The 120462-nt window shown below is 46.7% G+C and overlaps 1 pseudogene across 1 annotated transcript; it reads right to left on the bottom strand.

The window, feature by feature from the left end:
* Positions 1-446: 446 nt before the first annotated feature.
* Positions 447-64604, bottom strand: LOC308633488 (extracellular sulfatase Sulf-1-like; annotated as a pseudogene). Its single transcript has 11 exons — positions 64599-64604; positions 32971-33181; positions 24121-24371; positions 22701-22797; positions 20863-20956; positions 20496-20545; positions 19201-19373; positions 13386-13528; positions 13261-13293; positions 8762-8852; positions 447-1273 (listed from the first exon to the last, which is right to left on the bottom strand). The product of its transcript is annotated as an extracellular sulfatase Sulf-1-like (transcript).
* Positions 64605-120462: the final 55858 nt, after the last annotated feature.

The following is a 120462-nucleotide window of genomic DNA, read 5'->3' as shown; positions in this document are numbered from 1 at the left end:
CATGGCATTCCAATCTCAAAGTGCAAGATAATTGAATCCACAATGATGGCACTGAAACATTCCAGTGGCTCAAAATGAATCAAAACTTCCTTATGCTGGCAGCACAATGTCACCAACAGTGTTTTTAGAAGCTTGGAAAGGCACAGTTTTAGCCATTTTGACTGGGTAACATTTACATATGCACGACCCTATAATGCTCAAAAGATAATACTGGCTTAGTACCAAAACGAAAACCAAACAGAAAAAAAAAAAAACCCTCAACCTTTCTTTCTATTCTTGTCAAATAATGAATTCTGATATGTCCCTGTGTGCACAACACTTGCACACTAACTCTTTCTGCACAAAGGTACCCAGGGCTGCTTGGAATGTTGGTAGCTATGATTATGCTTATTAGTTTACTAATAAAAAGTTAAAAAAAATACTGTGTGTAGGATGAGGTAATAGTTTTATCTAACTGGGAGAGTGGAAAGCAGGCACTGCCTTCTAGATTGTAAGCTCTGCTTTGTGTGATTCTTCTCCATCCTCTCTGCTCTGCTGGAACGGATAGACTGGTCCATGATGGACATGTTGAAGGTCTGATGAACAGAGGCTCCCTCAGAATGCACAGGAAGATAAAACTGATCTTCAAAAACTTCTTCTCCTGGACCAGCATCCTGGGGAAGTTCTTTCTGATGCCTGCTGATATGGGCTGCAGCCTGGGGGTAGGGCTGGTGCACCAACTCTGTCACACCATTGCTACTGAAATCACTTTCAGAAAGGAGTGACCTCTTCATTCCCCATCCATTTTTCAGTTTTACCATTTCTCCAATGATCAGAATTCAAACAATTCACTTCTAGAATGTCATTATTCTGTTCAAGTTTACTCTCTAGACTTAATGTTGGTTGGTTCAAATGCAGGGTCTGAAGGTTTGGCTGGCAAGGTCAAACGAGGTTCTTCCTCAACTGTGTGATTTAGGCCTTCATCTGACTCTGAAGAGGCCATATCCACTGGCATAGAGAGCTCAGCAGAGACAATCAGGAACCCATTACCTTGAGCAGTTTTCGTCTGCTCAGAGTGACTGTTCAGTTTTCTGCTCAGAGTGACTGTTCAGCAGTGCAAATACTCCATCTATACCCTTCAAGTCATTAGTCCAGTCAACCAGACAAAGTCTGTAGCTGAGTCTGTACCTATAGATGTTTTCGTTCACACTGTATAATTCCTCCAGGCCTTGCCAGCTCATGGCTGCCATGAGACTGGGCAGATTAACCTTCCCATCTGTCCCATAACTGTTCTCTGTGGAGAGAGAGGTAAAGGTGTCTCATTAGTGCAAAACATGTTTCCTACTTAACTGGACAAGCAACTGACCCTGCAAATCAATTCAAAATAGAACAGTAAAAGGTATTTTTTTCCTAATCAAGGAGTGACCTTAATTACAAAAATAATTGCATGACAACTAAAAATCGAAAAAAAAAAAAAAAGCCAGGTGTGGTGGTGAATGCCTGTAATCCTAGCAACTAAGGAGGCCCAGGTGCGAGGATCATAAGCTTAAGGGTAGCTTGGGCAACTAGCAAGACCCTGTCTCACAGAATAAAAAGGGGCTGCAAGATGTAGTAAAGCATCACTGGGTTCGATTCTCAGTACAGAAAAAGAGAGGAAAAAAGGGAAAGAATAAAAATCAAACAAATAAAAGCTTCTCCATGTTGGCATGCTTGGTGTTAGAATTGGCACCGTCCTACCCATCAGAAGACTTGAGTTTTACTGTCACTCTGTCACCAGGAGAGCATGTGAGACTGTGTGAGTCTTGGTCAAGTGCCACTCCTCTCTAAGAGGAACTGGAGACTTTGGAGACACAACTGATTCCAGATGTTGGAGGGCAAAAACACAAGATGAATCTGGAACACACTGCTGGGCTAGAAAGCAATGCAGTGCTCAAGAATGATGGGGATGACCCAGCAGCACACTGAAGCCAATAGAAGGCACCAGTGGCTGAACTTGGAACACTTGGATCCTTAAAAGACATAATGATAGCAAAAGAATATCCATGGAATAAAAGGAAGGCTTACCATTCCATATGGATACAAATAAAGAAGTAAGAAGGGACATTACTTCTTTACCATGGAACACTACCTAAGAAATGGAAGGGACACCCAGCATCTTGGGAGGCTGAGGCAGGAGGATTGCTAGTTCAGAGCCAGCCTCCATAACCTAGCAAGGACCTGAGCAACTTAGTGAGAGCCTGTCTCAAAATAAAATGCAAAATAAGGCTGGGGATGTGGCTCAGTGGTTAAGTGCCTCTGGGTTCAGTCCTCAGTACCAAAAAAAAAAAAAAAAAAAAAAGGGAGGAACAACTGGGGTGGAAAAATCAACAATTGCAGTCATCATGTTAACATTGAGTGTTTCAGGCAAGAATCAAGACTGTCTGGAAAAGCTAGTCGGTGAATTACTTATTAATTGAAAAGGAAGAATAGCAATTATACCTAGCAACCCACACTTTAGCCAAATTATCAAAGGTTGCACCACCAAACAGATGTCATGCAGCTCCTGATGAGATACCCTGAGGGTATGACATTGTTTTAGGCATATACCTGCCCCAAATGCAAAACTCCAGGCCCATGATGAGGGAACATCAGACAAACCTCAAACTGAAGGACACTCTGCAAAACAACTGGCCTGTACTCTTCAAAATGTGGAGGAACTGTTCTAGAAGAAGTGATACTGAAAAGAGGTGACAATTTACCACAATGTATGGTTATGTATTGGATTCCAGATCAGACAAAGAAAAGCCAAAAAGCTATAATTATGAGATTATTGGGATAATTGGTGACATTTGAATATAGAATGTGGATTAGAGGATACCTATCAACACTGAATTATCTGATTTCCATAAATTTATGGCAGTTATGTAAAAATGCTCTTAGGAAATATATATTAAATCATTTTTATATAAAGAGGTATGATGTCTGCAAATTACTTGAAACTGATTTAGAAAAAGAAAAGTGTGTAATATGGGGGAGGGGCAGAGAGAATAAGGGGAAATGATGAAGCAAGTAGGGTAAAATTTCTTGGAACTATTCTTGCAAGCTTTCTGTAAATGCAAAGTTAAATCAAAATAGAATGTTGAAGAAATATTAGACTTTAAGACCTAAAACCCCCATGTCCTTGTCCTGGGTTTTGTCAGCCTTCAGCTCACAAAAGGAAGTCTTTGTCTTGGGCCATTCTGAGGTTCTTTATTCAGAGAGCAAAGGTCTGAGTAGGGTTGTTCTGGAGAGCATCTCTAGGCTAATTCTAGATGATTTCAAGTTGTGGTAATTGTCCCCCACCCTTGAAACAGTAACGTTGTGAATCCATTAAGAAAGATTCAAGAACACACGTGGTTCTCAAACTGAGTTTTAGTTCTTCCTTAATGACACAAAATATGCTAATATCCTATGAGCTAGTGTCTCTGCCCTCTTCAGCACACTGTTTCTTTTGTGGAAGCTTGCTGTGTGCCGTGCTGTTTTCAGCATGCTCACCAGCAAGGCTGGGACTTGAACCCAAGGCTGACTGTCTCCAGCACCTGTGCTTATAACCACAGTGCAGTATAGCCATGTCACCCACAGCCATCATCAGAACCAACTATTGCTCTATGGAGAGATGAATCAATACAAACCAAAGCAAGGTGGATGGTCTGGTTGTTGAGGGTGGAGATCTATGTGGTCACCTGGCCAGGAGGACCTGGTGCAAAGGTTCTGGAGGCAGTCTTACCAGAGCCAGGCTGCCCAAAACTACTCACCATAGTCCCACACTGACCAGTTCAGGACAAGACAACTGGTCGACCACAGATTTTGGGAAAGGACTTCTGATTGACCACCCAGGGAGAGAGGAAGAGAGGAGAAGAGGCCCTCTAGACCTAATAGTCATACACTGATCAGCTCAGGACAGGACAACTAGTTGACCTCAGCTTTTTGGAAAAGGACAACTGGTAGTTCATCCTGGAGGCAAGGGGAGAGATGGGGATAGAGAGAAAGAGAGAGAGAGAGAGAGAGAGAGAGAGAGAGAGAGAAACTTCCCCTTACAGCAAGTAGGCCCACAGCCATGACTGCCAGGAACTCTTCTAAGACATCGAAGAGCAGAAATGGTGACTTTCAAATGCAAAAAGAAAAATAAATACCCTATCAACCTGTTGATCCTACTCTATTTTGCAAGACAGAAGTTATTGCTTTCAAATCAAACTAAAAATTATTTCCTAAGTTGTGGGTGACTTTTTCTTACTGGAAAAAGACTGCATAAGAAAAGCATTTCGGCTCCCTTTGCCTCTTACACTTTGTAACTATGAACAAGTCAATAAACAAAAACAAAAAGAGGGAGCAGTTTTTTGAAAAACCTCTAAATAAATCAGAAGATTAAATTTTGAAAATCTATAAAAAGAAGATAGTTTTAAAACACTTATAATCCACATTGTACATGATAAATTTTCTACAATGCTCTGTTGAACTTTTCAATTCTAAATCTTTCAGATCTGATAGTTATCATTTTTCTCATTAATTTAAGATTAAGATACATTTTAATTAGTCTTTTTTTAACAAAGTCTTAAGGAACTAAGGCTTTTGAGTGGGCTTAAGTGGTGTGCCATGGATAGAGGACTCTGTTCTGGTAAACGCCACCCAGACATACAGGTTTTCTGCTAGCTCCACATATACAGTGGCTTGTTTTGCATCTGTTCCAACAAGACACAATGAACAGGCAAGGCCACATTCAACATGCATGTAGGGTCCAGTGAGTCCCCAGGTTTGATTGACAAGTCAAATGTCCTCTTAGCAACTCCCCTGTTAAGATGTGTCTGCATTGGTGAACATCTGCTGTAAGATGGTTCACCTTATGGATTATGAAAAGGTAGAGTCTGGGAATTCCAGTTATTTTGAATTGTAGAGTATCCTTAGAGTTGCTCTTTGGTAAGGAGCTTCAAGAGAAAAAGAAAAGTAACAAGTAACATCCTGTCACCCTTGTTCATGTGCTTCCCAAAGCTGAAGTTGCCAAAGCTGTGTCAGAATGACCACAGAAGCAATTGATTATTTAGCTCCTTGGGTGGTGGTGGCAGGGATCAGGAAAGGGTAGCATCCTGTCCCAGATGCCTGTCACTTAACTGCACCCCAAGTACAGTTAAACCTCCTTCATTTCAGTTGTCCAGGAAGGACTTCATGGAGATAACTGACTCAGCTCTGACTAGGTGTGTATCTTAAGTTACCTGCTAATAATACCCTTTCACCTCTTTCATGACAGAAGTGAGAGGATGCTAGACTGAAAATCCCTCAGCTGTAAAACAGAGTGCATTAAAACATAACTGTGAAGTCAATATTTAGTGTTAGGTTCTTTTATAACGTTACACTTCAGAAATGTCTTAATGCGACTGCAGGGTGCAGGGAAAATAGTCCGGGTGTATGAATCTTTTAAATGTACTTGGAGGGGGGAGGTGACTCAGGGTCGATGTGGGGACAGATGGAGTAAAAGAAAGAAGAAAAATGGGAGAGAAAATAGAAGAGATGCATAATGGCTATCAAATATCCTCAAAATAGTTTCTTTGGTTTGTTTCCATCTTCTTCAACACCTTCCTATTGTCATTTAGCTTCTTGTTAGACAAACCAGTTACTTCTAAAAGGAGGAATCTGAGACTCTAGCTCAGAAGGATGGAGGGAGAGGTGGCAGGATGAACAGGGTCCCCTGAAATGGCAATATTATTTAATTTTTCTGAGAAGATATCCATATGCATGGCGCTGATTGGATCCATGTTTCTTTGTCAGAAATTTTTCTCCTAAGAGGATTCATTAATAAAGATTCTGGCATATCCATGCCTCAGTCCTCTCAGAAGAGGTGGCAAGGAAAGTCCCCATCTTCTTCACATGGCATGCCTTTAATAGACCCTCCTGAGGTCTGTGCAATGGCTGATATTCCTGGTGACCAAGGCACACATTCCATATGTGGGTCCCCCCTCCAGAGCACAGTGAGGTAGGAAGGGATAGATGTGGCTGAAGTGGAAGAAGATGTCAAGGCTGGATGCTTATGATGTTCATGTGTCTCAGTGCTACATTGAGACTTGACTGAGTTTTGACTCTAGATATCCTGCCCTTACCTCCGGCACCTTCTCTGAATTCACCACCACCCTGCAGAACCTTCCACATTCTCCTAATTATAGCTGCCTTTGCCACTGAATGACCATTAATGAGGAAATTCCTTTGGTTTACTCCAAGTTCAGCCTTAGAATGTCCTTAAATTTCTCATTAGTCCTTTCGTGTTACCAATGCTATATTAATAAAAATCTTTAATGGTTTCCATGAAACCTCCCACCAAATTAATTGGCACTTCAAAGAGAAGAGATCTCCCATCCTCTCCCAGGGCTCTGAAAGGCCAGTCTGTGTTTCTCCCCTTTCACATCATTCCATGCTCCAAAGCATCACCCAACAAGCACACAAGCATGAGGGTGAGTAAGTGCTTGGAGATGCAGCTTGCTGGGTCAATGAACTGATGTAAAAGCAAAGCTAAAGATCTATAACCAGGGACCAAATGTGATGAAGAACACAGTTAGAAAAAGCATGCACTCCAAGCTATGTTCTGAGACATGGTAAGAAGCAGAAATTAGTTTGAATGGTGAGAACATGCAATTATTGGAAAGAAGTTTCCAAGAATAAAAAAAAATACATGAATACCTATGTGGGTCATAGCTTCCTCCATCTTTAGTTCCTGATATAGGAAAATACAAGAGTGATTTATATTAGCTTGAGAACTCATAAAACCATTCACTATGTAGTTTTTCATGCACAACATCTAAACCCTAGAAAGAAACATATTTGGTTAAATACAGAGTGCTGAAATCCAGAGATTTTCTATTAGAGGGGCTCAAACTGAGGACTGAAAGCTACAAATAAAAAGGCTTAAGGTTAAAAAATTAAAAAGTTGGAGTTCCCATGAAAAAATAAGAGTTGAGTTCATTTAAAAGCAGTGAAATAAGTACTTCCAGAAGTTCACATAATTCTCAGTAGAAGTTAAATTTGGGCTCTTTTTCAGACAAAACACTTGAAAAATGGACCCATAATGATCTCCCTTAGGAATAGTCTAGAAGGTGGATGACTTGAAGTGGAGCAGCAATAACGACTCCACCTGGCATGTCATTCATCATTAAGGACTTTATCAGATGTCACCAAGTAGAGCTGCACTGTCATCACCAGTGAGTTAGAGTGTCATGTTCTTTTGGGGAGAGGTATCTGGGTGTAATATTTCTAGTGCTTCATTAGTTGGCTTAGATTCCAGGCCTTTGTGGGCTGTTTCTTTCTTTCCTTTCTTCTTTTTGTAAGATTTCAGGAAAAGGTCGTGAGATAAGCAGGATATTTGAAAAGATTTGAGCTGAGAGGGGTCAGTGACCAAGGGACCTATTCTGCAAGCCCCGCCCTCTCTTGGCTTAGTGACTAATTTTCACTAAGTGTTAACTGATAAGTGCTGATTGAGAACTGAGACGTGATCTCTCTCACAGGATTTATATTTTCTTATAGGATGCTCACAGCTCAAAAAAATTTAGGATCTCATAGTGGTGGACATTACAGGCAGGAAGGATTGAAGGGGACCCCCTTTCTCCCTTCAAGTCCTACGGCCCAGAGAGCTGCCCACTTTTACTCTGAGGATGCTGGCTCTGTATGGGACCCACAAGACACAGTTTAAAACTCAGCTGCATACAAAGGGCTCCTGCAAACTGCTCCCAAATGCCTGTGAGTCCAGTTCTTTACTCTTTCGGGGTTGTCAGACTCTTCTATACCAATGTCCTTACTAGCTTCAGTTCTTTCTCTCTCCTTCTCTGGATAGCTGATCTTTAAATTTTTACATAAATATTGAGAAGCAGTGTGTATTCTCATTAATTGGTAAAAAGCTGGGGCTGATTTTGAAAGAGAACTGCATCTCTATGAGCCAGAGGAAAAATCAGTTCAACACTGCAGAGCAGGGACGGAACACTTGGCTGATTCCATACAGACCCTCTTATACTTTCAGATCCCAAGGGAATACACTGTTCAGATATCTCTATTTTCAGATGGGAACTATTGGCAAAAAGAAATCTAATTCATTGTATTACAGACAAGGGTTCAACTGGGGGAGGGACCCAAACTGTGACAAACAGAAATAGGGCATTATGTATTTCCATCCAAGTTCCCTTAACAAAAGAGGATCTTCTGATTTTCTTAGAGAGTATTTTATAACTGTTGACAGCAATAGCAAAGAAATACTCAGTTTTGTCTTGTCTTCTAATGGATGCTTTTTCAGGAATTGGAGTTTACTAATCACATAGACTTGAAGGAGAGATTGGAAGAAAACACTCACCAAATCACCCAATCTTTTTTTGTGTGTGTGCGGGGGTGTCCTAGGGATTGAACTCAGGGGCACTCAACCACTGAGCCACATCCCCAGCCCTATTGTATATTTTATTTAGAGACAGGGTTTCACTGAGTTGCTTAGGGCCTCACTGTTGCTGAGGCTGGCTTTGAACTCATGATCCCCCTGCCTCAGTCTCCGGAGTTGCTGGGATTACAGGCGTGTACAACTGTGCCCAGCTTCACCAAATTTTTTTGATGGCTAGTTTTTTGACTGTGCACCCAGAGCTAAACTTAGAGACCAAATTATGTTTGGAATTGCCTGGAAAATTTCCCTATACATATCCAGAGCTATGTAGATATTTCATGCATGTAGATATTTCAAAGACAGAAAACTTGGTAACTCAAAGAGATCTCTAGGCAATACAGAAAAACACATGATTCTTGTCCTTACCAATTTCCAGTCCCTTTGGTCTTGGGTTGCACTGTTTGTACCCTTGACAGCTGCAGAGCTCCATTAGCTGTACATGTAGCTGGTTCAAAAATGCCCCGTTCTATTACAGGAAGAGGAAATGAAAAATAACAATGAAAACCAATAGCGGGAGGTAGTACAGTAAAGGAAAAACTAATCATAGAGGAAAAACAAACCATGTTAAGTAACATACATAATCAAATATGGCTGGAAATACAAACTATATCTCAATAGTAACCCTAAATGTTAATGGCTTAAATGCACCAATCAAAAGACTTAGGCTAGTAGAATGGATTAGAAAAAAGATACAACAATATGCTGCCTACAGGAGACTCATCTGATAGAAAAAGACATATACAGACTGAAGGTGAAAGGTTGGGAAAAATCATATCACTCATACGGACCCCGGAAGCAAGCAGGGGTGTCCATACTTGTATCAAATAAAATAGACTTCAAGCCAAAGTTAATCAAAAGGGATAAACAAGGACACTACATACTGCTCAAGGGAACCATACACCAACAAGACTTGACGATCATTAATATATATGCCCCAAACAATGGTGCAGCTACGTTCATCAAACAAACTCTTCTCAAGTTCAAGAGTCAAATAGACCACAACACAATAATCATGGGAGATTTTAACACACCTCTCTCACCACTGGACAGATCTTCCAAACAAAATTTGAATAAAGAAACCATAGAGCTCAATAATATAATTAATAATTTAGACTTAATTGATATATACAGAATATACCACCCAACATCAAGTGGATACACTTTCCCCTTCTCAGCAACACATGGATCCTTCTCAAAAATAGACCATATATTATGTCACAGGGCAAATCTTAGCAATTACAAAGGAGTAGAGATACTACCATGCATTTTATCTGATCATAATGGAATGAAATTGGAAATCAATAGTAAAATGAGAAAGGAAAAAGCCTACATCACACGGAGATTAAACAATATGCTACTGAATGAACAAAGGGTTACAGAAGACATCAAAGAGGAAATTAAAAAATTCTTAGAGATAAATGAAAACTCAGACACAACATATCGAAATCTCTGGGACACTATGAAAGCAGTACTAAGAGGAAAATTCATTTCATGGAGTTCATTCCTTAAAAGAAGGAAAAACCAACAAATAAATGACCTCACACTACACCTCGAAGCCTTAGAAAAAGAAGAACAAATCAGCAGCAAATACAGTAGAAGGCAAGAAATAATTAAAATTAGAGCTGAAATCAATGAAATCAAAACAAAAGAAACAATCGAAAAAATTGACAAAACTAAAAGTTGATTCTTTGAAAAAATAAATAAGATTGATAGACCACTAGCCACGCTAACAAAGAGAAGAAGAGAGAGAACCCAAATTAATAGCTTATGGGATGAAAAAGGCAACATCACAACAGACAATTCAAAATTACAGAAGATAATTAGAAATTATTTTGAAACCCTATACCCTAATAAAATAGAAGATAGTGAAAGCATCGATAAATTCCTTAAGACATATGAACTACCCAGATTGAGTCAGGATGATATAAACAACCTAAACAGACCAATATCAAGTGAGGAAATAGAAGAAGCCATCAAAAGACTACCAACCAAGAAAAGCCCAGGACCGGATGGATATACAGCAGAGTTTTACAAGAACTTTAAAGAAGAACTAATACCAATACTCCACAATCTATTTCAGGAGATAGAAAAAGAGGGAGAACTTCCAAATTCATTCTATGAGGCCAATATCACTCTGATTCCCAAACCAGATAAAGACACCTCAAAGAAAGAAAACTACAGAACAATATCCCTAATGAATTTAGATGCAAAAATCCTCAATAAAATTCTGGCAAATCAGATACAAAAACATATCAAAAAGATCATGCACCATGATCAAGTAGGATTCATCCCTGGGACGCAAGGCTGGTTCAATATACAGAAATCAATAAACGTTATTCACCACATCAATAGACTTAAAGATAAGAACCATATGATCATCTCGATGGATGCAGAAAAAGCATTCGACAAAGTACAACATCCCTTTATGTTCAAAACACTAGAAAAACTAGGGATAACAGGAACTTACCTCAACATTGTAAAAGCTATCTATGCTAAGCCTCAGGCTAGCATCATTCTAAATGGAGAAAAACTGAAGGCATTCCCTCTAAAATCTGGAACAAGACAGGGATGCCCTCTCTCACCACTTCTGTTCAACATAGTTCTCGAAATACTGGCCAGAGCAATTAGACAGACAAAAGAAATAAAAGGCATTAAGATAGGAAAAGAAGAACTTAAATTATCACTATTTGTGGATGATATGATCCTATACCTAGAAGACACAAAAGGGTCTACAAAGAAACTACTAGAGCTAATAAATGAATTCAGCAAAGTAGCAGGATATAAAATCAACACGCATAAATCAAAGGTATTCCTGTATATCAGCAACAAATCTTCTGAACTAGAAATGAGGAAAACCACCCCATTCACAATATCCTCAAAAAAAATAAAATACTTGGGAATCAACCTAACAAAAGAGGTGAAAGATTTATACAATGAAAACTACAGAACCCTAAAGAGAGAAATAGAAGAAGATCTTAGAAGATGGAAAAATATATTCTGTTCATGGATAGGCAGAACTAACATCATCAAAATGGCTATATTACCAAAAGTTCTCTATAGGTTCAATGCAATGCCAATCAAAATCCCAACGGCATTTCTTGTAGAAATAGATAAAGCAATCATGAAATTCATATGGAAAAATAAAAGACCCAGAATAGCAAAAGAAATTCTAAGCAGGAAGTGTGAATCAGGAGGTATAGCGATACCAGATTTCAAACTATACTACAGAGCAATAGTAACAAAAAGAGCATGGTACTGGTACCAAAACAGGCGGGTGGACCAATGGTATAGAATAAAGGTCACAGAAACCAATCCACAAAACTACAACTATCTTATATTTGATAAAGGGGCTAAAAGCATGCAATGGAGGAAGGATAGCATCTTCAACAAATGGTGCTGGGAAAACTGGAAATCCATATGCATCAAAATGAAACTGAATCCCTTTCTCTTGCCATACACAAAAGTTAACTCAAAATGGATCAAGGAGCTTGTTATCAAATCAGAGACATGGCGTCTGATAGAAGAAAAAGTTGGCTACGATCTACATACTGTGGGGTCGGGCTCCAAATTCCTCAATAGGACACCCATAGCACAAGAGTTAATAACTAGAATCAACAAATGGGACTTTTTCAAACTAAAATTTTTTTTTCTCAGCAAAAGAAACAATAAGAGAGGTAAATAGGGAGCCTAAATCCTGGGAACAAATATTTACTCCTCACACTTCAGATAGAGCCCTAATATCCAGAGTATACAAAGAACTCAAAAAATTAGACAATAAGATAACAAATAACCCAATCAACAAATGGGCCAAGGATCTGAATAGACACTTCTCAGAGGAGGACATACAATCAATCAACAAGTACATGAAAAAATGCTCACCATCGCTAGCAGTCAGAGAAATGCAAATCAAAACCACCCTAAGATACCATCTCACTCCAGTAAGATTGGCAGCCATTATGAAGTCCAACAACAACAAATGCTGGAGAGGATGTGGAGAAAAGGGTACACTTGTACATTGCTGGTGGGACTGCAAATTGGTGCAGCCAATTTGGAAAGCAGTATGGAGATTCCTGGGAAAGCTGGGAATGGAACCACCATTTGACCCAGCTATTGCCCTTCTCCGACTATTCCCTGAAGACCTTAAAAGAGCGTACTATAGGGATACTGCCACATAAATGTTCATAGCAGCACAATTCACAATAGCTAGACTGTGGAACCAACTTAGATGCCCTTCAATAGATGAATGGATTAAAAAATGTGGCATTTATACACAATGGAGTATTACTCAGCACTAAAAATTGACAAAATCATGGAATTTGCAGGGAAATGGATGGCACTAGAGCAGATTATGCTTAGTGAAGCTAGCCAATCCCTAAAAAACAAATGCCAAATGTCTTCTTTGATATAAGGAGAGCAACTAAAAACAGAGCAGGGAGGAAGAGCATGAGAAAAAGATTAACATTAAACAGGGACAAGAGGTGGGAGGGAAAGGGAGAGAGAAGGGAAATTGCATGGAAATGGAAGGAGACCCTCATTGTTATACAAAATTACATATAAGAGGATGTGAGGGGAAAGGGAAAAAATCAAGGGAGAGAAATGAATTACAGTAGATGGGGTAGAGAGAAAAGAGGGGAGGGGAGGGGAGGGGAGGGGGGATAGTAGAGGATAGGAAAGGCAGCAGAATACAACACACACTAGTATGGCAATATGTAAACATGTGGATGTGTAACCGATGTGATTCTGCAATCTGTATAAGGGGTAAAAATGGGAGTTCATAACCCACTTGAATCAAATGGATGAAATATGATATGTCAAGAGCTTTGTAATGTTTTGAACAACCAATAAAAAAAAAAAGAAAAAAGAATGCCCCGTTCTACTGTGTGCACGGTGTTTGTGAGCTGGGGAGGAAGAGGTAGGAGGACAGGTTGAAGTTCATGTCCTGGTTGTTCTCTTTCCAACAATCTTTCTAAACTGAAGACATATATCCTACCTGATAAGGCTCTGTATTCATATCGAAGTACTCCAGAAAGCCAGTGGCAAACTCACAGAAAAGAAAATTATGTGTCTCATTTACTGTCCACAAACACCAGTAGATGTTATTGTTAGAACTGGTGTAAGTGCAGAAAGATCCCACTGTTGGATAGGAAAGGAAAACAAAACAAAAAAATGAAAAACCAGTCACCTCCATTCTCTACACTGGAAGCATCAAGTGTTCTTTCTTAGGAATCCTGTGTTTAATGTTAAGGATGACTATACTTCCTCCCATTCTATGAAAATTTGCTGTGAAACTCTTTGAAAGTGGAAAACAAGATGGTGGTTTGTAGAGGATGAAGGTCAAGTGGAGTTTCAGCCTGATTCTCCCCTTAGTTCAGTTAGAAGTCTCCAAACTGGGGTGAATGGAGATTTGGAAAAAAAAAATCAGAACATCTCCTGGTGGTTGTTTTACCTTTTTTGAAAAAGGAAAGAAATGGAACTGGTGCTATTGCCTGTTCTCTAGGTCACGTGGCCAGTGGGAAAAAAACGGTCAATGGAAAGACAGGGTTCTGCAGTGTGCAAGGTTTTGGAGAAGGCTTGAACCCAGGTTGGTGGATTCTGGGATGATGTCATTTGAAATCATTTTAATATGTGATTGGCTTTGACCCGAACATCTTTTGTACCATGCAGAAATTGCCTGGTACAGAGTATTGAAAAGAGATTATCAAATTTAAAAACAAATCATCCACTCTTTTATTTCCAAAAAGGCAAAGGGTACAACTTTGCTGACCTTCCTGTCAATGGTAATTGAGTTTCAGGAACATAGTGCCTAGCAAATATTTTCAAAATAATTAGGATAGTCATACTTATTAGAATAAGCAAATATTCCTTGTACATTATACATTTTGCATGTATTAGCTCATTGAATTCGCAAATTAGCCTTTAGAGGTAGCTTATTATCATCATCTTCATTTTGCCCATGAGAAAATCAAGGCACAGAGAAGTTAAGTAATTTGTCCTGGTTGAATAGTTGACAATTGGCAGCATGAGGGTCTGAGTACAGGCTTATTCTTAACTGCTAGACTCTATTGTCCTTTGCAGTATAAGATGCACTAAATCTGTCCATTTAAGTGAAAAGGGATATTTTAAACAATGAGTGAAAACTGATTGTTCTAAAAAAAATCAGTAGATTTTATTTTTGGTGTAGCAGGTTCACAGAAAATTTGAGAGGAATGTCAGAGTGTTCCCATATTTCCCCATGGATATACAACCTCCCCCAGTACTGACATCCCACAACAGACTCATTTGTTAGAAATGATGAACCTACTTTGAAACATCAGCACTATTGTGATTGTACGCTCTATGGGTTTGGACCATATATAATGGCAACCATCTGCCATTATATTTTCATACACAATAGTGTCATTGACCTAAAATTCCTGTGTTCTATGCTCTCCTCACTCAATCTTGACATGTTTTTACAGAAGAAAAAAAGACATCTTAGAAATGGATGATTGAGAATTATTTCATTGTTATATGATTTTTTTCATTGAAAGCAAGTGCTATGTTATTCATAATTTATATTATTTTTAGTTAAGCATTTAGCTCACATCTAAATAAATTAAAAACCTGGAACCAGAACTTTCTAATCTGTGCATAAATCATCCAAATCAATATTTTAAATAGGGTTTGAGCTTGATTTTATAAAATATACTAATATAATACCTTCTGATTATTTTGAAAGAATAATTGATGAATCTCAGGAGTGATGAGAATTTATAAGTGAAATTTCAATAAAAATGACTGTATAAGGGTTGGGGATATAGCTCAGAATTAGTAGAATGTTTGCCTCACACACATAAGGCCCTGGGTTCAATCCCCAGCAACACATACACACACTCACAAATAAATAAAATGAAATGAAATGACATAAAAAGACTGTTTAGTTAACAGTAGTACTTTAAAAAACAAATACTCCAATTGACTCAGCATGCTAAGAATGCACATCTATTAAATAAGCACATCTTTCCAAGTTATTTTTCAAATCAAGGCAGTCACTAAGACCACATTTCCAAAATGATCTTTTGGCTCACTGCATTGTAAAGAATGACATTGAGATTGAAAAAAGAACAAAAGCATACTTAATAAGTGTAAGCTACATATTTTGGGACCCCTAAAGGATCAATTGAAAACAATTTTTAAAGATTCTTTACTTTTGTTTCTTTTAAATTTTTAATTTTGTGAATTCTCATAGTGCACAGGACAAGTTAGTATGGTATAATTATAGACTGAGTGTTCATTTTAAAAACTGATAGTGGTGCATAGTCAAAAATGTTTAGAGACCATTGCCACCCAGGCACCTGATCTCCCCCCCACCCTCTCTCTCTCTCTCTCTCTCTCTCTATATATATATATATATATATATATATTTTTTTTTTTTTTGCTGTTACTGTTGAGTACCTACTACAATGCCAAGGATTCAAGTTGGCACTGCTAATAGAAGGAATAGGGGAATAAGAACATTAAAATATGAAATAGGAGATAAAATATATCAAAGCATATCACATATATTACTCTTCAAATTTTAAATTTCAATATTTACATCACATATATACCATTTATATAACACATACACATAGATATACATATGTGTTTACATATGTGTACATAGGATTCTAATATAAAATGTATTTTTTTTAAACTGTGGTTTGCTGCGGGAAAAACAAAATCTAGCTGTTCCAGAAGATCAATACTAAGAATGTTGTCCACTGGAAAAAACACAAGTTTAGTTTAAATGAGACTTATTCTCCACTTTGCTCCTGAAAGCCTTATGTTCCTCACATCACTAGTGGTGACATCCAGTGGCAGGCACTGAAAACTTAGTTAAATTGACATAAACTGAGTTGATCTTGAATGGGGTAGTTTGCTTGTATGCTTATTTATTTACCTAATACTGGTTCTGCATTTCCTTTGTGTCATAGACACGGTATCCTATCTGAGAAACTGGAAGTCCAATGGGAAGACAAATGTTTAAAATCTAAAAACAACAATGTTAATGAATAATTACAAATATGATAAGTCCAATGGAGACACAGTAGAGCTCACTCCAGAGTGTGCAGCTGTTCTTCAGTATCTGTGTGGGATTGATTCCAGAATCCTCCAAGGATACCAAAATCTTCAGATGCTCAAATCCCTTACAGAAAATGTCTGAGTATTTGCATACACACAGTGCACATCCTGGGATATACTTTAAATCACTAGATTACTTGGAATACCTAATACAACTGTGTAAGTAGTTGTCATACTCTATTGTTCAGAAAATAACAACAACCAAAAAAAAAAAAAAAAAAGGTCTGTGCCTGTTCATACAGATAGCATTTTTTAAATATATTCCAAGTGTGGTTAGTTAAATATGTGGGTGCAGAACCCATGGATAAGGGGAGGCTAGATTTGTGATAGGGGATTAACCTGGTCTGAGGCACAGGGACCATGTCTATGAGAAGAGACTTTGTAATTGAGGTCTGAAAGGACGAGTCGAGGTTTGACAGGCGTAGGGAGAGGGCTCCTGATGCCTGAGGAAGAGAGAAGTAGGCCAGGGTGGGAGGGAGAAAATGGTTTCAGAGTAGGACTAAACTGGAGCGTGCAAGGCTTCATGGGATATGTTAAGGATTTTGCATTTTAGTCTAAGAAAAAAAGAGGATGTTATTAGGAGCTCATTCTGACTCTGTGCGGTATGAATTGGTGAGAGCAAGAGGAGTCTGGGAGATCAAATAGGAGGCCTGGCAGGGGTGCAGGTGAGGAAATAGAGGTTTGGGCAGGGTACCTCAGCTCAGGCAAGAAAGCACAGAGAGGTACAAGGACCTGCTTCTGGCGGGAGCCAACTCTAGCTCCCTGTTTTGAATGTCCCCTCTTTTGAGGGGCTTTCCAACCTGGAATGCACCAAGTTGGTCACTTCCTCAGAACCCCTGCTCCTGTGTTCCCTCTGTGGGATGTGGCTCCCTTCCATTGGGGTGACTTTTCTCCACTCTTTAGGTTTCAGCTCCAGTGTCACCCCACTGCTGCAGCTTGGATCTGGGATGTTTCCCAAAGGCTCAAGGATTAAATGCTCCTTCCCCAGATGGGCGTTATTGGGAGGTGATGAAACTTTGAGAGTGGGGGCAGCTGGGAGGTCTTTTGTCATTGGGGACATTGAAACCCTTGAAGGGGACTGGGACCCTGGCCCCTTCCTTTTTCTCTCTTTGCTTCCTGGCTGCAGTAAGGAAAGCAGCTTCTTCCACGATGTGGTCCCACTATGACGACTTGTCTTTCCATAGGCCTCCAATCACAGAGGCCAGCTAAGGACTGAAACCTCCCAAAGTGTGATTCAAAATAAACCTTTCCTTTTAAAAGTTGATTATCTCAGGAATTTTGTCATAGCAATGAAAAGCTGACCAACATACCCATCATCCCCACCCTGAGTCCCCTTAAAGTTTTTGATCAATTCCCCATATCACATGATTACAACTTGTAATTAGTTTATTTATTTCATTTACTTTCTTTGCTCTCCCTCTCCCCCACTGGAATGTGTTAAGAAGGTACAGAACAAGGTGACCTGTTTGTTATTGTATTGTTGATATCTATCTCAGAGCCAGGCAGAGAACAGACCCTCAGCAATATGAATAATCCTCAGAGAGTCTCCAGCTCCATTTTCGTAACTCTATCTAAGATAAATGCAATAACTTTAAGAGTCATCTGGTCTTGATGTGAATGTGAATGTAAATACAAACATGTAAATGCAATTCGAGAAACATCAAAACAAAATGATAAAACAAAAATCCTGCTGCCTAGGACTTCAACCCTCTCAAGGATGGTCTGTGGATTCCTTGGGATTTCCAAATCCCAGTTTGAGAAACAGGCCCCACTGAACTCCAGAGATCATCTCAATCGGAAGATGGGAGCTTTTATCGTCTCCATAGGCTGGCAAGTCTTCAATTGGGAGAACATACCACAAAATTCTAAGGTATTATTTCTACATGTCCTAGGTAAATATTGTACATAGATCATTAAAGAAAATAAAAACGTTAATTTAAAAAGTGCACGATAATTCTGTATCCTAAGGAATCAATGCAAAGCCAAATAATTTTATCAGCAATAGTGAGGGCAGACTCAGAACTTATTAAACCTTAATACCATCAACACCTTTTTTCTTATTTACATGTAAGCATCAAGTTGAGATAAATGTCAAGTTAAATCAATGGATCCTGCTAGCCACACCCTTTACTATATACCTTTACTATTTTACAAGAAGGATGCTGACACTGAAGTAGGATGAGATGAAGTGGGTATTGGCTGAGTTTAAGGCACCCTCACCGCTCTTTTATTTTCCTATATTACACTTGCAGTATGCATGTGAAATAAAGTAGAAACAAAATTTGGGGGGTGAAATTGTCCCTGCATTCATTGTTATTTACTTATAGAGCAGTCTTACAGGGTAGTAACTCTGCCAGGTGCTGGCTACTCTGTGAAACATCATCAGGAGAAGAACCCTGAGAGAAGCTTGATATTAAAAAAAATACCACTGGGGGCGTGTATGAATATGTAAAACAAATCCCACCACTATGTGAAACTACAATGCATCAGGTCAAAAATGCCAAAAATTTTTCTAAAGAAAAACATCTGGGTTTTTTTAAAAAAAATAATTCAAGTATAAAATATAATGTGATGCTTTCCTCTTGAATCTCCCTAGATTCTTGGAACTGTGCTGCTGAATCCCTAGATTAAGTAACTATGGTATGGGCCATACCCTTTCTCTGCAGGGTAGCGGGAAGTGGCATTTAGAAGCAGCAACTTACAGTTCCAGAACGGGGCCGTCTGCCAGTGGTGGTTGTCGTGGGTGAAGCAGGTGAGGCCAGGTATGCTGCACTCCTCCCCCTTCCTCTGGCGTTTCTTCTCCTTCTTCTCCTTCTTCCTACCACAATTCTCCTTGAAAAGTTGCAGTTTGCTGTCAACTTCTTGAATAGCCTCCCTGTTTCAATAGAAGGGATTTTTTTAAATGATGAAAAGGTACTTTCTTGATGAAAAATAGGATTGTTGTTGTGAGTCTTGCACCAACATTTAGATACATACAATAATAGATGACCTTTACTTTTTACAGAGAACTTCAAAATATAATCAGCAATAGTGAGGGCAAACTCAATAAGTGAGAATGGGCTTAGAACTTATTAAACCTTAATAGCATCAACACTTTTTTTCTTATTTACATGTAAGCATCAATTGAGATAAATGTCAAGTTAAATCAATGGATCCTGCTAGCCACACCCTTTGGACAAGGGGCTTAAATTTCTGGTAGCTCAGTACCAATAGAATCAATGGTTAGTTGAACCAGATGGCTTACATTAGACAGTTTTAAAAATAGGTTTGGTAAGCTGATTAAAAAAAAATCTTTATTATTTTGCTTTTTTTTTTTTTTGGTACCAGGATTGAACCCAGGGGTGCTTCACCACTGAATCACATCCTCAGCCTTCTTCTTCTTCTTTTTTTTTTTTCCTAGAGACAGGGTCTCACTGAGTTGCTTAGGGCTTCTGAGGCCTAAGAGTCTGGCTTTAAACTTGAGAATCTCCTGCTCAGTCAGCCTCCTGAGCCACTGGATTACAAGCGTACACCACCATGCCCAGCTATTTATTGCTTTTCCCACACAAGGATTAAACTTCATTGCAGTTCAAATGCTAAATCTCTTTTATGTGTAAATTCTGGATTATTTTAAAATATCCATGTATTTCTTTGCAGTTTCAGAATTCAACGCTATAACAGGCTGCTCTTTAGAACACACTGACCTAATTAAGAGGGTCTGTAACTCTTAACCACTTTCCACAGATGGCAGTGTATGCAGAAAAACCCATTCCTAGTCTCCTAGAGGAGCAGAGTGTGCATGCAGGGTTACAGGGGAAGCTCCGCATGGCTGTCCTTCAAAGGATTACAGAAGCCTTTCATGGTCCCTTGGTGAGGCTTGAACTATGTGTCAGGGATCTACGTGGATCTATCTCTGCCAAAATAGCACCATTTGAAACCTCAGGATCCCTTGCTATTTTTCAAGGGGCCAGCGGATGGTTCTCAACTCCCAGCAAACATGGAAAAAGGAGTCACTTACTTGAAGGAGTGAAGATGGCTCTTTTTATATCTTTTTCTTTATTGTAATAGCTGCAGGCCAGAGGGTTACAAAATGAGTCTTCATAACCTTGCATTTCATCAAAGAGTTCATTTTTTTTAAAAAAAAGAAGCAACATAGTTGGCAGGCAGTTACTCTGTTGTCACTATTGTGGCTTATTAGGACTTTAAAAAAATCTTTTGCTTAAAATTCATGGCATACTTGACTTAAATAGGTGAGGTCATAATACTATGTTAATGCATTCATATGAAGCTTGGTGTTGGGAAAAGAGAAATGAGCCTCGTGCTCACCACTCTAGCTGTGTAAAAATGGGTACAGAAAGCAGACTGAGGGATGGGTACATGCTCACCTCTGCTTACTGCAGCTACATTCCTCAGGCTTTATTCTCTTTAGTGTCCCCTCACTTCTCTCAAATTCTTAATTTTATCTTGCAGAACTTCAATCTGGAAAACATGTATTCAAATCATTACATTTTAACATCAGGATCTTTCTTTCTGCCCCCTCCTCTCTCTTTTGTACCAGGGTTTGAACTCAGGGGTGCTTAACCAATGAGCCATATCCCCTGCCCTTTTTATTTTTTGTTTAGAGACAGGATCTCACTAAGTTGCTGAGGCTGGCTTTGAACTTATTATCTTCCCACCTTAGCCTCTTGGGCTGCTGGGATTGCAGACATGTGCAACCGTGCCTGGCAACCTCAGGATTTTCTTTATAAAATACTTTTTCTTTTCACCCTGTTTACTGTGTTCCTTAATTATAACTATTCAAGATGGCAATTAATTTAAAAACAAACAAGGCATAGAATACATCTATCTCTGTATTCTAGCTGAAGTGTATTGGATAAACATTAACAGGTGCTGCTTTTACAACTGAATCCTTTTGTTGAACAGATGTGTCGGGGTTTTTAGTCCTCGTTTTCTCCTGACCTGCAGGAGAGATAGGGAGAACGCGCCCCGGCCAGGACAAGACAAGAAAGGAGAGGACCCGACTGACCGCCCACACTCAACCCTCCCTCCCTGGAGGACAATCAGACGTGTCAGGGAGACCAGTCAAGGCTGGAGCTCTTTTATTGAGGAAGCACACACAACTAATATAAGGCACAGGAGCCAATTAGGATAATGGTCAGCAGGGTGAGGAGAGTTCATGTGTACACCCATTCTACAGGAAGTAAGGGAAGACACGAGCTGTCCACGAGGGCGGAAGTGTTCTGAGCCTATCCTAGAGGTGGTCCGATTTTTCATCATAACCCATAGTAATGCCTTCTGGCTGATCACCAGGCACCATCTTAGCCATGTGCGGCCCCAAGTCCAGGAAGTGAGCATCAGTCTGCAAGTTAGGTTTCCTTTTCTCCATCATAGGTTTCTATTCCTCTGATGTGACGTGCCCTACACAGATGGTCAAAATATCATTGAGCCAATCACATTCTCTTCTCATACCCTGTTTTGTGTTCAGCAGGACTATCACTAAACCACAGGAGAATGATAAATACTTTGACCAGTTTTCTATTCAATTTTTTAAAAGGTGATGCATACAGTGGTTATGTCCCATGCCGCAGTCTGGCTGGGCACAAAATCACGAGCCACTCAAGCAGGAACAAACTTTATTTCTGAAACTCCTGCCAATGCCACGCACGCTCCCGGGAAATATGCCGAACCACACACGCGGCTTTCTCCCGGGCCACACTACACCAACAGGAAAATCCCTCCTCCAGAAATCCCTCCTACCGCATTTCCCCAAGCAAAGGGAATTCTCCGGGATTCCCTGCTAGAGCTCCAAAGTAGCAGGCCGAGGCGGACAGCAGGGGTCTAATATCCAATTGAATTCAGATCTTAACATAATCATATCATCTCAATGGCTTGCTGGCATCACCTTTCAACCAAAAATGCCATGCGTCCTACTTGGCTATGGCTCTCAGCAGTCCCATCCTGCCAGATTCTGGCAAACTGAATCTGTATATATTTTATTTACTTTTCTGGTAAGGGGATAGAACTCAGGGGTGCTTGACCACTGAGCTATATCTCCAGATCTTCTTTTAAATTTTTACATTTTGAGATAGTCTCTTTATGTTGCCCAGGCTAGTCTTGAACTGGCGATATTCCTGCCTCAGCCTCGAGAGTTGCTGAGATTACAGGTGTGCACCACCATGCATGGTCTGGACTTGGAATAACCTTACAAGGACATCATGCTAACCTCTTTATCAATGTATGCCTTATGATCCTTCCAGGCTTTGGCTGACTGATACAATTCTCTCTCACAATGGATTGTATCATTTGGAAGAATAAAACACCTGCAAAATCCAATAACAACAACAAAAATAAAGACATGAGAAATAAGTTCATATTCCATTATTAAAAAGCACAAGAGATAGATAGCAAAGAGAACTTATTATCCTCAAAACCTTTTACTAGTAGGTAGAAGCAGTGAGATTGGAGCTGATCCCTAGACAAGCTACTGCTCCAGCAAAGGAGAGTGTCTCCTCTCTGTGACTGAGATCATCCTTGAGATCACCTGGGGAGGCAGCTTGCATTATGAACCATGAATTGTTTCCACCCTAAATTCAAGCTTTGAAAACCTGAGCAAATACACGTAGAAAAGTAAAGGAGGTATCCACAACCATAATGCAGATGGCTTATTTGAAGAAATACAGAATTAAAATGGGAATAATCATTCTGTTTCATTCATTTGGCTAAAAAAAGAGCTTGTCTTAAATACTCTGTCAAGTTTTCTTCCCCCTGCCCCCAGTATTGGGGAACCCTTTTTCCTCCATTAACTTTGAAGCAAAGAAAAAGTGTTAGGGAGAGAGAGAAAGTAGGTGGGATATGGGTCAATCTCTGCTGTCAGAGAAACAAACCCTGGCCTAAATCTCTTAGTGTGTAATTCTAACAACTAGGAGTGCCTGGAGACCAGTCCCAGACATAAAAACCGTGGAAGAACTCATAGTACCCCATGTTCCCAAAGTGATGACATTAGGAAAAAAACATATGTCTTGCTAATAATGTCAGAAATAAAACATTTCTTTATCAAGAAAGTAAGTTGATCTGGGGAGGAACCAAAGACCACTTGAGTCCTTGAAAGCCACAGGAGATTCATTTCGCTTGCCTGTCTGCTAGACTTCAAGGATCCCCCTGCTCTCGCGATCTGAGTCAGGTCAGGCGTTTTCTGCAACTTACACCCATCCCCAAAGGACACCAGTTTTCTAGAGCTTCTTTGTGACCCCTGTGTTTTGTTTCTGAGGCCATGACTGTGCAATGCTGTAAGGGACAGTGACCATGCATGTGGAAGAGCCTCTACCAGCTCCTATAACCGTTTCCATCTGCTTCTTGCTGCCTACTAAAGGGTAAGTGCTTAGGGGCAGGAACCCCAGGCCTGCTAAGTCAAGATGTGACAGAATCGCCCTGGCTGGATTCCCAGTTGATTAGTGTTAATGAGAAATTGAACACAAAGCACACCCCTTGTGGCTTCCTTAACCCCCAGGTGTCCTGGAGACCAGGCCTTGGCCCGGCTCTCCAAAGCCAAGTTGATACTACCTTTTACAAAGTGCAAGCGGTAATGATCTGGGGGCAGGGGGCCACTTAGATCTGAAACCTAGAGAACACCTAAACCTTCTTACTTGTGTGTCACGCGGACGGTGGTTGGTAGGCCCACGGCATTGCTGCTGTCTGCCTGCAGCTCATCCCCGTTGCCACCACCGGCAGCCTGGCGACCTCCCAAACCCCTGTGGACTTCGTCGTGATGCTTGGCAATGCTCCTTGGCTGCAACACTTGCAATTCTTCCTCTTACAGATTTATGTCATATTTCTCCTTCAAATGCAGCAGACAAGGAGCGTGTCTGCCGGGTATGGAGAAATTGGGGCTTCTACTCTGCGATTGAGGGAAGTGAGGTTAATATGGATGATCTGATGCAGTTTAGGAAGGAAGAAAATGATCACTGGCACAGTGAGGGCCTTGGAGAGGGAAAAGGAGTACAGGCTGCTCTGCTCTGGGGCATGGCAGGGCTCTGGGATTCATCTCGGAGAGTGGGGCTCTTGTTCTGACAGTGCCACCTCATGGGAATCTCAACTGAGGGGACAAATCTAGGTGATCTCCAAGGTCCTTTCCACTGATGGCAGGTTGTGCACTTTTACACTTAGTTCTCAACATGAACCACAAAGACGTTTGGATAAAACTATATTACCAATTATGGTATTCATAATCCTTAGCTGGGTGTGGTGGCGCACGCCTGTAATCTGAGAGTCAGGAGGCTGAGGCAGAGGATTGGAAGTTCAGGGCTGCCTCAGCAATTTAGAGAGACCTTGACTCAAAATTTAAAAAAAAAAATAAAATTAAAAGGAATAGTGTTGTATCTAGTGGTAAAGTACCTCTGGGTTCAATTCCCAGTTACTCTCATCCCAAATATATACTGAGCTTTTGCTATGTTTTATACACTTTTTATTTATCTTGAATCTATAATCTTTATTAAGATTATCAAAACAAGCTCATGGATTTGGTGTTATCACCCTTATTTTATGAATGAGAGAACTGAAGCTTTGACCATCACATACATTCTGCAAGGCAGTGGGAGTTAGGACTAGAACCTCTCAGGCTACGGTTTTACTATTACTTTGGGCTGCTTTTTTAAAAAGTTGAATGTTCTAGATACCTTGTATTTGCACAAATAGGGAAAGATATGTTTAAGAAATAATTAAATTTTGCTTGTGTCAGCCAAGTGACTTTCCATATCTGGCAAATTGAAGGTAAGTCAAGGCATAGGCCAGCTAAGAACTTTAATGTGCAAACATTGTCCCCTGTTTACCAGATGCACTTAGACTCTGTGGGTACACTCCTCTGGCCTTATCTCTCCAATCTGATGCTAAAATAAAAAGAAGGGGGAAGATTGGATGAGGAATTAGAATCTCTATGCTCTGAGACAGTCTTGTAGGACCTTGCCCTGTTCAGTTGAGTGGTGGACCTCCATGACAGCAGGTGACAGGGCATGCCCACAAGTTGTACTATTGTAGAAAAAATTTAAAAAAAACCTACTTCTGCTCTCAAACACACAATAGTCCATGCAATTGAAACAGCTTGTGCCAAATGTGGAAAAATCTGTGTGATCTCTAACTTTCTAAAGAGAAGGAACGACTCTGCTTCTAAGATAAACTTTTGTTCTTCTAAGATAAACTTTTGTGATTCAATTTTGTTCCCCAAGGAGAGTGTCAGGAGACCTTGTTCCTTGTTGGTTTTTAATTTCTTTTCTTTCTTTTTCTTTTTCTTTCTTTCCTTTCTTTCTCTCTCTCTCTTATTTTTTGGTGCTGGGGATTGGAAGAGGGGCTTTCTATCTATCAAAAAAATGCACTACCACTAAGCTACACCTCCAGTTCTGATTTTGAATTTGATAGCATTATGTGAATAATTTGAGACTGGAATATTCCCTTAGGAAGAAGGAAAGTCTTCTTAGCTTTTTGGGTTGTGTATTCTTTTAAGAATTTGTTGAAAGTTAATCGACTATGAGAAAAATGTGCACATATATAAAGAATATACTCGTGCCCCGGCCCACACGTTGCAGCGAGCTTAGGAGCGGGAGCTGCCTGCCTGGGCCCCCGCAGGCCAGGCTCTGTGAGCGGCAGTCAGCTGGCGCCAAACACCCGCTGCCCACGCGTTGCAGTGAGTGTGGGAGCGGTCGCTGCCTGCCCGGCCCCTGCCGGCGGGCTCTGTGAACCGTCTCTGGCGGTTTGGGGCCCCAGACGACCACCCACCACCTGCCAGCCGGGCGCTGCAAACGACCCCCAACGGGCTCTGCGAAAGGCCCCGCCCACACAGCAAACAGCAGGAGTGGAGACCCGCGAGTCCGGGAGGAAGAACTGCTGCACAGAGATTGACTTCCGCCTACTGAGAGGAGAAACTTGGCCCGGTGGGCATAGCTCCATCTACTGGAAGAACAGTTAATCGAACTCTTGGACTGCATTTATAAATTTTTTTTTGCTGTCTTTTTAAATGTTTTTTTTAATCCATTTTATTTTATTTTATTTTATTCCATTTTTTAATTTCATTTTTCATTTCTATTATTATTATTTTTCTTTAAATTCTTTTTAATTTTCTATTTTTTCTCTTTCCTTCTTTTCTTCTGTCTTTACATTTCTTTTCAATTTTCTTATTCCCCTTTCCTTGAATTCTACCTGCTTACTCTCATTCTCTTTAGTGACTTCCTCCCTTCCCTTCTAATACCTTTCCTCCCAAGCATCAAATAAATTTATAGGAGTAAACAGTAACTCAGCAGTCAAACAGAACAAGAAGCAACATGAGCAGCATGAAAAAGCAAGGAAGAAAAGGAGTGCAAACAATGCAGGGCAGCCTAAATATTCAGGAGGATATAGAGTCATCAGAAAAATGGTCATATAAAGAACTCAAGGAACACCTTAGACAGATGGAACGGAACCTTAAAGAGGATACGAGACAGCAAATTCAAGCAGCGAAAGAACACATTGAGAATGAATTACATAAACAGATAAAACAGGAGATAGAGATTATAAAAAAGAATCAAACAATAATCTTAGAAATGAAGGAAATTATAAACCAAATTAAAAACTCAAATGAGAGTATCACTAATAGAGTGGAGCAAGGAGAAGCCAGAACGTCTGATAATGAAGACAAAATATATCATCTTGAAAAAAGTCTAGCCAACTCAGATAGGCTGGTTAAAAATCACGAGAGAAACATCCAAGAGATATGTGATAACATAAAAAAAACAAATTTAAGAGTCATCGGGATAGAGGAAGGGACAGAGATTCAAACCAAGGGAATAAGTAACCTGCTAAAAGAAATAATTACAGAAAACTTCCCAGAAATAAAAAAGGAAACAGATATACAAATTGTAGATGCATACAGGACACCGAGCATACAAAATCACAGTAGAACAACGCCAAGACACATTGTTATGAAGATATTCAATATACAGAACGAAGAGAAAATATTAAAAGCTACAAGAGAAAAGAGGCAGATTACATTCAAGGGTAAACCAATAAGGTTAACAATGGATTTTTCATCACAGACGCTGAAAGCGAGAAGATCCTGGAACAATGTATTTCAAACACTGAAAGACAATGGATGCCAACCAAGAATTCTGTATCCAGCAAAATTAAGCTTCAGGTACGACAACGAAATAAAAATCTTTCATGATAAACAAAAGCTAAAAGAATTTGCAGCCAGAAAACCAGCATTGCAAAGCATCTTGAACAAAACACTACAAGAGGAAGAAATGAATAACAATAACCAAAGCCAACAGTGGGAAGTACCTCAGTAAGGACAGATGGTGGGGGGAAAGCTAACCATGGAGAAACAAATTAAATTAAAAAAAAAGAGATAAATAATCAAACATGGCTGGAAGTACAAAACATACATCAATAGTAACTCTAAACGTTAATGGTTTAAACTCTCTAATAAAGTGACATAGGCTGGTAACATGGATTAAAAAAACAAATCCAACAATATGCTACCTCCAGGAGACACATCTGACTGGAAAAGACGTACACAGGCTGAAGGTGAAAGGTTGGGAAAAAATATACCATGCACACGGTCCTCGCAAGCAAGAAGGGGTGGCCATCCTCATATCGAATAAAATCGACTTCAAGACTAAATTAATCCAAAGGGATAAGGAAGGACATTATATACTGTTAAAAGAAACCATTCACCAACAAGATATAACAATTATCAATATTTATGCACCAAATAATGGTGCTGCGACATTCATAAAACAAATTCTCCTCAAGTTCAAGAATCAAATAGACCACAACACAATAATTATGGGTGAGTTCAACACACCTCTCTCACCATTGGACAGATCCTCCAAACAAAGTTGAATAAAGAAACTTTAGAACTCAATATCACAATTAATAACCTAGACTTAACTAACATATATAGAATATATCAACCATCTTCAAGTGGATATACATTTTTCTCAGCAGCACATGGATCCTTCTCAAAAATAGACCATATATTATGCCATAGGGCAACCCTTAGTAAATATAAAGGGGTGGAGATAATACCATGCACTTTATCCGATCATAGTGGAATGAAACTGGAAATCAATGATAAAAGAAGGAAGGGAAAATCCTACATCACATGGAAAATGAACAATATGTTACTGAATGATCAAAGGGTTACAGAAGACATAAAGGAGGAAATCAAAAAATTCTTAGAGATAAATGAAAATACAGACACAACATATCGGAATCTATGGGACATAATGAAAGCAATTTTAAGAGGGAAATTCATCGCCTGGAGGTCATTCCTCAAAAAAAGAAAAAAAAAGAAAAACCAACAAATAAATGAGCTCACACTTCATCTCAAAGCCCTAGAAAAGGAAGAACAAAACAACAACAAATGCAGCAGAAGGCAAGCAATAATTAAAATCAGAGCAGAAATCAACGAAATTGAAACAAAAGAAACTATTGAAAAAATTAACAAAACTAAAAGTTGGTTCTTTGAAAAAATAAATAAGATTGACAGACCCTTAGCCATGCTAACGAAGAGAAGAAGAGAGAGAACTCAAATCACTAACATATGGGATGAAAAAGGCAATATCACAACAGATGCTACAGAAATACAGAAGACAATTAGAAATTATTTTGAAAACCTATATTCCTATAAAATAGAGGATAGTGAAGACATCAATAAATTTCTTAAGACATATGATTTGCCCAGACTGAGTCAGGAGGATACACACAATTTGAACAGACCAATATCAATGGATGAAATAGAAGAAGCCATCAAAAGACTACCAACCAAGAAAAGCCCAGGACCAGATGGGATTACAGCGGAGTTTTACAAAACCTTTAAAGAAGAATTAATACCAATACTTTTCAAGTTATTTCAGGAAATAGAAAAAGAGGGAGCTCTTCCAAACTCATTCTATGAGGCCAACATAACCCTGATTCCGAAACCAGACAAAGACACCTCAAAGAAAGAAAACTACAGACCAATATCTCTGATGAACCTAGATGCAAAAATCCTCAATAAAATACTGGCGAAACGGATACAAAGGCACATTAAAAAAATTGTGCACCATGATCAAGTAGGATTCATCCCTGGGATGCAAGGATGGTTCAATATACGGAAATCAATAAATGTTATCCACCACATCAATAGACTTAAAGATAAGAACCATATGATCATCTCAATAGACGCAGAAAAAGCATTTGACAAAGTACAGCATCCCTTTATGTTCAAAACATTAGAAAAGCTAGGGATAACAGGAACTTACCTCAACATTGTAAAAGCTATCTATGCTAAGCCTCAGGCTAGCATCATTCTGAATGGAGAAAAATTGAAGGCATTCCCTCTAAAATCTGGAACAAGACAGGGATGCCCTCTCTCACCACTTCTATTCAATATAGTTCTCGAAACACTGGCCAGAGCAATTAGACAGATGAAAGAAATTAAAGGCATAAAAATTGGAAAAGAAGAACTTAAATTATCACTATTTGCGGATGACATGATTCTATACCTAGAAGACCCAAAAGGGTCTACAAAGAAACTACTAGAACTAATAAATGAATTCAGCAAAGTGGCAGGATATAAAATCAACACACATAAATCAAAGGCATTTCTGTATATCAGCGACAAAACTTCTGAAATGGAAATGAGGAAAAACACTCCATTCACAATATCCTCAAAAAAAATAAAATACTTGGGAATCAACCTAACAAAAGAGGTGAAAGATTTATACAATGAAAACTACAGAACCCTAAAGAGAGAAGTAGAAGAAGATCTTAGAAGATGGAAAAATATACCCTGTTCATGGATAGGCAGAACTAACATCATCAAAATGGCGATATTACCAAAAGTTCTCTATAGGTTTAATGCAATGCCAATCAAAATCCCAATGGCACTTCTTGTAGAAATAGATAAAGCAATCATGAAATTCATATGGAAAAATAAAAGACCCAGAATAGCAAAAGCAATACTAAGCAAGAAGTGTGAATCAGGCGGTATAGCGATACCAGATTTCAAACTATATTACAGAGCAATAGTGACAAAAACAGCATGGTACTGGTACCAAAACCGGCGGGTGGACCAATGGTACAGAATAGAGGACACAGAGACTAATCCACAAAGTTACAACTATCTTATATTTGATAAAGGGGCTAAAAGCATGCAATGGAGGAAGGATAGCATCTTCAACAAATGGTGTTGGGAAAACTGGAAATCCATATGCAACGAAATGAAACTGAATCCCTTTCTCTCACCATGCACAAAAGTTAACTCAAAATGGATCAAGGAGCTGGATATCAAATCAGAGACTCTGTGTCTGATAGAAGAAAAAGTTGGCCCCGATCTACATATTGTAGGGTCGGGCTCCAAATTCCTCAATAGGACACCCATAGCACAAGAGTTAAAAACAAGAATCAACAATTGGGACTTACTTAAACTAAAAAGTTTTTTCTCAGCAAGAGAAACAATAAGAGAGGTAAATAGGGAGCCTACATCATGGGAACAAATTTTTACTCCTCACACTTCAGATAGAGCCCTAATATCCAGAGTATACAAAGAACTCAAAAAATTAGACAACAAGATAACAAATAACCCAATCAACAAATGGGCCAAGGACCTGAACAGACACTTCTCAGAGGAGGACATACAATCAATCAACAAGTACATGAAAAAATGCTCACCATCTCTAGCAGTCAGAGAAATGCAAATCAAAACCACCCTAAGATACCATCTCACTCCAGTAAGATTGGCAGCCATTATGAAGTCAAACAACAACAAATGCTGGAGAGGATGTGGGGAAAAGGGTACTCTTGTACATTGCTGGTGGGACTGCAAATTGGTTCGGCCACTTTGGAAAGCAGTATGGAGATTCCTGGGAAAGCTGGGAATGGAACCACCATTTGACCCAGCTATTGCCCTTCTCCGACTATTCCCTGAAGACCTTAAAAGAGCATACTACAGGGATACTGCCACATCAATGTTCATAGCAGCACAATTCACAATAGCTAGACTGTGGAAACAACCCAGATGCCCTTCAATGGATGAATGGATTAAAAAATGTGGCATCTATATACCATGGAGTATTACGTAGCACTAAAAAATGACAAAATCATGGAATTCACAGGGAAATGGATGGCACTAGAGCAGATTATGCTTAGTGAAGCTAGCCAATCCCTAAAAAACAAATACCAAATGTCTTCTTTGATATAATGAGAGCAACTAAGAATAGAGCAGGGAGGAAGAGCAGGAAGAAAAGATTAACATTAAACAGAGACATGAAGGGGGAGGGAAAGGGAGAGAAAAGGGGAATTGCATGGAAATGGAGGGAGATCCTCTTTGTTATACAAAATTACATATAAGAGGCTGTGAGGGGAATGGGAAAATAAACAAGGAGAGAAATGAATTACAGTAGATGGGGTAGATAGAGAAGATGGGAGGGGAGGGGAGGGGGGATAGTATAGGATAGGAAAGGTAGCAGAATACAACAGTTTCTAGTATGGCATTATGTAAAAATGTAGATGTGTAACTGATATGATTTTGCAATCTGTGTTTGGGGTAAAAATGGGAGTTCATAACTCACTCGAAGCTTATGTATGAAATATGATATGTCAAGAGCTTTGTAATGTTTTGAACAACCAATAAAGAAAAAATAAAAAAAAGAATATACTTGTGATTTTGGATGAATGATCTAGGATTCATAACCCTAAAACCTCTCGTCCAAGTAAAAACACCATTTTAAGGGCATATATTTTTCTCATGAGTGACTGGATTTCCAGATCTTGACCACAGAATTAATGTTTCTTATTTCCAAAGGAGTATAGAAAACACCACAGAAGTGAGCCACTTTTCACATTATTCCACTAGATGGCGCCAGACTCTCATTCTTCTACTGAAAGTGTGGGCCTGCTAGGTTTCATATTTATATAATGATACTTATCTCAAAGTGGCCTGATAATTTTTATAAACAGAATTCCAGGTGGTACATTTCACACTGAATTCAACTAATTTGACCCTGCCAGTTAACAATATCCAATAAGTTCACAAAATATAAAAAATATACATATTGTCCCATAACAGATTAAACTATATGCCCTAAAAAAGGTATTTATGCTTTTCCTCTGAAATGCATATGCATTGATGCCTTGGATTATTGTCTAAAGCAACTTAAGGCAGACAAATAAGGACATTAGCATGAAAGTAAAATAAAATGGATCTAAACCTTATACTTTACCCTTTGGAATAACCATTTTATAGTTTTTATTTGTACATAAGTCTTGCATTTGGTGTTTTTACTAAAACTATTTTCATTCTATGCTTATGTGGGAAAATTTAGAGAGTGAAATTTCAATTTAATATTAGCTTTCTTATTTTAAACAGAACAATGATCTTCTTTTGGTCTGAGAATTGTGCATTGATAATATCTGAAATGTGGAAAGGGGAACTTTTATCTAAGGCCGTGGCCCGCCATTGCGGTGGTCACAAACTTTTGTCTTACTTGGAGTCCCCTGGTTTCTCAGGAACTGCCTCTGACTCTTCCTCTGGCTTCTGCTGGCAAGGTAACCAGATTCCCTGCAACTGCACTCTTTGTCCTTATCATGGAAGCTGCGAGAGGTTCCACATGCTCTGCCAGACGAGGAGCAGGTCACTGGGCCCTTTACACTGTGAATTCGAAGCTTCCCAGATGTGTCCTCAATGCACTGCCATTTCTGCAAAAGCCAACGGGAGAGGAGTTGAGGATTCAGATCCAAGTGTTATTTATTAAGGACTGCAGCCTTAGGAGTGCACCCCGCCCCCTTTTAAAGAATCGCTGTCAACGCTGTGAGAATGAATGAAGAAAGCCAAGTTTTAAGTGACCCTGCAATAACTCCGTTCTCAGCTCTGCTTCTTTCATTGTAGGCAAATACAGAAGACGATGAAATCAATGGAAATCAGAACTACCCCAATGACACGAGAACCAAAAACTGATATATGAATCCTCAGCATGCAGACTAAACAGTCTTGGAAGAAACACGTGAAAGTCCTTCCTTCACCAAGACACAGGCACAGCTGTCAGAGCTGTTTTTCGCCAGACCCTTCTTGCTCTGGAAAAACAAACCTGGCTGCTTTATTCTCTGCCCCTGAATTTCTAACACTAGACAGGGAAGGGTGGCTCATGAGGAAGACAGAAACGAGTTTAATCAGAGTCCATCCCAGGTGCTGGCAAACTGGCCAGGTTTCCTTTCATCTTTTCTTATCTTACTACAAACCCTGCACACCCTGTGGGATGCTGCTAGGAGAAACGGGTACACATGGGAACTTGCCCTGGGTTTCTACTTGGAGCCACTTATCAAGCCTGCTGCAGATGCTATATAGGTTCATTTCTAAATAAGTATGACACTGCTTCAGGGCTCAGTGTCTCCAGAACTTCCTGAAAAATGGTTGAAAAAATAGCCCTTCACCCTCGGGGTGGGGGAGGTCATTTCATGGGATTCTCTCCATTTAAAGACTTAAACTGGGCATGGTGGGTGTTAGGTGCAGGGTAGGCTGAACTAAGTTGTCTGCAGGACAGGCTGAACAAACGTTAGCTGCAGGATAGCCCGGGCACTCAAACCCCCCTCTGTCTGGTCCTTTATCACCTGTTTGTGTCAGTCTGAACACTCAACCCCACTCAAGTCTGAACACTTGACTCCCACCCATCTGGTGCAACCAAAACCCACATCTGACCCCTGCCCCATCTGCCTGAAGGCAGAAGATGACACCCTTAGCAGCTACTGTATGATCCAATCATTGAATGCCAAAAAGGTAGCATGCAGACCCAGAGACCCCATTAGATTTTGGCTATAAAAACTCCCTCCTGCCGGGCCCCTCTCTCTTGCTTTTGCTCTTTCTTGCTCTCTCTCTCTCTTTCTTCTCTCTTTCTTCTCTCTCTCTCTCTCTCTCTCTCTCTCTCTCTCTCTCTTTCCTCTTTTGCACTGCTCCAATAAAGATCTCTTGGTCACTCTGAGTGTTGTGGTCACTTTTCTTTCAGTGGGCATACCTGTAAACCCAGCAGCTTGGGAGGCTGACGCAAGAGGATTGCAAGTTCAAATCCAGCCTCAGCAACTTGGGGAGGCCCTAAACAACTCACCTAGACTGTCTCCAAATAAAATATAAAAAAGAATGTGGCTTAGTGGTTAAGCACCCCTGGGTTCATTTCCCAGTATTGGGTGGTGGTGGTGGGGGAAGGACTTAATAACTACTTTTTACTTGCACCCCCACCCCTTCTCCTCCCTCATGTATTTACTTGGGAGTCAGGAAGAATATAGGCCTTAACTGGAAGTTGACCAAAGTTGTTCAAAGTACTGACAAATGGAGCATTATCAAACTTTTATCTTTTTTTCCCCTTTCTATTTATGAGTATCACCTATGTGCCACTATGTATTGATATTTTAAATGCACACATTTCTAAATTGTAGCCAACACAATGTGATAATAAAAGCAAATGTGACTCCATTTTGTTTTGTGACTCCATTCTGTAAAACAACCATGCCAAGTAGAAGGGTCATGACTGGGGCAAGATGTTCTTTTCCTTTTGCTACAGAAACCTTTAAGAACACAGAACTACCTAATGGGGCATTGTGTCTGTAACTAGGGTAAGAGGGCTCTGTTTCTGTAACTGGGGTGATTGGGCTAACTGTGATTGGTTAGACATCCCACCGCTTGACTGCACTGTCCGGCTTCTGTAACCTGGCTTGCTTGTATCCGCTAGACCCACGAATATCCCTTTTGTGGTTTTCAGGCTTATAAGGATCATAGTTGCAATTGTGTGGGGCTGATCAAGAGAACAGCTTTACGTTCTGGTCAGTCGCCACTAGTGTGCTTCATAAAGGCTTGATTCGAGTATAAGTGAGTGGTCTGGAAGTCAATTTATGAAACCCATACAAAACTCCACCCTGAATGGAGGGGTCCCCACTACCAGGGGTGCGGTGGGAGATTCACATGAAACCCATGTTAGAAGGTTTCCCCTAGAAGAAGGACTCCCCTCTACCCAGTGTGCAGAGGAATATGAGCTCTCCAGGACCCTCAGGTTAGAGTGTCCTGGAAGGGAGAGTCCCCCCTACCCCCGGGTGTGGTGGTATATGAGCTCCTCAGGACACCAGGTTTTGGGGGGAGTCTCCCTTCTTGTGAGGAAAGTCCCCTCTTCCTGGGGCGCAGTGGTATACGAACTCCTCCCAACATTCAGGTTAGAGGGGTCTCCTTCCTGGAGGGAAGACCCAGGATGCGGTGGTATATGAGGCCCAGCCCCGCACCCAGGTTAGAGGGGAATCCCACCTGGAGGGGGAGTCCCCTATACCCTGGTTGCAGTGGTATATAAGCTCCCCCTCTTTCGATCCCCAGGTAAAGGGGTCTCCCACAAGGAGGGGGGAGTCTTCTGTACCATGGATGCAGTGGTATACAAGCTCCGCCCCCACCCCAACACCCAGGTTAAAGGGGTCTCCCACCTGGAGAGGGGAGTCCTCTCTACCCTAGGTGTGGAGGTATATGAGCCCCCCACCCGACACCCAGGATAGAAGGGTCTCCCCCATAAAGAAGGGAGTCCCCTCTACCCTGGGTGTTGTGCTATAGAAGCCCACTCCCGACACCCAGGTTAGAGGGGTCTCCTTTTTGGAGGGGTGGCCCCTCCCGACGCCCAGGTTAGAGGGATTGTTGCCCTGGCGGGAGGAGTACCCACTACCCTGGGCATGGGGGGAGCCCCCCCCCAGATGCCCAGGTTATAGGGGTCTCCATCCTGGAGAAAAGAGTCCCCTCTACCCAGGGTGCAGTGGGAACTCCCCCAACGCCCAGGTTGGAGGGGTCTCCCCCCCTGGAGGGGGGAGTCCCTTCCACCCTGGGTCTGGTGGGAGCTCCCACCAACAACAAGGTTAGAAGGGTCTCCCCGCTGGAGGGGGGAGTTTCCTCTACCCTGGGTGCCATGGTTTACAAAATCCCCAGAATCCCAGGTTACATGGGTCTCCCCTCTGGAGTGGGGAGTCCCCACTACCCTGGATGCAATGGGAGCTGCCCCTAACACCCATGTTAGAGGGGTCTCCTTCCTTGAGGGGGGAGGCCCCCCTACCCTGTGTGGTGGTATATGAGCTCCCCCCGAAGGTTAGGGGGTCTCCCCCTGGAAGGGGGAGTCCCCTCTACTCTGGGTATATGAGCTCCCCACTTCTGACACCCAGGTAAAATGGTCTCCCACCTGGAGCGGGGAGTCTTCTGTGCCATGGATGCGGTGGTATACAAGCCCCTTGCACCCCAACACCCAGGTTAGAGGGGTCTCCCACCTGGATAGGGAGTCCCCTCTACCCTAGGTGTGGAGGTATAGGAGCCCCAAGCTGGACACCCAGAATACAAGGTCTGCCCCCTAAAGAAGGGAGTCCCCTCTACCCTGGGTGTTATGGAATAGAAGCCCACCCTGACACCCAGGTTAGAGGGAGTTCCTTTTGGGAGGGGGGAGTCCACTCTACTCTGGTTTCAGTGGTATACGAGCCCCCCATGACACCCAGGTTAGAGGGGTCTCCCCTCTGGAGGGGGGAGTCCCTTCTAGCCTCAGCGTGGGGGGTAGCCCCTCCCAACACCCAAGTTAGAAGGGTCATTGCCCTTTCGGGGGGAGTACCCACTATCCTGGGCATCCAGGGGAGCCCCCACAGATGCCCAGGTTATAGGGATCTCCGTCCTGGAGAAAAGAGTCTCCTCTACCCTGGGTGTGGTGGGAGCTCCCCCAACACCCAGGTAGAGGGAAGTCACCCCTGGAGGGGGTCCCCTCTACCCTGGTGTGGTATGAGCTAACCCCCAACACACAAGTTAGAGGGGTCTCCCCCCTGAAGGATGGAGTCCTCTCTACCCTGGGTGCAATGGTATAGAGGCTCTCCCTGACACACAGGTTAGAGGGGTCTCCCCCATGTAGGGTGAGTCGTGAGTCCCTGCTACCATGGGTGTGATGGTATACAAGCTCAGCTCAACATCCAGGTTAGAGGGGTCTCCCCCCCCCCGGGAGGGGGAGTTCCCTCTAATCTGGGTGCATTGGGAGCTCCCTCCCAACACCCAGGTTAGAGGTGCCTCCCTCCTGGAGGCCGGGGGGGGGGGAGGGAGTCCCCTCCACCCTGGGTGCGATGGTGTGGGAGCTCTCCTTGACACCCAGGTAGGAGGAGTCTTCCCCTTGGAGGGCAGAGACCAAACCACCTTGGTATTGGTCGGATGGTATTCAAATAGCCCCAAGTTAGAGGGATGTCCCCCCTTGGAGGGTGGAGTCCCCTCTACCATAAGTGCAATGGTTTGGGAGCTCCCTCGGACACCCAGTTTAGAGGGGTCTCCCCACTAAAGGTGGAGTCCCCTCTACCCTGGGTGCAACGGTGTGAAATCTCCCCCAACATCCAGGTTAGAGGGGTCTCCCCCTGGAGGGGCAGTACCCTCTACCCTGGATCGATGGTGTGGAGCTCCCTCCGACACCCAGGTTAGAGGGGTCTCCCTCCTTGAAAAGGGGGTCCCCTCTACCTAGGGAGGGGTGGGAGCTCTAGCCGAAACTCAGGTTAGCGGGATCTCCAGCCTGGAGGGGGGGTCCCCTCTACCCAGGGTGAGTTGGGAGCTCCTGCGACATCCAGGTTAGAGGAGTCTCTCCCTTGGATGGAAGGTCCCCATTACCCGGGGTTCCGTGGGGCTCTGCATGACAACCAGGTTACAGAGGTCTCCTTCTTGGAGGTGGGTTCCCTTCTAACTGGGGTGCCGTGAGAGCGCCCCCAACACCCAGGTTAGAGGGGTATCCCCCCTGAAGGAGGGTCCCCTCTACCTGGGGTGCGGTGGGTGCTCCACACAACACCCAGGTTAGAGGGGTCTCCCTCCTGGAGGGAGAGGTCCTCTCTATATGTGGTGCAGTAGGAGCTCCCCCTGACATCCAGGTTAGAGGGGTCTCTTCCCTGGATGGGAGAGTCCCCTCTACCTGGGGTGAGGCGGGAGCTCCCCTCAACACCCAGGTTAGGAGTGCAGTAATATACAGACTTTCCCCAACTCCCAGGTTAGAGGGTTCCCTCCTGGAACGGGGAGCCCCCTATACCCAGTGTTCGGTGGTATAGGAGCTCGCTGAGACACTCAGGTTAGAGAGGTCTCCCCCCAAAGAGGAAGTGTCCTCTGCCCAGGATGCGGTTGTATAGGAGATCCCCACGATATTCAGGTTAGAGGGGTCTCCCTCCTGGAGGGAAGAGTCCCCTCTTCCCGGGGTGCAGTAGTATACGAGCTCCCCCGTGACACCCAAGTTAGAAGGGTCTTGCCCCTTAGGAGGGAGTCCCCTCCACCCCGGTGCTGTTGTATATGAGCACCCCCCACCCCCCCGACACCCAGGTTCAGGGGTCTCGCCCACTCAGAGTACGGTGGTATATGAGCTACCCCCGCCGCAACTCCCACATTAGGAGTCTCCTCCACCCGGGTGCAAAGTTATCCGAGCTCCTGCCCAACACCCAGGTGAGAGGGGTTTCACCCCTGTAGGGGGGAATCCCTTTCACCCGGGGGAGCTCTTCTCAACTCCCAAGTTAGAGGGGCCTCCCACCTAGAGGGGGGAATGCCCTCTACCCTAGATTCGGTAAGAGCTCCCCCGATGCCCAGGTTAGAGGGGTCTCCCTCCTGGAGGGTTAAGTCCCCTCTACACTGGGTACGATGGTATACGAACTCCCCCTGACACCCAGGTTAGAGGGGTCTCCCGCCTGGAGGGAGGAAACCCCTCTAACTTAGGTGTTGGGAAAAGCTTTCAACACACGCAGGATAGGGGGACTTTCCCCTCCACGGGAGAGGCCCCTCTAACCTGGACTTGGGGGGAGCTTCCTCCGCACCCAGGGTAGATGGGACACCCCCCATCCAGGGAGGAGGCCCTTCTAACCTGGACGTTGGGGGGAGCTCCCACCACACCCAGGGTAGAGGGGACATCCCCCTGGAGGTGGGAGTTCCCCTCTACCCTGGGTGCTGTGGGAGCTCCCCCCAACCCCGACACCCAGGTTTGAGGGTTTTTTCCTAGAGGTGGGAGAACCCTTTACCCTTGATGCGATGGTATATGAGCTCCCCAGACGCCCAGTTTAGAGGGGCCTCCTCCCTGGAGGGAAGGAGTCCCCAATACCGTGGGTGTGGTCGGAGATCTTCTGGATGCCCACGTTAAAGAAGCCTCCTCCCAGGAGAGGGGAGTCCTCTCTACCCTGGGTGTGGTGGGAGCTCCCTCCGATGTCCAGGATCAAGGGGGAGTTCCTCCTGGAGGGGGGAGTCCCTTCTACCCTGGGCGGCAGTGGGAGTTTCCCCGACGCCCAGATTCGAGGGGGGTCTCTCCTCCTCCAGTGGGGAGCACCCCCTCTATTCTTGGTGACGATGGGAGTTTCCCCCCACACCCAGGTTAGAGGGGTCTTTCCCCTGGGGGTCCCCTCTACCCTAGGTGCCATGGTATGGGAGCTTCCCCACACACACCCAGGTTAGAGGGGTCTCTCCCCTGGAGGGGGGGTCACCTCTACCCTGGCTGTGGTGGTATAAGAGCTCCCCCCCCATACTCAGTTGGGAGGGGTTTGTTGCTTGGAGAGGAGAGTCCTTTCTACCCTGGCTGCAGCGGTAAAGGAGCTCCCCCCAACACCCAGGTGGTAGGGATCTCCAGCCTGGTGGGGTGAGTCCCCTCTATCCTAGTTGCTGGGGTATAGGACACCCAGGTTGGAGGGGTCTCCCGCCTGGAGGGGTGATTCCCCTCTACCCTGCTGCGTCAGTAAATGAGCTCCCCCTGACACCCAGGTGGGAGGGGACTCTGGCCTGGAGGGGCAAGTCCCCTCTACCTTACCTGCGGCGGAATATGAGCTTCCCAGACAACCAGGTGTTCAGGGTATCCCGCCTAGTTGGGAGAGTCCCAGCTACCCTGGCTGTGGCGGTATATGAGCCCCCCGCCCCCCCCCCCCCCAGCCAGATGAGAGGGTCTCCACCTGGAGGAGCGAGTCCCCTCCACCCTGGCTAAGGCGGTATACAAGCTCTCCCGGATACCGAGGAGGGAGGGGTCTCCCACGGTGTGGGCAAGACACCTCTACCCTGGCTGCGGAGGTATAGGAGCTCCCCAGGACACCCAGGTGGAAGGGGTCTCCCCCCTGGAGGGGTGAGTCCCCTCTACCCTGGCTGCGGTGGTATAATAGCTCCCCCTGACACCCAGGTGGCATGGGTCTCCAGCCAGAAGGGGAGAGTCCCCTATACCCTGGCTGCAGGGGTATAGGAGCTCCCCACCGACTCCCAGGTAGGAGGGGTCTCCCGCTTGGATGAGCGAGTACCCTCTACCCTGGCTGCAGCGGTATACAAGCTCCCCTGACACCCAGGTGGGAGGAGTCTCCCGCCTGGAGGGTAGAGTCCCCTGGACCCTGCCTGAGGGAGTAAGAGTGCTCCCCGGGACACACAGGTGAAAGGGGTCTCCTGCCTAAAGGGGCAATTTCCCTCTACTCTGGCTAAGGCAGTATACAAGCGCCCCCCAAACACAGGTGGGAGGGGTCTCCCACCTGGAGGGGCGAGTCCTTTCCTCCCTGGGTAAGGCCATACACAAGCTCCCCGGACACCAGTCTCCCGCCTGGAGGAGCGAGTCCTGTCTACACTGGCTGCGGCGGTAAAGGAGCTCCCCCTGACACCCATGTGGAAGAGGTACCCCGCCTGGAGGGGCGAGGCCCCACTAGCATGGCTGCAGTGATATAGGAGCTCCAGAAGACACCCAGGTGGGAGGGGTCCCCCGCCTGGAGAGGCGAGTCGCCTATACCCTTGCTGTGGCTGTCAAAGAGCTATGCACGACACCCAAGTGGGAAGGGTTTCCAGCATGGAGTCCATTCTAGCCTGGCTGTGGAGGTATATGAGTTCCCCCAGACACCCAAGTGGGAGGGTTCTCTCGCCTAGAGGTGCGAGTCACCTCTATTCTGGCTGCAGAGGTATAAGAGCTCCCCTCATACCCAGGTGGGAGGGCCACCCACCTGGAAGTGCGAGTCCCTTCTACCCTGGTTAGGGCAGTATAGGAGCCCCCACCCACCCAACACCCTGTGGGAGGGGTCTCCAGCCTGGAGGGCTGAGTCCTCTCTACCCTGGCTACAGCAGTATAGGATCTCCCCTCGAAACCCAGGTGGGAGGGGTCTCCTTCCTAGAGGGGCGAGTCCCCTCCACCCTGTCTGCTGCAGTATAAGAGCTCCCCCTGACAACCTGGTGGGAGGGGTCTCTGGCCTGGACCGGCAAGTACCCTCTACCCTGGCAGCAGTGGTATATGAACTACCCCCGACACTCAGATAAGAGAGGTCTCCAGCCTGGAGGGGCGAGTCCCCTCTACCCTGAATAAGGTGGTATACAGGCTCCCTGTGACACCAAGGTGGGAGGGGTGCCCTGCCTGGAGGGGTGAGTCCCCAATACCCAGGCTGCAGCGGTATACGAGCTCTTGCCCCCCCATCCAGGTGGGAGGGGTCTCCTTCCTGGAGAGGCGATTCCCCTCTAAGCGGGCTGCAGTGGTATACTACTTTTCCCTGATACCCAGGTGGGAGGGTTCTCCAGCATGGAGGGGTGAGTCCCCTCTATCCTGGCTGCGGCAGCAAAGGAGCTGTCTCCGACACCCATTTGGGAGGGTCTTTCGTCTGGAGGGGCGAGACCACTCTACCCTGGCTGTGGAGGTATATGAGCTCCCCCGTGACACCCAAGTTAGAAGGGTCTTGCCCCTTAGGAGCTCCCCCCAACACCCAGGTGGGAAGGGTCTCCCGCCTGGAGGGGCAAGTCCCCTCTACCCTGACTGCAGTTGTGTACAAGCTCCCACAGACACCCAGGTGGTAGGGGTGTCCCGCATGGAGGAGCTAGTCTTCTCTACCCTGGCTGCTAAGGTATAGGAGCTCCCCCCTCCCCATAACCATATGGGAGGGATCTCCCGCTTGAAGGGGCGAATCCCGTCTACCCTGGCTGTGGTGGTATACTAGCTTTCCTTGATACCCAGGTGGGAGAGGTCTCCTGCCTGGAGGGGAGAGTCCCCTCTAACCTGGCTGTGGCGGTGTACAAGCTCTCAGTACATACAGGTGGGAGGGGTCTCTTGCTTAGAGGGGCAAGTCCCCTCCACCCTGGCTGGGGCGGTATACGAGGCCCCCCCACACACACCAAGGTGGGAGGGGTCTTCCTCCTGGAGGGGCGAGTCCCCTCTACTCTGGCTGCTGCAGTATAGGAGCTCCCCTGACACCCAGGTGGGAGGAGTCTCCCGCGTGGAGGAAAGGGTCCCCTCTACCCTGCCTTTGTTTGTATAGGAGCTCGCCAGGACACCAGGTGGAAGGTATCTCCCGCCTGGCTGCTGCGGTATAAGAGCTCCCCCTGACACTCAGATGGGATGGATCTCTACCCGGAAGGGGCGAGTCCCCTCTCCCCTGGCTGCTGGGGTATACAAGCTCCCCCTGACACCCAGGTGGGAGCGGTCTCCCTCCTGCAGGGGCGAGTCCGCTCTACTTTGGCTGCAGCGGTATATGACCTCTCCCTGACACCCAGGTGAAAGAGGTCTCCTGCATGGAGTGGCGAGTCCCCTCTACCCAGGCTGCAGGCGTACACTAGCTTTCCCTGACATCCAGGTGAGAGGGTTCTCCAGCATGGAGGGGCGAGTCCCCTCTCCCCTGGCTAAGGCAGTATAAGAGCTCCCCTCCCCCCAGACACCCAGGTGGGAGGGTTCTCCCGCCTGGAGGTGTGAGTTCCCTCTACCCTGTGCTGAGGAGGTATAAGAGCGCCCCCCCACACACACCCAGGTGGGAGGGGTCTCCCGCCTGGAGGTGAGTCCCCTCTCTCCTGGCTGCAGCAGCTTATGAGCTCTTCTGACACCCAGGTGGGAGGAGTCTCCCTCTTGGCGGGGCGAGTACCTCTACCTGGTTGGAGCAGTATAGGAGCTCCCCCCTACACCAAGTTGGGGAGGGTCTCTCACCTGGAGTTGGGAGTCCCCTCTACCCTGTGGTGAGGCAGTATATGAGCTCCCCTGACACCCAGGTGGAGGGGTCTCCCGCCTGAAGGGAAGAGTCCCCTCTATTTTGGCTGGTGCCCTATCAAAGCTCCTGGGACACCCAGGTTGGAGGGTTTCCCGCCTGTAGGGGCCAACACTTCTACCCTGGCAGTGGCAGTAAAGGAGCTCCTCCTGATACCCAGGTGGGAGGAGTGACCCGACTAGAGGGGCAAGTCCCCTCTACCCTGACTGCGGAGGTATAGGAGCTCCCCACCCCACACACCCAGGTGGGAGAGGTCTCCCACCTGTAGGGGCGAGTCCCCTCTACCCTAAGCGGGGTAATAGAAGCTCCCTCCGACATCCAGGTTGGAAGGGGTCTCCCGCCTGGAGGGGCGAGTCCCCTCTACCTTGTCTGCAGCAGTGTATGAGCTCCTCCAGACACCCAGGTGGGAGGGGTCTCCCACATGGAAGTGCGAGTCCCCTCTACCCTGGCTGCGGTGGTATACTAGCTTTCCAGGACACCCAGGTGGGAGGGGTCTCCTGCTTGGAGAGGCATGTCCCCACTACCCTGGCTTTAACAGTATACAAACTCCCCCCCCCCACACACACACACATACAGGTGGGCGGGGTCTCCCACATGAAGGGGCGACTCCCCTCTACCCTGGCTGCGGAAGTATAGAAGCTCCCCCCCCCAACACCCAGGTGGGAGGGTTGTCCCGCCTGGAGCAGCGAGTCCCCTCTAACCTGGCTGCTGAGTTGTATGAACTCCCCCTGACATACAAGTGGGAAGAGTCTCCCGCCTGGAGGGGCAAGTCACCTCTACCCTGTCTGCAGCGGTATACAATCTCCTCCAGACACCAAGATGGGAGGGGTCCCCCGCCTAAAGGGGCGAATCCCCTCTACCATGACTGAGGTGGTATAGGAGCTCCCCCTGATATCCAGGTGTAAGGGATCTCCCGTCTAGTGGGGTGAGTCCCCTCTTCCTGACTAAGATGGTATACAAGCTTTCCTGGACACCCAGGTGGGAGGAGTCTCCCGCCTGGAGGGGTGAGTCTCCTCTACCCTGGTTGCGGGGTGGGGGAGTGGGGGGATATAGGAGTCTTGCAGACACCCAGGTGAGAGGGGTCCCCCTCCTGGAGAGGCAAGTCCCCCTCTACCCTGGCTGTGGAGGTATAAGAGCTCCCCCCTACACTCAGGTGGGAGGGGTCTCTTGCCTGGAGGGCTAGTCCCTGCTACCCTGGCTGCAGCTGTATATGAGCTTGCTACCCAAGACACCCAGGTGGGAGGGGGTCTCTCCTTTTATAGAAGGGTCAAGTCTTCTCTCCCTGGCTGCAGCGGTATACGTGCTCCCCGTGCTCTCCCCCCCACACACACACACCCAGGTGTGAGGGATCTCCCACCTCCAGGGGAGAGTTCACTCTACAACAGGCTGTAGCGGCATACAAGCTCCCCCAAACACCTAGTTGAGAGGGGTCTCCCGCCTGGAAGGGCGAGTCCCCTCTAACCTGGCTAAGGCGGTATACAAGATCCCTCCCCATGCCCAGATGGGAGGGGACCCCGCCTGAAGGGACAAGTTCCCTCTATCCTGGCTAAGGGGGTATACAAGCTCCCGCCACACCCAGGTGGGAGCGGTCTCCGTCCTGGAGGGGGGAGTCCCTTCTACCTTGGCTGCAGTGGTGTAGGAGTTCCCAAAGACACCCAGGAGTGAGGGGTCTCCCGCATGGAGGGGTGAGTTCCCTCTACCCTGGCTGCAGCTGTATAGGAGCTCCCCCCCATACCCAGATTGGTGGGGTCTCCCGCCTAAAGGTGCGAGTTTTCTCTACCCTGGATGCAGGCAGGATACCAGCTTTCCCGAAAACCCAGGTGGGAGGGGTCTCCTGCCTGGAGAGGCAAATCCCCTCTACCCTGGCTGTGGTAGTATACAAGCATCCCAGACACCCAGGTGGAAGAGGTCTCCCGCTTGGAGGGGGGAGTCCCCTCTTCCCTGGCTGTGTCAGTATAGGAGCTCCTCTATACCAGCAAGTATGAGGGTGCCTTTTTCCCCACATCCTTGCCAACACTTACTGTTGTTTGTATTCTTAATTACTGCCATTCTGACTGGAGTGAGATGAAATCTTAGAGTAATTTTGATTTGCATTTCTCTGAGAGCTAGAGATGTTGAACATTTTTTCGTATATTTGTTGATTGGTTGCATATCACCTTCTGAGAAGTGTCTGCTCAGTTCCTTGGCCCATTTATGGATTGGGTTATTTGTTATTTTGGTGTTTAGCTTTTTGAGTTCTTTATATACTCTAGAGATTAGTGCTCTATCTGATGTGTGAGGGGTAAAAATTTGCTTCCAAGCTGTAGGCTCTCTATTCACCTCACTGATTGTTTCTTTTGCTGAGAAGAAGCTTTTTAGTTTGAATCCATTATTGAGCAATGACACAAAGAAAAGACCACCAATTCCAATTTTAAATCAAATTAAAGCAAGCTTCCATTGTTTACACAAACAAAGCTGGCCAGGACTGTCTGTCCCTAAGCCAGGCTAGAGATCAGCACCCCAGCTCTCCAGGAAAAAGGTTTTATAGTACAAAAAGTTTCAAAGGGGGTGTCTTAGGAACTTCCAGCTAACAGGATTTAGACAAGCATAATCAAAGGCAGAGAGTAGGTTAATGATCCACATGGCATGATATTTCAAGGTAGGGATAAATTCATATCCCAACATCAGAATTTATGAGGCTCCCCTGAAATTCAGAGATAGTTGTTATATGGTCAGGAAGAGCCAGGCATGGGTGAGTTCAGAGCATGGACAGGAATTCCAAACAAGTTTAGAAATCTCAGGAATTTATAGTAAAATAGAAATTAACTTTTCATGATTTGTGATGAGATGGCTCTCAATCTTAAGGTGGAATTAGGCTGGGTTCATCATCATCCCATTTATTAATTCTTGACTTCAATTCTTGTGCTATAGGAGTCTTTTTAAGGAAGTAGGGGACTAATCTCACATGATGGAGATTAGGGCCTACTTTTTCTTCTATTAGACACAGGGTCTCTGGCTTAATTCCTAGGTCCTTGATCCACTTTGAGATGAGTTTTGTGCATGGTGAGAGACAGGGGTTTAATTTCATTTTGTTGCATATGGATTTCCAGTTTTACCAGCACCATTTGTTGAAGAGGCTATCTTTTATCCAATGTATTGTTGGCACCTTTGTCTAATATAAGGTAACTGTAATAATGTGGGTTAGTCTCTGTGTCCTCTATTCTGTACCATTGATCTACCAGTCTATTTTGGTACCAATACCATGCTGACAGTCGAAAGAAAACGAAGGGATACAGATAAGAAAAGAAGAACTCAAATTAGCACTATTTGCCAATGATGTGATTCTATTCCGAAAAGACCCAAAAAATTCCACCAGAAAACTTGTGAAACTAGTAAAGGAGCTCAGCAAAGTAGCAGGATACAAAATCAACACCCATAAATCAAGGGCATTTCTGTATATCAGTGACAAATCCTCTGAAAGGAAAATGAGTAAAACTACCCCATTTACAATAGCCTAAAAAAAAAAACTCAAATAAAAAACTAAAAAAATACTAAAAAAACCCCTCTACAATGAAAACTATAGAATGCTAATGAAAGAAATTAAAGAAGACCTTACAAGATGGAAAGATCTACCTTGCTCTTGCTCTTATAGGCAGAATTAATGTTATCAAAATGACCATACTACCAAAAGCACTATACAGATTTAATGCAATTCCAATCAAAATCCCAATGACATTCCTCAGAGAAATAGAAAAACCCATCATGAAATTCATCTGGAAAAACAAGAGATCCAGAATAGCTAGAGCAATTCTTAGCAGGAAGAGTGAAGCAGGTGGCATGGCTATACCAGACCTTAAACTATACTACAAGCTGCCTCTTTTTATCCCTGAGGCAGCACTGCCCTGAGCTCTGATAGGAAATGCTGGGGTGGGGGAGAGCCACAGTCTACAGGATTGGTAAATTTGAAATTTGAAATTTCAAAACTGGGGCAGAAAAAGGGAAGGTCTATAGTTTAAAAGGATGCAACTGGCTCTTACATGAGGCTACCTAAATACTATGTTCTAAATAATGGAACCCCGGACTTTTTGATTCTCCCACCTTCACACTCATCCCACCTGCCTATCAACCCTTGCAGAGTCTCACTGTCCCTTCGAGGGTAGTGCAACTTAGCCACCACTGGCCAGGTGGCTGTCCTTGTAGGCACTGCACCCCACTTTTCAAGTTTCTGAACTTTCACGTGGACAAAGATGTGCCACTTTAGGCTGCTTGCTGGGGTGACTGCCAATGGTAGGCTGGAAACCACCAGTGCTTCTTAGTGGGGCAGTCTCTGTTCCCATTCCTCACTTCTGTCTCCAGGCTCTGGGGGCTGGCCAATCTCAAACCCCACGCACCACCCACTGTTGGCCTGGGGGAAGACAGGTTCCATATGGAAATGGGCTTGCCAGGTGTGCCACGAGGCATGGAGAGCATCCCCCTACAGGGGCGCTCAAGCACTGAGCGGCACCCCAGTCTCAATGAATTGCTGGGCCTGGCCTGAACTTGAGATCCTCTTGCCTCAGCCTCCTGCTTGGCTGGAGTCCGAGGAGTGGCCTGAAGGAAGATTCTCAAGAGCAGGTGTTCCCTCAAACTCAGGACCTGCTGGGTGGGGACTCTGGGGGAGGGAGCCTCAAGCTGCCCTGTCTGCATCCCTTGCGGGTGGCACAGGGCCTTTTGCACCCCAGCCTGGTTGCTAAGGCTGCACGTGTGCTCTCACACACCCCTCCAGGGTCTCCTGACTGGAGCCAGGTCACTGCGCGGAGAACCTCATGCGCGTGCCACCAACCGAACAGTTCAGAAAGGAAACCTCACAGGCCAGGGAGGCGTTGCCAAGGCAAGTTCTGGGTTTAAGTTACTGATTTTTTTAGTATAATTTGAAATGGAAAATAAGAGAATTTTAAGAGACCCTGGGTTTGGGGAAACTGTGAGCTGTAATTCAGGTGAGAATTCTTTAAAAAGCCATCAACAGGGCAGCTGGCACAGGCCTGTATTCCCTCCCCCGAAGGCTGAGACGGAAGGATCACAAGTTTGACCCTGTGTCACAATAAAATAAAAGTAGGGTTTAACTCAGCGGTAAATTGCCCCTGGGTTTAATTCTGAGTACTAATAAATTAATGAATGAATTAAATCAAAATACAGGGGGAGATCTTCTGGAGCTTTGTTGGTAGCAGTGCTGCCAAAACAAAGAGGATGTTGAGCCCCACAGGTGGCTGCAGGAGTGGGGCCCAGAAGGTCCTCAGGGGCAAGCTGACACTACAGGAAGGAAGCCCAGGCCTTTGGGCAGGCCTGATGGACACCCACCCTGCTTCAGAACCTCACCAGAGCCTGGCCATGCAAAAGGGCTCCCCAGGATGGAAGCCAGAGGCTGCCTGGGCCCCTGCTACAGGGCGCTGGGCTGAAAGCAGCAGCAAGAAGCAGTCCCTGGGGAGCCAGGTGGACAGGCTCAGGACAGCAGAGCTGGCCCACAGGACTAGAGGTAGAGAGCTGGGGAGGGTTGACCTGGGACAGCCTTAGGAATCTGGAGACTAAAGAGCAGCTGAAAGCAAGCTGCCCTAACAAGGCTCCAGTTTAAGGACTGGGAGGTTTGGGTGAAGTCAACAGAACCTTGGGCAGCAGAGAGCAGGAGGTGGGCCTTCAGACTGACCATTCAGCACTTTCTCTGTCCATCAAAAAGGCAGCCTCCCCCACTCCTCCTGGAGCTAGGCTGGGAAGGGAAGGGAAGGAGGGCATGTGGTTCCTGGGGGTGGCTGGGGGCTCACAGGCAGTGTGCTGTGGTTTGGGTGTGGTTGGGGTGTCCTGCAGGGGTCCACTGTGAGTGAAGGCTTGCTCTGCAGGGTGCCACTGTGTGGAAGAGGGGGAATCTTTGGAGCTTATACTAGTGGGCATTGCCTGGGTCAGTGCAGCAAGCCCCAGGAAGGTGGTTCTCTGGGGATACCTCGGTGGTTCTCAGGGAGGGTTGTTATGGAGGCCAGAGGTCCCTCCCCCCCACACACACAGATGTGATATTTGCTCCATCATAGTCCTGCTCTGGGGGATCACACCAACATGTCATGAGGCCCTCACCAGAACTGGGTTGAGGCAGGTGCCACGGCTTTGAAATGCCAAAATGAAGATACATCAGGATCTTTATACAATTAGCTGCCTTGTGCATTTCCTTGCAATGATGCCAGATGGACCCACACATAGCCAACGTACATGCCCAGTACTGCAGGCTCACGGTCCAAGACCACGGCACTGATGGCCCTGGCGTCTGGAGAGGGCCACTTTCTGGTTCGTGGACATCACCTCTGGCTGTGCTTTCACATGGTAGAAATTGTGTTCCTTGGGCCTTTTTTATGAGACCACTAATGCCACCCACAGGGGCTCTGCCTTCCTGACCTAATCTCCTGTCCAATACTCCACAGATTTCGACATAAACTTGGGTGAGGGGTCACTAAGCATTAAGGCCATGTAGTTTCTCCCAAAATCCACATCCTTCTCGGACATGTTGAATACATTCATTCTCTTCCAGTAGCCCCCCAAGTCCAACTTGGTATGTCTAAGTCCAGAGTCTCATGTCCATCACAGCAGGGTGAGGTCAGTCACAATTCATCTTGAGTCAGGTTTCCAAAAGGTATGTGATTCCAAAGCCAGTGGGGGACAGGCATAGACAGTCATTCCCATTCCAAAGGGAAAAGTGGGAAAGCAGGAGGCATAATGTCCCAAGCAAGCCCACAGCATAACAGTGCACTGAAGCTTAAGGCTCAAGAATAATCTTTTCTGCTGGGCATGGTGGAACCCACATGCAATTCCAGTGAGTTTGGAGGCTGAGGCAGGAGGATTGCAAGGAGGCCAGCATTGGCAACTTGGTGAGACCCTGTCACAAAATAAAAACATAAAAAGTGCTGGGGATGTAGCTGAGTGGCAAAGCATCTTTGGATTTAATCCCCAGTAACAACAACAACAAACCAACAGAACCCCACAACCTTCTGGCCTGATGCTCTACCCATAAGCCTTCAGGGATGGAGTCACTTTCCAGACTCAGTGGATGTCAAGTGTCCTTTTCAAGAGTGGCAGAAGTGGCAGCTGCCCCTATTGCTAGGTGCCTGGGCCATGCCCTGTGGGTGTTCTGCAGCACCTCTGTGCTGAGTCAGGTGCAGTCCCACCTCAGGCTGGACTTTTATGCCAGTGTCCACACTAGTCTGGGGAGTTGGGGATGGCTCTGTCTCCATGGCTCTGTGGTGGCCTTGCCCACAGAGTTCTCTGCCTTGGCCTCACAGCTTGTAGTCCAGGTGGGGTGGCCATGTGCAGAGAGCTGAGGAAGGAGTGTGGGGTGGAGCCGCCACATGAGGGGGACCAGGTAGGAGCCCCTCTTTGGGCTCACTGTCCTCCAGGCCTGTAATGGGAGGGGCAGACCACATCTCTCCAGTGCCTTGGAGACATTTTTGCTTTTTCTCAGCCCAGAACTGTCCTCATCTCCTTAACTAATAGTCTCTTGCGCCACACTCTCCTCTTCCAATCTCGCTCTATCTCTGATGAGTGGACTGGGAAATTTCCAAATTTTTAAATCATGCTTCTTTGTTGATGAAAACCCTATCACCTTTAACCCTCTCTCTTGTCCCTTTTTAAGAGAAGCATCCAGCAGTGCCAAGCCCCACCCTCAGCCCTGTGCTCAGAAATGCCTCTCTTTGCTCCCAGGTCCTACCTGCCATGAAACACTGGGCAGAGCAGTTAGGTCACTTCATAGCTGTCCTGTAGCAAGGCTGGCCCTTCCCCCTGAACCCTGTACTGTTGAGAGCCACAGCCGAAGGGGCCCCAGCAAACTTCCAGCTGCCAGCAAACTTCCAGCTGCCGGCTGATGATTGGCTCACAGCGGCCCCAGCAACATCTAGTTGATTTGCTCCTCTGTGGTGATGCTCATTGGAGATGCTCATTGAGCTGTTTCCCCACCCTTTCAGACTGCCAGGTGATGATTGGCTCACAGCGGCCCTAGCAACATCTAGCTGATTGGCTCCTCTGCGGTGATGCTCATTGGGATGTTTCCCTGCCCTTTCAGACCACGGAGCTGCTCATTGGGGGACTTTTTTGGCTCTGCCCACGCGACCCAGCTAATCGGCCTCAAGAGCAGGAGGATTGTGGGAGGTGGAGAGGCTGGTGGTTGAGAGAGAGGCTTGTGGGAAGCTGGTGGTGGCAGTTGGGCTCTGAGGGTTTTTCCTGAGGAGCTGTTTTGTTTGGCCTATGTGGTTCCAAAAATAAAGTTCGTTTCTTTTGACAAGTGGCTCCTGAATTGTGCCCAGCCAGACTGCGGCATTTTTTTTTTATTGTTCATTGTTCAAAACATTACATAGTTCTTGACATATCATATTTCACACTTTGATTCAAGTGAGTTATAAACTCCCATTTTTACCCCGTATACAGATTGCAGAATCACATCACTTACACTTCCATTGATTTACATATTGCCATACTAGTGTCTGTTGTATTCTGCTGCCTTTCCTATCCTCTACTATCCCCCCTCCCCTCCCCTCCCCTCTTCTCTCTCTACCCCCTCTACTGTAATTCATTTCTCCCCCTTGTATTATTTTTCCCTTTCCCCTCACTTCCTCTTGTATGTAATTTTGTATAACCCTGAGGGTCTCCTTCCATTTCCATGCAATTTCCCTTCTCTCTCGCTTTCCCTCCCACCTCTCATCCCTGTTTAATGTTAATCTTCTTCTCATGCTCTTCGTCCCTACTCTGTTCTTAGTTACTCTCCTTATATCAAAGAAGACATTTGGCATTTGTTTTTTAGGGATTGGCTGGCTTCACTTAGCATAATCTGCTCTAATGCCATCCATTTCCCTCCAAATTCTATGATTTTGTCATTTTTTAATGCAGAGCAATACTTCATTGTGTATAAATGCCACATTTTTTTATCCATTCATCTATTGAAGGGCATCTAGGTTGGTTCCACAGTCTTGCTATTGTGAATTGTGCTGCTATGAACATCGATGTAGCAGTGTCCCTGTAGCATGCTCTTTTTAGGTCTTTAGGGAATAGACCAAGAAGGGGAATAGCTGGGTCAAATGGTGGTTCCATTCCCAGCTTTCCAAGAAATCTCCATACTGCTTTCCAAATTGGCTGCACCAATTTGCAGTCCCACCAACAATGAACAAGTATACCCTTTTCCCCACATCCTCTCCAGCACTTGTTGTTGTTTGACTTCATAGTGGCTGCCAATCTTACTGGAGTGAGATGCTATCTTAGGGTGGTTTTTATTTGCATTTCTCTGACTGCTAGCGATGGTGACCATTTTTTCATGTACTTGTTGATTGATTGTATGTCCTCCTCTGAGAAGTGTCTGTTCAGGTCCTTGGCCCATTTGTTGATTGGGTTATTTGTTATCTTATTGTCTAATTTTTTGAGTTCTTTGTATACTCTGGATATTAGGGCTCTATCTGAAGTGTGAGGAGTAAATATTTGTTCCCAGGATGTAGGCTCCCTATTTACCTCTCTTATTGTTTCTTTTGCTGAGAAAAAAACTTTTTAGTTTGAGTAAGTCCCATTTGTTGATTCTAGTTATTAACTCTTGTGCTATGGGTGTCCTATTGAGGAATTTGGAGCCCGACCCCACAGTATGTAGATCGTAGCCAACTTTTTCTTCTATCAGACGCCATGTCTCTGATTTGATAACAAGCTCCTTGATCCATTTTGAGTTAACTTTTGTGTATGGCAAGAGAAAGGGATTCAGTTTCATTTTGATGCATATGGATTTCCAGTTTTCCCAGCACCATTTGTTGAAGATGCTATCCTTCCTCCATTGCATGCTTTTAACCCCTTTATCAAATATAAGAAAGTTGTAGTTTTGTGGATTGGTTTCTGTGTCCTCTATTCTGTACCATTGGTCCACCCGCCTGTTTTGGTACCAGTACCATGCTCTTGTTGTTACTATTGCTCTGTAGTATAGTTTGAAGTCTGGTATTGGTATACTGCCTGATTCACAGTTCCTGCTTAACATTGTTTTTGCTATCTTGGTTCTTTTATTTTTCCATATGAATTTCATGATTACTTTCTCTATTTCTACAAGAAATGCCGTTGGGATTTTGATTGGCATTGCATTAAACCTATAGAGAACTTTTGGTAATATTGCCATTTTGATGATGTTAGTTCTGCCTATCCATGAACAGGGTATATTTTTCCATCTTCTAAGATCTTCTTCTATTTCTATCTTTAGGGTTCTGTAGTTTTCATTGCATAAGTCTTTCACCTCTTTTGTTAGGTTGATTCCCAAGTATTTTATTTTTTTTGAGGATATTGTGAATGGAGTGTTTTTCCTCATTTCCATTTCAGAGGATTTGTTGCTGATATACAGGAATGCATTTGATTTATGCGTGTTGATTTTATATCCTGCCACTTTGCTAAATTCATTTATTAGCTCTAATAGTTTCTTTGTAGACCCTTTTGGGTCTGCTAGGTATAGAATCATGTCATCTGCAAATAGTGATAATTTAAGTTCTTCTTTTCCTATTTTTATGCCTTTAATTTCTTTCATCTGTCTAATTGCTCTGGCCAGTGTTTCAAGAACTATGTTGAACAGAAGTGGTGAGACAGGGCATCCCTGTCTTGTTCCAGATTTTAGAGGGAATGCCTTCAATTTTCCTCCATTCAGAATGATGCTAGCCTGAGGCTTAGCATAGATTGCTTTTGCAATGTTGAGGTATGTTCCTGTTATCCCTAGTTTTTCTAGAGTTTTGAACATAAAGGGATGCTGTACTTTGTCGAATGCTTTTTCTGCATCTATCGAGATGATCATATGGTTCTTATTTTTAAGTCTATTGATGTGGTGAATAACATTTATTGATTTCCGTATATTGAACCAGAATTTCATCCCAGGGATGAATCCTACTTGATCATGGTGCACAATTTTTTGATATGTTTTTGAATCTGATTTGCCAGAATTTTATTGAGGATTTTTGCATCTAGGTTCATTAGAGATATTGGTCTGTAGTTTTATTTCTTTGAAGTGTCTTTGTCTGGTTTAGGAATCAGGGTGATGTTGGCCTCGTAGAATGAATTTGGAAGTTCTCCCTCTTTTTCTATTTCCTGAAATAGCTTGAAAAGTATTGGTATTAGTTCCTCTTTAAAGGTTTTGTAAAACTCTGTTGTATACCCATCCGGTCCTGGGCTTTACTTAGTTGGTAATCTTTTGATGGTTTCTTCTATTTCCTCAATTGATATTGGTCTGTTTAGGTTGTCTATATCCTCCTGACTCAATCTGGGCAGATCATATGACTTAAGAAATTTATCTATGCCTTCACTATCTTCTATTTTATTGGAGTATAAGGACTCAAAATAATTTCTGATTATCTTCTGTACTTCTGAAGTGTCTGCTGTGATGTTGCCTTTTTCTTCCCGTATGCTAGTAATTTGAGTTCTCTCTCTTCTTCTCTTTGTTAGCATGGCTAAGGGTCTGTCGATTTTATTTAGTTTTTCAAAGAACCAACTTTTAGTTTTGTCTATTTTTTCAATTGTTTCTTTTGTTTTGATTTCATTAATTTCAGCTCTGATTTTAATTATTTCTTGCCTTCTACTTCTTTTGCTGTTGTTTTGATCTTCTTTTTCTAGGATTTTGAGATGAAGTATGAGATCATTTATTTGTTTTTTTCTTTTTTTAAGGAATGAACTCCAAGCAATGAATTTTCCTCTTAGAACTGCTTTCAATGTGTCCCATAGATTCCGATATGTTTTGTCTGTGTTTACATTTATCTCTAAGAATTTTTTAATTTCCTCCTTGATGTCTTCTATAACCCATTGATCATTCAGTAACCTATTGTTCATTCTCCAAGTGATGCATGATTTTTCCTTCCTTCTTTTATCTTTGATTTTCAGTTTCATTCCATTATGATCAGATAAGATGCATGGTATTATCTCTACTCCTTTATATTGTCTAAGAGTTGCCCTGTGACATAATATATGATCTATTTTTGAGAAGGATCCATGTGCTGCTGAGAAAAAAGTGTAACTGCTTGATGTTGGGTGGTATATTCTATATATGTCAATTAAGTCTAGGTTATTAATTGTGTTATTGAGTTCTATAGTTTCCTTATTCAACTTTTGTTTGGAAGATCTGTCCAGTGGTGAGAGAGGTGTGTTGAAGTCTCCCATGATTATTGTATGGTGGTCTATTAGACTCTTGAACTTGAGAAGAGTTTGCTTGATGAACATAGCAGCACCGTTGTTTGGGGCATATATATTTATGATTGTTATGTCTTGTTGGTGTATAGTTCCCTTGAGCAGTATGTAGTGTCCCTCTTTATCCCTTTTGATTAACTTTGGCTTGAAATCTATTTTATTTGATATGAGTATGGACACTCCTGCTTGTTTCCGCAGTCCATATGAGTGATATGATTTTTCCCAACCTTTCACCTTCAGTCTATGTATATCTTTTCCTATCAAATGCGTCTCCTGTAGGCAGCATATTGTTGGGTCTTGTTTTGTGAACCATTCTACTAGCCTGTGTCTCTTAATTGGTGAGTTTAAACCATTAACATTTAGGGTTATTATTGAGATATGGGTTATCCTTCCAGCCATATTTGTTTATTTATGTTACTAAACATGGTTTCTTTTCCTCTTTGATTATTTTCCCCCCTTTACTGTCCTACCTCCCACTGTTGGTTTTCATTGTTATTTTCCATTTCCTCTTCCTGTAATGTTTTGCCAAGGATGTTTTGAGAGATGGTTTTCTAGCTGCAAATTCTTTTAATTTTTGTTTATTGTGGAAGGTTTTAATTTCATCTTCCATCCTGAAGCTTAATTTCGCTGAATACACGATTCTTGGTTGGAACCCATTTTCTTTCAGTGTTTGAAATATGTTATTCCAGGATCTTCTAGCTTTCAGAGTCTGTGTTGAAAGATCAGCTGTTATCCTGATTGGTTTACCCCTAAATGTAATCTGCTTCCTTTCTCTTGTAGCTTTTAAAATTCTCTCCTTATTCTGTATGCTGGGCATCTTCATTATAATGTGTCTAGGTGTGGACCTCTTATGATTTTGCACATTCGGCGTCCTGTAGGCTTCTAGGATTTGGGATTCTGTCTCATTCTTCAAGTCTGGGAAGTTTTCTCATATTATTTCATTGAATAGATTGCTCATTCCTTTGGTTTGGACCTCTATACCTTCCTGTATCCCAATGACTCTTAAGTTTGGTCTCTTTATGTTATCGCATATTTCTTGGATGTTCTGCTCATGGTTCCTTAACAGTCTTGCTGAGCTGTCTATGTTCTTTTCAAGTTGAAATACTTTGTCTTCATTGTCTGATGTTCTATCTTCTAAGTGTTCTACTCTGCTGGTAGTATTCTCAATTGAGTTTTTAAGTTGGTTTATTGTTTCCTGCATTTCTAGGATTTCTGTTTGCTTGTTTTTTATTACCTCTATCTCCCTGTATAGTTGATCTTTTGCTTCTTGGATTTGTTTATGTAATTCATTGTCGAAGTGATCTTTCATTGTCTGATTTTGCTGTCTAATGTCTTCCTTGAGACTCCAGATCATCTGAAGCATGTATATCCTGAATTCTTTATCTGACATTCCATCTGCTGCAAATATTACCTCTTCTAAAGTTGAGTTGACCTGCATTGCTTGTGGTCCTTTCTTTCCTTGTCGTTTCATACTGCTCACGTTTCTTTCTGCTTGGTGAAACTGTTGTGTTTTTGAAATTTCCCCCCTATATATTTACATTGCTCTTGTATAGTTGAAATGTCTCCCTTGCAGGGCGGGTAGTGGCTGTGCTCCTCCTCCAATTGGGGTGATCTGTCTACCACGCTGGCGGGCCGCTGGGTCTGTTCTGCCGGTCGGTCGCAGGTCTGCCTACCTTGTAGGCGTGGGCGGCGGCTCTGCTCTGCACCTCCTCCAGTTGGTGTGACGTGTCTACCACGCCCGCGGACCCCTGGGCCTGTTCTGCTGGTCGGTCATAGGTCTGCATACCTTGCAGGCACGGGCAGCGGCTCTGCTCTGCCCTTACTCCAGTTGGGGTGACGTGTCTACCACGCCGGCGGGTTGCTGGGCCTATTCCGGGAACGGGAGGCGGCTCTGCTCTGCCCCTACTCCAATTGGGGTGACGTGACTACCACGTCGGCGGGCTGCTTGGCCTATTTTGGGTGTGGGTGGCGGCTCTGCTGTGCCCCTACTCCAATTGGGGTGACGTGTCTACCATGCCGGCAGGCCGCTGGGCCTATTCCTCCGGTCGGTCGCAGGTCTGCCTACCTTGTGGGCACGGGCGGCAGCTCTGCTCTGACCCTAGTCCAAATGGGGTGACGTGTCTGCTGCACCGGCAGGCCGCTGGGCCTGTTCCGCCGGTCGGTCACAGGCCTGCCTACCTTGCGGGCACGGGTGGCGGCTCTGCTCTGCCCCTACTCCAATTGGGGTGACGTGACTACCACACCGTCGGGCCGCTGGGCCTGTTCTGAGCACGGGCGGCGGCTCTGCTGTGCTCCTACTCCAATTGGGGTGACATGTCTACCACGCTGGCAGGCCGCTGGGCCTGATCCGCTGGTTGGTCACAGATCTGCCTACCTTGCGGGCGCGGGTGGCGGCTCTGCTCTGCCCCTACTCCAATTGGGGTGACGTGACTACCATGCCCGCGGGTTGTTGGGCCTGTTCCGGATGCGGGCGGCGGCTCTGCTTTGCCCCTACTCCAATTGGTGTGACGTGTCTACCACGCCGGCAGGCCGCTGGGCCTGTTCTGCCGGTCAGTCGCAGGTCTGCCTAACTTGCGGGCTCGGGTGGTGGCGGTGCTCGGCCCCTACTACAGTTGGGGTGAGGTGATACCACGCCGGCGGGTTGCAAGGCCTGTTCTGGGCGCGGGCGGCAGTTCTGCTCTGCCCCCTGGCCTCCACAGTATTCAGCAGGATCCGGACCAAGAAGCAGTTTCCGTGGGTTCTTTAGCCCTGGGCCAGAGCAGTTCTGGGAGCCAGAATTCGGCCGCTCCGGGCTTGATGTATGTTCTGACAGGAGTAGGCTCCAAGAAGCAGTTTCCACGGGTTCTTTAGCACTGAGCCTGAGTAATTTGTCTGCAAGACGCAGGCGAATGGCAGCCTGAAATTTCCTGTTCTATAGTTGAATGAGCTACAATCAGTCAAAAACAGGGATGATGACATCAGCTCTCCAAGATGGTGGCCACTCGCCTCCTCTGTGGTCTGACCAGTGTGGAGAACCGAACTGGACTGCTTCGTTCCCCCGTCTGAAACCCAGAATTCAGCACTGTGTACAGTGATTGCACAGCTGGCAGGAGCCCACAGAATCCGCAGCGCTGTATCTTTGCATTGCTATCTCGTTGCTTCCCAGCACGTGCCGCAGATTCTAGCCATGGGGTGATTTGCTGAATAAGCAGCGTGACCCTCCATGTGGACAAATCGCTCGCGTTTGAGCCCCTGTAGCTGATCCTTGTGCAATGAAAATCCTTCCACTAGGTTTTGGAGCACCCCAGTTTTGATAGAAATTCCTAACAAGATAGTTTTTAGCTGTTCTAACTCATCATTCTCCTGAACAGTGACGCGGTACATGGGGGTGATGCACTCCCTTCGCCGCCATCTTCCCTCAGGCCAGACTGCGGCATTTGGTGGCCCGTACGGGGAACAAATGAGGGTAAGTGATAAGGTAAACTGCTCGCCCCTGAGGGCAGGGCGAGAGGATGGGTAGCCATTTTAAGATTATTCTTTTGTTTTGCTTTTGTTTTAAGTTGCCTGTCCCTGGAGATGTGTAAGATGGAAGAAAAACCGCTCACATCTGAGGAACAGATAGGGAGAAAGGACGGATGGACATTTCAGGAGGCTATTATAATGATTTTGTGTTGTTCCAATTTTGTTTCACTCTGTTTCAGTTTTGTTAGGCGTTATATTCTTAGGTTGTATTATAATAGAAATATGGGATCAGAAATTAGTAAAAAACAAACCAAAAGAGTGTTAAGTAAATTGTTAGAGGAAGGAGGCATCCCAGTAAAATCAAGAGCAGTCAGGGCATACGTTGATACAATACAAAAATGTAGCCCATGGCTTTTTAAGGAGGAGTTGTTAAATATATCACAATGGAACCATCATGGTGAAGATTTAAAAAGAATAGAAAAGAAAAGCCCAGGAACTCTGCCAGTTGGCACATTGCCATTGTGGGCATTGGTATCTTGTTTGCTTAGTCCAAAGCCTTCACTTCAGACAAAGGTAGAGGAAGGAGAAGACATATTGATTCAAGTAAAAGAGAAGGTCTCTCAAGTTAGTCAGAAAGAGGAAAAGATTCAAGTAAAAGAGAAGGTCTTTCGAGCTAGTCAGATAGAGGAAGAAAGCTTAGAGCAGAAAAAGCAATCAGGGGAAAAGTTACAACAGGAGACTGCTATTAACACCTTTCTAACACCAGAGGGCGTAAGTGTCCAACCATCAGTGCCACCTCCATATGCTGGGAGGCCCCCAACCCCTGCAGTTGATAGTTGGGATCCTGAGACAGCATCTCAAGTATTAACATGCCCTGTATTTGAGGCAGGAGGGCAGCAAATTTACCGTGCTTTAAATTTCAGAACAGTGAAGCAGCTAAAAGAGGCTGTAAAAACCTAGGGTCCTCAAGCACCCTTCACTGTAAGCATGGTCGAATCCATTAACAACTTGAACATGACGCCAACAGATTGGGCTAATATGTGTAAAGCTGTGCTAAATGGAGGTCAATACCTGTTATGAAAGGTTGCCAATGAGGAATTTTGCAAGGAGACGGCTAGGTGAAATGCACCAGCTGGTTATCCTCAGAGAAATCTAGATATGTTGTTAGGAAAGGGACCTTATGAGGATCAGCAGCAACAAATTGCATATGATCCTGGCGTATACACACAAATTGCTGTAGAGGCGGTTGGGGCATGGAAGACTTTACAAGGACATGGAGGTTAACAAGGTCAATTATCTAAGGTAATACAAGGAGCTAATGAACCTTATGCTGAATTTGTAGACAGGCTTATTCAAACAGCTACCAGAGTTTTTGGGAATACAGAACAAGCAATGCCATTAATAAAACAACTGGCTTATGACCAAGCGAATCGTTGGTGCAGAGATATCATTATACCATGGAAACAGGAAGATTTAAACACATATATTAAATTATGTAGAGACATTAATGAACAAGAGCAAGTCATGGCAGCTGCAGTAAAACAGGCTTTAGATGCCAGAGACATTAATGAACAAGGGCAAATTGTGGCAGCTGCAGTAAAACAGGCTTTATATACCAGGCCAAGAACATGCTACAATTGTCAACAAACAGGACATTTTAAAAGGAATTGCCCCATAGGAGGAGGGTTTAACAAAACTAGGTATCAAAGCAGTAGAATACCGGGTATTTGCCCATGATGCCATAGAGGGAGACATTGGGCTAATGAATGCCGTTCTCAAACCACCATAGAGGGTACTCCATTACATTGGGCTAATGAATGCCGTTCTCAAACCACCATAGAGGGTACTCCATTATCAAAAAACGAACAAGGACAAGGTGTTTATCCACAATATCGTGGACAAAGGCATCGGGCTCCGTTGCCAAAAAATGGACAGGGGGCCCCAATGCTCCGGGGCCCCAAACCACAAATATACGGAGCACTGGAGGAACCCAGCAACCCCATCAGGGTAGTGACCAGGACACATTGTCCATCAGATCCATTCTTTATAGGACATATCAGGGCACCTACAGGATTGCCTGGAGCCCTTAGTTTGGGCAATGATTTAGCAGATAAAACTACACATGACATACATATTTTCTCTACACTAGAAGAAGCTATAAATTTTCATAAAAGGTTCCATGTCAATGCTAATACTTTACAAAAGCGTTTTAAAATAACTAAGGAACAAGCTAGACAAATAATAAAACAATGTCAAAATTGTGTGACCTTTTTACCACAAGTTAATCTTGGAGTCAATCCTAGAGGATTGATACCTAACCATATTTGGCAGATGGACGTCACACACTTGCCAGAATTTGGAAAATTAAAATATTTGCATGTTACAGTTGATACTTCTTCTGGATTTTTGATGGGCTCCCTTCATGCTGGAGAAAACACTAAAGATGTTATAGCTCATTGCTTACAAAATTTTGCCACTGTGGGCATTCCAAAACAGTTAAAAACAGATAATGCCCCTGGTTATACTTCTACCTCTTTTAAACAATTTTGCTCATCATTTGGCATTACTCATATAACAGGAATCCCATATAATCCACAGGGACAAGGCATAGTTGAAAGAGCTCATCAAACTATTAAAATGTACTTATTAAAGCAAAAAGACGGAATTGGGAAGGGGTATATATTCCCCAAAGATAAACTTAAAATAACACTTTTTACTCTAAACTTTTTAAATTTGGATTCATCAGGACTTAGTGCTGCAGAAAGGCATATGTGTCCAAAAAATGTACATAAGCCCAAGGTACTTTGGAAAGATATTCTAACAGGACAATGGAAAGGTCCTGACCCAGTAATTGTCTGGAGTCGGGGGTCTGTTTGTGTGTTTCCACAGGAAGAACAGCAGCCGATTTGGATTCCGGAGAGATTAACTAAAGTCCTGACCCAGTGATTGTCTGGAGTCGGGGGCCTGTTTGTGTATTTCCACAGGGAGAACAGCAGCCGATTTGGATTCCAGAGAGATTAACTAAAGCGATTTCTACAGACCAAAAAGAAGATGATTTGGCTCAAATCCATAACAGCTGATATCCAAAACTCCAATTTGGCTATCCTTACATCTGCGACAGAACCAGGATGCTTTTTTGATTATCTATTTTATTATTGCCCTTTCCCATATCATGAATTTCTATTTTGTTTTTTGAGCTCATACAGACCTAGGTTAATGTTTTGCTGATCAGTTCTATTTTTTTTTTTTTTGACTATAGAGTTTTTAAACATTGCAATGGAGATTTCACCTGTAAAAAGTTGTAAGGCCTTTACTATTATGTTATGTGTTGTATGTACTATATTATGTGTGCACACTTGTGTTTTGTGTTATATGTTTGAATGTACGTACATCCATATATCATATATGATGAGCGCTCATGAAAAAATGGATCCAAATATTTTTTTTTATTCACGTGATTTAAATGGTTTAATTTAAATTGGGTAAATAACTATTAAGAATTGTTTTAATATGTAAACAAAAAAGGAGGTTAACAGATCTGTTTACTTTCACCTTTCCTTTTCATTATATTTAATAATTCTCACCTTACCTTTTCATTATATTTAATAATTCTCTTCAAGATAATGTAAATTGTTAAGAAAATTGTTTTCTTTTAGTGTCTTCTGGAATGTTACACAATTTTTTCTTTAGCCATTATTGCCAGAATTCCTATCTTCATCCCAGTGCCGGTGAAGACAAAGATAAAACTAATCTACAGCTTCTGCAATAGCCATCACTGAACTGCTTGCAGAACTTGCCTAGACTATGTGCAGAACTTGCAGAACTTGCCTAGACTTGCCTAGACTATGCATTGTGAACTATCTGTTGGTGCAGCAACTTGTGGTAGTGTTGGGGTATTTTTGCTGATGATGTCATTGGTGGTACAATTTTTCCAAAAAGGGCCATCAGTTGGCTTGGTGTATCTTCCTCCCTTCTGCTTCAAAGACCTCTCCACAGGTGTGGCTGTATACTGGACCGGTAGTCAATGACGGGTAAGATCCAATTACAATGGTACCAACCTAAGACAGGAGGCTGACGCCCTGAGGTCAGCTCATCCGAAGACGGGTAAGGACCATATGTAATATTGGACAACCTAAGGCAGGCACTGTCCCCAAGCCACATGCTTGTTGTTTAAACAGAGAGGGGGAGATGTTGAGAGCCACAGCCAAAGGGGCCCCAGCAAACTTCCAGCTGCCGGCTGATGATTGGCTCACAGCAGCCCCAGCAACATCTAGCTGATTGGCTCCTCTGCGGTGATGTTCATTGGGCTGTTTCCCTGCGCTTCAGACTGCCAGCTGATGATTGGCTCACAGCGGCCCCAGCAACATCTAGCTGATTGGCTCCTCCACGGAGCTGCTCATTGGGGGACTTCTTTGGCTCCGCCCACACGACCCAGCCAATTGGCCTCAAGAACAGGAGGATTGTGGGAGGTGGTGAGGGTTGTGTGGGGGTTAGAGGCTTGTGGGAAGCAGTTTGTGTATGTGGGGTTGTGTGGGGGTGAGAGGCTTGTGGCAGTTGGGCTCTGAGGGGTTTTTCCTGAGGAGCGGTTTTGTTTGGTGTATTTAGTTCTAAAAATAAAGTTAGTTTCTTTTGACAAGTGGCTCCTGAGTTGTGCCCAGCCAGACTGCGGCAGTGGTGTGTGTTCCCGGATTGGAGGAAGTCCTCTGTAATGATGGGAAATTGTCCTGGGTCTTGATCCACAGTTCCTGGAAGGATGCTTGTTTGATGAAACGAGAATGCCCAGTGGCATGTCCAAGAAGATCCTGAGCATCGTCAAATATTTGGTGTCCATCCAGTGTTCCCAGAGACCTCAGAAATCATGGGGATGTTAAATTATCTATAAGAACAAAGTCCCTTGAGCAAAATGTGCTAATAGTGGACAATGCATGATGGAACCAGGTCCTCAGTGCTGTTGGAATCAAGATCCACTAACAATTAACTTGTGGTTTTAGGCTCTGGAGAGAAGCCTGTGTGCATGGCAGCACCAAAGGCCCAGTGAGGTGGTTGGAAAGAGGAAGTGCAACATTTTGCCAAAATTCTAAACTAGTGTGTTCTTGGAAACTCAGATATGGCAACAGTTGGTGTACTAATGGTAGCAGGAGAGAGGCTCACCCACAGACTTCACCAAATGAACCCATTGGCCTAGGGCTCAGAGGACACCGAGCAGTGTTGGGCTAAGTGTAGCCAGCCCCAGTACTCAGAGGAGAAGCTAATGGCTGGGCAATGGGCGTGCACCACAGAACTCAGAGGACCCTGAGCAATGGTAGGTAATGCGAGATTCAGGACAACCCAACAAGAAAGAGCAGTGCTAGACGAGGTGTACTCATCTATAGGACCCAAGGGGGTGGGCACTGATGGGTGATGGGCTCTCACACAGAGGACAAAAAGGATATGAGGCATTTTGGGCTAGGGCTACATAGCACAGAACCCAGAGTAGACTGTGGACTGTCAGGTGCATGATGCTCCCTCAAAGGACCCAGAGGACATAGAGACCTGATGTGCAAAGTACACTCACCTTCATGACCTGGAGAAATAGCACTAGAGGGCCAGGGGCACTCACTACCAAGATTCAGGAGAGAGAGTGAGCACAGGAGAACAAGGAGTGCTCAACAAGAGGACCCAGATGAGATTGAGCAATGCTGGGCAAGGGGGCCTCACCCACAGGACCCAGAAGACCCTGAGCAATGGTGAATGTGCAAACAAAGGAAAGGACCCAGAGCATAGTGAGTTTTATGAGGAGAGTAAACCTCTCCCGGAAGACACAGAAGAGACTGAGAAATGTTTTGAGAGGAGAACATAGCACATGTCCCAGAGAAGACGGAGCAGTGTTTGGCAAGTAGCACTCACCCAGAATACCCAGAGGGGACTGAGCAAGGCTGAGTGAGGTAGGTTCATGCACAGGACCTAGAGGAGACTGAGCAATGATCGTTGAGGGGAGATTCAGAGTGAACTCAGAGAAGACTGAGCCCTGTGTGGTGATGCAGCAGTCCTTCACAGAAGTCAGAGCAGATGAGCTCTGGTGAGACAGGAACGCTCACGCACAGATGCAGAGCCCTGGGAAACTGTCAGAGAGTTGCCCTCACCTCGTGTTCTCAGGTAACTTAGGGATGGTGGACAGGGTTGCTTTTTCAAAAATCAGAGGAAGTCCTCCTGGATCAGCAGAAATTGTCCTTGGCCACACATCATATGGTCTGCTCCAGCAGAATTTCTGTTGATCCACAATCCTAGACGGCTGCTTCTCTGGTGAAAAGAGTACGCCCCGTGACATGTCTGGAAGATCCAGACCATATTTGGAAATTTGGTTTTCATGCACTGGTCCCCACAGGGACCTTAGGAACACTGGGCAGGTTAAATCATTCATAAGAGCTCAGCCACTTGAGCACAGGTGTGGTAATGGTGGACCACGAGTGATTGAAGCAGGTCCTTAGCACTGTTGCAAGTGGGATGCACTAACAGTTATCTTGTGGTTTCAGGCATTGATGAGAAGCCCCTCTGTACAGTAGCATCAAAGGCCAAGCAACGTTGTGGGAGAGTGACAGTATGGACACTTCTCCAATATTCCATGGTTGTGTTTGCTTTGAAACTCAGGTCAGGCCACAGTTGGTGTATGAATCTTAGCAGGGAAGGGATTCACCCACAAAGGTCACTAAATAAACCACGAGGCCAAGAGCTCAGAGGAGACTGAGCCCTGGTGGGTAAAATGTGCCCACCCCAAACATCCAGAAGACATTGAGAATTCATGCAAGGAGCGCTCACCCACAAGGCTCAGGGGATCCTGAGCAATGGTGTGTGTAGTGAGCTTAAAGAGAGGAGCCACAGAAGAATAAACACTCTTAGACAAAGGACACTCACCACAAGACCCAGAGGAGACTGAGCACTGTTGGGTGAAGGGCACTCACCCACAGGACACAGAGGGCCAACAATGGTACGTGAGGGGAGATTACGACAGGATTTAGAGAGGTCTGAATACTTTCAGGCGAGAGGTGCTTCGACCCAAATTCCAAGAGGAGTGAGGAGGGATTGGATAGGGGAACACAGCACAGGACACAGAGAAGCCTGAGCACTGTTAGGGGAGGGGTGCTCACCCGCAGGACCCAGAGGAGACTGAGCACTGAGGGGAGGGGAATGCTAACCCAGAGAACCCAGAGGACACTGAGGATCCTGACTAGGGGAACACAGCAGAGGACAAGAGAAAACTGAGTACTGTTAGGTAAGGGGCGCTCACCCACAGAGCGGACCCAGAACTGCTTGACAAAGGATCTGCATCCAGGGGACACAGAGAAACCTGAGCACTGCTGGGTCAGTGGCAAAACCCAAAAGAACAGAGGTCCCAGGGGAGACTGAGCACTGCTGGGTGAGGGACATTCACCCACAGGACTCGGAGGACCCTGAGTAATGGTGGGAGAGTGGAGATAAGATAGAACAGAGAGAGAAGCCTGAGTACTGACTGGTGAGGGGGGCTCAGGCTCAGGACCCAGAGGAGACTGTACAATGGATGGTGGGAGGAGATCTGGAAGAGGACAAGGAGAACACTGAGCACTGGTTGTTGATGGGACACTCACCCATATACCCAAAAGAGCCTGAGCTCTCCAGGGAGAGGGGTGGTCCTCCCACAGAACTCAAACCCTTGGAACCTTTTGGGGACTATTACTCATCCATAGTTTTCAGTTACGCACGTGATGGTGGGACAGTGGTGTGTGTTCCCAGGTTGGAGGAAGTCCTCAGTAATGATGAGAAATTGTCCTGGGCCTTGATCCACTGGTCCTGGAAGGATGCTTGTTCAGTGAAACAAGAGTGCCCAGTGGCATGTCCAGGAAGATCCTGAGCATAGTTGGATATTTGGTTTTCATCCAGTGTTTCCAGAGACCTCAGAATCATGGGCACGTTAAATTATCCATAAGAACATAGCCACATGAGCAAAGGTGTGCTAATGGTGGACATTGCATGATCGAACCACATCCTCATGTTGGGCTGGAGATCCACTAACAACTATCTTGTGGTTACAGGCCCTAGAGAGAAGCCTGTGGGCATGGCTGCACCAAAGTCCCAGCAAAAAAGGTTGGAAAGTGGTAGGGTCAATATTTCACCTTGATTCCACAGTAGTGTATTCTTGGACACTCAGATATGGCCACAGTGTGTGTACTAATGGTAACGGGAGTGAGGCTCACCCACAGACTTCACCAAACGAGCCAGATAGACTACGGCTCAGAGGACACTGAGCAGTGTTGGGCTGAGAGCACCTAGCCCTGGTACACAGTGAAGACGGCTGATGACTGGGTAGTGGGCACACATCACAGAACTCAGAAGACCCTGAGAAATGGTGGGTGATGGTAGATTAAGGATGGGACCCAGAGAAGACTGAACAGTGGTAGGCGAGGTGTGCTTACCCAGAGGATCCAGAGGAGGATGAGCACTGCTGGTTGATGGGCGCTCACCCAGAGGACAAAAAGGATACTGAGGCATTTTTGGCTGGGGCTACAGAACACCCAGAGTAGACTGTGTACTCTCAGCTGGATGGTGCTCCCCCCAGCACCCTGAGGAGACAGAGCCCTGATGTGAAAGGGGTGCTCACCTGCAAGACCCCGAGAAATAGCACTGGAGGGCCAATGGCACTCAACACCAAGATTCAGGAGAAAGTGAGTACAGGAGAACAAGGGGTGCTCAACAAGAGGACCCAGATGAGATTAAGCAATGCTGGGTAAGGAGCACTCACCCACAGATTCAGAGTCTTGGGAAACTGTCAGAGAGTAGCCCTCACCTCAAGTTCTCAGGTACCTCAGTGATGCTGGACAGTGTTGCTTGGTCACTGGTCAGATGAAGACCTCCTCAATGAGGAGAAATTGTCCTTGGCCACAAGTCTCATGTCCTCTCCAGGAGAGTTGCTTTTGATTCATATTCCTAGACAGCTGCTTCTCTGGTGAAAAGAGTGTGCCCACTTGCATGTCCAGGGAGATCCTTAGCCTTAGATGGATATTTGGTTTTCATCCAATGTTACCAGAGACCCCAGAAATCATGGGCACATTAAATTATCCATAAGGACACAGCCACTAGAGCAAAGGTGTGCTAATGGTGGACAATGCTTCATGGAACCAGTTTCTCAGTGCTGTTGGAATGGAGATCCACTAACAATTATCTTGTGGTTTCAAGTCATGGAAAGAAGCCTGTGTACATGGCAGCACCAAAGTGAGGTGGTTGGAAAGAGGAAGTGTCAACATTTTACCAAGATTCTACAGTAGTGTATTCTTGGACACTCAGAGGTCATTGAGCAGTGTTGGGCTAAATACCTTTAGCCGAACACTGCTCAATGACCTCTGTGTCACTCAGTCCCAGTACTCAGTGGAGACTACTGATGGCTGGGCAGTGGACACACATCACAGAACTCAGAGGACCCTGAGCAATGGTGGGTGACAGGAGATTTAGGACCTAACCCAAGAAGACAGAGCAGTGCTATAGGTGAGATGTGCTCATCCAGAGGACCCAAAGGAGGCTTAGCACTGCTGGGTGATGGGTGCTCACCCAGAGGACAAAGAGGATACTGAGGAATTTTTGGCTAGTGCTACATAGCACAGAACCCAAAGTAGACTGTGCACTGTCAGCTGGATGGAGCTACCCCACAGGACTCCGAGGAGACAGAGACCTGATGTGCAAGATATAGAGAAATAGCACTGGAGGGCCAGTGGCACTCACCACCAAATTCAGAAGAGACCGAGCACAGGAGAACAATGGGTTCTCAACAAGAGAACCCAGATGAGATTCAGGAATGTTGGACAGGGGGACTGCCCAATAGGACCCAGAAGACCCTGAGCAAACAAAGACACTGAGCAAACACTGGTGAGTGTGCAAACATAAAGAACAGGACCCAGAGCATACTGAGTTTTATGAGGAGAGAAACCCTCTCCTGGAAGACACAGGAGAGACTGAGAAATGTTTTGAGAGGAGAACATAGCACAGGTCCCAGAGAAGACTGAGGAGTGTTTGGCAAGTAGCCCTCTCCCAGAAGACGCAGGTGAGACTGAGCACATCTGGGTGAAGTGCGTTCATGCACAGGACATAGAGGAGACTGAGCAATGTTTGTTGAGGAGAGATTCAGAGTGAACTCAGAGAAGACTGAGCCCTGTTTGGTAATGCGGCAGTCCTTCACAGAACTTAGCAGAGGAGCCCTGGTGGGAGACGTGCGTTCAGCCACACACCCTCCGAGCTCTGGAAAACTGTCAGAGAGTAGCCCTCACCTGAAGTTCTCAGGAACCTCAGGGATGGTGCACAATGTTGCTTTTTCACAGGTCAGAGGAAGTCCTCCTCAATGAGGAGAAATTGTCCTTGGCCACACACAGGTCACATGGTCCTCTTGAGCAGAATCACTTTTGATCCACAGTCCTGGGCCACTGCTTCTTTGGTAAAAAGAGTGTGCCCAGTGGCATGTCAGGGAATTCCAGACCCATACTTCAAAATTTGATTTTCATGCACTTGCCCCCACAGGGACCTTAGAAATATTGGCCAGATTAAATCATTCATAAGAGCTCAGCCACTTGAGCACAGGTGTGGTAATGGCGGACCACGAGTGATTGAAGGAGGTCCTGTTGCAATTGAGATGCACTAACAGTTACTTTGTGGTTTCAGGCATTGGTGAGAGGCACCTCTGTAGGGTAGCACCAAAGGCCAAGTGAGGTTGTGGGAAAAAGATAATATGGACACTTCTCCGTGATTCCACCATCGTGTTCTCTGTGAATCTCAGAGTAAGGTGACAATGAATATCAGCAGGAAAGGGATTCATCCACAAAGGTCACTAAATGAACCAGGTGGCCTAGGGCTCACAGGACTCTGAGGCCTCATGGGTCAAGAGTGACCACCCCAAATACCAAGAGGACATTGAGAACTCCTAGAACGGAGCACTCACCCAGAAGGCTCAAGGGACCCTGAGCAATGGTGAGTGCGGCAAGCATAAGGAGAGGACCCACATAAGAATGAGCCATCTTAGGTGAAGTGTACCTGCCTGCAAGGTTTGAGGCTACTGAGAAATGGTTGGCTAAAAGAACACTGCACAGCACCCAGAGAACCCTGGGGACTGTTAGGCGAGAGGCCCTCACCCACAAGACCCAGAGGAGGCTGAGCACTGCTAGGTGAGGGGCGCTCAGGCACAGGACCCAGAGGAGACTGAGCAATGGATGATTGGAGATCTGGAAGAGAACACAGAGAACACTGAGCACTGGTTGTTGATGGGAAACTCACCCATATACCCTGAGGAGACTGAGCTCTGCTGGGAGGGTGGCGCTTACCCACAGGACTCAAACCCTTGGAACCTTTTGGGGACTATCACTCACCCCAAATTTTCAGTTACCCAAGTGACGGTGGGACAGCGGTGTGTATTCCTAGGTTGGAGGAAGTCCTCGGTAATGATGAGAAATTGTCCTGGGCCTGATCCCCAGGTCCTAGAAGATTGACTGTACAGTGAAAACAAGCGTGCCCAGTGGCATGTCTAGGAAGATCCTGAGCATAGTTGGATATTTGGTTTTCTTCTAGTGTTCCCAGAGATCTCAGAAATCATGGGAATGTTAAACTATCCATAAGAACACAGCCACTGGAACAAAGGGTGGTAATGGTGGACAATGCGTGATCGATCCAGGTCCTCAGTACTGTTGGAATGGAGATCCACTAACAATTATCTTGTGGTTTCAGGCCCTGCAGAGAAGCCTGTGTTCATGGCAGCACCAAAGGCCCAGTGAGGTGGTTGGAAAGAGGAAGTGTCAACTTTTCGCCAAGATTTCACAGTAGTGTGTTTTGGATACTCAGATACAGCCACAGTGGGTGTACTAATGGTAGCAGAGAGAGGCTCACCCTCAGACTTCACCAAATGAGCCTGATGGCCTAGGGCTCAGAGGACACTGAGCAGTGTTGGCCTAAGGGTAACCAGCCCTAGTACTCAGCGGAGATGGCTGATGCCTGGGCAGTGGGCACACACCACAGAACTCAGAGGACCCTGAGCCATGGTGGGTTATAGATTAAGGACAGGACCCAGAGAAGACTGAGCAGTTGTACATGAGGTGTGCTCTCCCACTGGACCCAGAGGTTGCTGGGCACTGTAGGTCATGGCCGCTCATCCAGAGGACAAAGAGGATACTGAGGCATTTTTGGCTAGTGCTACATAGCACAGAACCCAGAGTAGATTGTGCACTGTCAGCTGGATGGAGCTACCCCACCGGACCCTGAGGATCAGAGACCTGATGTACGAGGAGTATTCACTTGGAAGATACCAAGAAAAAGCCCTGGATCCTAAGTGGTGCTCACCACCATGATTCTTGGGAGACTGAGCACTGGTGAACAAAGAGTGTTTGTGAAGAGGTCCCAGGTGTGATTGAGGAATGATAGGCGAGCAGTGGTCACCCATGAGATCCAGAGGTCTCTGAGCAATAATGGATGAGGCAACATTAAGGACAGGACCCAGAGAATACTGAGTTTTGTAGTGAAGAGCCCTCACCGCAGAGCTGAGAAGATAGGAATGTTTTGCTAGGAAAACAGCACAGGACCGAGGGATATTTGAGGACTCTTAGGATGCAGTGTTCCCCACAGTCCCAGGAGGAGACTGAGACCATCTCTATTATGGGAAGTTTCTCTCAGAACAGAATGGAGAGTTAGTAGGGTGGTTCATGGGCTCTCATTCATTAGACTCAGTGAAGACTGTGCTCTGTTGGTGGCCCACAGTATAGTTAGCATCTTTAGTACTCACATTTTTCCTTTCCCCATGTTCTTAGGTGAGGTTGGTGCTCATCTCTTGGTCTCCTTCCATCTTTCCTGGTCTCTGCCTCACAGTGTCCTCTCCCCCTGGTGGTCTGGCAACAGTCTCCAAGCAGTTTGTTGGGCTCTGCCCACCCTCTCTCCTTTCTACCTATGACATTGTGATGTCATAATGGCCTTGGAGGAGGGTCAGGTTCAGTTGCTGATGCTACTGTGGGCTTGGAAAGGGTATGGAGGCCCTCAGGACCAGCTGTGTCCTTCAGTCTAACCTTTCCTTGGACTTAATGTCCTCTGCTTCCACTGGTTAAATTAGTAGACCTGAAGAATCTGTGTCAAAGTCTATTAATGGTTGTCCCTTGATTTCTGTGAATGACTTTGGTGGGGGTGCTGTCCTGGACATCAGTGATTTGGAGTTACAATGTGACTTGGAGATTGGGTATGAGAGCCTCAGTTTCCCAACCAGCCCCTGCTAAATCCAGGGGCCTCCTTGTCTCCGGCTTTCTCAATTGGGTTCCTGGGCCTGCTCTGTAAACCTTGTTTCTTCTGGGCTCAGCCCTGGGACCCTACTGTGTGTCCCTCTTCTTCCCTCTACTTCCAGATATTATCTCGCCCTTGCATATACTACTTGGTGCCTGGCCCTTCTGGAACTCCACCCAGCCATCCTGTTCTGGGTCTTCTGACTCTGACAGCAGGATTCCCACAAGATCCTTGTGTGGTCCTCATTGAAGGGCGGGAATAAAGTCCCACCACAGGGTCAGGATCTGTCCTAGTTCCTGGGCTGCTCGGCCCAGGGCATTTGTGACAAGGCAGAGCCTACACCTCTGCCACAGACTCTGCCATTGTCCCCAGTGCTACACAGTTGGGGCTTGTTCTTGTTAACCCCATGCCTCCCCACACAGATTTCCCCAGAGTGCTGTGGTTTTAGAGGAGACTGAGATGTCTGGACCCCCTGGGAACAGAAAGGACCCTGGTGTGGCTTTAGGACAGTAGCACCAGCTGGGGTGGGGAGGGTGTTGCCTGGGTGCAGAGGGGCCCGGGTGATCTCTCTTCCTCACCTTCCTTTTCCACCTCCCTCAGAGTTTCTGGGGTTTACCAAGAACTTCAAGGAGCCTGGTGATGATTCAGAGGCCAGTGTTCCCAAACCCCAGTGTCCTCAAAAGATGGAGAATGGTGTGTTCACGTCACAGAAGCAGCCTCGGAACCTGGACCCTGCCCTGAGTCCCTCTCGCCTTCAGCTCATCTCCTTTGTCAGGATGGGGAGGGACCTTGGGGCTCTTTGTTGTTTTGTTCTGAGACATTCTCCAAGTTGCCCAGGGTGGCTTTAAACTTGATCCTTCTGCCTCAGCCTCCTGAGTAGGTGGAATTATAGGTGTGGGCCACAGTGCCCAGCCTCAGCCCCCTTCTTGTTAAAGACCTTCTTGTTAAAGACCTTTACAATGGCCTAGTGTTGGAGAAGCTGCAAGAGTCAGACCCACACTGATGATAGCCAGGAAGCACAGTGGCTCTAAAGTCTCTCTCTCACACACACATACACACTTGTGCTCACGTGTGTGCAAGTCTGAAGCTTGGTCTTCCTCTCTTTGAAAAGGGCCAGGCACACAGCCCCTGAAGAGGCTGCCTGTTGAGGGCCGAGCACCCTGGTGGTGGCCACTCAGCGGCTCCTGCGTGCTCCTCCGTGTCCCAGCCTTCCCTCACCGTGGCCGGCACCATCTCCACCTCCCTCCCCAGCGGGGGGGGGGGGGGGCGCGTCAGGGTGCCGCACGCTAGCGGGCGGGGATCCACGCTGCCCGTGGGCTGAGGCGAGAGCGGGCCTGGTCCACAGGCGGTGGAGCAAGGAGCAAACCACTCTGAGGAGGCAAGATAGAGGGGCCCAGGCTCCACCCGCTCAGCTGATTGGCTCCTCTGCGGTGACGCTCATTGGGCTGTCTCCCCCGCCCTTTCAGACCACGGAGCTGCTCATTGGGGGACTCTTTTGGCTCCGCCCACACGACCCAGCCAATCTGCCTCAAGAGCGGGAAAATTTAAAAATGACCTAAGCGTTCCGGTAGAGAGTGCTGGGGGAAGTGCCCGGAGGTGGCGGTGGAGCTCTTGGAGAATTCCTGGAGAGCTAGGGTGGTGCTGAGTGCGTGCTAAAAATAAAGTTCGTTCCTGCTTGACAAGTGGCTCCTGAATTGTGCCCAGCCAGACTGCGGCAGCTGCCCACATCTTTCAGGGCTCCAGCGGCTCATGTGGCTGCCACCCCACCTTCTAGCCCCCACATGAGGGAGCTCCAGGCTGGGGCGGCCCCATAAGGTTTGTCACACAAAACTCCCCACAGTGGTCTCTGGGCCCCAGAAGGGAGGGAGGCCCACCATATCCCAGTGAGATCTCCCCTGATGGGGGCTCCCACAGTGTCTCCCACTGGTGGTCCCTATCTGTAGCTGGGGAACTTGATAATAAATGGTTTCCTGTCTGCGTTCTCAGGCCATCCCTTTTCTCTCTGTCCTAACCTGTACCACCAACTAAACTTCTGGCATCAGGTGCCCCGGCTGGAGGCTGATGCTACAACCTCTGCTCCTCATGTTCGCCATCTACAAGATTTCCTTTCAAAGAAGAGTTTACATCCCAAATGTGTGCCTCATGCCAGTCGCAAAGCCCACTCTGTGGCTTGTCTTCCTGAATAAATCTCTGCCTGTGTCTCTATTGACAGGTCCTGAATCCCTTTCTGCAGCAATTCAAGAATCTGCTGAGGCTGAGTGAAGTCCCCTTCTCCCTTCTGGAGGCCTCCTCAGACCCCATCTGGTGACAACAGGATTCCATCTCAGAAACACACAGCCTTCCCCTCAATGGGCCTACAGGTGTGGTGGCCCTGACCTTACACTCCCTGGTGTTCTGGGCTTCCTGAGACATGTGCCAGGGGGTTTCTGGTCCTTGGGCTACAGGCTAGGAAGGAACCCGTTCAGCAGTACACTCACTGCCCCAAACTCTGTGAGAGCTGGGACCTGGGCTCTGTTCCCAGACCAGCCCCTGCCAGGAACCACAGCACTTCATCAGAACTCACCTGAGCAGACTGCCCAGAACTCCAGACCCACTTCAGCTAGGATGTCCACAGCTGCCTTGGTTTGTCCTTTGTGCTTATGGATTTGGGGGGTTTGACTGGTAAATTCACTCACTTTTTGCTTTTGCACACCTAAATTATACATGTTTTTGTTTGAAAGCAGACTTTTGGCTCTCAGGCCCTCTCTGCTGGTATTCAAGGTTACTTAGGGGACTGTCCCCCAATCTGCAAGTTAACTCACCTGCGCCCTTGAATGTGAATCTGCTTTCCTAAATAAACCGCCTCTCTAAAAACAAAGAAAGGAAAAAAGAAAATTAACTCAGACTGTTTGGGCATTGAAGATTTCTATAAAAACTTGTGCACAGGATCCTAAATTTAAGTCATGTGACCTCAGCTTGTTTCAGCTGGTCACAGCATGACTTGAATCTAACTGTCCCATTCTAGACTTGGTATGTACATTATCATGTTGCTTTGTCTCATAGCTTAAATCTTAACATAGGAGGATCTCTGACAAATGGAATAATTTAGATTTGTTAGAGAAAATAAAGTTGTCTTCAAAACCGTAATACATGTTCGTTTTGTTTTGTTTTTGTTTGCTTGGGGCTGGGGTTGCCTGCCAATTAGGAGCCTACATGAGTTACCCTATCGTGTGCAGATCCAGGAGCCATGAGGGATTCTGCCTCCTCCTGCTGGTGTCCCTGATGTGCTCTAGGCATGATGAGTGAGCCAGGCATCCAGGGGGCCTTCCAGGGGCAAGGGGCCTCATCCCAGAACTGTACGTCTGTACTTCTGTGGGGTCACTCTTCCAGGATCCTGGACAGTGGGCAGACGCCAAGGTCTGGCTGTGGTTCTGTCTGAGGTGCCTAAGGTACCTGCCTGTGTCACTGCCAGGCAGCCCTGGCCTGCAGTTCTGCTCTTGCTCTGGCATCCAGAAACCCCAAATCCTCCCAAAGTCTTAGGTTCCCCCTCCTCAAGGGTGCCCTGAAATGTCTCTGTGGAAAGTAGCCTCCAGGGATCCAGGGTGGCCAGAGCACTGGTCCTATGTGGAGGCAGTTGCTGGGGACCAAGGACCAGAGTGACCTGCAGACTAATGGACCCACCACCAGCTCACAGCTGTTGATCCAGGATGGCCATCCTCCCCAGAGCTCCATGTACTGCTTTGCCCACCCGTAGTCCCAGGCAGTCAGCAGCCATCTGTGAGAATCCCTTGGGGTCCCCAGACATATATATGATTCCTCTGTAATTCATGCAACAGGGGAGTCTTGGTTGGCATATTGAAAGGACCCACTGGAGAGGTCGAGCAAACCTTTGGCCAGGATGCCAGGAGTTGAGGCTGAGCTGGCACAGCCCGGGCTGGAGCCTACAGAAGGAGGCAAGAGCTCACAGTGCTCACACTGTCCTGGTGCCGAGCCCGTTCTGCACCAAAGAGCACTCTTCAAACAGTTCTCCGAAGGGGCTTGCCATTATTCCAAACACCACGATGAGCCAGAATACAGTTTGTAAATTTGAGGCTGAGCATCTGTCCCAGCAACTGAGGCATGTTTTTCTCATCAGATGTGGTGATATTTCTCATAGGGGCTTTGCTTGCATCTTTGTGTTTGATTAACTCTGTTGTGAAGCTGTTCATCTGTATGCAGTTGGTGCTTACATCAAAGGCTCCTCCAGGGCGGGCCAACTGGTCATGAATGGAAAATGTCTTGGGGAAATGCATCCGCTCCCAACACACACAGACTTTCTTCCTTGTCCTCATTCCCTAGGCAGCACAGTGTAGCAGGGACTTCCACAGAGAGGGATTGTTTTAGGTGCTGCCTGTCATCCAGAGAGGGGTCAGACTCTGTAGGCACTGCTCCCTTTCAAACTGTGAGGTCCTGGAACCAGCACCCGTGACCACTGATGTCCACTGTGCTGTTAAACAAACCAGTTCAAGAAGTGGCTTTGGTCCTCAGGGTGGACCACGCCGTCCCTGTGTGTAAGTCCTATGCAGACCCTAACACCGTCACCTCAGTGGTGAGCCCAGGACCTTGCTTTGCTGTGTAGGGTCTCTCCCCACTCTGTGACCATTGATGCTGTGGAGGAGACTGATCTTGAACAAGCCTTCATGCATAGGTTGGCAGACACAGATGGAGCCCACCCACACCCCTTTTCCCATGAGCAGCCATTGCAAAAACACACTCCATCCTTCCACAGCAGCCAAGGGCAGGTGGAAAAGAGTGATCTGGTGTGAGAAAAGGGAGAAGACACCCAGGGAGGTCACCAGGCCTCTCTTCTGGATAGAGCCAGGCCCTTGGGTGGGAGAATGAAGTTCTAGATGATAGGTTTACAGTTTTGAGTTTTGGCTTATATGGCCCTTCCATGTGACCCATGCCTCTGCTCCAAGACTGTCTGTCACTGCCCCGTCCTCCACTGACCTGCTGGCCCTGGTCCACAGGCATGGGCCAGTTTCCCCAGGAGAACACTCATCAAGCAGCTCCCAGCGAGTCTCCCCAGTACCCATGCTGATTTCATTTTGAGATCGGTTCATACTTGCACAGAAGTTGCAGCAATAACTCTGGGTCCCTATCTTTGCTTCTGTGGCTGTGGGAGGCCAACCTTACGGGTGACTGAGTTACACTCCCCAGCTGAGTGCTGAGGCGCTCAGTCACAGAAATGGGTGTGTCTTGCTACAGCCCCATGGGTGAAGCTATGCTCACCTGTTCCTTTGTAATATAACCCCTTGCCCTGTTTAGGATAGAATCTTCCATGGAAATGCCTTGTGTGTGTCCCCTCCTCTTACTGTGCCCTTGGGTGTGGGCTACCCAGGTGTCAGTCAACCTGCTGACAGTGGACATCATGAAGATAGATTCAGCCCCTGAAACCTGACCCCTTGCCTCATTTGAATAGCTTCTCCTCAATAAAAGGGGTCAGCGCGTGCTCTCGCTCTCTCTCTCTTTCTGCGGACCCTTAAGGTCAGAGGAGCTGTCACAGAAATCCCAAAGAAAAAGGTATTTGTGTCTCTTGTGTGGTTATTTCGTGCAGCCCAGTTAGCCCAGTTTAACTAGAGTGACCCCTGAGCCTTTTAGTCGCGAGAACAGAAACCCGGCATGTGGCTTCTTAAATACCAGCATGTTCTGTAACTGGATGGTGCCGATCAGCATAGGGAATGAGGTACCAGTGCTGAGCTCCACCAGCCCTACAAAGATGGAGTTTGATGTCCCTATCTGGGAGGCCGGGAGGCATCACCTGCCCATCTCCTGGTGTCTCCCAGCCAAGAAGGCCCTCCGCCTCGCCCTGCCCTTCATGGCCCCTGCACTGCCCATGGCTCACATCCTAGGGGTCAGCCTCCTCCGATTTAAGACTCCCAGGTTAAGCAGCATTCTTCTTCTTCTTCTTCTTCTTCTTCTTCTTCTTCTTCTTTATAAAAAAGGTCTTTTTCTAGGTGTAGATGGACACAACACAATGCCTTTATTTTTATGTGGTGCTGAGGATCGAACCTGGGTCCCGCCCGGGCTAGGCGAGCGCTCTACCACTGAGCCACAATCCCAGCCCATCATTAGTATTCTTGACAAAGGAGGCATCCATGGGTTTACCCATCTGTATGAATTGGAAATGCCTGGGCTCCTGGGCACCGCACAGGGAAGTCCTGAAGTTAGGCCCATTGCCCACTCCAGCTCCCATGGTGTTCACTGAAACACTCAATTGAGGGATCTCAGGCCACCTGCCACTCAGCAGCGAGTGGCCTCAATAAAGTGGATAGACTTGAGTTGCAATGGTACTAGGTATACTGAGGATGTAGGACAATTAATACTCAAAGGAATAAAAGCAGCAAAGGGAGTGTTTGGAATTTCTCCCAATAAAATTATTACTCCATATACTATGAATCAAATTGATGAGTTAGCTAATGAGTTAAATACTTGGGCAATAATCATGTGCAAATCTAATGTTTCATTACCATCTAATCCTTTATTGTCTTTTTGGTTATCACATCCTGTAATTTTTCCAAAAATGACAAGAAAAACACCTATCATGAATGCTCCAAATATATTCACTGATGGGTCAAATAATGGTACAGCAGCAATAGTTACACCTGATCAAACTTTTACATTTTTAGTACCCAAACAATCAGCTCAAAAGGTAGAGCTTAATGCAGTATTACAAGCTTTTGTGATGTTTAAAGATTCTGTATTTAATTGATTTTCCGATAGTCAGAGGTAGAGAGGGAAGATGGGAGGGGAGGGGAGGGGAGGGGGGATAGTAGGGGATAGGAAAGGTAGCAGAATACAACAGTCACTAATATGGCATTATGTAAAAATGCGAATATGTAACAGATGTGATTCTGCAATCTGTATTTGGGGTGAAAATGGGAGTTCAAAGCACAATTTGAGTCTAATGTATGAAAGATGATATATCATGAACTATGTAATGCGATAAATAATCAATAAAAAAAAAGATAAACTTAAAATAACACTTTTTACTCTAAACTTTTTAAATTTGGATTCATCAGGACTTAGTGCTGTGGAAAGGCATATGTGTCCAAAAAATGTACATAAGCCCAAGGTACTTTGGAAAGATATTCTAACAGGACAATGGAAAGGTCCTGACCCAGTAATTGTCTGGAGTTGGGGGTCTGTTTGTGTGTTTCCATAGGGAGAACAGCAGCCAATTTGGATTCCAGAGAGATTAACTAAAGCGATTTCTACAGACCAAAAAGAAGATGATTTGGCTCAAATCCATAAAAACTGATATCCAAAACTCCAGTTTGGCTATTCTTACATCTGGCTGAACCAGGATGCTTTTTTCAATATCTATTTTATTGTTGCCCTTTCCCACATCATGAAGTTCTATTTTGTTTTTTTGAGCTCATAGAGACCTATGTTAATATTTTGCTGATCAGTTCTATTTTTTGACTATAGAGTTTTTAAACATTGCAATGGAGATTTCACCTGTAAAAAGTTATAAGGCCTTTATTATTATGTTATGTGTTGTATGTATTATGTGTGCACACTTGTGTTTTGTGTTATATGTTTGAATGTACGTATGTCCATATATCATATATGATGAACGCTCATGAAAAAATGGATCCAAATATTTTTTTCACGTGATTTAAATGGTTTAATTTAAATTGGTTAAACAACTGTTGAGGATTGTTTTAATATGTGAACAAAAAAGGAGGTTAACATATCTGTTTACTTTCACCTTTCCTTTTCATTATATTTAATAATTCTGTTCAAGATAATGTAAATTGTTAAGAAAATTGTTTTCTTTTAGTGCCTTCTGGAATGTTACATAATTTTTTCTTTAGCCATTATTGCCAGACTTCCTATCTTCATCCTAGTACTGGTGAAGACAGTGTAAATTGTTAAGAAAATTGTTTTCTTTTAGTGCCTTCTGGAATGTTACATAATTTTTTCTTTAGCCATTATTGCCAGAATTCCTATCTTCATCCCAATGCCGGTGAAGACAAAGATAAAACCAATCTACAGCTTCTGCAATAGCCATCACTGAACTGCTTGCAGAACTTGCCTGGACTATGTATCACTTGTATGCATTGTGAAGTCACCTGTATGCATTGTGAACTATCTGTTGGTGCAGCGACTTGTAGTGTTGGAGTATTTTTGCTGATGATGTCATCGGTGGTACAATTTTCCAAAAGGAGCCGTCAATTGGCTTGGTGTATTTTCCTCCCTTCTGCTTGTCATGATCATTCAGCCTAAATTTGGGGGCCAACAGAAGTGAGGCAAAGAACCTCATCCCCCCGCCCCCCGCTGGTACAAAGACCTCTCCACAGGTGTGGCTGTATACTGGACCGGTAGTCAGTGATGGGTAAGATCCAATTGCAGTGGTACCAACCTAAGACAGGAGGCTGACGCCTTGAGGTCAGCTCATCCGATAATGGGTAAGAACCATATGTACTATTGGACAACCTAAGGCAGGCACGGTCCCTAAGCCACATGCTTGTACCCCTCAATTGAGTGTTTCAGTGAACACCATGGGAGCTGGAGTGGGCAATGGGCCTAACTTCAGGACTTCCCTGTGCAGTGCCCAGGAGCCCAGGCATTTCCAATTCATACAGATGGGTAAACCCATGGATGCCTCCTTTGTCAAGAATACTAATGATGGGCTGGGATTGTGGCTCAGTGGTAGAGCGCTCGCCTAGCCCGGGCGGGACCCAGGTTCGATCCTCAGCACCACATAAAAATAAAGGCATTGTGTTGTGTCCATCTACACCTAGAAAAAGACCTTTTTTATAAAGAAGAAGAAGAAGAAGAAGAAGAAGAAGAAGAAGAAGAATGCTGCTTAACCTGGGAGTCTTAAATCGGAGGAGGCTGACCCCTAGGATGTGAGCCATGGGCAGTGCAGGGGCCATGAAGGGCAGGGCGAGGCGGAGGGCCTTCTTGGCTGGGAGACACCAGGAGATGGGCAGGTGATGCCTCCCGGCCTCCCAGATAGGGACATCAAACTCCATCTTTGTAGGGCTGGTGGAGCTCAGCACTGGTACCTCATTCCCTATGCTGATCGGCACCATCCAGTTACAGAACATGCTGGTATTTAAGAAGCCACATGCCGGGTTTCTGTTCTCGCGACTAAAAGGCTCAGGGGTCACTCTAGTTAAACTGGGCTAACTGGGCTGCACGAAATAACCACACAAGAGACACAAATACCTTTTTCTTTGGGATTTCTGTGACAGCTCCTCTGACCTTAAGGGTCCGCAGAAAGAGAGAGAGCGAGAGCACGCGCTGACCCCTTTTATTGAGGAGAAGCTATTCAAATGAGGCAAGGGGTCAGGTTTCAGGGGCTGAATCTATCTTCATGATGTCCACTGTCAGCAGGTTGACTGACACCTGGGTAGCCCACACCCAAGGGCACAGTAAGAGGAGGGGACACACACAAGGCATTTCCATGGAAGATTCTATCCTAAACAGGGCAAGGGGTTATATTACAAAGGAACAGGTGAGCATAGCTTCACCCATGGGGCTGTAGCAAGACACACCCATTTCTGTGACTGAGCGCCTCAGCACTCAGCTGGGGAGTGTAACTCAGTCACCCGTAAGGTTGGCCTCCCACAGCCACAGAAGCAAAGATAGGGACCCAGAGTTATTGCTGCAACTTCTGTGCAAGTATGAACCGATCTCAAAATGAAATCAGCATGGGTACTGGGGAGACTCGCTGGGAGCTGCTTGATGAGTGTTCTCCTGGGGAAACTGGCCCATGCCTGTGGACCAGGGCCAGCAGGTCAGTGGAGGACGGGGCAGTGACAGACAGTCTTGGAGCAGAGGCATGGGTCACATGGAAGGGCCATATAAGCCAAAACTCAAAACTGTAAACCTATCATCTAGAACTTCATTCTCCCACCCAAGGGCCTGGCTCTATCCAGAAGAGAGGCCTGGTGACCTCCCTGGGTGTCTTCTCCCTTTTCTCACACCAGATCACTCTTTTCCACCTGCCCTTGGCTGCTGTGGAAGGATGGAGTGTGTTTTTGCAATGGCTGCTCATGGGAAAAGGGGTGTGGGTGGGCTCCATCTGTGTCTGCCAACCTATGCATGAAGGCTTGTTCAAGATCAGTCTCCTCCACAGCATCAATGGTCACAGAGTGGGGAGAGACCCTACACAGCAAAGCAAGGTCCTGGGCTCACCACTGAGGTGACGGTGTTAGGGTCTGCATAGGACTTACACACAGGGACGGCGTGGTCCACCCTGAGGACCAAAGCCACTTCTTGAACTGGTTTGTTTAACAGCACAGTGGACATCAGTGGTCACGGGTGCTGGTTCCAGGACCTCACAGTTTGAAAGGGAGCAGTGCCTACAGAGTCTGACCCCTCTCTGGATGATAGGCAGCACCTAAAACAATCCCTCTCTGTGGAAGTCCCTGCTACACTGTGCTGCCTAGGGAATGAGGACAAGGAAGAAAGTCTGTGTGTGTTGGGAGCGGATGCATTTCCCCAAGACATTTTCCATTCATGACCAGTTGGCCCGCCCTGGAGGAGCCTTTGATGTAAGCACCAACTGCATACAGATGAACAGCTTCACAACAGAGTTAATCAAACACAAAGATGCAAGCAAAGCCCCTATGAGAAATATCACCACATCTGATGAGAAAAACATGCCTCAGTTGCTGGGACAGATGCTCAGCCTCAAATTTACAAACTGTATTCTGGCTCATCGTGGTGTTTGGAATAATGGCAAGCCCCTTCGGAGAACTGTTTGAAGAGTGCTCTTTGGTGCAGAACGGGCTCGGCACCAGGACAGTGTGAGCACTGTGAGCTCTTGCCTCCTTCTGTAGGCTCCAGCCCGGGCTGTGCCAGCTCAGCCTCAACTCCTGGCATCCTGGCCAAAGGTTTGCTCGACCTCTCCAGTGGGTCCTTTCAGTATGCCAACCAAGACTCCCCTGTTGCATGAATTACAGAGGAATCATATATATGTCTGGGGACCCCAAGGGATTCTCACAGATGGCTGCTGACTGCCTGGGACTACGGGTGGGCCAAGCAGTACAGGGAGCTCTGGGGAGGATGGCCATCCTGGATCAACAGCTGTGAGCTGGTGGTGGGTCCATTAGTCTGCAGGTCACTCTGGTCCTTGGTCCCCAGCAACTGCCTCCACACAGGACCAGTGCTCTGGCCACCCTGGATCCCTGGAGGCTACTTTCCACAGAGACATTTCAGGGCACCCTTGAGGAGGGGGAACCTAAGACTTTGGGAGGATTTGGGGTTTCTGGATGCCAGAGCAAGAGCAGAACTGCAGGCCAGGGCTGCCTGGCAGTGACACAGGCAGGTACCTTAGGCACCTCAGACAGAACCACAGCCAGACCTTGGCGTCTGCCCACTGTCCAGGATCCTGGAAGAGTGACCCCACAGAAGTACAGACGTACAGTTCTGGGATGAGGCCCCTTGCCCCTGGAAGGCCCCCTGGATGCCTGGCTCACTCATCATGCCTAGAGCACATCAGGGACACCAGCAGGAGGAGGCAGAATCCCTCATGGCTCCTGGATCTGCACACGGTAGGGTAACTCATGTAGGCTTCTAATTGGCAGGCAACCCCAGCCCCAAGCAAACAAAAACAAAACAAAACGAACATGTATTACGGTTTTGAAGACAACTTTATTTTCTCTAACAAATCTAAATTATTCCATTTGTCAGAGATCCTCCTATGTTAAGATTTAAGCTATGAGACAAAGCAACATGATAATGTACATACCAAGTCTAGAATGGGACAGTTAGATTCAAGTCATGCTGTGACCAGCTGAAACAAGCTGAGGTCACATGACTTAAATTTAGGATCCTGTGCACAAGTTTTTATAGAAATCTTCAATGCCCAAACAGTCTGAGTTAATTTTCTTTTTTCCTTTCTTTGTTTTTAGAGAGGCGGTTTATTTAGGAAAGCAGATTCACATTCAAGGGCGCAGGTGAGTTAACTTGCAGATTGGGGGACAGTCCCCTAAGTAACCTTGAATACCAGCAGAGAGGGCCTGAGAGCCAAAAGTCTGCTTTCAAACAAAAACATGTATAATTTAGGTGTGCAAAAGCAAAAAGTGAGTGAATTTACCAGTCAAACCCCCCAAATCCATAAGCACAAAGGACAAACCACGGCAGCTGTGGACATCCTAGCTGAAGTGGGTCTGGAGTTCTGGGCAGTCTGCTCAGGTGAGTTCTGATGAAGTGCTGTGGTTCCTGGCAGGGGTTGGTCTGGGAACAGAGCCCAGGTCCCAGCTCTCACAGAGTTTGGGGCAGTGAGTGTACTGCTGAACGGGTTCCTTCCTAGCCTGTAGCCCAAGGACCAGAAACCCCCTGGCACATGTCTCAGGAAGCCCAGAACACCAGGGAGTGTAAGGTCAGGGCCACCACACCTGTAGGCCCATTGAGGGGAAGGCTGTGTGTTTCTGAGATGGAATCCTGTTGTCACCAGATGGGGTCTGAGGAGGCCTCCAGAAGGGAGAAGGGGACTTCACTCAGCCTCAGCAGATTCTTGAATTGCTGCAGAAAGGGATTCAGGACCTGTCAATAGAGACACAGGCAGAGATTTATTCAGGAAGACAAGCCACAGAGTGGGCTTTGCGACTGGCATGAGGCACACATTTGGGATGTAAACTCTTCTTTGAAAGGAAATCTTGTAGATGGCGAACATGAGGAGCAGAGGTTGTAGCATCAGCCTCCAGCCGGGGCACCTGATGCCAGAAGTTTAGTTGGTGGTACAGGTTAGGACAGAGAGAAAAGGGATGGCCTGAGAACGCAGACAGGAAACCATTTATTATCAAGTTCCCCAGCTACAGATAGGGACCACCAGTGGGAGACACTGTGGGAGCCCCCATCAGGGGAGATCTCACTGGGATATGGTGGGCCTCCCTCCCTTCTGGGGCCCAGAGACCACTGTGGGGAGTTTTGTGTGACAAACCTTATGGGGCCGCCCCAGCCTGGAGCTCCCTCATGTGGGGGCTAGAAGGTGGGGTGGCAGCCACATGAGCCGCTGGAGCCCTGAAAGATGTGGGCAGCTGCCGCAGTCTGGCTGGGCACAATTCAGGAGCCACTTGTCAAGCAGGAACGAACTTTATTTTTAGCACGCACTCAGCACCACCCTAGCTCTCCAGGAATTCTCCAAGAGCTCCACCGCCACCTCAGGGCACTTCCCCCAGCACTCTCTACCGGAACGCTTAGGTCATTTTTAAATTTTCCCGCTCTTGAGGCAGATTGGCTGGGTCGTGTGGGCGGAGCCAAAAGAGTCCCCCAATGAGCAGCTCCGTGGTCTGAAAGGGCGGGGGAGACAGCCCAATGAGCGTCACCGCAGAGGAGCCAATCAGCTGAGCGGGTGGAGCCTGGGCCCCTCTATCTTGCCTCCTCAGAGTGGTTTGCTCCTTGCTCCACCGCCTGTGGACCAGGCCCGCTCTCGCCTCAGCCCACGGGCAGCGTGGATCCCCGCCCGCTAGCGTGCGGCACCCTGACGCCCCCCCCCCCCCCCCCCCCGCTGGGGAGGGAGGTGGAGATGGTGCGGGCCACGGTGAGGGAAGGCGGGGACACGGAGGAGCATGCAGGAGCCGCTGAGTGGCCACCACCAGGGTGCGCGGCCCTCAACAGGCAGCCTCTTCAGGGGCTGTGTGCCTGGCCCTTTTCAAAGAGAGGAAGACCAAGCTTCAGACTTGCACACACGTGAGCACAAGTGTGTATGTGTGTGTGTGAGAGACTTTAGAGCCACTGTGCTTCCTGGCTATCATCAGTGTGGGTCTGACTCTTGCAGCTTCTCCAACACTAGGCCACTGTATAGGTCTTTAACAAGAAGGGGGCTGAGGCTGGGCACTGTGGCCCACACCTATAATTCCACCTACTCAGGAGGCTGAGGCAGAAGGATCAAGTTTAAAGCCACCCTGGGCAACTTGGAGAATGTCTCAGAACAAAAAAACAAAGAGCCCCAAGGGCCCTCCCCATCCTGACAAAGGAGATTAGCTGAAGGGGAGAGGGACTCAGGGCAGGGTCCAGGTTCTGAGGCTGCTTCTGTGACGTGAACACACCATTCTCCATCTTTTGAGGACACGGGTTTGGGAACACTGGCCTCTGAATCATCACCAGGCTCCTTGAAGTTCTTGGTAAACCCCAGAAACTCTGAGGGAGGTGGAAAAGGAAGGTGAGGAAGAGAGATCACCCGGGCCCCTCTGCACCCAGGCAACACCCTCCCCACTCCAGCTGGTGCTACTGTCCTAAAGCCACACCAGGGTCCTTTCTGTTCCCAGGGGGTCCAGACATCTCAGTCTCCTCTAAAACCACAGCACTCTGGGGGAAATCTGTGTGGGGAGGCATGGGGTTAACAAGAACAAGCCCCAACTGTGTAGCACTGGGGACAATGGCAGAGTCTGTGGCAGAGGTGTAGGCTCTGCCTTGTCACAAATGCCCTGGGCCGAGCAGCCCAGGAACTAGGACAGATCCTGACCCTGTGGTGGGACTTTATTCCCGCCCTTCAATGAGGACCACACAAGGATCTTGTGGGAATCCTGCTGTCAGAGTCAGAAGACCCAGAACAGGATGGCTGGGTGGAGTTCCAGAAGGGCCAGGCACCAAGTAGTATATGCAAGGGCGAGATAATAGCTGGAAGTAGAGGGAAGAAGAGGGACACACAGTAGGGTCCCAGGGCTGAGCCCAGAAGAAACAAGGTTTACAGAGCATGCCCAGGAACCCAATTGAGAAAGCCGGAGACAAGGAGGCCCCTGGATTTAGCAGGGGCTGGTTGGGAAACTGAGGCTCTCATACCCAATCTCCAAGTCACATTGTAACTCCAAATCACTGATGTCCAGGACAGCACCCCCACCAAAGTCATTCACAGAAATCAAGGGACAACCATTAATAGACTTTGACACAGATTCTTCAGGTCTACTAATTTAACCAGTGGAAGCAGAGGACATTAAGTCCAAGGAAAGGTTAGACTGAAGGACACAGCTGGTCCTGAGGGCCTCCATACCCTTTCCAAGCCCACAGTAGCATCAGCAACTGAACCTGACCCTCCTCCAAGGCCATTATGACATCACAATGTCATAGGTAGAAAGGAGAGAGGGTGGGCAGAGCCCAACAAACTGCTTGGAGACTGTTGCCAGACCACCAGGGGGAGAGGACACTGTGAGGCAGAGACCAGGGAAGATGGAAGGAGACCAAGAGATGAGCACCAACCTCACCTAAGAACATGGGGAAAGGAAAAATGTGAGTACTAAAGATGTTAACTATACTGTGGGCCACCAACAGAGCACAGTCTTCACTGAGTCTAATGAATGAGAGCCCATGAACCACCCTACTAACTCTCCATTCTGTTCTGAGAGAAACTTCCCATAATAGAGATGGTCTCAGTCTCCTCCTGGGACTGTGGGGAACACTGCATCCTAAGAGTCCTCAAATATCCCTCGGTCCTGTGCTGTTTTCCTAGCAAAACATTCCTATCTTCTCAGCTCTGCGGTGAGGGCTCTTCACTACAAAACTCAGTATTCTCTGGGTCCTGTCCTTAATGTTGCCTCATCCATTATTGCTCAGAGACCTCTGGATCTCATGGGTGACCACTGCTCGCCTATCATTCCTCAATCACACCTGGGACCTCTTCACAAACACTCTTTGTTCACCAGTGCTCAGTCTCCCAAGAATCATGGTGGTGAGCACCACTTAGGATCCAGGGCTTTTTCTTGGTATCTTCCAAGTGAATACTCCTCGTACATCAGGTCTCTGTTCCTCAGGGTCCTGTGGGGTAGCTCCATCCAGCTGACAGTGCACAATCTACTCTGGGTTCTGTGCTATGTAGCACTAGCCAAAAATGCCTCAGTATCCTCTTTGTCCTCTGGATGAGCGGCCATGACCTACAGTGCCCAGCAACCTCTGGGTCCAGTGGAAGAGCACACCTCATGTACAACTGCTCAGTCTTCTCTGGTTCCTGTCCTTAATCTATAACCCACCATGGCTCAGGGTCCTCTGAGTTCTGTGGTGTGTGCCCACTGCCCAGGCATCAGCCATCTCCGCTGAGTACTAGGGCTGGTTACCCTTAGGCCAACACTGCTCAGTGTCCTCTGAGCCCTAGGCCATCAGGCTCATTTGGTGAAGTCTGAGGGTGAGCCTCTCTCTGCTACCATTAGTACACCCACTGTGGCTGTATCTGAGTATCCAAAACACACTACTGTGAAATCTTGGCGAAAAGTTGACACTTCCTCTTTCCAACCACCTCGCTGGGCCTTTGGTGCTGCCATGAACACAGGCTTCTCTGCAGGGCCTGAAACCACAAGATAATTGTTAGTGGATCTCCATTCCAACAGTACTGAGGACCTGGATCGATCACGCATTGTCCACCATTACCACCCTTTGCTCCAGTGGCTGTGTTCTTATGGATAGTTTAACATTCCCATGATTTCTGAGGTCTCTGGGAACACTAGAAGAAAACCAAATATCCAACTATGCTCAGGATCTTCCTAGACATGCCACTGGGCACGCTTGTTTTCACTGTACAGTCAATCTTCTAGGACCTGGGGATCAGGCCCAGGACAATTTCTCATCATTACCGAGGACTTCCTCCAACCTAGGAATACACACCGCTGTCCCACCGTCACTTGGGTAACTGAAAATTTGGGGTGAGTGATAGTCCCCAAAAGGTTCCAAGGGTTTGAGTCCTGTGGGTAAGCGCCACCCTCCCAGCAGAGCTCAGTCTCCTCAGGGTATATGGGTGAGTGTCCCATCAACAACCAGTGCTCAGTGTTCTCTGTGTTCTCTTCCAGATCTCCAATCATCCATTGCTCAGTCTCCTCTGGGTCCTGTGCCTGAGCGCCCCTCACCTAGCAGTGCTCAGCCTCCTCTGGGTCTTGTGGGTGAGGGCCTCTCGCCTAACAGTCCCCAGGGTTCTCTGGGTGCTGTGCAATGTTCTTTTAGCCAACCATTTCTCAGTAGCCTCAAACCTTGCAGGCAAATACACTTCACCTAAGATGGCTCATTCTTATGTGGGTTCTCTCCTTATGCTTGCCGCACTCACCATTGCTCAGGGTCCCTTGAGCCTTCTGGGTGAGTGCTCCGTTCTAGGAGTTCTCAATGTCCTCTTGGTATTTGGGGTGGTCACTCTTGACCCATGAGGCCTCAGAGTCCTGTGAGCCCTAGGCCACCTGGTTCATTTAGTGACCTTTGTGGATGAATCCCTTTCCTGCTGATATTCATTGTCACCTTACTCTGAGATTCACAGAGAACACGATGGTGGAATCACGGAGAAGTGTCCTTATTATCTTTTTCCCACAACCTCACTTGGCCTTTGGTGCTACCCTACAGAGGTGCCTCTCACCAATGCCTGAAACCAGAAAGTAACTGTTAGTGCATCTCAATTGCAACAGGACCTCCTTCAATCACTCGTGGTCCGCCATTACCACACCTGTGCTCAAGTGGCTGAGCTCTTATGAATGATTTAATCTGGCCAATATTTCTAAGGTCCCTGTGGGGGCAAGTGCATGAAAATCAAATTTTGAAGTATGGGTCTGGAATTCCCTGACATGCCACTGGGCACACTCTTTTTACCAAAGAAGCAGTGGTCCAGGACTGTGGATCACAAGTGATTCTGCTCAAGAGGACCATGTGACCTGTGTGTGGCCAAGGACAATTTCTCCTCATTGAGGAGGACTTCCTCTGACCTGTGAAAAAGCAACATTGTGCACCATCCCTGAGGTTCCTGAGAACTTCAGGTGAGGGCTACTCTCTGACAGTTTTCCAGAGCTCGGAGTGTGTGTGGCTGAACGCACGTCTCCCACCAGGGCTCCTCTGCTAAGTTCTGTGAAGGACTGCCGCATTACCAAACAGGGCTCAGTCTTCTCTGAGTTCACTCTGAATCTCTCCTCAACAAACATTGCTCAGTCTCCTCTATGTCCTGTGCATGAACGCACTTCACCCAGATGTGCTCAGTCTCACCTGCGTCTTCTGGGGGAGGGCTACTTGCCAAACACTCCTCAGTCTTCTCTGGGACCTGTGCTATGTTCTCCTCTCAAAACATTTCTCAGTCTCTCCTGTGTCTTCCAGGAGAGGGTTTCTCTCCTCATAAAACTCAGTATGCTCTGGGTCCTGTTCTTTATGTTTGCACACTCACCAGTGTTTGCTCAGGGTCTTTGTTTGCTCAGGGTCTTCTGGGTCCTATTGGGCAGTCCCCCTGTCCAACATTCCTGAATCTCATCTGGGTTCTCTTGTTGAGAACCCATTGTTCTCCTGTGCTCGGTCTCTTCTGAATTTGGTGGTGAGTGCCACTGGCCCTCCAGTGCTATTTCTCTATATCTTGCACATCAGGTCTCTGTCTCTTCGGAGTCCGTGTGGGGTAGCTCCATCCAGCTGACAGTGCACAGTCTACTTTGGGTTCTGTGCTATGTAGCACTAGCCAAAAATTCCTCAGTATCCTCTTTGTCCTCTGGGTGAGCACCCATCACCCAGCAGTGCTAAGCCTCCTTTGGGTCCTCTGGATGAGCACATCTCACCTATAGCACTGCTCTGTCTTCTTGGGTTAGGTCCTAAATCTCCTGTCACCCACCATTGCTCAGGGTCCTCTGAGTTCTGTGATGTGTGTCCACTGCCCAGCCATCAGTAGTCTCCACTGAGTACTGGGACTGAGTGACACAGAGGTCATTGAGCAGTGTTCGGCTAAAGGTATTTAGCCCAACACTGCTCAATGACCTCAGAGTGTCCAAGAATACACTACTGTAGAATCTTGGTAAAATGTTGACACTTCCTCTTTCCAACCACCTCACTTTCGTGCTGCCATGCACACAGGCTTCTTTCCATGACTTGAAACCACGAGATAATTGTTAGTGGATCTCCATTCCAACAGCACTGAGAAACTGGTTCCATGAAGCATTGTCCACCATTAGCACACCTTTGCTCTAGTGGCTGTGTCCTTATGGATAATTTAATGTGCCCATGATTTCTGGGGTCTCTGGTAACATTGGATGAAAACCAAATATCCATCTAAGGCTAAGGATCTCCCTGGACATGCAAGTGGGCACACTCTTTTCACCAGTGAAGCAGCTGTCTAGGAATATGAATCAAAAGCAACTCTCCTGGAGAGGACATGAGACTTGTGGCCAAGGACAATTTCTCCTCATTGAGGAGGTCTTCATCTGACCAGTGACCAAGCAACACTGTCCAGCATCACTGAGGTACCTGAGAACTTGAGGTGAGGGCTACTCTCTGACAGTTTCCCAAGACTCTGAATCTGTGGGTGAGTGCTCCTTACCCAGCATTGCTTAATCTCATCTGGGTCCTCTTGTTGAGCACCCCTTGTTCTCCTGTACTCACTTTCTCCTGAATCTTGGTGTTGAGTGCCATTGGCCCTCCAGTGCGATTTCTCGGGGTCTTGCAGGTGAGCACCCCTTTCACATCAGGGCTCTGTCTCCTCAGAGTGCTGGGGGGAGGCACCATCCAGCTGAGAGTACACAGTCTACTCTGGGTGTTCTGTAGCCCCAGCCGAAAATGCCTCAGTATCCTTTTTGTCCTCTGGGTGAGCGCCCATCAACCAGCAGTGCTCATCCTCCTCTGGATCCTCTGGGTAAGCATACCTCGCCTACCACTGCTCAGTCTTCTCTGGGTCCCATCCTTAATCTACCATCACCCACCATTTCTCAGGGTCTTCTGAGTTCTGTGATGTGTGCCCACTACCCAGTCATCAGCCGTCTTCACTGTGTACCAGGGCTAGGTGCTCTCAGCCCAACACTGCTCAGTGTCCTCTGAGCCGTAGTCTATCTGGCTCATTTGGTGAAGTCTGTGGGTGAGCCTCACTCCCGTTACCATTAGTACACACACTGTGGCCATATCTGAGTGTCCAAGAATACACTACTGTGGAATCAAGGTGAAATATTGACCCTACCACTTTCCAACCTTTTTTGCTGGGACTTTGGTGCAGCCATGCCCACAGGCTTCTCTCTAGGGCCTGTAACCACAAGATAGTTGTTAGTGGATCTCCAGCCCAGCATGAGGATGTGGTTCGATCATGCAATGTCCACCATTAGCACACCTTTGCTCATGTGGCTATGTTCTTATGGATAATTTAACGTGCCCATGATTCTGAGGTCTCTGGAAACACTGGATGAAAACCAAATATCCAACTATGCTCAGGATCTTCCTGGACATGCCACTGGGCACTCTTGTTTCACTGAACAAGCATCCTTCCAGGACCAGTGGATCAAGGCCCAGGACAATTTCTCATCATTACTGAGGACTTCCTCCAACCTGGGAACACACACCACTATCCCACCATCACGTGGGTAACTGAAAACTATGGATGAGTAATAGTCCCCAAAAGGTTCCAAGGGTTTGAGTTCTGTGGGAGGACCACCCCTCTCCCTGGAGAGCTCAGGCTCTTTTGGGTATATGGGTGAGTGTCCCATCAACAACCAGTGCTCAGTGTTCTCCTTGTCCTCTTCCAGATCTCCTCCCACCATCCATTGTACAGTCTCCTCTGGGTCCTGAGCCTGAGCCCCCCTCACCAGTCAGTACTCAGGCTTCTCTCTCTGTTCTATCTTATCTCCACTCTCCCACCATTACTCAGGGTCCTCCGAGTCCTGTGGGTGAATGTCCCTCACCCAGCAGTGCTCAGTCTCCCCTGGGACCTCTGTTCTTTTGGGTTTTGCCACTGACCCAGCAGTGCTCAGGTTTCTCTGTGTCCCCTGGGTGCAGGCCCTTTGCCAAGCAGTTCTGGGTCCGCTCTGTGGGTGAGTGCCCCTTACCAAACAGTACTCAGTTTTCTCTTGTCCTCTGCTGTGTTCCCCTAGCCAGGATCCTCAGTGTCCTCTGGGTTCTCTGGGTTAGCATTCCCCTCCCCTCAGTGCTCAGTCTCCTGTGGGTCCTGCGGGTGAGCACCCCTCCCCTAACAGTCCTCAGTCTTCCATATGTCCTGTGCTGTGTTCCCCTAGCCAATCCTTCCTCAGTCTTCTTGGAATTTGTGTCGAAGCACCTCTCGCCTGAAAGTATTCAGACCTCTCTAAATCCTGTCGTAATCTCCCCTCACGTACCATTGTTGGCCCTCTGTGTCCTGTGGGTGAGTGCCCTTCACCCAACAGTGCTCAGTCTCCTCTGGGTCTTGTGGTGAGTGTCCTTTGCCTAAGAGTGTTTATTCTTCTGTGGCTCCTCTCTTTAAGCTCACTACACACACCATTGCTCAGGATCCCCTGAGCCTTGTGGGTGAGCGCTCCTTGCATGAATTCTCAATGTCTTCTGGATGTTTGGGGTGGGCACATTTTACCCACCAGGGCTCAGTCTCCTCTGAGCTCTTGGCCTCGTGGTTTATTTAGTGACCTTTGTGGGTGAATCCCTTGCCTGCTAAGATTCATACACCAACTGTGGCCTGACCTGAGTTTCAAAGCAAACACAACCATGGAATATTGGAGAAGTGTCCATACTGTCACTCTCCCACAACGTTGCTTGGCCTTTGATGCTACTGTACAGAGGGGCTTCTCATCAATGCCTGAAACCACAAGATAACTGTTAGTGCATCCCACTTGCAACAGTGCTAAGGACCTGCTTCAATCACTCGTGGTCCACCATCACCACACCTGTGCTCAAGTGGCTGAGCTCTTATGAATGATTTAACCTGGCCAGAATTCCTAAGGTCCCTGTGGGGACCAGTGCATGAAAACCAAATTTCCAAATATGGTCTGGATCTTCCCGACATGTCACGGGGCGTACTCTTTTCACCAGAGAAGCAGCCGTCTAGGACTGTGGATCAACAGAAATTCTGCTGGAGCAGACCATATGATGTGTGGTCAAGGACAATTTCTGCTGATCCAGGAGGACTTCCTCTGATTTTTGAAAAAGCAACCCTGTCCACCATCCCTAAGTTACCTGAGAACATGAGGTGAGGGCAACTCTCTGACAGTTTCCCAGGGCTCTGCATCTGTGCGTGAGCGTTCCTGTCTCACCAGAGCTCATCTCCTCTGACTTCTGTGAAGGACTGCTGCATCACCACACAGGGCTCAGTCTTCTCTGAGTTCACTCTGAATCTCCCCTCAACGATCATTGCTCAGTCTCCTCTAGGTCCTGTGCATGAACTTGCTCAGTCCCCTCTGGGTATTCTGGGTGAGTGCTACTTGCCAAACACTGCTCCGTCTTCTCTGGGACATGTGCTATGTTCTCCTCTCAAAACATTTCTCAGTCTCTTCTGTGTCTTCCGGGAGAGGTTTACTCTCCTCATAAAACTCACTATGCTCTGGGTCCTTTCCTTTGTTTGCACATTCACCATTGCTCAGGGTCTTCTGGGTCCTGTGGGTGAGGCCCCCTTGCCCAGCATTGCTCAATCTCATCTGGGTCCTCTTGTTGAGCACTCCTTGTTCTCCTGTGCTCACTCTCTCTCCTGAATCTTGGTAGTGAGTGCCCCTGGCCCTCTAGTGCTATTTCTCCAGGTCATGAAGGTGAGTGTACTTTGCACATCAGGTCTCTATCTCCTCTGGGTCCTTTGAGGGAGCATCATGCACCTGACAGTCCACAGTCTACTCTGGGTTCTGTGCTATGTAGCCCTAGCCCAAAATGCCTCAGATCCTTTTTGTCCTCTGTGTGAGAGCCCATCACCCATCAGTGCCCACCCCCTTGGGTCCTATAGATGAGTACACCTCGTCTAGCACTGCTCTTTCTTGTTGGATTGTCCTGAATCTCACATTACTTACCATTGCTCAGGGTCCTCTGAGTTCTGTGGTGCACGCCCATTGCCCAGCCATTAGCTTCTCCTCTGAGTACTGGGGCTGGCTACACTTAGCCCAACACTGCTCGGTGTCCTCTGAGCCCTAGGCCAATGGGTTCATTTGGTGAAGTCTGTGGGTGAGCCTCTCTCCTGCTACCATTAGTACACCAACTGTTGCCATATCTGAGTTTCCAAGAACACACTAGTTTAGAATTTTGGCAAAATGTTGCACTTCCTCTTTCCAACCACCTCACTGGGCCTTTGGTGCTGCCATGCACAGAGGCTTTTCTCTAGAGCCTAAAACCACAAGTTAATTGTTAGTGGATCTTGATTCCAACAGCACCGAGGACCTGGTTCCATCATGCATTGTCCACTATTAGCACATTTTGCTCAAGGGACTTTGTTCTTATAGATAATTTAACATCCCCATGATTTCTGAGGTCTCTGGGAACACTGGATGAACACCAAATATTTGACGATGCTCAGGATCTTCTTGGACATGCCACTGGGCATTCTTGTTTCATCAAACAAGCATCCTTCCAGGAACTGTGGATCAAGACCCAGGACAATTTCCCATCATTACAGAGGACTTCCTCCAATCTGGGAACACACACCACAGTCCCACCGTCACTTGGGTAACTGAAAACTCATGGTGAGTTATAGTCTCCAAAAGGTTCCAATGTTTTGAGTCTTATGGATGAGCGCCCCTCTCCCAGCAGAGCTCAGTCTCCTCTGGGTATATGAAGGAGTGTCCCATCAACAACCAGCGCTCAGTGTTCTCCGTGACCTCTTCCAGATCTCCTCCCACCACCCATTGCTTGGTCTCCTCTGGATCCTGTGGATGAGCACCCCTCGCCAGTCAGTGCTCAGTCTTCTCTCTCTGTTCTCTCCTCTATCTCCCCTCTCCCACCATTGCTCAGGCTCCTCTGGGTACTGCGTATGAGCGCACCTCACCCATCAGTGCTCAGTCTCCTCTGGGTCCTCTGGGTGATCACCCATTTCCCACCACTTCTCCATCGCCACTGAAACATGGGGGTGAGAGCCCCTTTCTCTCTGGTGCTCTGACCCTGGGTCCTGCAGGGCACTGCCACTTGCCCAGCAGTGCTCAGTCTCCCCTGGGCCCTCTGTGTCCTTTGGGGTTTTGCCGCTGGCCCTTGCACAGCAGTTCCCAGGCTTCTCTGTGTCCCCTGGGTACAGGTCCTTTGCCAAGCAGTTCTGGGTCCGCTCTGTGAACTGTGGGTGAGCACCCCTCACCTAACAGTACTCAGTCTCTGCTTGTCCTCTGCTGTGTTCCCCTAGCCAGGATCCTCAGTGTCCTCTGGGTTCTCTGGGTTAGTGTTCCCCTCCCCTCAGTGCTCAGTCTCCTCTGGGTCCTGCGGGTGAGCACCCCTCCCCTAACAGTGCTCAGGCTTCTCTGTGTCCTCTGCTGTGTTCCCCTAGCCAATCCCTCCTCACTCCTCTTGGAATCTGTGGCTAAGCACCCCTGACTTAAAAGTACTCAGTTTTCTCCGAATCCTGTCCTTAATCTCCCCTCACCCTCCATTTCTCAGGGTCCTCTGAGTCCTGTGGGTGAGTGCCCATCACCCACCAGTGCTCAGTCTCCTCTGGGTCTTGTGGGTGAGGGCCCCTTACCTAACAGTCCCCGGTGGTCTCTGGGTCCTGTGCGATATTCCCTTAGCCAACTATTTCTCAGTGGCCTCGGGCCTTGTTGGTGAGTGCTCTTTGCCTAAGAGTATTCATTATTTTGTAGGTCCTCTCTTTAAGCTCAGTGAACTCACCATTGTTCAGGGTCCCCCCAGCTTCTCGGTGAGTGCTCATCGCCCAAAAGTTCTCAATATCTTCTGGATATTTGTGGTGGGTTGTCTAACCCACCAGGGCTCAGTCTCCTTTGAGCCCTAGGCCATGTGGTTTATTTAGTGGCCAACTTTGGCCTTACCTGATTTTCACAGCAAACACGATGGTGGAATCTTGTAGAACTGTCCATACTCATGCCTCACTTGGCCTTTGGTGCTATTTTACAGGGGGCTTCTAACTAATTCCTGAAACCACAAGATAACTGGTAGTGAATCTCAATTGCATTAGCACTGAGGACCTACTTCAAGCATTCATGGTCTACCATTACCACACCTGTGCTCAAGTGGCTAGCGTTTATGAATAATTTAAACCTGGCCAGTATTCCTAAGGTCTCTGTGGGGCCAGTGCATGAAAATCAAATTTCCAAATATGGTCTGGATCTTCCCTGACATGCCACTGGGCACACTCTTTTCACCAGAGAAGCAGCCGTCTAGGACTATGGATCAACAGCAATTCTGCTCGAGAGGACCATGTGACCTGTGGCCAAGGACAATATCTCCTCATGGAGGAAGACTTCCTCTAATCTCTGAAAAAGCAACACTGTCCAGCATCACTGAGGTACCTGAGAACTTGAGGTGAGGGTTACTCTCCTACATTTCCCAGGGCTCTGAGTCTGTGGGTAAATGCTCCTCTCCCACCAGAGCTCATCTGCTCTGAGTTCTGTGAAGGTCTGCCGCATCACCAAACAGAGGTCAGTCTTCTCTGAGTTTAGTCTGAATCTTTCCTCAACGATCATTGCTCCGTCTCCTCTAGGTCCTGTGCATGAATGCACCTCACCTAGGCGTGCTCAGTCTCCTCTGGCTCTTCTGGGTAGCCCTACTCGCCTAATACTCCTCAGCTTTCTCTGGGACCTGTGCTATGTTCTCCTCTCAAAACATTCCTCTGTCTCTTCGTTGTCCTCCAGGAGATGGCTCCTAACCTCACAAAACTCAGTACATTCTTGGTCCTGTACTTCATGTTTGTACACCACAAAAAACCCATTGCTCAGGGTTTTTTGGTCCTGTAGGTGAGGCCCCCTTGCCCAGAATTGCTCAATCTCATCTGGGTCCTCTTATTGATCACCCCTTGTTCTCCTGTGCTCACTCTTTCCTGAACTTGGTGGTGAGTGCTACTGGCCCTCCAGTGCTATTTCTCCAGGTCTTGCAGGTGAGTGTCCCTTACACATCAGGTCTCTGTCTACTCAGGGTCCTGTAAGTTAGCAACATCCTGCTGTCAGTACAGAGTCTACTCTGGGCTCTGTAGTTTGTAGCCCCAATTATCAGTGTGTCTCAGTATCCTCTTTGTCCTCTGGGTGAGCACCCATCACCCAGCAGTTTCCACCTTCTCTGGGACCTCTGGATGAGCACACATTGCCTAGAACTGCTCAGTCTCTTTGGATCCAGTCCTTTATCTCCCATCACCCGCCATGTATGAGTGTCCAAAAACACACTACTGTGGAATTTTGGCGAAATTTTGACACTTCCTCTTTCCAATCAACTAGCTGGGCTTTGGCGCTCTCATATCTTCAGGCTTCTCTCCAGTTCCCGAAACCTCAAGATAATTGTTAGTGGATCTCCATTCCAACAGCACTGAGGACTGGTTTGATCACCCTTTATCCACCATTACCACATCTTTGCTCCAATGGCTGTGTTCTTATGGATAATTTAATGTGCCCATGATTTCTGAGGTCTCTGGGAACACTGGATGAAAACCAAATATCCAAATATGCCCAGGATCTTCCTGGACATGCCACTGGGCACTCTTGTTTCACTGGACAAGCAACATACCAGGACCTGTAGATCAGACCCAGGACAATTTCCCATCATTTCTGAGGACTTCCTCCAACCTGGGAGCACACACCAGTGTCCCACCATCACTTGGGTACCTGAAAACTCGTGATGAGTGATAGTTCCAAAAAGTTCCAAGGATTTGAGTCCTGTGGAGAGAGATTTGAGTCCTGAGAGCAGAGCTCAGTCTCCTCTGGGTATATGAATGAGTGTCCCATCAACAAATAGCACTCAGTGTTCTCTTCCAGACCTCTTCCCACCATCCATTGCTCAGCCTCCTCTGGGTCCTGTGCCTGAGGGCCCTTTGCCAGTCAGTGCTCAGGCTTCTCTCTCTGTGCTGAACTCTGATATACCCTCTCTCACCATTGGTCAGGGTCCTCTGAGTCCTGTGGGTGCACACCCCTCACCCAGCAGTGTTCAGTCTCCTCTGGGTCTTGTGAGTGAGGGCCCCTTGCCTAATAGTCCCCAGAGTTCTTTGGGTCCTGTGCAATGTTCTCTTAGCCAACCATTTCTCAGTGGCCTTGGGGCCTTGTGGGTGAGTGCCCTTCACCTGATAGTGCATATTCTTCTTTGGGTCCCTCTTTAAGCTTGCCGCACTCACCATTGCTCAGAGTTCACTGAGCCTTGTGGGTGAGTACCCCTTGCCCAGATCCCAATATCCTCTGGATATTTGGGGTGAATGCTGTTCACCCACCAGGGCTCAGTCTCCTCTGAGCTCCAGGCCACTTGGTTCATTAGTGACCTTTGTGGGAGAATCCCTTCCCTGCTAAGATTCATACACCTAATGTGGCCTTACCTGAGTTTCACTGTGAACATGAAGGTGGAATCTTGGAGAAGTGTCCATACCATCTCTTTCCCACAATCTAGTTTTGGCCTTTGGATGCTACAGTACAGAGGGGCTTCTCACTGATGCCTGAAACTATGAGATATCTGTTAGTGCATCTCAGTTGCAACAGGACCTACTTCAATCAATCATGGTCCACCATTACCACACCTGTGCTAAGTGGCTGAGCTCTTATGAATGATTTAACGTGGCCAGTATTCCTAAGGTCCCTGTGGGACCAGTGCATGAAAACCAAATTTCCAAATATGATCTGGATCTTCCCTGATATTTCACTGGTCACACTCTTTTCGCCAGAGAAGCAGCCGTCTAGGACTGTGGATCAACAGAAATTCTCCTGGAGAGGACCATGTGACCTGTGGCCAAGGACAATTTCTCCTCATAGAGAAGGATTCCCTCTGACCTGTGAAAAAACAACATTGTCCACCATCCCTGAGGTTCCTGAAATCTTGAGATGAGGGCTACTCTTCATCAGTTTCCCAGGGCTCTGAGTCGGGGTAAGCTCTCCTCTCCCACCATTGTTCAATCTCATCTGGCTCCTCATGCTGAAAACTCCTTGTTCTCCTGTGCTCACTCTCTCCCCTGAATCTTGGTGGTGAGTGCCCCTGGCCCTCCAGTGCTATTTCTCTGGGTCTTGAAGATAAGTGTCCCTTGCACATTAGGTCTCTGTCTCCTCAGGGTCCTGTGAGGGAGCACCATTCAGTTGACATTGCACAGTCTACTCTGGGTTCTGTGCTGTATAGCCCTAACCAAAAATGCATCAGTGTCCTCTTTGTCCTCTGGGTGAACGTCCATCACCCAGAAGTGCCCAGCCTCCTCTGGGTCCTCTGGATGAGCACACCTCATCTAGCACTGCTCAGTCTTCTCTTGTCCTGTCCTTAATTTCCTGTCACCCACTATTGCTCAGGGTCCTCTGAGTTCTGTGGTGTGCTCCCACTGCCCAGCCATCAGCTTTTATCTCTGAGTCCTGAGACTGGGTGCCTTAGACCTACACTGCCCAGTGTCCTCTAAGCCCTAGGGCATCTCACTCATTTGGTGAAGTTTGTGGGTGAGCCTCTCTCCTGCTACCATTAGTACACCAACTGTGGCCATATCTGAGTGTCCAAGAATACACTACTCTGGAATCTTGGAGAAATGTTGACACTTCCTCTTTCCAGACACCTTTCTGGAACTTTGATGCTGCCATACACATAGGCTTCTCTCCAGGTGTGTGGGCTCTCTCTCATCCAGGGAGGAGGTCCATGCAACAGGAGAGAGGAGAGTGTGGCTGCGGAGTCGCCAATCAAGACTTCCGGAGACCAAGTAGAAAGAATGCCGCAGTCTGGCTGGGCACAATTCAGGAGCCACTTGTCAAAAGAAACGAACTTTATTTTTAGAACCACATACGCCAAAAAAAAAAACAGCTCCTCAGGAAAAACCTTCAGAGCCCAACTGCCACCACTGGCTTCCCACAAGCCTCTCAACCTCCCCGACTCCTCCTGCTCTTGATTGGCTGGGTCGAATGGGCAGAGCCAAAAAAAAGTCCCCCAATGAGCAGCTCCGTGGTCTGAAAGGGCGGGGAAACAGCCCAATGAGCATCACCGCAGAGGAACCAATCAGTTGGCAGCTAGAAGTTTGCTGGGAACGCTGTGAGCCAATCATCAGCTGGCAGTTGGTTGCTGGCAGCTGGAAGTTTGCTGGCAGCTGGAAGTTTCCTGGGGCCCCTTCGGCTGTGGCTCTCAATATCTCCCCCTCTCTGTTTAAACAACAAGCATGTGGCTTAGGGACCATGCCTGCCTTAGGTTGTCCAATAGTACATATGGTCCTTACCCATTATCAGATGAGCTGACCTCAAGGCGTCAGCCTCCTGTCTTAGGTTGGTACCATTGCAATTGGATCTTACCCGTCATTGACTACCTGTCCAGCATACAGCCACACCTGTGGAGAGGTCTTTGTACCAGCGGGGGGGTGAGGTTCTTTGCCTCACCTCTGTTGGCCCCCAAATTTTAACTGAACGACCATGACAAGCAGAAGGGAGGAAGATACACCAAGCCAATTGACAGCTCCTTTTGGAAAAATTGTACCACCGATGACACCACTAGCAAAAATACCCTAACACTACCAGAAGTCGCTGCACCAACAGATAGTTCACAATGCATACAAGTGAGTTCACAATGCATACAAGTGATACATAGTCCAGGCAAGTTCTGCAAGCAGTTCAGTGATGGCTATTGCAGAAGCTGTAAATTGGTTTTATCTTTGTCACTGGGATGAAGATAGGAATTCTGGCAATAATGGCTAAAGAAAAAATTATGTAACATTCCAGAAGGCACTAAAAGAAAACAATTTTCTTAACAATTTACATTATCTTGAACAGAATTATTAAATATAATGAAAAGGAAAGGTGAAAATAAACAGATATGTTAACCACCTTTTTTGTTCACATATTAAAACAATCCTCAACAGTTGTTTACCCAATTTAAATTAAACCATTCAAATCACGTGAATAAAAAAAATTTGGATCCATTTTTTCATGAATGCTCATCATATATGATATATGGACATATGTACATACAAACATACAACATAAAACACAAGTGTGCACACAAACACAATACATACAACACATAACACAATAATAAAGGCCTTATAACTTTTTACAGGTGAAATCTCCATTGCAACGTTTAAAAACTCTATAGTCAAAAAATAGAACTGATCAGCAAAACATTAACCTAGGTCTGTATGAGCTCAAAAAACAAAATAGAACTTCATGATGAGGGAAAGGGTAATAATAAAATAGATATTGAAAAAAGCATCCTGGTTCTGTCGCAGATGTAAGAATAGCCAAACTGGAGTTTTAGATATCAGTTGTTATGGATTTGAGCCAAATCATCTTCTTTTTGGTCTGTAGAAATCTCTTTAGTTAATCTTTCTGGAATCCAAATCGCCTGCTGTTCTCCCTGTGGAAACACACAAACAGACCCCCAACTCCAGACAATTACTGGGTAAGGACCTTTCCATTGTCCTGTTAGAATATCCTTCCAAAGTACCTTGGGCTTATGTACATTTTTTGGACACATATGCCTTTCTGCAGCACTAAGTCCTGATGAATCCAAATTTAAAGAGTTTAGAGTAAAAAGTTTATCTTTGGGGAATATATGCCCCTTCCCAATTCCTTCTTTTTGCTTTAATAAGTACATTTTAATAGTTTGATGAGCTCTTTCAACTATGCCTTGTCCCTGTGGATTGTATGGGATTCCTGTTATATGAGTAATGCCAAATGATGAGCAAAATTGTTTAAAAGAGGTAGAAGTATAACCAGGGGCATTATCTGTTTTTAACTGTTTTGGAACGCCCACAGTGGCAAAATTTTCTAAGCAATGAGATATAATATCTTTAGTCTTTTCTCCGGCATGAAGGGAGCCCATCAAAAATCCAGAAGAAGTATCAACTGTAACATGCAAATATTTTAATTTTCCAAATTCTGGCAAGTGTGTGACGTCCATCTGCCAAATATGGTTAGGTATCAGTCCTCTAGGATTGACTCCAAGATTAACTTGTGTCTTAGTGGCCCTTTCTGAAAATCCAACCCATGTCTGTCCGTTCCTTGATCTATTTGTATTGGTGCTGCTATACCTTGTTCTTGTTTTTCTAATCTTTTTCCTTTCCTAAAACCTTGTCTAGTCATAATAGTGGGTGCATTTTGGTTGATGTTATTTGTTAATATCAAACCTAATTGATCTAGGACATCTCGTCCCCATAAATTTATGGGAAGATGATCCAATACATATGGCTGTATAGTTCCTTCACATCCTTCAGGATCCTTCCAATCTAATACCATTGCACTTCTATGGGGATTAGTCGCCACTCCTAGGCATCGAAGCATTTGAGTGGCTTGTTGTAATGGCCAATGTTTTGGCCATTCTTGAAGAGAGATGATGCTAAGGTCTGCACCTGTATCCAGTAGCCCATTAAATTCATGTCCTTGAATATTTAGTTTTAGCATCGGGTGAGAATCTAAATTTAAAGAAAGCATAACCCAATCTACACCTGTGGAGCCTAATCCCTTGGAACCGTTTTCTACAGTATGACTGGAAAATTTATCATGTAGGCTGGGTATTATTAGTAACTGTGCTATTCTATCTCCTGGTGAAATTACTGGTATACCCTTTGGAGAACTGGCTATAATTTTTATTTCACCTTCATAATCGGGATCAATTACCCCAGGACTTATCATAAGTCCTTTTAGAGTAGAAGAGCTGTGTCCCAATAATAAGCCTACTGTTCCTTTGGGAAGAGGTCCTTTTACCCCTGTGGGAATGATTTGAACTCCCATCTCTGGAGTTAGTACTGATATGGCGGAGGCGCAGATGTCCAACCCTGCGCTCCCTCTGGTTTGTCTGATGCGGGATCTGATGGACAATGTGTCCTGGGCACTACCCTGATGGGGTTGCTGGGTTCCTCCAGTGCTCCGTATATTTGTGGTTTTCGGCCCTGGAGCATTGGGCCCCCCTGTCCATTTTTTGGCAACGGAGCCCGATGCCTTTCTCCATGATATTGTGGATAAACACCTGGTCCTTGTTCGTTTTTTGATAATGGAGTACCCTCTATGGTGGTTTGAGAATGGCATTCATTAGCCCAATGTCTCCCTCTACATTATTGTGGGCAAATACCCGGTATTCTACTCCTTTGATACCTAGTTTTGTTAAACCCTCCTCCTATGGGGCAATTCCTTTTAAAATGTCCTATTTGTTCACAATTGTAGCATGTTCTTGACCTGGCATCTAAAGCCTGTTTGACTGCAGCTGCCACGACTTGCTCTTGTTCATTAATGTCTCTACATAATTCAATATATGGGTTTAAATCTTCATGTTTCCATGGTCTAATGACTTCTCTGCACCAAGGATTCGCTTGGTCATAAGCCAGTTGTTTTAGTAATGGCATTGCTTCTTCTGTATTCCCAAAAACTCTGGTAGCTGTTTGAATAAGCCTGTCTACAAATTCAGCATAAGGTTCATTAGCTCCTTGTATTACCTTAGATAATTGACCTTGTAAACCTCCATGTCCTTGTAAAGTCTTCCATGCCTTAACTGCATCTGCAGCAATTTGTGCGTATACACCAGGATCATATGCAATTTGTTGCTGCTGATCCTCATAAGGTCCCTTTCCTAACAACATATCTAGATTTCTCTGAGGATAACCAGCTGCTGCATTTCGCCTAGCCGTCTCCTTGCAAAATTCCTCATTGGCAACCTTCCATAACAGGTATTGACCTCCATTTAGCACAGCTTTACACATATTAGCCCAATCTGCTGGCGTCATGTTCAAGTTGTTAATGGATTCGACCATGCTTATAGTGAAGGGTGCTTGAGGACCATAGGTTGTTAGAGCCTCTTTTAGCTGCTTCACTGTTTTGAAATTTAAAGCATGGTAAATTCGCTGCCCTCCTGCCTCAAATACAGGGCATGTTAATACTTGAGATGCTGTCTCAGGATCCCAACTATCAACTGCAGGGGTTGGGGGCCTCCCAGCATATGGAGGTGGCACTGATGGTTGGACACTTATGCCCTCTGGTGATAGAAAGGTGTTACTAGCAGTCTCCTGTAGAGGTGGCGCTGTTGGTTGGACACTTACGCCCTCTGGTGTTAGAAAGGTGTTAATAGCAGTCTCCTGTTGTAACTTTTCCCCTGATGGCTTTTTCTGCTCTAAGCTTTCTTCCTCTCTCTGACTAGCTCAAAAGACCTTCTCTTTTACTTGAATCTTTTCCTCTTTCTGACTAACTTGAGAGACCTTCTCTTTTACTTGAATCAATATGTCTTCTCCTTCCTCTACCTTTGTCTGAAGTGAAGGCTTTGGACTAAGCAAACAAGATACCAACGCCCACAATGGCAATGTGCCAACTGGCAGAGTTCCTGGGCTTTTCTTTTCTATTCTTTTTAAATCTTCACCATGATGGTTCCATTGTGATATATTTAACAACTCCTCCTTAAAAAGCCATGGGCTACATTTTTGTATTGTATCAACGTATGCCCTGACTGCTCTTGATTTTACTGGGATGCCTCCTTCCTCTAACAATTTACTTAACACTCTTTCGGTTTGTTTTTCACTAATTTCTGATCCCATATTTCTACTATAATACAACCTAACAAGATAACGCCTAACAAAACTGAAACAGAGTGAAACAAAATTGGAACAACACAAAGTCATTATAATAGCCTCCTGAAATGTCCATCCGTCCTTTCTCCCTATCTGTTCCTCAGATGTGAGCAGTTTTTCTTGCATCTTACACATCTCCAGGGACAGGCAACTTAAAACAAAAGTGAAACAAAACAAAAGAATAATCTTAAAATGGCTACCCATCCACTCGCCCTGCCCTCAGGGGCGAGCAGTTTGCCCTCAGTCGTTCCCCGTGTGGCCCACCAAATGCCGCAGTCTGGCTAGGAACAATTCAGGAGCCACTTGTCAAAAGAAACGAACTTTACTTTTAGAACCACACACGCCAAAAAAAAAAAAAACAGCTCCTCAGGAAAAACCTTCAGAGCCCAACTGCCACCACCGGCTTCCCACAAGCCTCTCAACCTCCCCGACTCTTCCTGCTTTTGAGGCTGATTGGCTGGGTCGTGTGTGCAGAGCCAAAAAAAGTCCCCCAATGAGCAGCTCTGTCGTCTGAAAGGGCAGGGAAACAGCCCAATGAGCATCACCGCAGAGGAGCCAATCAGTTGGCAGCTAGAAGTTTGCTGGGGCCGCTGTGAGCCAATCATCAGCTGGCAGCTGGTTGCTGGCAGCTGGAAGTTTGCTGGGGCCCCTTCGGCTGTGGCTCTCAACAAAGCAGGTCTGATTTTACTGTACAGTTACTGTACACACACACACACACACACACACTCAGGCAGTAGTTCAGCTGATTACAGGCAGCCACCACTGCAATTTCTGCTGTCTTTGCAGCGACCAATCGAGAAGTGGGCCATGGAGCAAGAACAGGGACTGCAACATGTGGCCTCACACCCGGGCTGTGCCTATGGGGTTTGCAGTTTGCCACTCACACACCCTTAACGTATGTCATGTGTGCAGTACTCTATGCACTTGTTTCCACATCCAGGACCTGAAAACATAAGATATTTGTTAGTGGATCTCCATTCCAACAGTATTGAGGACCTGGTTCAATCACACATTGTCCATCATTACCGCACTTGTGCTTCAGTGGCTGTGTTCTTATGGATAATTTAACATCCCCATGATTTCTGAGGGCTCTGGGAACGCTGGATGAACACCAAATATTCAATTATCCTCAGGATCTTCCTGGACATTTCACTGAACAAGCATCCTTCCAGGACCCGTGGATCAAGGCCCAGGACAATTTCTGATCATTACTGAGGACTTCCTCCAACCTGGGAACACACACCACTGTCCCACCATCACTAGGGCAACTGAAACACGTGGTGAATGATAGTCTCCAAAAGGTTCCACGGGTTTGAGTCCTCTGGGTGAGCGCCCCTCTCCTAGCAGAGCTCAGTCTTCTCTGGGTATACACATGAGTGTCCCATCAACAACCAGTGCTCAATGTTCTCATTGTCCTCTTCCAGGCCTCCTGCCACCATCCATTGCTCAGTCTCCTCTGGGTCCTGTTCCTGAGTGCCCCTCGCCAGTCAGTGCTCAGGCTTCTCTTTCTGTTCTTATTCTTCTCTCCTCTCTCCCACCATTGCTCAGGACCCTCTGAGTCCTCACCCAGCAGTGCTCAGTCTCCTCTGGGTCTTCTGGGTGAGGGCCCCTTGCCTAACACTCCCAGTGTTCTCTGGGTCCTGTGTGATGTTCTCATAGCCAAATATTTCTTAGTGGCCTTGAGGCCTTGTGGGTGATTGCCCTTCACCTAAGAGCGCTGATTCTTATGTGGATCCTCTCCTTAAACTGGCCACATTCACCATTGCTCAGGGTCCCCTGAGCCTTCTGAGTGAGCACCCCTTACACAGAAGATCTCAATGTTCTCTGGGTATTTGAGGTGGGAACACTTCACCCAACAGGTCTTCTTGTTCATTTAGTGCATTTGTGGGGGAAATCCCTTTCCTGCTATGATTCATACACCAACTGTGGCCTGACCTGAGTTGCACTGCAAACATGAAGGTGAAATTTTGGAGAAGTGTCCATACTGTCTCTTTCCCACAACCTCGCTTGGCCTTTGGTGCTACCATACAGAGGGCCTTCACACTAATGCCTAAAACTACAAGATACCTGTTAGTGCATCTCAATTGCAACACCTGAGGACTTACTTCAAATACACGGGGTCCACCATTACCACACCTGTGCTCAAGTGGCTGAGCTCTTATGAATGATTCCTAAAGTCCCTATGGGGACCAGTGCATGAAAATCAAGTTCAAAACTATGCTTCGGATCTTTCCTGACATGCCACTGGGCACACTCTTCACCAGAGAGGCAGCTGTCTAGGACTGTGGACCAAAAGCAATTCGCATGGAGAGGACCTTGTTAAGTGTGGCCAAAGACAATTTCTCCTGATATAGGAAGACTTCCTATGAACTGTGAGAAAGCAACACTTTGCACTATCCCTAAGGTACCTGAGAACTTGAGGTGAGGACTATTCTGTAACAATTTCCCAGGGCTCTGAGTCTGTGGGTGAGCACTCCTCTTCCACCAGGGCTCGCTCATCTGCTCTGAGTTCTGTGAAGGACTGCCGCATCACCACACAGGTCTCAGTCTTGTCTGAATTCACTCTGAATCTCCCCTCAACCACCATTGTTCAGTCTCCTCTAGGTCCTGTGCATGAAGGCACCTGACCTAGCCATGCTCAGTCTCCTCTGGCTCTTCTGGGTAAGCACCACTCGCTTAAGAGATCTCAGTTTTTCCTGGGCTGTGTTTTCCTCTTAAAAATTCCTCAGTCTCTTCTGTGTCCTCCAGGAGAGGGCTCCTAACCTCACAACACTCAGTATACTCTGGGTCCTGACCTTCATGTTTGCACATCCACCATTGCTCAGAGTCTTCTGGGTCCTGTGTGTGAGCCCCCCTCGCCCACCATTGCTCAATCTCATTTGTGTCCTCTTGATGAGCACCCCTTGTTCTCCTGTGCTGACTTACTCCTGAATCTTGATGGTGAGTGCCATTGGCCCTCCAGTGTTATTCCAAGTCTTGCAGGTGAGTGTCCCTTGCACATAGGTCTCTGTCTCCTCAGGGTCCTCTGAGGTAGAGCCATCCAGCTGATAGTACACAGTCTACTCTGGGATCTCTGCTATGTAGCCCTAGCCCAAAATGCCTCAGTATCCTTTTTGTCCTCTGGGTGAGCACCAGTCACCAAGCAGTGCCCAGCCTCGTCTGGGTCCTCTGGATGAGCACATCTGGCCTGGCACTGCACAGTCTTTCTGGATGATGAACAACATCTTTCTGGTCCTTAAACTCCCATCTTCCATCATTGCTCAGGCTTCTATGAGTTCTGGTGAGCACCTACTGCCCAGCCAACAGCTTCTCCTCTGAGTACTGGGGCTGGGTGCCCTTAGGCCAACACTGCTCAGTGTCCTCTGAACCCTAGGCCATCTGGCTAATTTGGTGAACTCTGGGTGAGCCTCTCTGCTGCTAATATTTGTACACCCACTATGGCTGTATCTGAGTGTCCAAAAACACACTACTGTGGAATCTTGGCAAAATGTTGAAACTTTGTCTTTCCAACCACCTCACTGGGCCTTTGGTGCTGCCATGTACACAGGCTTCTCTCCAGAGCCTGAAACCACAAGATAATTATTAGTGGATCTCCATTCCAATAGCACTGAGGACCTGGTTTTATCATGCATTCTCCAACATTAACACACTCTGCTCAAATGGCTGTGTTCTTATGGATAATTTAACATGTCCATGATTTCTGAGGTCTCTGGGAACACTGGATGATGAACAACAAATATCCAACTATGCTCAGGATCTTCCTGGACATGCCACTGGGCACTCTCGTTTCACCAAACAAGCATCCTTCCAGGACCTGTGGATCAGGCTCAGAACAATTTCCCATCATCACTGAGGACTTCTTCCAACCTGGGAACACACACCACTGTCCCACCATCACTTGGTGGGACACTGAAAACTCATGGTGAGTGATAGTCTCCAAAAGGATCTGAGGGTTTGAGGCCTGTGGGTGACCACCCCTCTCTCAGCAGAGCTCAGTCTCCTCTGGGTATATGGGTGAGTGTCCCATCAACAACCAGTGCTCAGTGTTCTCTGTGTCCTCTTCTAGATCTCCTCTCACCATCCATTGCTGAGTATCCTCTGGGTCCTGTACCTGAGCGTCCCTCACCAGTCAGTGCTCAGGCTTCTCTCTCTGTTCTAACCTCTTGTCTCCCCTCTCCCACCATTGCTCAGGTTCCTTTGAGTCCTGTGGGTGCACACCCCTCACCCAGCAGTGTTCAGTATCCTCTGGGTCTTGTGGGTGAGGGCCCCTTGCCTAATAGTCCCCAGAGTTCTTTGGGTCCTGTGCAATGTTCTCTTAGCCAACCATTTCTCAGTGGCCTTGGGACCTTGTGGGTGAGTGCCCTTCACCTGAGAGAGTGCTCATTCTTCTGAGGGTCCTCTCTTTAAGTTTGTGGCACTCGCCATTGCTCAGGGTCCCCTGGGCCTTCTAGGTGAGCACACATTACACAGAAGATCTCAATGTTCTCTGGATATTTGGGGTAGGCGCCCTTACCCACCAGGGCTCAGTCTTCTCTGAGCCCCCAGCCACCTGGTTCATTTAGTGACCTTAGTGAGTGAATCTCTTCCCTGCTAAGATTCATAAACCAATGTGGCCTTACCTCCTCAGGTGTGCTCAGTCTCCTCTGGTTCTTCTGGGTGAGCACAAGTTTTCCTCACCAAACATTTCTCAGTGTCTTTTGTGTCCTCTGGGAGAGGGCTCCTCACCTCACAAAACACAGTATGCTCTGGGTCCTGTTCTTAATGTTTGCACACCCCCCATTGCTCAGGCACTTCTGGGTCCTGTGGGTGACCCCCCTTTCCCACTATTGCTCAATCTCATCTGGGTCCTCTTGGTGAGCACCCCTTGTTCTCCAGTGCTCACTCTCCCTAGAATCTTGAGGTTAAGTGCCGCTGGCCCTCCAGTGCTATTTCTCTGGGTCTTGCGGGTGAGTGCCCTTTGCACATCAGGTCTCTGTCTCCTCAGGGTCCTCTTGATGAGCACACTCACCTAGCACTGCTCAGTCTTCTCTGAGTTCTGTCCCTAATCTCCATTGCTCAGGCTACTCTGAGTTCTGTGGTATGTGCCTACTGCCCAGTCATAAGCTGTCTCATCTAAATACTAGGGCTGGTTGCCCTTAGGCCAACACTTCTCAGTGTCCTATGAGCCCTAGGTCATCTGGCACATTTGGTGAAGTCTGAGAGTGAGCCTCTCTACTGCTACCATTAACACAACAACTGTGGCCATAACTGAGTGTCCAAGAATACACTGTTGTGCAATCTTGGTGAAATGTTGACACTTCATTCCAACCACCTCGCTGGGACTTTGGTGCTGCCATGCATACAGGATTCTCTCCAGGGCCTAAACCACAAGATAATTGTTAGTGGATCTCCATGCCAACAGCACTGAGGAACTGGTTCTATCACACATGGTCCACCATTAGCACACCTTTGCTCAAGTGGCTGTGTTCTTATGGATAATTTAACATGCCATTGATTTCTGAGGTGTCAGGGCACTCTGGATGAAAACCAAATATCCAACTATGCTCATCTTCCTGGAGAAGCCACATAGAACTCTGGTTTCAATGGACAAGCAACCTTCAAGACCTTGGGGATCAGGCCCAGGACAGTTTCCCATCATTACCGAGGACGTCCTCCAACCTGGGAACACACACCACTGTCCCACCGTCACGTGGGTAACTGAAAACTTGGGGTGAGTGGTAGTCCCCAAAAGGTTCCACGGGTTTGAGTCCTGTGGGTGAGTGCCCTTCTCCCAGCAGAGCTCAGTCTCCTACCAGTATATGGATGAATGTCCCATCAACAACCAGCGCTCAGTGTTCTCTGTGTCCTCTTCCAGATCTCCTCCCACCATCCATTGCTCAGTCTCCTCTGGGTCCTGTGTGTGAGTGCCCCTCACCAATCAGTGCTCAGGCTTCTCTCTCTGTTCTATCCTCTTATCTCCCCTCTCCCACCATTGTTCAGGGTCCTCTGAGTCCTTGGGTGAGCATCCCTCAACTAACAGAACTCAGTCTCCCCTTGTCCTTGTTATGTTCCCCTAGCCAAGGATCCCTAGGCCCCTCTGGATTCTCCGGGTTAGTGTTCCCAGCCCATAAATGCTCAGTATCCTCTGGCTCTTGTGGTTGAGCATCCCTCGCCTAACAGTCCTCAGGCTTCTCTCTGTCCTGTGCTGTGTTCCCCTAGCCAATCCTTCCTTGGAATTTTTGTTTGAGCACCTCTTGCCTGAAAGTACTCAGACCTCTCTGAATCCTGCCTTAATCTCCCCTCATCCACCATTGCTCAGGGCCTTCTGAGTCCTGTGGGTGAGTACCCTTCACCCAACAGTGCTCAGTGTCCTCTGGGTCTTGTGGGTAAGGGCGCTTCACCTAAGAGTGCTTATTCTTCTGTGGGTCCTCTGTTTAACATCCTCTGAGCCTTGTAGGTGAGCACCCTTGCACAAATTCTCAATGTCTTCTGGATGTTTGGGGTAGGCGCATTTTACCACCAGGGCTCAGTCTCCTCTGAGCTCTTGGCCTCTTGGTTCATTTAGTGACCTTGTGGGTTGCCGCAGTCTTGGCTGGGCACAGAATCACGAGCCACTCAAGCAGGAACAAAACTTTATTTTGAAAAAGCCGCCAAGACTCTGTAGGCGCCAGCAAGCCAAACCCGGTCCTCCCACGCTGGCCTCCACCGGAACCGCGTGTTCCCCCGGAACCGCGCTTTCCCCCGGAACCGGGGGTCCCCCGGACCTCCCCCGGAATTCCCTCCTACTATCCTTCCCCAACCAATGGGAACTCTCCATGAGTCCGGTAACATGAGTCCGGTAGCAGGCCAAGGTGAACAGCGGGAGTCCAATTTCCATATGAATGTAAATCTTAACATAATCATCTCAGTGGCTAGCTGGTGTCACTTTACAACCAAAGGTGCCATACATCATATATTTGCTTGTGGCTCCTAGCAGTGGGTGAATCCCTTCCCTGCTAAGATGTATACACCAACTGTAGCCTTACCTGAGTTTTATAGCGAACATGACCATAGAATCTTGGAGAAGTGCCCTATTGTTTCTTTCCCACAAACCTTGCTTGGTCTTTGGTGCTACTGTAACTAGGGGTTTCTCATCAATGCCTGAAAACGCAAGATATCTGTTAGTGCATCTCAATTCCAATAGTGCAGAGAATCTACTTCAATCACTCGTGGTCCACCATCACCACACCTGTGCTCAAATGGCTGAGCTCTTATGAATGATTTAATCTGGCCAATATTCCTAAGGTCCCTGTGAGGATCAGTGCTTGAAAACCAAATTTCCAAATATGGTCTGAATCCTCCCCGACGCGCCACTAGGCACACTCTTTTCACCAGAGAAGCAGCCATATAAGACTTTGGATCAAAAGCAATTCTGCTTGAGAGGACCATGTGACCAAGGACAATTCTCCTCATCAACAAATAGGGCTCAGTCTTGTCTGAGTTCAGTCTGAATCTCCCCTCAACGATAATTGTTCGGTCTCCTCTAGGTCCTGTGCATAAACGCACCTCACTCAGCCTTGCTCAGTCTCCTCTGGGTATTCTACGTGAGCGCTACTTGCCAAACACTCCTCAGTCTTCTCTGGGACCTGTGCTATCTTTTCCTTGCAAAACATTCCTCATTCTCTTCTGTGTCCTCCGGGAGAGGGCTACTATCCTCATAAAACTCAGTATGCTCTGGGTCCTGTCCTATATGTTTGCACACTCACCATTGCTCAGGGTCTTCTGGGTCTTGTGGGTGAGCCTCCCTTGATCAACATAGCCCAATCTCATCTGGGTCCTCTTGTTGAGCACCCCTTGTTCTCCTGTACTGTCTCCTCAGTCTTGGTGGTGAGTGCCACTGGTCCTCCAGGGCTATTTCTTCGGGTGCCGCAGTCTGGCTGGGCACAAATCACGAGAGCCACTTGTAAAGCAGAAACGAACTTTATTTTTAGAACACACACTGGGCACCACACGAGCTCTTCAGGAATTCCCTCAGAGCCCAACTGCCACCACCAGCTTCTGGTGAGCCTCTCAACCCCCACTCCTCCCGCTCTTGAGGCCGATGGCTGGGTCGTGTGGGCGGAGCCAAAAGAGTCCCCCAATGAGCAGCTCTGTGCTCTGAAAGGGGGGGGGACAGCCCAATGAGCATCACCACAGAGGAGCCAATCAGCTGGCAGCTGGAAGTTTGCTGGGGCCGCTGTGAGCCAATCAGCTGGAAGTTTGCTGGGGCCACTTGGGCTATGGCTGTCAACATTCCAGTCTTCAAGGTGAGAGTCCTTTGCTTATCAGGTCTCTGTCTCCTCAGGGTCTTTTGGGGTAGTGCCATCCACCTGACCATCCACAGTCTACTCTGGGTTCTCTGCTATATAGCCTTAGCCTAAAGTGCCTCAGTGTCCTTTTTGTCCTCTGGGTGAGCACCCATCACCCAGCAGTGCCCAACTCCCTTGGGTCCTCTGGATGATGAGTGTACCTTGCCTAGCACTGCTCTTTCTTCTTAGGTCCTGTCCTGAATCTCCTGTCACCTACTATTGCTCAGGGTCCTCTGAGTTTTGTGGTGTGTGCCCACTGCCCAGCAATCACTACTCTTCACTTAGTACTGGGACTGGGTGACCTCAGCCAATACTGCTCAGTTTCCTCTGATCCCTGGGCCTTCTGACTCATTTGCTGAAGTCTGTGGGTGACCTCTTTCCCGCTACCATTAGTACACCAACTGTGGCTGTATCTGAGTCTCCAAGAATACACTACTGTGGAATCTTGGCAAAATGTTGACACTTCTTCTTTTCAACCACCTCGCTGGGACTTTGGTGCTGCCATGCACACAGGCTTCTCTCCAGGGCCTGAAACCACAAGATAATTGTTAGTGGATCTCCATTCCAACACCACTGAGGACCTGGTTCCATCACACATAGTCCACCATTATCACACCTTTGCTCAAGTGGCTGTGTTCTTATTGTTAATTTAACATGCCCATAATTTCTGAGGTCTCTGGGAATACTGGATCTTCCTGGACATGCCACTGGGCACTCTTGTTTCACTGAACAAGCATCCTTCCAGGAACAGGGGATCAAGGCCCAGAACAATTTCTTATCATTACCAAGGACTTCCCCCAACCTGGGAACACACACCACTGTCCTAACATCACTTGTGTAACTGAAAACTTGTGGTGAGTTATAGTCTCCAAAAGGATCCATGGGTTTGAGGCCAGTGGGTGACCACCCCTCTCTCAGCAGAGCTCAGTCCCCTCTGGGTATATGAATGAGTGTCCCATCAACAACCAGTGCTCAGTGTGATCTGTGTCCTCTTCCAGATCTCCTCCCACCATCCTTTGCTCAGTCTCCTCTGGGTCCTGAACCTGAGTGCCCTTCGGCAGTCAGTGCTCAGACTTCTCTCTATGTTCTATCATCTTACCTCCCTGCTCCCACCTTTGCTCAGGGTCCTCTGGGTCCTCTGGGTGATCACCCATTTCCCACCACTTCTCTGTCGCCACTGAAACACGGGGGTGAGAGCCCCTCGCCATCTGGTGCTCTGTCCCTGGGTCCGGCCGGGATCTGCTACTTCCCCAGGAGTGCTCAGTCTCCCCTGGGACCTCTGTGTCCTCTGGGGTTTTGCCTCTGGCCCAGCAGTGTGAGGCTATTCTTGTTCTCTGGTGAGTGCCCCTTGCACAGCAGTGCTCAGGCTTCTCTGTGTCCCCTGGGTGCAGGCCCTTTGCCAAGCAGTTCTGGGTCTGCTCTGCGAAATGTGGGTGAGCAACCCTCACCTAACAGTACTCAGTCTCCTCTTGTCCTCTGCTGTGTTCCTGTAGCTAAGGATCCTCGGTGTCCTAACAGTCCTCAGGCTTCTCTGTGTCCTGTGCTGTGTTCCCCTAGCCAATCCTTCCTCACTCCCCTTGGAATCTTTGGCTGAGCACCCCTGGACTAAAAGTACTCAGTTCTCTCCTAATCCTGTTTTTAATCTCCCCTTACCCACCATTGCTCAGTGTCCTCTGAGTCCTATGGGTGAGCGCCCCTTCCCCAGCAGTGCTCAGTGTCCTTTGGGTCTTGTGGGTGAGGGCCCCTCACCTAACAGTCCCCAGTGTTCTCTGGGTCCTGTATGATGTTCTCTTTGCCTACCATTACTCAGTGGCCTCAGGACTTGTGGGTGAGTGCCCTTTGCCTAAGAGTGATCTTTATCTTGTGGGTCCTCTCTTTAAGCACACTGAATTCACCCTTGCTCAGGGTATCCTGAGCCTTGTGGGTGAGTACTCCTTGCCCAAAACCAAAAGTTCTCAATTTCTTCTGGATATTTGGGGTGAGTGCTCTTTAACCACCAGACCTCAGGCTCCTCTGAGCTCTTGGCCTTGTGGTTCATTTAGTGACATTTGTGGGTGAATCCCTTTCCTGCTATGATTCATACACCAAGTGTGGCCTGACCTGAGTTTCACAGTGAACATGATGGAGGAATCTTGAAGAAGTGTCCATACTGAGTCTTTCCTACAACCTCACTTGGCCTTTGGTGCTAACATTCAGGGGGATTCTCATCAATGCCTGAAACCACAGGATAACTATTAATGCATCTCAATTGCAACAGCACTGAGGACCTCCTTCAATCACTCGTGGTCCACCATCACCACACTGTGCTCAAGTGGCTGAGCTCTTATGAATGATTTAACCTGCCCTGTATTCCTAATGTGGGGACCAGTGCATGAAACCAAATTTCCAAGTATGGCATGAATCTTCCCCAAAATGCCACTGGGCACACTCTTCTAACCTGAGAAGCAGCTGTCTAGGACTATGGACGAAAAGCAATTCTCCTGGAGAGGACCATCTGATGTGTGGGCAAGGACAATTTCTTGAGGAGGACATCTTCTGACCAGTGACAAAGCAACAGTGTGCAGCATCACTGAGGCACCTGAGAACTTGAGTTGAGGGCTATTCTCAGACAGTTTCCCAGGGCTCTGAGTGTGTGGGTGAGCGGTCCTCTCCCACCAGGGCTCATCTGCTCTGAGTTCTGTGAAGGACTGCTGCATCACCACACAGGGCTCAGTGTTCTCTGAGTTCACTCTGAATCTCCCCTCAAAGACCATTGCTTGGTCTCCTCTAGGACCTGTGCATGAACCTACCTCACCTAGGCGTGCTCAGTCTCCTCTGGGTCTTCTGGTTGAGAGCTACTGGCCTAACACTCCTCAGTCTTTTCTGAGACCTGTGCTATGTTCTCCTCTCAAAACATTCCTCTGTCTCTTCTGTGTCCTCCAAGTGAGGGCTCCTCACCTCACAACAATCAGTATTCTCTGGGTTCTGTACTTCAAGCACACCCCCCATTGCTCAGCGTCTTCTGGGTCCTGTGGGTGAGGCCCCCTTCCCAAGAATGCTCAATCTCATCTGGGTCCTCTTCTTGATCACCCTTTGTTCTCTTGTGATCACTCTCTCCTAAATCTTGGTTGTAGTGCCACTGGCCCTCCAGTGCTATTTTTCTAGATCTTGCAGGTAAGTGTCCCTTGCACATCAGGTCTCTATATCCTGTAGGTGCTGTGGAGGAGCACCATCCAGCTGACAGTACACAGACTACTCTGGGATCTGTGGTCTGTAGCCCTAGCTATCAGTATGCCTCAGTATCCTCTTTGTCCTCTGGGTGAGAGCCCGTAACTCAGCAGTTCCCAGCCTCCTCTGGGTCCTCTGGATGAGCATACCTAGCTGAACACTGCTCAGTCTCTCTGGATCCAGTCCATCTCCCAACACCCACCATTGCTCAGGGTTCTCTGACTTCTGTGGTGTGCGCCCACTGCCCAGCCATCAGCTTCTCCTCTGAGTACTGCAGCTGGGTGCCCTTAGGCAACGCTGCTCAGTGTCCTCTGAGCCCTAGGCCATCTGGCTCATTTGGTAAAGTCTGAGGATGAGCCTCTCTAACGCTACCGTTAGTACTCCACTGTGGCCCTATTCGAGTTTCCAAGAATACACTGTTGTGGAATCTTGGCGAAATGTTGACACTTTCCAAACCACCTGGCTGGGTCTTTGGTGGTGATGTACTTACAGGCTTCTCTCCAGTACCGAAAACCACAAGATAATTGTTAGTGGATCTCTATTCCAATAGCACTGAGGACTGGTTTGATCACCCTTTGTCCACCATTACCACACCTTTGCTCCAGTGGCTGTGTTCTTATGGATAATTTGACATGCCCATGATTTCTGAGGTCTCTGGGAACACTGGATGAACACCAAATATCCAAATATGCCCAGGATCTTCCAGGATATGCCACTGGGCAGTCTTGTTCACTGGACAAGCAACCTTCCAACACCTGTGGATCAAGCCCAGGACAATTTCCCATCATTTCCGAGGACTTCCTCCAACCTGGGAACACACACCACTGTCCCACCATCACTAGGGTAACTGAAAACTACCCTAGTGATGAGCGATAGTCTCCAAAAGGTTCCAAGGGTTTGAGTCCTGTGGGTGAGCCGCCCCTCTCCCAGCAGAGCTCAGTCTCCTCTGGGTATGTGGATGAGTGTCCCATCAACAACCAGTGCTCAGTGTTCTCTGTGTCCTCTTCCAGATCTCCTCCCACCATCCATTGCTTGGTCTCCTCTGGGTCCTGTGCATGAGCACCCCTCGCCAGTCAGTGCTCAAGCTTCTCTCTCTGTGCTAACTTCTGATCTCTCCTCTCCCACCATTGCTCAGAGTCCTCTGTGTCCTGCGGGTGAGCGCCCCTCACCCAGCAGTGCTCAGTCTCCTCTGGGTCTTGTGAGTGAGGGCCCCTCGCCTAACAGTCCCCAGTGTTCTCTGGGTCCTGTTCTATGTTCTCTTTCTCTACCATTACTCAGTGGCCTCAGGTCTGTGGGTGAGTGCCCTTCGCCCAAGGTGACCCTTATTTTGTGGGTCCTCTCCTCTCTTTAAGCTCACTGAATTCATCATTGCTCAGTGTACCCTGAGGCTTGGAGGTGAGCTCCCCTTGCCCAGAAGTTCTCAATATACTCTGGTTATTTGGGGTGGGTGCTTTTCACCCACCAGGGGTCAGTCTCCTCTGAGCCCTAGGCCACCTGGTTTTTTTGTGTGTGTGTGTGTGTGATATTTTGCCTGGATGCTTTTGTTTTTATGAGTTAGGAAGAGATTTGGTTTTTTTTTATTGGTTGTTCACAACATTACAAAGCTCTTGACATATCATATTTCATACATTAGATTGAAGTGGGTAATGAACCCCCAATTTTACCCCAAATGCAGATTGCAGAATCACGTCAGTTACACATCCACAATTTTACATAATGCCCTATTCGTAATTGTTGTATTCTGCTACCTTTCCTATCCCCTACTATCCTCCCTCCCCTCCCCCCCATCTTCTCTCTCTACCCCATCTACTGTAATTCATTTCTCTCCTTGTTTATTTTTCCATTCCCCTCACAACCTCTTATATGTAATTTTGTATAACAATGAGGGTCTCCCTTCATTACCATGCAATATTGCTTTTCTCTCCCTTTCCCTCCCATCTCATGTCTCTGTTAAAAGTTAATATTTTCTTCCTGCTCTTCCTCCCTGCTCTGTTCATAGTTGCTCTCATTATATCAAAGAAGACATTTGGTATTTGTTTTTTAGGGATTGGCTAGCTTCACTAAGCATAATCTACTCTAGTGCCATCCATTTCTCTGCAAATTCTATGATTTTGTCATTTTTATTGCTGCATAGTACTCCATTGTGTATAGATGCCACATTTTTTTTATCCATTCATCTATTGAAGGGCATCTGTGTTGGTTCCACAGTCTAGCTATTGTGAATTGTGCTGCTATGAACATCGATGTGGCAGTATCCCTGTAGCATGCTCTTTTAAGGTCTTCAGGGAATAGTCCGAGAAGGGCAATAGCAGGGTCAAATGGTGGTTCCATTCCCAGCTTTCCCAGGAATCTCCAAACTGCTTTCCAAATTGGCCGCACCAATTTGCAGTCCCACTAGCAATGTACAAGTGTACCCTTTTCTCCACATCCTCTCCAGCACTTGTTGTTGTTTGACTTCATAATGGTTGCCAATCTTACTGGAGTGAGATGGTATCTTAGGGTGGTTTTGATTTGCATTTCTCTGACTGCTAGAGATGGTGAGCATTTTTTCATGTACTTGTTGATTGATTGTACGTCCTCCTCTGAGAAGTGTCTGTTCAGGTCCTTGGCCCATTTGTTGATTGGGTTATTTGTTATCTTATTGTTTAATTTTTTGAGTTCTTTGTATACTCTGGATATTAGGGCTCTATCTGAAGTGTAAGGAGTAAAAATTTGTTCCCATGATGTAGGCTCCCTATTTACCTCTCTTATTGTTTCTCTTGCTGAGAAAAAACTTTTTAGTTTAAGTAAGTCCCATTTGTTGATTCTTGTTATTAACTCTTGTGCTATGGGTGTCCTATTAAGGAATTTGGAGCCCGACCCCACAATCTGTAGACGGGAGCCAACTTTTTCTTCTATCAGACGCAGAGTCTCTGATTTGATATCAAGCTCCTTGATCCATTTTGAGTTAAGTTTTGTGCGTGGTGAGAGAAAGGGATTCAGTTTCATTTTGTTGCATATGGATTTCCAGTTTTCCCAACACCATTTGTTGAAGATGCTATCCTTCCTCCATTGCATGCTTTTAGCCCCTTTATCAAATATAAGATAGTTGAAACTTTGTGGATTAGTCTCTGTGTCCTCTATTCTATACCATTGGTCCACCCGCCTGTTTTGGTACCAGTACCATGCTGTTTTTGTCACTATTGCTCTGTAATATAATTTGAAATCTGGTATCGCTATACCGCCTGATTCACACTTCCTGCTTAGAGGCCACCTGGTTTTATATTGACCTTTGTGGGTGAATCCCTTCCCTGCTAAGATTCATATACCAACTGTGGCCTCACCTGAGTTTCACAATGAATATGACCCTGTAATCTTGAAGAAGTATTTGTACTGTCTCTTTCCCACAACCTAGCTTG

Source organism: Spermophilus citellus (assembly GCF_964194105.1).
Source record: "Spermophilus citellus genome assembly, chromosome: 14".
Classification (NCBI taxonomy): domain Eukaryota; kingdom Metazoa; phylum Chordata; class Mammalia; order Rodentia; family Sciuridae; genus Spermophilus; species Spermophilus citellus.
This window is presented reverse-complemented; position numbering and strand designations above follow the sequence as displayed.